The sequence below is a fragment of the Anolis sagrei genome, chromosome 1 (assembly GCF_037176765.1).
Source record: "Anolis sagrei isolate rAnoSag1 chromosome 1, rAnoSag1.mat, whole genome shotgun sequence".
NCBI lineage: Eukaryota > Metazoa > Chordata > Lepidosauria > Squamata > Dactyloidae > Anolis > Anolis sagrei.
This window is the reverse complement of record NC_090021.1, coordinates 174,885,127-175,029,305: the sequence shown is the minus strand read 5'-3', so window position 1 is coordinate 175,029,305 and position 144,179 is coordinate 174,885,127. Positions and strand designations below refer to the sequence as shown.

The following is a 144,179-nucleotide window of genomic DNA, read 5'->3' as shown; positions in this document are numbered from 1 at the left end:
CAATTAAGCAAAATAAACAGCAAATGACATACATCAAGACACTATTAAAACTGGTTCGGCCGGCGCAAAGGGGTACAGGGTTAAAAGTGCTGATATGGCAGGAGGAACGTAGGATTAAAGTGTGATGTGCAGCAACATTTGTTGTACTAAGGTGCTTCCAGGACTTGGGATGGGGATTCCTAGTTTGGGAAGGCACAACGGAACAGCCAAGTTTTTAAATTCCTTTTGAAAACGGCTAGAGTGGGGGCCTGTCTGAGATCTTTTGGGAGGGCGTTCCAAAGTTCTCACAAGCAGAACCGCATTTCCGACAGGCTTCTCTCTCCAGGGGTTTATCTCTGCCAGGATCCCAGCTCCCAGCTGAGAATGTCCTCTGTTATTGATTAAAAGCTTTCTTTTAAAAAATCTGATCATGATGGGTCTTTTAATTTTCCACTGCCATCAACACCTGAGCTCTCCACAGTCATCAGAGCGTATTTGAAAGAACCTTGGCTGCAAATCAAATAGACCTGCTCTTTAGCTGACAGCTTGATTACTCTGCAAATTATGCTGTTAATCTATAAGACAGCCTGATGTGACAAGCGATGTTGTTCGGCTGCTCCTCCAAAACGAAAGGAGTCGAATTATCTTTGGGAGTTGTGATTCGCTGGCACTGTCTTTGATTTGCTGTTTATATTAGGCCTATGTTTATATTAGGTACTGGTTCTGCTGGCAGTTGGCCGTGGACTGGAACTATCAAGAGAAATGCCCTTGCTGTGTATCCTTGGAACAGTCCTGACATAAACTGATTTAATTAATGTGGGATATTCGTTGGTACGACCAAATTATACAGGAGTGGAAAAGAGGAAGCATTGTATTTGACAGATCTTTCATAATACTTGATGTGATCAAATGAAGATCTGGTAATTTGTAAGGTCACACAAAGGCAGATGCACTTCGTTGTTGTTATTGAGTGCCTTCAAGCTGTCCCCAACATATGGTGACCCTATCATGGGGTTTCCTGGGGAGCCTGGGACTCAGCCAAGGCCACCCAGTGGGTTTCCATGACCAAGCTGGCTGCAGAATCCGGGCTAGATTTTAGCTTTTTAATGATTGCAGACATCTGTTATAGAGGATCAAGAAAAGAATGATCAAATACCACTATACACCCACTCTATCTACAGACCCACCAAGAAAATTCAACAGATGCTACATTCAGCAAAGGACAAGAGGGATCCTTTCACTTCTGCAGGAGTCTACTGTATACCATGCAGCTGTGGACAAGTCTACATAGGGAGGACCAAACACAGCATTGCCCAAACACGAATCAAGGAATATGAAAGGCACTGCAGACTACTTCAACCAGAGAAGTCAGCCATAGCAGAGCACTCCACGGTGCTGAACAACTATAGACCAATCTCCAACCTCCCGTTTCTGGGCAAGGTGCTGGAGTGGGTGGTCACCTCCCAGCTCCAGGGTTTTCTAGATGACATCAATTACCTGGACCAGTCACAGTCTGGTTTCAGACCTGGCCACAGCACCGAGATGGCTTTGGTCGCCTTGGTGGATGACCTCCGTAGAAAGCTGGACAGGGGGAGTGTGGCCCTGTTGGTCCTCTTGGACATCTCAGCGGCTTTCGATACCATCGATCAAGGTATCCTTCTGGGACGACTCTCTGGGATGGGTCTCGGGGGCACAGTTTTGTCCTGGCTCCGGTCCTTCCTGGAGGGCCGATCCCAGATGGTGAAGCTAGGGGATGCCTGTAGGGGATCCCTGCTCGGACCCCTGACCTTTGACCTGTGGGGTCCCGCAAGGATCTATTTTATCTCCCATGCTTTTAAACAACTACATGAAACCACTGGGAGAGGTCATCCGGAGTTTTGGAGTTAGGTGCCATCTCTACGCAGATGACACACATCTCTACAACTCCTTTCCACCTAATTCCAAGCAAGCCCCTCGAGTGCTGGACGAGTGCCTGGCCACTGTGGCTGTCTGGATGAGGAGGAACAAGCTGAAGATTAATCCTGACAAGACAGAGGTCCTCCTGGTCGATCAAAAACTGGATCGGGGCATAGGGTGGCAACCTGTGCTGGACGGGGTTACACTCCTCCTGAAGCCACAGGTCCGCAATTTGGGAGTCCTCTTGGATTCATCACTTACGCTTGAGGCTCAGGCATCGGCGGTGTCCGGAAGGGCTTTTGCACAACTGAGACTCGTGCGCCAACTGCGACCTTACCTCGTAAAGGCTGATCTGGCCGGGGTGGTCCATGCCTTAGTCACCTCTAGATTGGACTACTGTAATGCGCTCTACGTGGGGCTGCCCTTGAAAACGGCTCAGAAATTTCAGCTAGTCCAGCGGGTGGCAGCCAGGATGTTAACTGGTGCTCCTTACAGAGAGAGGTCAACTCTCCTGTTCAAGGAGCTCCATTGGCTGCCCTTCATTTTCCGGGCCCAATTCAAGGTGCAGGTGCTCACCTACAAAGCCCTAAACGGTTTGGGACCTGCCTACCTCGTGACCGCATCTTCGTTTATGAACCCGCACGCTCCCTTCGATCATCTGGAGAGGCCCTGCTCACGATCCCACCTGTGTTGCAGGCGCGTTTGGTGGGGACAAAGGACAGGGCCTTCTCTGTGGTGGCCCCCTGACTCTGGAACTCTCTTCCCAGGGACATCAGACAAGCTCCAACATTGGCAGTCTTCAGGAAGAGCCTGAAGACCTGGCTGTTCCAGTGTGGCTTTCCAGAATAGGAAACTCCCGGCATCAAGTCCCAAATGCACTTTGTTAGAGATTCAGGATTATCTGCACATTGCACCTACCTCCAAATACCTCTACATATTACCTGTCAAGTTCAGCACTTTTAAATTTTGTCTATTACATTTGGCCCGGCCTTTGGTTTTAAATTGCGTCATGGTGTCATCGTTTTACTGTTTTATTGTTTGCTTGAGGTTTATTATTTGCTTATGAGTTTTATTTTATTTTTTATTGTAAGCCGCATTGAGTCCTTCGGGAGATTTTGCGGGGTATAAATAAAGTTAATAATATTAATAATGAACCTACCTGGACACAGCATATTATTTGAGAACACAAAAGTGCTGGACCACTCCAACAACCACCATGTCAGACTACACAGAGAAGCCACTGAAATCCACAAGCATGTGGACAATTTCAACAAAAAGGAGGAAATCATGAAAATGAACAAAATCGTGCTACCAGTATTAAAAAACTCTAAAATTACAACAGCAAAACAACAGAGAGGAAACAAACAAGGACATCTAATCACCTCTCAACAAAAGATTGCCCCAGGCACTGCCAGGCCATCAAATGCTAATCAAGGTGGGCAGTTGAAACATTCACACCTAGCTCCAGCAGACAAGAGTCCTTTGTCCCACCCTGGTCATTCCACAGATACATAAACCCTTTTTTCCTAGTCCCAACAGACCTCACAACCTCTGAGGATGCTTGCCATAGATGCAGGCAAAACGTCAGGAGAAATGCCTCTAGAACATGGCCATATAGGCCGAAAAAACCTACAACAACCCAGTGATTCTGGCCATGAAAGCCTTCAACAATACAGTATACACCCATTTTCTATTTCCTTGCAGCTGAATTGATGATGTCTGCTCAGGGACACCAGATTAATGTATACATAGTTCCCACTTTTTATACTGGTGGGAAAGTCAACACCAGCACACAACTAAATGTTTATTCCTGTGTTATATTTTGGACGAACGCTGGGAAATCAGAGCAATGTGTTCCGGTGTTCAGCTACATCTTCAACATGTAATGATTCTTATAAAGGTGACTGGTTAACCTGCTTTTTGTCTTGTGAAAGCTCAGTAAAGGCAGTGCCCAAGCTTAGTACTTGCCAAAGTCAACACCTTTCCCATTTACTGCAGCCAAATGTTGGCAGGATATGAAGGCTGATAAGAGACGGAAGTTTAGAGATTGTGTAACTACAGCCTGATTTTCCTGGTGGTTGTTGTTTGCATAGTCTGCAGCAGGCATTAATAGAACAGTGTGGCGAGAGATGATATTACCATGACCTTTTTTGTATTCAATCGTTAAGAAGCTTGTGGGCTTAAGACCAGAGTTAAGGGTGTCTAATATTAGTTCACATGTTACAGAATCAGGAAATGGGACATTAACACTTACATTCTTTGAGTACTTTAATCCATGCCTTTTGATTTCCGAGAACAGTCGCATTTTAGAGAAACTGGTTTTCCTTCAAGTTCTTCCTTATTGATAGTCATAAAGTAGCAGTTTACTATCTTTGGTTCTATGGGCACATAGACCAATACAGAATCTGGTATAGGTGCAGTATTTCCTGAGGGAGGATGATAATGATGATGATATTATTATTATTATTATTATTATTATTATTATTATTATTATTATCTACTAGCTTGGGGACCCGGGTTTTTTGAGAAAGGAATTGTGTATCAAGATTGGTCTGTATCAGTTATTTATATGGCTTGGAGTGGTCTCAGGAAGAGTTAGTGACGGTACTGCGAGTCCCATCATCTGTGGTCCATCCTCCTCCAAACTGCAGCAGGATGGAGAGTGGGTCATGTGGGCTCTGTGTGCCAAGTTTGGTCTTTAATTGGTCATTGTTGGGGGCCGCAGTGGTCTGTGGGAACTGAAGGGTTTTAAAGTACTACAAATCCCATCATGCATTGTGCGCCCTCCCCCAAACCTCACCAGGATGTAAAAGGGGTCATCGAGGTTATGTGTGCCAAGTTTGGTCTTGTTCAGTCATTTGATGAGGGTCACAGCGGTCTCGGAAAGCGAGTGGAGATACTTCAAGTCGCTTCAAACTACAAGAGAGGAGATTCCATCTGAACATTAGGAAGAACTTCCTGACTGTGAGAGCCGTTCAGCAGTGGAACTCTCTGCCCCGGAGTGTGGTGGAGGCTCCTTCTTTGGAAGCTTTTAAGCAGAGGCTGGATGGCCATCTGTCAGGGGTGATTTGAATGCAACATTCCTGCTTCTTGGCAGGGGGTTGGACTGGATGGCCCATGAGGTCTCTTCCAACTCTTTGATTCTATGATTCTATTATTCTATGATCCTCCAAACCACAGTAGGATGTAGAGTGGGTCATGGGGGCTCGGTGTGCCAAGTTTGGTCTTCATCGGTCTTTGTTGGGGGCCACAGTGGTCCCTGGGAACCAAACTGTTTGAAAGTACTACAAATCCCATAATACGTGGTCTATCTCCCCCAAACTGTACCAGGACGTAAAGGGGTTCATGGGGGTTATGTGTGCCAAGTTTGGTCCAGTTGCGTCACCTGTGTTGGTCACAGTGGTCTGTGAAAGTAGCAGCCAATCAGAAAGCTGCCACATTCACTTCTGTCCTTCCTCCCTTCCTCCCTTCCACCCTCCGCATACATACATACATACATTCACTTTTATTATATACTAGCTGTACCCTGCCATGCATTACTGTGGCCCTTAGATAAGAGAGGAATTCCAGTTGAAGCAATAGACAGAAGGGACAGATGGAAGGGACATTGATTGATGGAACAGAAGGTAGATGGATAGAACATAGATAGGTTGGTAGGTAGTAGGTAGATAGATATACAGACAGACAAAGGGGGTTGGATTGGATGGCCTCTGGGACTCCCTTCCAACTGGTTGACCATCTGTCGGGAAGGCTTTGATGGCGTCTTCCTTTACTGTTAAACAATTTTATATTTTAAATTTGAAATATTAAAATAAAATAATATAATGTAAATAATAATTTTTAAAAGCAAAATATGTAAATGAAATATTTTAGAACTAAAGAATTAAATATTTTCTAATGAAAATATTCAAATATGTTTAAATTAAACACATATTTTAAACTTAAAACATCTAAATGAAGTATTCAAAAGTTAAATATTTTTAAATGAAAATAATTAAATATTTTAAAATTAAATAAGTATTTTATTATTAACATGTTATCAAAAATATTTAGAAAGGGTTATATAAATTTATAGATATATAATTGCCAATTATTACATAGCTGTATGGATTCGTTGGGCCAGTTCAATTTTTTGTAGTTCTTTGAGATAGATTTTTATGTCATATCATTGACTTAAAGCCTATTATAGTTGATATATTTATTATTTTGGATTTATTATTATTATTATTATTATTATTATTATTATTATTATTATTATTATATTTGATCCTATATACTTGGGTTGCTATATTTGTAGAATGAATGGTGTCTTCCTGCCTGGCAGAATGGAGTTGGAATTGGATGACCATCTGTTGGGAGGGCTTGAATGGGGCCTTCCTGCCTGACATGAATAGGATTGGGGTTTTCTGTATGCTGAGCCTGGGTTATCAATGGATCTGCTCTGACCATCTGCAAGCATATTTATTATTCAGTTCTTGTGGGTTTTTTCAGGCTATATGGCCATGTTCTAGAGGCATTTCTCCTGACGTTTCGCCTGCATCTATGGCAAGCATCCTCAGAGGTGAGGTCAGACCTCACCTCTGAGGATGCTTGCCATAGATGCAGGCGAAACGTCAGAAGAAATGCCTCTAGAACATGGCCATATAGCCCGAAAAAACCCACAAGAACGGAGTGATTCCAGCCATGAAAACCTTCGACAATACATATTTATTTATTTATTTATTTCGGGCTTTTATATCCTGTCCTATCTCAACCTCCGCAGAGGGACTCAGGATGGCTAACAAATTGGCACCCCATGGTGCCCACATCAAAAACAGATACACAATTTAACGGCAATATAATAATAACAATATAAAACAGTATAAAACAATATAAAACAGTATAAAAACAACTGCATATAGGGACGACCCTTCTTTTTTGGCTGATTCTTAAGACATGCCTTTCAATATCTAATCCTGTTTCTTACAAAAGGATGCCGTTCACTATCTCCTTTCTTCCCTGAAGAAAATCTCATTTTCTTTTTTGTTCCATGGCTCACTTTATTTGCTTGCCTTTCTTATCATTTTTAAAAACTGATCTTCTTCAAATAAAATCTGGACGGAAGACAGTACAAGATACAACTGCCATTAATGTTGTGTCCTGCCAGGACACTCTGGCATTATTATCATGGTAAGGCTGAATGCAGGGAGAGCGATCGCTGCAGACTGCAACTGGGCATTCTCGCAATGCAGCGTTTTGCTGGAACAAGTGCCAGCTTGACCTAGTTCTTCTTCCAATTATCCCCTTACTCTTGCTTTTGTCTGTCAGAGAGAAGTTATTTTAAAACAAGTTTTAAACAGGTCTTGGAATACATTAGAAGGATCCTTTTATAACATTTAGAATGGAAATGCTTTTAGGTGCTTTTAGAAGTGGCAGAGACACATTCTTTTTTGGAGCACTCATAACAAACCGCACACTTGCATCCATAGATTTATAGATAATTAGCTGTACCCGCCACGTGTTGCGGTGGCCAACCTTCCCTCCCTCTTTCTCTCCTACCTTCCCTCTTTCTTTCCTTTCCTCTTTTTCTTTCCCTATCTCTCTTCTTTCTTCCATCTCTACCTGTTTCTTTCCTCCTTTTCTTTGCTCTTTGGTTACATCCTTCCGTCCCTATCTTTTGTTCCTTCTCTCCTTCCTTCCCTCTCTTTTTCCTTTCACTTTTTTAATTTCCTTCTCTCCTTCCTTGCTTCTCTATCTTTCTTTCTTTCCTTCCCTGCTTCTCTCCTGCCTTCCTCTTTCCCTCCTCCTCTCGTTATTTCTTGACTGTCCCTTCCATTTAATATTGTATTTATATTTTACATAGAAAGAAGGAAAGGAGGAAGGAAGGAAGGAAGGAAGGAGGGACATGAAAGAAGGAAAAGGGAAGGGAGGGAGGGAAAGAAGGGAAGGAAGGAAAAGAAAGAAGGAGGTACAAGGAGGGAGGGAGGAGAAGGAAGGAAGTAGGGAAAGAAAGGAGGGGGTGAAGAAAGGAGGGAGAGAAGGAAATGATGAAAGGGAAAGAAGAAGAAGAGGGAGGGAGGGAGGGAGGGAGGGAGGGAGGAAAAGAAGGAAAGGAAGAAGGAAGGAGGGACAGGAAGGAAGGGAAGGAGGGAAAGAAGTAAAGGAAGGAGAAGGAAAGAAGAAAAGGAAAGAAAGGAAGGAAGGGAAGGGAGGGAGAGAAGGAAGGTCCTTCAAGCACCGTGGACCTTCCTCGCCTCCTCCCCCTCCCCTTCTTCCTTGCTCCGTTGCTGTTGCTGGCACTCATCCGCCCTTTCCTCTTCCAACAGGGAAAGGAGCAGGAGACTTCCTCCACCTCCTCCACTCCACTTGCTTGTGTGTGTGTGTGTGTGTGTGTGGCCGTGCACGTGCACCTGGCTTTAACGGCCGGCTGTTTCCCGCGAGGAGGGGGGACGTGGCCATGGGTCTCTGTAGACATGCAGTTTCTCCTTTGTGGACATACAGTTTAGAAGTCTTTTCTGCTTTTGGTTTTCCTCGTTTCTTTGAGTGGAGAACATGCATTGGGTTGTTAGGTGTCTTGTGTCCAAATTTGGTGTCAATTGCCCCAGTGGTTTCTGAGTTCTGTGAATAGCACAAACTAACATTACATTTTTATTTATATAGAAGAGGAATATAAGCTTAGACATGAGAGTAGTGCGACACTAAGAGCAAATTCAGGCTCTGAATTGTGATAGTCATGTAGCTACAATGAGCAAACCTGTTGCAGAGGAAGGGAGGCTGGAGTGGGCTCAGCATAGCCTAGTGAGGAAGGATCTTGCTCAGTGAACTTACAGAGCGCTGGTAAGGAGCAGAGGAAAAGTAATGGAGAATCATGAAAGAAGGCATGGCACTCTAGTAGGCCACAGTTCACACACATATGGAGCATTCCTATAGTTTGGGGAGGGACAATGTTTCTTCCTTACCCGTCCAAACGTATCTCCCTCTACGTCCCACCTCTGAGTTTAAGAGAGACATTGACAAGCTGGAATGTGTCCAGAGGATCAAGGGTCTGGAGAACAAGCCCTATGAGGAGCAGCTTAAGGAGCTGGGCATGTTTAGCCTGAAGAAGAGAAGGCTGAGAGAAGACATGATAGCCATGTATAAATATGTGAGAGGAAGCCACAGGAAGGAGGGAGCAAGCTTGTTTTCTGCTTCCCTGGAGATTAGGATGCGGAACAATGGCTTCAAACTACAAGAAATGAGATTCCATCTGAACATGAGGAAGAACTTCCTGAGTGTGAGAGCCGTTCAGCAGTGGAACTCTCTGCTCTGGAGTGTGGTGGAGGCTCCTTCTTTGGAAGCTTTTAAACAGAGGCTGGATGGCCATCTGTCAGGGGTGATTTGAATGCAATATTCCTGCTTCTTGGCAGGGGGTTGGACTGGATGGCCCATGAGGTCTCTTCCAACTCTTTGATTCTATGATTCTATGATTCTATCTTCTGGGGAGGCCCTGCTCTCAACCTCGCCTCTTGCCACAAACATACTTGGCGGGGATGAGGGACAGGGCCTTCTTGGTGGTGGCCCCCCACCTGTGGAACTCACTCCCCAGCGAAATTAGGTCAACTACATTCCTCCTTTCCTTCAAGAACAAGTTGAAAACACGATTGTGGGACCAGGCCTTTGGGTGGCAGAGATTTGTTGGGCTCTGCTGCAAGAGGGACCCTGGGGCCTGAGTGTTGCCATCCAGCTTTGCTGCCTGTTCAGCCTTGGGATTACCCACGAGGAGACCCTCATTCCAGCCAGCTGACCCAACATGGAGAGAACATGGCCACTCGCCGCGCTGCTACTTTAATGGCCGTGCCACAAATTGCCCGGCTGCCGTAACACCTGGGGGGGGGGGGTCCATGGCCACGCTGCCCATCATTTGGACATTGGAACACCTGTGCGGGTGCTCTTTTTCGGGGTTCCCCTGCCTCTCCTGTTGCTTCTAACCACTTATTCCATCAGCCCACTTTGGTTGGGATTGAATGTTTACTTTTAAGCTCTTTTTGTATTTATATTTGAATTATTGTATGTTTACTTTTAAGCTTTTTATTGTATTTGTATTTGAATTACTTCTAAGCTTTTTATTGTGTTTATATTCAAATTATTATGTTATGTTTATTATTGTATGTTTGAATGGATATGTTAATTGTTTTAATAGATTTGAGAGGGGGGTGGCACCTTTATATGTGGTACAAGGGAAAAGAAAAAGAAAAAATGGAAATCATTTTACTAGAGCAGCGATTTTAAAAATATGGGAGAGATACAAAAAGAAACTATACAGCAAAACACCACTTTGGATCTCGCCGTTAGAAGCGGGACATAGAAGATGTACGGGATGGAACGATTGGCCAATTTATAAAGACATACTGAAAAAGGAGGAGGGAGAACTAACATTAAAATCACAACAAGAATTAAACGCTATAGATCAGAAAATATCTTGGTTTCAATACTGGCAGATTAAAGAGAAATACAAGACAGATAAAAAATTAGGATTTGCACAAGAAAAAACTTTTGGGATAAAATTATGGAGTCAGAAAATAAATTGATAACAAAGATATATAAAAATTACTAGAATGGAATCAAAGAAAGAAAAGAATTATATGAAAAGATGGAACGAAAATATAGGAAGAAATATTAGAAAAGAAGAATGGGAGGAAATTTGGAAAAGGAGAATAAAGTTTACATATGCATTGGATCTGAAAGAAAATTGGGTGAAAATATCACAAAGATGGTACATGACAACGAAAAAGTTGGGAAAAATCTATAACAACACGAGCACAATTTTTTGGAAATGTAGAGCAAAAGAAGGCTCTTACTACCACATGTGGTGGACATGTGATAGAGCAAAGGGATATTGGAAGAGAATACAAAAAGAGATTCAAAAAATGCTAAAAATACAAATACCCTGGAAACCAGAACTATTTCTATTAGGCATGTATGATATAAAATTAGAAAGAAATACAGATAAATTCTATTTTTGATACTGACAGCTGCAGGAATGTGCTTCGCAAGAAGATGGAAACAAGAAGAAATACCAGAAGAAGACAAATGGCTAACAAAATTTTTAGAAATTAGGAATATGGACAGGCTCACCTTCCTTATGTTAAAGAACAAAGAAACGAGGATAGAAACAGATTGGAAAGAAGTTACTGAATACCTGAGACAAAAGAAGAAAGTGATCCTGATCTGAAATCGAAAACAAAGAATGAAACGCAAATAGCGGAGGAAAAGAAAAGCAAGAGAAAGAAAAGAAGGGAAGATGGAGAACAAGATGGTTATGAAGAAGACCTCTAGAAAATACCAAAGAGTCAAAATTCTCACATTTTTTTTTCTTTCTTTTCCCTTTCTACTTTTACTATTGTTGCAACCCAGAGCAGGAAACTAGACCCTCAGACAACCATCTACCACATTTGACTTCAGGAAAACAATCCTTTTTTATTGATGAAAGATGACTACAAAATAGAGGAAAAATGCAAAGGTAAAAGTCACAGTAAAAATCAGCAACAAGAAATGTCCATAAACATGATCATAAAACCCACAGCAAAACTGCTGAATCCTGGAATCTGTTAGCAATCCACTAGCCGTACTTGGAACAACTGGAAAATCTCCAAGGAACAAGGCCACTTGAATCAGGAGACCTGCAAAAGCTTGCACATGAATCTGGAACGATGCCTGGTCTGAAGCTGCATTCAGGCCAGGCATACTTAAGGCTGAGAAATCTATTGCGAGACACGCCTGAAGTTTTTGTTTGCATTTCTCTCAATCTGGCTGACCTACATAAACTTTGTGCTTCTCCCCGGCTCTGTCAAATCTGCCCCCGCCTATCTTCATTAGGCAGACCAGGTGTCAGATTCTCTGGAGAACTAAGGCTGGGAGGAAAATGGAGTGAAACTTCTCCGCTCGGCTCGGAATGCATGTTCTCATGAGAATTTTGACTTTCACTTTCCAAGGCTGTAGCATTTTCACTACTCAAACCATCATCATCTAAATTGGCCTCAGAATTCACATTGACATCTACATTGGCATCAGGGAATACAATCAGAGAATCAGGTTCAGGTTCAGGTTCAGGTTCACACACAGGCTGAACCCCAACAACTATTTTTATTTATTTCTTTACTAATTCCTTCCTCTTTTTGGTCTCTTTTCTATCTTGATTTTATATAACTTGTATTTTAATGAAAAATTTCAATAAAGACTATTTTTAAAAGAAACACTGTGCTAGATGTTGTGAAGGTAAGTAAAATATATTTTATTTATGAACAGAACTGTTGTTAATGTGCTAGTAAGGCTTACTATAACAATTGTATGGCCTAGCAAGAGACTGAAGAGATTGTTATGATTTTGGTTATGGTAAATATAACCTTCAGTAAATGTCAGTGAGCTAGATTTTATCACTTTTCATTGAGACCTTTGGAAATCTCAATAGAGCAATGACATCTGAAGGGAGGAGATGTGACATTGCTGGGAAAAAAGCACTGAACAGGCCCCAAGCAACATTTGAATTACTGGAGGCAGCCAATCCCAGCAGAAAAAACTCTGTGAAGGAGAAAAGAGCTTCTCTGGGCAAAGGAGAATTTGTAAAAAGAAGGGCGTTGGTTGGGGACAGTGGGGGAAAGACACTTGACAGTGAATTGTGGGAGTCGGAGGAGAGTGACTCTAAATCGAGTTAGGGAAATGGTCTAGCAGTTTGAGTATAGCTGTTGCATATTTGGAGCTAAAACTGAAACCTAATAAAGCAACAACCAATCTGTATGTTATCCAAACAAACTTGGAACTACTTGTTTCTTTGTTCAACCCGACTCTAACTGGCTTCCTTACATCTTCCTTACATAGAGTGTCATGTTTACCATTCATAGAACTCATCTATATAAATAAAAATATAATGTTCGTTTGTGATATTAACAGAACTCAAAAACCACTGGGGGAATTGACACCAAATTTGGACACAACACAGCATTCAGGGCAATCTATGTCCTGCACTCAAAAAAATTCCTCCCAACAAACAATAAGAACAAAAACAATTTAAAAAGAGAATACTGCGCATGTGTTCAAACCCATTCTCTTCCCCCCACCCCCACGGTGCGAGCACAGCCAGCGTGAGAGGCACCAACGGCATGCCCAACCGGCAAACAGGCGAGAAGGTGTCCCGCAGCCATGGCAGAAAAAAAAAGGGTGGCACTGGGTGAGCAAGGCCTGCCTCCAAAGCACCTCCCTCCCGCCACGCCTGCCTCCCAGGATCCTTCCTTCCAGCACCCAGGCAAGAGGTAAAGAAGGGAAGCGGGGGAGAAGAAAGGAGAGAGAGAGAGAGAGGGAGGGAAAAAAAGCAGGAAAGAGAGAAGGAGGGATGGAAGCGAAGAGCAAGGGAAGGAAAGAGGGAGAGAAGGAAGAAAGGAGAGAAAGAAGGAAAAGAAAAGAAAGAGGGAGGGAGGAAAGAGAGAAGGGAAGGAAAAAAAGAAGGAACGAAGGAAAGAGGGAGAGAAGGAAGAAAGGCGGGAGAGAAAGAGGGATGTAAGATTGGCCACAGCACCTTCTAACCCAAGGAGTGACCATCACTCAAAAAATTATGATTTTGTCATTTGGGAGTTGTAGTTGCTGGGATTTATAGTTCACCTACAATCAAAGAGCATTCTGAACTCCACCAACAATTGAATTGAACCAATCCTGGCACACAGGACTCCCATGACAAACAGAAAACACTAGAAGGGTTTGGTGGGAATTGACCTTGAGTTTGGGAGTTGTAGTTCACCTACATCCAGAGAGCACTGTGGACTCAAACAATGATGGATCTGGACCAAACTTGGCACGAATATGGACACAGGTGGAGTTTGGGGGACATTGACATTTGGGAGTTGTAGTTACTGGGATTTATAGTTCACCTACAATCAAAGATCATTCTGAACCCCACCAACGACAGAATTGGGGCAAACTTCCCACACAGAACCCCCATACTGAAGGCCATCCAGTCCAACTCCCTCCACCAGGGCAAGAAAACGTAATCAAAGCCCTCCTGACAAAGAGCCATCCAGCCATAGATTAGATAGATAGATATAATTCACACACAGATATAGTATAGATTTGAAAGGGACCCCACAGGTCAAAGGCCAGGGGTCCGAGCAGGTGTTACCCAGCTTCACCATCTGGGAGCGGCCCTCCAGAAAGGACCGGAGCCACGACAGAGCCGTGCCTCCAAGACCCATCCCGGAGAGCCGTCCCAGGATACCATGGCCGATGGTATCGAAATCCACATTATCTGCTTTGAACTGAATTATATGGCAATGTAGACTCATATAATCCAGTTCAAAGCAGATAATGTGAATTATCTGCTTTGATAATCTGGATTATATGGCAGTTTCGGGGGATGACAGTAAGCAAATGTCAGCAGCACTCTTTAAGAAAGCCCTCAGATAGGGTTCCTCGAAGACAGAGGCAACAGCAATGTCACATGAACACACATTATAGCAGTGTTTCTCAACCTGGGGGTCGGGACCCCTGGAGGGGTCGCGAGGGGGTGTCAGAGGGGTCACCAAAGACCATTAGAAAACACAGTATTTTCTGCTGGTCATGGGGGTTCTGTGTGGGAAGTTTGGTCCAATTCTATCATTGGTGGGGTTCAGAATGCTCTTTGATTGTAGGTGAACTATAAATTTCAGCAACTACAGCTCTCAAATGTCATGGTCTATTTTTCCTAAATTCCACCAGTGTGAACATTTGGGCATATTGAGTATTTGTGCCAGGTTTGGTCCAGAGCTATCATTGTTGAAGTCCATAGTGCTCTCTAGATGTAGGTGAACTATAACTCCAAAACTCAATGTCAATGCTCATCAAACCCTTCCAGTATTTTCTGTTGGTCATGGGAGTTCTGTGTGCCACGTTTGGTTCAATTCCATTGTTGGTGGAGTTAAGAATGCTCTTTGATTGTAGATGAACTATAAGTCCTTGCAACTACAACTCTCAAATGACAAAATCAATCCCCCCCAACCCCACCAGTATTCAAATTTGGGTGTATTGGGTATTTGTCCCAAATTTCATCCAGTGAATGAAAGTACATCCTGCATATCAGATATTTACATTATGATTCATAAGAGTAGTAACATTACAGTTATGAAATAGCAACGAAAATAATTTTATGGTTGGGAGTCACCACAACATGAGGCACTGTATTAAGGGGTCACGGCATTAGGAAGGTTGAGAAACACTGCATTATGACCAAATGATATGGTAGACCCTGTGCGCCAGTTGTAGGAAGTCCCTTAAATTCAGTCTTAAACAATTCCAGTTGGACATACTGGAGAATAGAATAGTTTGGAGAAATGGGTACAGGCTCTGGAAATCTTACGCCAGGCGGGACGGATAGTGCTAGACAAAGTAGTTTTCTGAGTCAGGATGATGCAGTTTCCTAGACTAATTATGGCTGTGTTAAGACAGCCATTCTCCATTAATAGCTTCCTACTCTTACAGCCCCCTTAATTAACCATTTAGCTTTGTAATCAGCTTAAATGACATTTAGGCAGGTACTAGCAGCAGTACAGCTAATTAGCAGAAAGAACAGAGGGAAACATTGGGCCTTTTTAGCTGTTGTTCGAAAGAAAGAAAGCCTACATCTTTTATTGCAAATATATGTGGCTTTTTAGTAAGAACTGGTTTCCACATTTGTACTAAAAAAAATCATAGTCGTTTTTTAGTGGTTCCAAAACAATAAAGACCTTACGTGTCGGCATTAGAGTTGTGCACAGAATTTGTTCCTACCATTTGTACCATTTCTTTCATGTCTTCCATTTCTAAACAACTACCTATGTGTAGAACTGTTAGTTGCATGATTTAAACTGTTGTATCATGCTTAATCCTGCCTTTTTACCCTGCTTATGTATAGTTGGATTGATTGGTTACTTATAGCTGTCAATCAGTATTGTTTGGCTCTACCTCTTCCTGGAGGAGGGGCGTGCTTCCCTTTTCATTTTGCCATCAGAGTTTCTATTGGATGGATGTGAGTAAGAGACTTGGCTCTAAAAGCCCCTGCTTAAATTACCTCTCAGCACCAGTTCTGAGGTTTTTTACCCTTGAGACTTATGCTTCATGTTCAGACCAACCTGAACGATGTTGGAAGTCTCAAGCGCCTTCAAACCGGTTCTTTTGGCACCAAAGGAAGATCCTGAGTCTTCAAACATAGGCCATTTGAAGTGGGGTTGTGGTTTGCTCTGGTATTCACAGCCATTGAGGAAAGAGGAAACAGGAAAAGCTTCTCAGCTACAAACTCCTTGGACTTCAGAGATTGTGAAGTATATTTCCTTTATCCCTGTTGAAACATCAAGCTTATGCCTGAGAAAGATAACTCATTGTGAACAATAAATACCATTTCGAGTTATCTGTTGTGTTTTGGTCTTTGGGAGTTCCAGTTTCCTATAGGAGAGCAAGAAGCAATCCCCTGGGGAAAGATGCCACGTCCATGCCTCTCTCATTAAGAGTTATAGCCCCCAGGCGCAACGGCACAATGTATATACACACACATACAATATATATATATATCTATATCTATATATCTATATCTATATCTATATCTATATCTATACACACACACACACACACACACACACACACACACACTAGTGGTCCCCTGCCACGCGTTGCTGTGGCCCAGTCTGGTGATCTGGAAAATAAAGTAATTAGAAAGTGCTGGTTTCTAATATATGTAATGTCTTTATGCTTGTGAGTAAACAGTATTTATATTTCTTTGACAGTGTTGACATAGAGATTGTCTGGTTTGCCTTCTCTGGAACATGCAACATATAATTGTCCATCTTTAGGAGTCCCTTTCAAATCTATAATACTTTATCTCTGTGTCTGTGAATCATATTTATCTATCTATATCTATGGCTCGATGGCTCTCTGTCAGGAGGGGTGATTACGTTTTCTTGCCCTGGTGAAGGGAGTTGGACTGGATGGCCTTAAGTATTTTCTGTTGGTCATGGGGGTTCTGTGTGGGAAGTTTGCTCCGATTCTGTCGTTCATGGGGTTCATTCAGAATGGTCTTTGATTGTAGGTGAACTATAAATCCCAGTAACTACAACTCTCAAATGTCAAGGTCTATTTCCCCCAAACTCCATCTATGTTCATATTTGGGCATATGGAACATTCGTGCCAAGTTTGGTCCAGATCCATCATTGTTTGAGTCCACAGTGCTCTCTGGATGTAGGTGAACTATAACTCCCAAACTCAAGGTCAATGCCCACCAAACCCTTCTAGTGTTTTCTGCTGGTCATGGGGGTTTTGTGTGGGAAGTTTGCCCCAATTCTGTCATTGGGGGGTTCAGAACACTCTTTGATTGTAGGTGAACTATAACTCCCAGTAACTACAACTCCCAAATGTCAAGGTCTATTTCCCCCAAACTCTTGTGTTCATATTTGGGCATATTTGGGAATATTTGTGCCATGTTTGGTCCAGACCCATCATTGTTTGAGTCCACAGTGCTCTCTGGATGTAGGTGAACTACAACTCCCAAACTCAAGGTCAATACGCACAAAACACTGCTAGTATTTTCTGTTGGTCATGGGAGGCCTGTGTGCCAAGTTTGGTTCAATTCCATCATTGGTGGAGTTCAGAATGTTCTTTGATTGTAGGTGAACTATAAATCCCAGCAACTACAACTCCCAAATGACAAATTCATTATATTTTGAGTGATGGTCACTCCTTATGTAGTGAGACGTTTTGTTGCCAAATTTGGTGTGATTCCGTTCGTTGGTTGTTTTGTTTTTAAGGAATTCATTATGCACAGAGCATTTATATATTTTATATATAAATATATATATAAATGTATACATATATATATATATATGTGTGTGTGTATGTATATATATGTATGTATATATTTATAGCAAATTTATACAAATTACGGCAGATTAATAAATATAGCAGTACAGGCTCAGTGCTCCACAGGAGACAGAAGAGGGAATATATTTGCTCATTGGAGTAGTGCATTAGGTATAATTTTGTCATGCTGAGTCTATTAATCTTCACACTTCTCTTACAAGGTAAGTAGCGTTAACATTTCTTAAAATGCCTTACAGGAAAAAAAATGGTAGCTAGGCATTTCAGTTCTTCCACCTAGGAATGTTCTGTTCAAAACTCGGAGAAAATGGGAAGATCTACAGGAAAGAAATGGAGAGCACAGCCCCCAATGTCGATAGTTTTAAGTCTGAAATTTGGCAAAGGACAGAAGTAGCTTGAAATTGGTTGGTGACCCTGATGTTCCATGAATTGCATGGTGGAAACTTTGGGAAACAAATAGAATTACATTACACCACAAACTTTCTCTTCCAGAGCCAAAAGAGTAGGAGCTCATTGTGAATAGCTAGAAATCTACATATTAAAACCTGTCGGGAAGAAAAACGACCAAGTTCCACTCTCTGGGATTGTTGCCCAGGACACTCTCCAGACACCATAACACTTGTTGCTCTGCGTACGACAGCTTTCTTTTTCTGAGATCGGCAGCTGACACTTGACGTTTGACTTCTGTCCTTAGAATACTTCAGTCCCTGGTTGGACATCCATTTGGATACAAATAGAATTGGCTTCTTGTTTTCAAAGCTGTAAAGAAGGTTATGGTTTCAGCTCTCACAACGGAGCAAGGCAGCTGTTTTGGCTTCATTCAAACCGAGTCATTGCATTGTAAGTGTTTTGTTTTTTTAAAATCCCAGGTCATATTTAGACTTGTCATTCACGCGCACACACTGTCAAGGGCCTATGACAGTTGTCATGTTGATGTCATTACAAAAGGTTGCTAAGTTATCTGTGCAAGCATTACAAAAAAAGAACGTGGTTGTGAAGTACATGAGACTCAAGTTTCCTAGAAGAGTTAAAACTGGAGGCATTATAGAGTTTGTCGAAGGCTTTCATGGCCGGAATCACTGGGTTGTTGTAGGTTTTTTTGGGCTATATGGCCATGTTCTAGAGGCATTTCTCCTGACGTTTCACCTGCATCTATGGAAAGCGTCCTCAGAGGTTGTGAGGTCTGTTGGAACTAGGAAAAAGGGTTTATATATCTGTGGAATGACCAGGGTGGGACAAAGGATTCTTGTCTGCTGGAGCTAGGTGTTAATGTTTCAACTGACCACCTTTTTTTTTTTTTGTCGTGTCAGGAGCGACTTGAGAAATTGCAGGTCGCTTCTGGTGTATGAGAATTGGCCGTTTGCAAGGACGTTGCCCAGGGGATGCCTGGCTGATTTGATGTTTTTATCATCCTTGTGGGAGGCTTCTCTCATGTCCCCGCATGAGGAGCTGGAGCTGACAGAGGGAGCTCATCCGCCTCTCCCCAGATTCGAACCTGCGACCTGTCAGTTTTCAGTCCTGCCGGCACAGGGGTTTAACCCACTGCGCCACAACTGACCACCTTATTTAGTTATCGTGTCAGGCAACCAAATAGTTTTTGACAGAATAAACAAACATACAAAAGACACAGAGTTTGCACGCTTGGTAGTTGATTAAATGTGCTTTGACCAGTATCTGGCCACCTTGATTAGCACCTTGACTGACCACCTTGATTACCATTTGATTGCCTGGCAGTGCCTGGAGCAATCTTTTGTTGAGAGGTGATTAGATGTCCTTGTTTGTTTCGCACAAACACGAATCAAGGAACATGAAAGGCACTGCAGACTACTTCAACCAGAGAAGTCAGCCATAGCAGAGCACCTGATGAACCAGCCTGGACACAACATATTATTTGAGAACACAGAAATGGTGGATCACTCCAACAACCATCATGTCAGACTACACAGAGAAGCCATTGAAATCCACAAGCATGTGGACAATTTCAATAGAAAGGAGGAAACCATGAAAATGAACAAAATCTACCAGTATTAAAAAACTCTAAAATTACAACAGCACAACAACAGAGAGGAAACAAACAAGGACTGCTGCAAAAACAATTGAGAATAGAGAATTGAGAATAGAGAATTGAGATAAGCTTAATTGAGATATTATAGTTAGATAAGCTTAATTGAGCTATAGTTAGATAGATTATAAGAGAGTTATAGAGTATAAAGAAAAATAGATATTGAGCTTTGAGAATTGAGTTTTATAGAGTCTTATAGAGAGAGAGGCTGCATTTCCTTATCTCCAAGGATAATCTGGAGCTTAGATAGATAGGGAAAGATTTGTTCTTTCTAAAGGCAACAGCTCTGGATTAGGGTGAAGGATCCCTGAACCCCTTTGCCACTTGGGGAAAGGCTGACGCAGTAACTGGTGGAGAAGAGAAAGAAGAAATATCTATTTGGTTATCAATTGACTGTTCTGTTTGCAACTTTGAGAAATAAATATCCTTTTTGATGTTCAGAACTTGTAATAGACTCAGTTACTGAGAATCTCAATCTTCTCAAGAAAAGCACCGGCAGTTCACCCAGACATAAGGAACAGCACATCATAGTTTTGTTTTTATAAAAGCGTTTGGGTGTAATGGCACAAAGCTCCTCCTAAAGACTGCCAGAGTTGGGGCATGTCCGATGTCTCTGGGAAGTGAGTTCCAGAGTCGGGGGGCCACCACCGAGAAGGCCCTCTCCCTCGTCTCCACCAATCGCGTCCCCACCAATTATCAAAGCAGATAAACCAAATTATTTGCTTTGAACTGGATTATATGGCAGTGTAGACTCATATAATCCAGTTCAAAGCAAATAATTTGGTTTATCTGCTTTGATAATTGGTGGGGACGCGATTGGTGGAGACGAGGGAGAGGGCCTTCTCGTCTACACTGCCATATGAGTCTACACTGCCATATAATCCAGTTGAAAACTGTAGAAGCGGCCTGAGTTCAGTGTGTTTTGATTCCTTACTTCCAGGTGACAGCTTAACGACAACGTTTAGCTTTGAATGTGTTTTCATGGATTTTAACTCTGATTTTTTAAAATAATATTGATGTTTAATTTTGTTTCAATGTTTGTATATTAGTAGACTGTAAATTGTATTGAAATGCTTTTAATGTAAGCTACTTTGAGTCTCCTGGGGAGAGAAAAAGTTTGGTATAAACAAACGTAAGCATAAACATAATAACATTCTGGTTTCTGATTTTCAGCCTATTTACAGGGAAGTAATGATCTAATTGCAGATTGCTCTCAGTGCCATGCCGGGAGAAAGGTGTCACATCAATGACATGAATGAATGAATATAAATCTCAATCTTTCTCTCCCCCCCCCCCTTTTTTTTTAAGTGGTGACACTCTCCATATTTCCGGGTCTGAAAGAGCAGCTCATATCAAGACCGAGCAAAAAAAAAAGTGTTTTTTTGCTCTATCTTGTCAAATGCGCTTCCAGGGTCCGTCCCTTTGAAGAGCGTTCATCCATGTGAAATTGCTTTTTGCAGATTCCTGAGAGAAGCAGTGTCTCATTACAAATTAATTGAGGTCACGCTTCGGTGTCCATTAACTACTGACAACTTTCAAGTAGTACAGAAGATTAATTCTTGCCGGAAAGGGACACAAGCGATATCAGCTCAAGCCACATTTGTGATACGTGGGAGGCAGGGGGGAAAGGCAGCTCATGGTCATAGCAATTGAATGGCATCCCGATCCATAACTATATTTTTGTGGCAGCTGGTGTCTGCTGGAGTGGAAGGCAGCCGCCACAAAGCCGATGGTGAGATAGCTCTTCCCAGGATTTTATATCGTTTCGAAATCCTTCGTCAGTCAAAATAACTATATAAAGGTATAAATATAGTACATTAGTAATTTCTCTTTGTGAAATGTATGTTCCTGTTAGTATTACCCTTATACATATTAAATTATATTTATTGTAATTACTTTCCATAGCCAGTAGTTGGTTAATCTTATCCTATTTTGAAGTATCCATTGCTCCTAGCAGCTTATTTATTTATCGAGTCATCAGCAACCAGTCAATTATATTACATTTGTAACAGAACAAAGCAAACAAACAGACAAAATACAAAAATACAAAATACAAAATTTGTGAGTTTGGTAGTTGATTAAATGTCCTTTGACCAGTATCTGGCCACTTGGAGTGCTTCTGGTGTTGCTGCAAGAAGGTCCTCCATTGTGCATGTGGCTGGGCTCAGGTTGCATTGCAGCAGGTGGTTAGTGGTTTGCTCTTCTCCACACTCACATGTCGAGGATTCCACTTTGTAGCCCCATTTCTGAAGGTTGGCTCTGCATCTCGTGGTGCCAGAGCTCAGTCTGTTCAGTGCCTTCCAAGTTGCCCAGTCCTCTGTGTGCCCAGGGGGGAGTCTCTCATTTGGTATCAGCCATTGGTTGAGGTTCTGGGTTTGAGCCTGCCACTTCTGGACTCTCGCTTGCTGAGGTGTTACAGCGAGTGTCTCTGTAGATCTTAGAAAACTATTTCTAGATATAAGTCGTTGACATGCTGGCTGATACCCAAACAGAGGATGAGCTGGAGATGTCTCTGCCTTGGTCCTTTCACTATTGGCTGCTACTTCCCGGCAGATGTCAGGTGGTGCAATACTGGCTAAGCAGTGTAATTTCTCCAGTGGTGTAGGGCGCAGACACCCCGTGATAATGCGGCATGTCTCATTAAGAGCCACATCCACTGTTTTAGTGTGGTGAGATGTGTTCCACACGGCATGCATACTCAGCAGCAGAGTAGCACAGTGCAAGGGCAGATGTCTTCACTATATCTGGTTGTGATTCCCAGGTTGTGCCAGTCAGCTTTTGTGTGATATTGTTTCTAGCGCCCACTTTTTGCTTGATGTTCAGGCAGTGCTTCTTGTAGGTAAGAGCACGGTCCAGAGTGACTCCCAGGTATTTGGGTGTGCTGCAATGCTCCAGTGGGATTCCTTCCCAGGTGATCTTCAGAGCTCGGGATGCTTCTCTGTTCTTGAGATGAAAGGCACATGTCTGTGTTTTAGATGGGTTGGGGATCAGCTGGTTTTCCTTGTAATAGGCAGTAAGAGCACCTAGAGCTTCGGAAAGCTTCTGTTCAACCATCCCAAAACTCCCTGCTTGAGCGGTGATGGCACGATCATCAGCATAGATGAAACTCTCTGTCCCTTCGGGCAGTGGCTGGTCATTTGTGTAGATGTTGAACATGGATGGAGCAAGCAGCTGCCTCCTTGCCTTTTAGGGGAATTATATTGATTGATCAATGAAGCAGCTTGCTCTCATCAGGGGTTGGTTAATATTCTACTTTGAAGTAACCTTTGCTTCTATCAGCTGCCTCATTGCCTCCAGGTGAATGATGGCACTTTTCGGGAGATTGTATAAGCTTATAGCAAATTCCGTGTCTTTACACTGAGCAGATGGTATGGTGAGGAAGATAGGAGTCTCCATGTCATTTATTTTTATGGTAGTATTTTTTCCTCTATATACAATAGATATGTGAAGTGAAACTATGGTAATAGTTGTCTTTAGACAATGTTTAGTTAATATTGTCCTACTTTAGAATAGCCATTGCTGCTATCAGCTGCCGCATTCTCTTCAGGCGAATAATGGTCAATTAAGATAGTATGTGTGCCTGTAGTATTTTCAGTAATTCAGTGTGTTGCCTTGCTCTCTTGTCATCCGGCGAGGGTGCGGGGCAGGCGAGGGGGCCTCCGCGCGAGGCCTGGCCTGGCGCAAAGCCTGCCTCGCTCGTCTCGCTCTCTTGCCATCCGGCAAGGATGCGGGGCAGGCGAAGAGGACTCCGCGCAAGGTCTGGCCTGGCACAAAGCCTGCCTCACCATTCGCCATTTCCCCCAAACTCCACTAGTGTTCAAATTTGGGCATATTGGGCATAAACTATAGGGTGGCAACTGTGCTGGATGAGGTTGCACTCCTCCTGAAGTCACAGGTCCGCAGTTTGGGGGTCCTCTTGGATTCTTCACTTACGTTTGAGGCTCAGGTGTCGGTGGTGGCCGGGAGGGCCTTTGCACAATTAAGACTCGTGTGCCAACTGCGACCGTATCTCGGGAAGGCAGATCTGGCCAAAGTGGTCCACACCTTAGTCACCTCTAGACTGGATTACTGTAATGCACTCTACGTGGGGTTGCCCTTGAAAATGGCCCGGAAATTCCAGATTATCCAACAGGCGGCAGCCAGGTTGTTAACTGGGGCTCCTTACAGGGAGCGGTCCACCTTCCTGTTCAAGGAGCTCCACTGGCTGCCATTCATTTACCGAATTTATTATTTATTATTTTTATTTATTTATTTATTTCGAGGTTTTATATACCGACCCTCTCACCTTCAAAGAGGGATTCGGACCGGTTCACAACATGTGTTAACATACAAAAAATATACAATAACAACACAGTGCCACTTCATTACACGGTTAAAATACCCAATTCAAGGTGCAGGTTCTTACCTACAAAGCCCTGAATGGTTTGGGACACGCCTACCTGCGTGACCGCATATCTACATACGAACCCACACAATACCTTCGATCATCCGGAGAGGCCCTGCTCTTGATCCCACCAGCATCGCAGGCATGATTGGTGGGGATGAGAGAGAGGGCCTTTTCAGTGGTGGCCCCTCAACTCTGGGACTCACTCCCTAAAGACATCAGGATAGGCCCCAACTCTGGCAGTCTTCAGGAGGAGCTTGAAGATGTGGCTGTTCCGGTATGCCTTCCCGGAATAATGATCCCCTAGCACTTTGTCCTCCAAAGCACTTTACATTTCTTTAGGTCTGCTCGTATGCCCTTCCACAAACACCAGTATCACCTTTTCGTTCATGTCCCAGCATCACTTCCAATTTTAATTTTACATTTGGCCTTCCCACTATTTTTAATTGTGTGCTGTCTTATTGATAATGTTGTATATTTTATTGTCTATGTTTTTTTTATTTTAATTGCTTGTATTGTTGTTTATTGCTTGTATTGTTGTATTCGGGCTCGGCATCATGTAAGCCGCACCGAGTCCCTTGGGGAGATGGTAGCGGGGTACAAATAAAGTGTTATTATTATTATTATTATTATTATTATTATTATTATTATTATTATTATTGGTGTTTTCCCCCTCTGTTTGAAACCTTAGAAGAGATGGGTGCTAGAGTAGCTCAGACTTGTTCTTGATTATTAAGAAATGTAGTTAGTTCTTTATTATTGAAAATAAACCTTTTGTGATTTTGAAGATGGACCCTGCATCTTTGCCTGCCTAAGCTCTTAATTCTTTGTGTCGCATCACACACCACTTCATGCTCTGCATGCTAATGAGCTGATGCTCAACTTTTGTATCCTGTTTGTTTTTGAATGCTCTGCTATATTTAGGGTAGGTTTTCCTAATACCTATGACTCCCACTCACATATTTATACATGTCCTTCATGTCTCCTCTCTGCCTTCTATTCTGCAGGCTAAACATGCCCAGCTCTTTAAGCTGCTCCTCATAGGGCTTGTTCTCCAGAATGCAATTTTTTCTGCTTCTTGGCAGGGGGTTGGACTGGATGCCCCATGAGGTCTCTTCCAACTCTAGGATTCTATGACTATAAAACCAATAGCCAACCTCTTATTTATGGAGGCTCTTTGTGGCAAAAATGCACACTTTCTTATTGCTGGAAAGTGGAATGCAAACATGAGCATTAGCATGACAGAAAACCAATACAGATCTGATGGATACCTTATTGCTTTCCCCTTTTATTATTCTTGTAATGGCTTGTTAAAACAAATAAAGACAGACATGCAAAAACATGCTCTTAAAAGAGCCCTCCCCACACACGCTGGCACACTGAAACCCTCGCATGAAAGGAATTTTTGCATCTGACTTGCAAATGTTTAAAAGATAAATGCAAATTGCAGATGAAAGAGAGAGGAGGGAGAACAGATGGAAAAGAGCACATTTAATCCTTTTGTCTTCTGATCAGATTCTGAAGGAAATGGCTTGTTCTGAAGCTAGTATTTCAATGAGAAGGCAGCTTTACAACGGCAGCAAAGTTGGTGCTCCAGGATCATAGAATCACACAAAGCCATTGAGCTTAGAATCATAGAATCATAGAATCCTAGAGTTGGAAGAGACCTCATGGGCCATCCAGTCCAACCCCCTGCCAAGAAGCAGGAATATTGCATTCAAATCACCCCTGACAGATGGCCATCCAGCCTCTGTTTAAAAGCTTCCAAAGAAGGAGCCTCCACCACACTCCGGGGCAGAGAGTTCCACTGCTGAACGGCTCTCACAGTCAGGAAGTTCTTCCTCATGTACAGATGATATCTCCTCTCTTGTAGTTTGAAGCCATTGTTCCGCGTCCTAGTCTCCAAGGAAGCAGAAAACAAGCTTGCTCCCTCCTCCCTGTGGCTTCCTCTCACATATTTATACATGGCTATCATATCTCCTCTTCTTCAGGCTAAACATGCCCAGCTCCTTAAGCCGCTCCTCATAGGGCTTGATCTCCATTGTGCTGCTGAACCTTGTATGTCGTGTATAATGTGTTTTAATTGCCTTTTTCGATATTGTTGTGATAACCTTTATTATGTAAACCGCCTTGAGTCGCCATTTCGGCTGAGAAAGGCGGTATAGAAGTAAAGCAAATAAATAAATAAATAAATAAATAAATAAACTGCGGACCTGAAGGTTGGCAGTTCGAATGTGTGAGATGGGGTGAGCTCCCATCTATTAGCTCCATCCCTGCCAACTTAGCAGTTTGAAAACATGCAAATATGAGTAAATAGGCATACTTCAGTGGGAAAAGCAAGAGACGCTCCAAGCAATCTTGCTGGCCACATAACCAGGAGGTTACAACGCAGGCTCCTCGGCTTGAAAATGGAGAGCACCTCCCCCAGAGCCAGACATCAGCACCACCTCCATAAAGCTGGAAATGAAAGGAGAAGCCTCTGCCTTTGTTTCTGTGTCTCATTATATATGATTGTAAAACTATTGACTGTTTGCCTTTGTATGTAAATGTGGTAATCTGCTCTGAAGGGCAGAATATAAAATGTATGTGTGTATAAGGTTCAATTTTAACCATGAGGACTGTATAGATTTCAAACTGTGCAGATGAATATAAGATTGGTAACTCATTGTATGCTAGATATTTCAAAGTTTTTAAAAATATACATAGGATCAAAGAAACTAAAGCATCACACAACCTTTAGAATATCGTATTCCTGGCTTATTTATATTTACAGGCAACTAAATCTAGCTCTTAGGCATAAATGGCTGTTTTCTGGGTCTCTTCCAACTCTAGGATTCTATACTTATTATCTTTTAGTTTTTCCAGTCTATTGATCAGTTTGGTTTATAGTTCCATGTTGTTAGAATCATAGAATAGAATAATAGAATCAAAGAGTTGGAAGAGACCTCATGGGCCATCCAGTCCAACCCCCTGCCAAGAAGCAGGAATATTGCATTCACATCACCTGACAGATGGCCATCCAGCCTCTGTTTAAAAGCTTCCGAAGAAGGAGCCTCCACCACACTCTGGGGCAGAGAGTTCCACTGCTGAACGGCTCTCACAGTAAGGAAGTTCTTCCTCATTTTCAGGTGGAATATCCTTTCTTGTAGTTTGAAGCCATTGTTTTGCATCCTATTCTCCAGGGAAGCAGAAGACAAGCTTGCTCCCTCCTCCCTGTGGCTTCCTCTCACATATGCGTCCACCTGAGGGTGGGTGACCGGGACAGAATAGGGATTCTGTTAGTGTACCGTCCACCTCGCTGCACTACAGTCTCCCTACCTGAGCTAGCGGGGGTGGTCTCGAGCCTGGCGTTGGAGTCTCAACGGCTTCTCATGCTGGGGGACTTCAACATCCATGCCGAGGCGACCCTCACAGGAGCGGCTCAGGACTTCATGTCCGCCATGGCAACCATGGGGCTGTCCCAACGAATAACTGGCCCCACCCACTGTGCTGGACATACATTGGACTTGGTTTTCTGCCAGGGATGGGAGCAGGGGGGCGGTGTGGAGGAGTTGTCCATCTCTCCGTTGCCATGGACCGACCACTTCCTGATCAGATTTAGGCTCACTGCGCCCCCTAACCTCCGCAAAGGTGGAGGACCCATTAAGATGGTCTGCCCCAGGAGGCTTATGGATCCGAATGGATTCCTGACGGCTCTTGGGGATTTTCCCGCCACCTCGGCAGGTGACCATGTCGAGGCCTTGGTCGCTCTCTGGAATGGGGAGATGACCAGGGCAATTGACATGATCGCTCTGGAACGTCCCCTCTCAAGTAACCGAGCTAAACCAGCTCCTTGGTTCACTGAGGAGCTGGCAGCGATGAAGCGAAGGAAGAGGGAACTAGAGAGCGTGTGGCGCTCGGACCCAAGCGAGCCAAATCGAGCACGGTTTGTGTCCTTTTTAAGGGCATATGCCGCGGCAATAAGAGCCGCAAAGAAAACTTTCTTTGCGGCCACTATTGCGTCTGCAAAAAACCGTCCGGCGGAGTTGTTTCGGATTGTCAGAGGTCTTTTGACTCCCGCCACCTCAGGCGGGAGCCCTGACAATTCGGCCACGCGCTGTGAAGCATTTGCTCAGTTCTTTGCAGACAAAGTCGCTTTGATCCGTTCTGGGCTGGACACCATATTAAATGCAGTCTCTGTGGATGTGACACGAGCACCTGCTTGTCCTATTTTGATGGATTCTTTTCAGTTTGTGAAGCCCGAGGATGTGGACAAGATACTTGGAGGAATGAGGCCCACTACGTCCATCCTAGACCCCTGCCCATCCTGGCTTCTGAAGGAGGCCAGAGGGGGATTGGCTGAGTGGGTAACGGTGGTGGTTAATGCCTCCCTTCGGGAAGGCAAGATTCCAGCGAGCCTAAAACAGGCTATTATAAAACCGCTGTTGAAGAAACCATCACTGGACCCCACTAAATTCGACAACTTTCGGCCTGTTTCCAATCTTCCCTTCTTGGGCAAAGTCATGGAAAGCGTGGTGGCCTCACAACTCCAGGTATTCTTGAGAGACACGGATTATCTGGATCCGGCACAGTCTGGTTTCAGACCGGGACATGGTACCGAGACGGTCTTGGTCGCCTTAGTGGATGATCTGCGCCGGGAGCTAGACAGGGGGAGTGTGTCCCTGTTGGTGCTCCTGGACCTCTCAGCGGCCTTCGATACCGTCGACCACGGTATCCTTCTGGAGCGTCTTGCGGAAATGGGTCTTGGGGGCACTGCTTTGCAGTGGCTCCAGTCATTTCTGGAGGGTCGTACTCAGAAGGTGTTATTGGGGGACTCCTGTTCAACTCCACAGCCTTTGACCTGTGGGGTTCCACAGGGCTCTATATTGTCCCCCATGCTGTTTAATATCTACATGAAGCCGCTGGGTGAGATCATCCGGAGTTTCGGGGTGCGGTGTCATCTGTACGCAGATGATGTCCAACTCTGTCACTCCTTTCCACCTGCTACTAAGGAGGCTGTCGAAGTGCCTGGCCGCTGTAATGGTCTGGATGAGGGCGAACAAACTGAAATTAAATCCAGACAAGACAGAGGTACTCCTGGTCAGTCGCAAGGCCGAGCAGGGTATAGGGTTACAGCCTGTGCTGGATGGGGTCGCACTCCCCTTGAAGGCGCAGGTTCGCAGCTTGGGTGTGATCCTGGATTCATCGTTGAGCCTGGACCCCCAGGTTTCAGCGGTGACCAGGGGAGCATTTGCACAGCTTCGGCTTGTGCGCCAGCTGCGCCCGTACCTTGGGAAGTCTGACTTGGCCACGGTGGTACACGCTCTGGTCACATCCTGCCTTGACTACTGCAACGCTCTCTACGTGGGGCTGCCCTTAAAGACGGCCCGGAAGCTTCAGCTAGTCCAGCGCGCGGCAGCCATGTTGTTAACAGGAGCAGGACGCAGGGAGCATACAACGCCCTTGTTGTTCCAGCTCCACTGGCTGCCAATTTGCTACCGGGCCCAATTTAAGGTGCTGGTGTTATCCTACAAAGCCCTAAACGGTTCCGGCCCAAAATACCTTGCGGACCGCATCTCGGCCTATGAGCCCACGAGGACCTTGAGATCATCTGGGGAGGCCCTTCTCTCGATCCCGCCTGCCTCACAGGCACGTCTGGCGGGGACGAGAGAGAGGGCCTTCTCGGTGGTGGCCCCCCGGCTGTGGAACTCCCTCCCTGCTGACATCAGACAGGCGCCCTCCCTCATGGCCTTTCGTAAGGGCCTGAAGACGTGGCTCTTCGAGCAGGCATTCAACTGAGTGCTATGTTACTGGAAATGACAACCGGAATGAATTACGACTACGAGATTGATTATGATTCCACGATATGACGGAGCGGATTATTTTAGTGTAATTTAGATGTTGTGTATTAGTGATGTTAGTTTGCTGTCCTGATTTCTCTGTAAAGTGTCTTTTATGTACTGTACACCGCCACGAGTCGCCCTAGGGCTGAGAGCGGCGGTTAATAAATGCAAGAAATAAATAAATAAATAATAATAATATTTATACATGGCTATCATATCTCCTCTCAGCCTTCTCTTCTTCAGGCTAAACATGCCCAGCTCCTTAAGCCGCTCCTCATAGGGCTTGTTCTCCAGACCCTTGATCATTTTAGTCGCCCTCCTCTGGACACATTCCAGCTTGTCAATATCTCTCTTGAACTGTGGTGCCCAGAATTGGACACAATATTCCAGGTGTGGTCTAACCAAAGCAGAATAGAGGGGTAGCATGACTTCCCTGGACCTAGACAGTAGGCTCCTATTGATGCAGGCCAAAATCCCATTGGCTTTTTTTTGCCGCCGCATCACATTGTTGGCTCATGTTTAACTTGTTGTCCACAAAGACTCCAAGATCTTTTTCACACGTACTGCTCTCGAGCCAGGCATCGTCCCCCATTCTGTATCTTTGCATTTCGTTTTTTCTGCCTTAGTGGAGTATCTTGCATTTGTCACTGTTGAACTTCATGTTGTTAGTTTTGGCCCATTTCTCTAATCTGTCAAGATCGTTTTGAATCCTGCTCCTATCCTCTGGAGTATTGGCTATCCCTCCCAATTTGGAGTCGTCTGCAAACTTGATGATCCTGCCTTCTAACCCTTCATCTAAGTCATGAATAAAGATGTTGAACAGGACCGGGCCCAGGACGGGACCCTGCTTGTGGGACTCCGCTTGTCACTTCTTTCCAGGATGAAGAGGAAGCATTGGGGAGAATCACCCTCTGGGTTCGTCGACTTAACCAATTACAGATCCACCTCACCGTAATTTTGCCTAGCCCACATTGGACTAGTTTCCTTGCCAGAAGGTCATGGGGGACCTTGTCGAAGGCCTTACTGAAATCCAGGTACACTACATCCACGGCATTCCCCGCATCTACCCAGCTTGTAACTCTATCGAAAAAAGAGATCAGATTAGTCTGGCATGACTTGTTTTTGATAAATCCATGTTGACTATTAGCGATGACTGCATTTGTTTCTAAGTGTTTGCAGACCACTTCCTTAACAATCTTTTCCAGAATCTTGCCTGGTATTGACGTGAGGCTGACCGGACGGTAATTGTTTGGGTCATCCTTTTTTTCCCTTCTTGAAGATTGGGACCACATTGTTGTTGTTGTGTGTCTTTAGGTTGTTTCTGTTTCTTGACAAGATTTGTTTGTGGGGGTTGCTTTTGCTTTCCTCTGAAGCAGGGACCCGAATCCAGGTCTCCAGAGTAATAATAATATTATTTCTTTCCCAACTCTCCTCATAGTCCTATACTCAAACCACTACCTCTTTCTAGCTCAGCTACAAAATATATGATGCTTTTGGGGATAAGACATGCATCTCTGTGAAATCTTTTGCAGAACTAATCTGGTCTTACCACTCTGATTATCACTGACAGAAATATATGGCTAAATTAAGATGATGTGGAATGTTGTTGTTGTTAATTCGTTCAGTTGTTTCCGACTCTTCGTAACTTCATGGACCAGTCCACGCCAGAGCTCTCTGTCCGTCGTCACCACCCCCAGCTCCTTCAAGGTCAATCCAGTCACTTCAAGGATACCACCCATCCATCTTGCCCTTGGTCGGCCCTTCTTCCTTTTTCCTTCCTTTTCCCCCAGCATCATTGTCTTCTCTAAGCTTTCCTTCCTTCTCATTATGTGGCCAAAGTACTTCATCTTGGCCTCTACTATTCTTCCCTCCAGGCTTTATTTCTTGAAGTATGGACTGGTTGGATCTTCTCTCTGTCCAAGGCACTCTCAGCACTTTCCTCCAACACCATAGTTCAAAGGCATCTATCTTCCTTCGCTCAGCCTTCCCTATGGTCCAGCTCTCACATCCATAGGTGACTATGGGGAATACCATTGCTTTAACTATGCGGATCTTCGTTGAAGATTAATCCCGACAAGACAGAGGTCCTCCTGGTTGATCGTAAACCAGACCGGGGTATAGAGTGGCATCCTAAGCTGGACGGGGTTACACTCCCTCTGAAGTCACAGGTCCGCAGTTTGGATGTCCTCCTGGATTCTTCACTTACGTTTGAGGCTCAGGCGTCGGTGGTAGCCGGGAGGGCCTTTGCACAACTAAGACTCATGCGCCAACTGCGACCGTACCTTGGGAAGACGGATCTGGCCAAGGTGGCCCACGCCTTAGTCATCTCTAGACTGGATTACTGCAATGCACTCTACATGGGGCTGCCCTTGAGAATGGCTCGGAAATTCCAGATGGTCCAACGCGCGGCAGCCAGGTTGTTAACTGGGGCTCCTTACAGGGAGCGGTCAACCCTCTTGTTCAAGGAGCTCCACTGGTTGCCATTAATTTTCCGGACCCAATTCAAGGTGCAGGTTCTTACTTACAAAGCCCTGAACGGTTTGGGACCTGCCTACCTGTGTGACCGCATCTCTGTATACGAACCCACACAATCTCTTCGATCATCTGGAGAGGCCCTGCTCTCGATCCCATCTGCATCGCAGGTGCGATTGCTGGGGACAAGAGAGAGGGCCTTTTCGGTGGTGGCCCCTCGACTCTGGAATTCAACTCTGGCAGTCTTTAGAAGGAGTTTGAAGACATGGTTGTTCCAGTGTGCCTTCCCAAAATAATGATCCCATAGCACTTTGTCCTCCAAAGCACTTTACATATTAGGTCTGCTTGTATGTTTTGCACAAATGCCACTTTCACCTTTTTGCCTATGTCCTGGCATCATTTCCAATTTTAACTTTACATTTGGCCTTCCCACTGTTTTTAATTGTGTGTTGTCTTATTAATTGTTGCACATTTTATTGTCTATGTTTTTTATTTTAATTGCTTGTATTGTTATTATTATTGCTTGTATTGTTGTATTTGGGCTTGGCCTCATGTAAGCCGCACTGAGTCCCTTGGGGAGATGGTAGCGGGGTACAAATAAAGTGTTATTATTATTATGTCTCTACTCTTCGCTATTTTATCAAGATTGGCCATTGCTCTCCTCCCAAGAAGTAAGTATGTGGAATACGATGGACATTTCTGGCAGAGAAGAGGGAGATAGGCTATGCTTTCTTAAGGCTGATCTTGTATTTGAAAAGGCTGGGTTGTCAGGGACATTGTATAACAAATCTGAAGTACACGAAAAACAAGAGACCTATAATTAATCTTTCACTACCAGTACGAAACTGAATAATGTATTGTATTTAAAGATGCAATGGCACTGTGAAATTTTAAATCATTTTTCTTCACAGGTTCTAACTGAATGATGCTCTGCGTACCTGGGATAACAGCAATTATTTCTGAGTTTGAATATTCTTTGGGAATTTGTTGAAGCGTTCTTTATCAAAGCCACAAATGTATGCTTCTCCTGTTATCCCACAAGGCATGATAATAACAAAATGCTTTTTCAACAGCATACCAAACCCTGAGTGGGAGCTTCAAAAAACATGAAACTTTTGCCTTTGTAAATGAGTCTGTAAACAAAATTAGAATGACTTGGGGGGAAAAGAAAAATCAAAACGGCATTCTCATTTTACAAAGGAAGGAGTTTTTTTTTTTGACAATTTTAAAGATAAATAGGGAGAATTCAATTCAAACAACACATTATAGAAACATTTAAACCAAGATGAAATAATTCCCTAGGTGACTTCTGTAAATGACAGCTGGATTCACTTGTTAAACATGTAAAACAACACATTAATAACATTTAAAAGCATAAATAGGCATGTTTTCATCCGTACTTAAGACTTGAAGTAATCCCCATGATTTTAATGGATCTTCTCCTAACCTCTTCAGTGGATCACAGGAATCCAGCTTTTCAGAAAACTTACTTAATTCGGTATTTTATTTATTGTGTCATCAGCAACCATACCATTGTATTACATTTCTAACAGAACAAAACAAACAAACAGATAAAAAAAAAACCCACAAATTTTGCAAACTTGGTAGTTGACTAAATGTCCTTTGACCAGTATCTGGCCACTTGGAGTGCCTCTGGTGTTGCTGCAAGAAGGTCCTCCATTGTGCATGTGGCAGGGCTCAGGTTGCATTACAGTAGGTGGTCAGTGGTTTGCTCTTCTCCACATTCGCATGTCGTGGATTCCACTGTGTCGCCCCATTTCTTAAGGTTGGCTCTGCATCTTGTGGTGCCAGAGCGCAGTCTGTTCAATGCCTTCCAAGTTGCCCAGTCTTCTGTGTGCCCAGGAGGGAGTCTCTCATCTGGTATCACCCACGGATTGAGGCGCTGGGTTTGAGCCTGCCACTTTTGGACTCTCACTTGCTGAGGTGTTCCAGCGAGTGTCTCTGTAGATCTAAGAAGACTATTTCTTGATTTAAGTCGTTGACGTGCTGGCTGATACCCAAACAAGGGATGAGCTGGAGATGTCACTGCCTTGGTCCTTTCACTATTGGCTGCTACTTCCCGGCGGATGTCAGGTTGTGCAATTTCTCCAGTGGTGTAGGGCGCAGACACCCTGTGATAATGCGGCATGTCTCATTAAGAGCCACATCCACTGTTTTAGCGTGATGGGATGTGTTCCTCACAGGGCATGCGTACTCAGCAGCAGAGTAGCATAGCACAAGGGCAGATGCCTTCACTGTGTCTGGTTGTGATCCCCAGGTTGTGCCAGTCAGCTTTCGTATGATATTGTTTCTAGCGCCCACTTTTTGCTTGATGTTCAGGCAGTGCTTCTTGTAGGTCAGAGCACGGTCCAGGGTAACTCCCAGGTATTTGGGTGTGCTGCAATGCTCCAGTGGGATTCTTACTCAGGTGATGTGTACTAATGTGGGTTCATCATCACCTTGGCTTTATAATATATATATATAATTAAATCATTCGTAGCATTAAAAAGGGAAGTGCAAATTTCTGTACTAAAAGATACATTAGTATTTTAGGAAAACAGAAAGAATAAAACTGCAGTAAACAGAGGAAAATGATATTTGTTTAGAACAATGGTTCCCAACCTGTGGTTTATGGACCACCACTGGTCCACAAGAACAAAAATATGGTCCACAGCCTCACCATAACTACACCGTTGCCTTGAAACCATGTGACAACGACAGCTACTAGTCTTGCGAAACCCTCTCATAGTGCCAAGGCAACAGGGATGTCAGGAGAGGAGAGGCTGGGTACCCATAAAAGATTACTACCACATCAATTCTAGATTATTAAATACTTGCCATCCCCTGCCACGCATTGCTGTGGCCCACATGGGGGTTCAGTGTGGGAGGTTTGGCCCAATTCTATCATTGATGAGGTTCAGAATGCTCTGTGATTGTAGGTGAACTATAAATCCCAGCAGCTACAACTCCCAAATGTCAAGATTCTATTCTCTCCAAACTCCACCAGTGTCCACATTTGGGCATATTGAGTATTCATGCCAAGTATGGTCCAGATCCATCATTGTTTGAGACCACAGTGATCTCTGGATGTAGGTGAACTACAACTCCAAAACCAAAGGACTCTGCCCACCAAACCCTTCCAGTATTTTCTGTTGGGAGAACTGTATACCAACTTTGGTTCAATTGCATCATTGGTGGGGTTCAGAATGCTCTTTGATTGTAGGTGAACTATAAATCCCAGCAACTACAAATCCCAAATGACAAAATCAATTTTTTTGAGTGGAGAACATACATTGGGTTGTTAGGTGCATCGTGTCCAAATTTAGTGCCAATTCATCCAGGGGTTTTTGAGTTCTGTGAATACCACAAACGAACATTACATTTTTATTTATATAGATGGTTTCCTGTGGGTGAGCAGATGGCGACTACTGGATGGCATATGTTCTGTATCAGAAGCTAGATCTGATGTGATCTATCTAATGCAATTTTCTAAATCAGCACCCCAAATAACTAAACTGAATCTAAAGCTGACCAAAAACTGATTCGTAACCACTTTGGTACTAATGTTGGAGAGTGGTCCCTGGTCAAGTGGTCTCTTGTTAAAAAAAGGTTGTGAGAGTGGTCCAGCATTTCTGTGTTCTCAAATAAAATGCTGTGTCCAGGTTGGTTCATCAGGTGCTCTGCTATGGCTGACTTTTCTGGTTGAAGTAGTACTTGCAACATTGTAGTGAAATGCCAGGGCTTTCATCATGAAAAGGTGCCACAATAACAAACGACAAAAGCACTAGATGCATTAAAAATATTTTTTTTCCATGGGGGAGAGGTAAGACAGAAATGTAATGCACACCGTATGTATGAAACTATACAAACATTTATTCACCTTTGCCTTTGGTGGTAATTCGTCATGGTAATCCAAACACGTCATATCTGCTGCATGAATTCTAAATAAAGTTAATATGAGTATGGCTCTCTCTCTGTCACTGTCTCTGTCCAATTACAGTAGCAATACTGGGCCTCCGTTTTGATCAATGTATGTCAGGAAGAATTAGGATAAAATAGTAAGCACACGTTGCGGCATTTGCTTCAAACGCATTCCTGAGGTACATGTGCCCGCCCCCAAATTCCAGAACATGAAATTTGCAGTTTCATATATACATTATTTGATAAAGAAACAAATAGCCAAGTGGCTTTAAAACCACTCTTAATACATGTTACCTTTGCCACAGGAGGTCTGGCTTCCAAGAGCATCACAACAAGATTGCAGTGCGCATTAAATCTGCCTCTAGAGCTCCAGGCTGTTTCCCCACTTATTCCTTAAAACTTCAGGTTTACTCTATGACGTAACAGTCTGTAATGTCAACTCCCACAGAATTGAAACGTTGAAGAGGCATTGTTTAAAAATGACATTCCCTTTCTTTGCACTTGCATTTAAAAGTGTGTGGGTTTTTTTTTTAAACAAAAGCAATACACCACTTGGAAGTAGGTTACAGAAACAGCCTTTGTTTCAGTAAGTGCTTTGCACAATCAATGCAAACTAAAAACATTGTAGGCAAAAAGATGAACAAAAAGCAGAGGTTTTAAATTAAATAGAAGGAACTTCAATACGTAGGTATAACTGGCTTTATGCAATTTCCTTTGCTCAGTGCACGGCATATTCTTACTTCAGTTTGGGAAAAGGCAAACGTTTCAGTGCCTTAGTTCTCAAACAAAACACACTTTTATTGCCAATTTTAAGTGTTCCGGGAAACATACTGCTCGTTTTTTACCACTCATTAATTATTTTTTTAAAAAAAACATGTGTAAATAATCTTCATAGTGATTTGTTTTTTTAAGTCTCAAGCATATCTCAACTCTGGATATACAGTACAATTTCAGAAAATAAAATATCGTTAGCAGTTAAGGAAACATTTTTTTTTTCAACCAAGATACACATTTTTTTGCTGGATTGACGGTGAACTCTCCATTTCACATGGATGATTATGAAGCTTGTTTATCTTCTTCAGAACAACATGGACACAGGACGAGTACATTCCAGGGTGTTTTTGTTTGTTGCGTCTCAAGTCAACGCTGCATATACAATCCGTAGCTCTTGTCATCCAGCTCCCTTCATCATCTCGCGTAACGCTTAATGTAATCGTCAACTTTAGTTCGGAAGTCTTCCTACACAAGGGAGGAGAGACAAAAAGACTGTATTACACTGCCAGAGGTACTGATGCATGTTGGATTTTCATAAGAAGAAAGTTACTTTTGTGGCTGGATTTAGAGTGGAAACAACAACAACAAATATATATCCCGCCACCATCTCCTAGAAGGGACTTTGGGTTGCTCACAAAAGCACACACAAAATACACAACTAAGTAAGCATATAAAACGATGATGTATATTGTCGAAGGCTTTCATGGCCGGAATCACTGGGTTGTTGTAGGTTTTTTCGGGCTATATGGCCATGTTCTAGAGGCATTTCTCCTGATGTTTTGCCTGCATCTATGGCAAGCATCCTCAGAGGTAGTGAGGTCTGTTGGAACTAGGAAAAAGCATCTATATATCTGTGGAATGACCAGGGTGGGACAAAGGACTTTTGTCTGCTGGAGCTAGGTGTGAATGTTTCAACTGACCACCTTGATTAGCATTTCATGGCCTGGCAGTGCCTGGAGCAATCTTTTGTTGAGAGGTGATTAGATGTCCTTGTTTGTTTCCTTTCATCAGAAGGCCAAGCAGCTCATGGTAGCTCATGCCTCCCACATAAACTTTTAACTTGACATCCCTCAGTAGAATTTAGGTCTGAAACCCTCAGAATGTACTGCCAACTAACTCAAAATCAACCTGTAATTATGTACAGACTGTTTTTATTTATTTATATGGTACATGACAACCATTCCCTGTTGAAGGCAACAGGAACATTGCCACTATCCTGTTACTTACCTTGTCCCGTAAATGATGTTCTGCAGCTTCAATATTCAAAGGATCATCAAAATTCAGGAGATCCTACAAAGAAACAAGGCTTAAAAGAAAGGCAGGCTGTGATTATCAAGCCTGTGAACAATGATAGCAGGATGGGACATAGCAACCAAGATCCAAAGAACAAGGCCACCAGTTCCGTAAGCCTCCCTTCTTTCCTTCTGAACAACAGTTGCTTCTGAAACTGAAGTAGTAGAAGCTGTTTACACAATGACTTGGCAAACCACTAATGAAGGAAAAGTGAGAAATCTACACCCCTGGATAGCCTTGAGTATTTATGAGAATCTCATTAATTGCAATGATCGTTTTAATGTCCAATGCCAAATTCAATCAAAGCATAAATCTAAACTTTAAACCTATTTAATTATTCTAAATAGATGCCACTATTTGGATTTTTTTTTTCAAATTTAGGAAAGACTGAGGACTGGAAGGGGAAGGGAACAAGCCCAAAGTATAATCATGGTTTAACAACAGTGAGCTGATACCTCTGATCTGGTCCAAGACTGAATTTTGGAAACATACAGTAGACTCTCAGAAGCAGTAACTGGATAGAGTTTGTTTTGATTTTGTTTAGAATACTTTAAGCCTGCCCAGAAGATGTCCCCCTTATTTACTCATCTTTGAAGAACTTTTTTTCTGATTCCGTTCTGTTTTAACAGAAATTTCCCATGGAGTTTATTGGGATATGTGTGCGTGCATAAGCTGTTATCTGAGAAACATGTCCAAACTAATTTTGCCATATTCTGGATACTGGCTAATGACCAGGCTTTTTTTCACTCTGCCACACATGCAAAAAACAGTATATAGCCATAAATCTAATATCTTCACCAAAGAAAACAACTGGCTATAGTTATTTGTGATAAAAATGAAACATATATATCAGGAAGTGAGGGGTTTTTTTGCAGGTTGCTTCTGGTGTGAGAGAATTGGCCGTCTGCAAGGACATTGCCCAGGGGACGCCCGGATGATGTGATGTTTTATCATCCTTGTGGGAGGCTTCTCTCATGTCCCCATATAAGAAGCTGGAGCTGATAGAGGGAGCTCATCCGCCTCTCCCCAGATTCGAACCTGCGACCTGTCGGTCTTCAGTCCTGCCGGCACAGGGGTTTAACCCACTGCGCCACTGGGGGCTCCACAGGAAGTGAGTTGTACCCAAATCAATGAATCTTACTTAACAGTAGATAGACACAGAAGGTTGTTACGAATCCTATTAAAGTAATAGGATTTGAAATCATTTTAGTAGAACAGGCACTCAATTTTAGGTATACTAACTGAAAACTTTGCCCCATTCACTTGATTACCTCTAGTCAAACTAGGTCCAATAGTTTCAAATACATCACTCTAACTACAAACTGCTATTTATTTTCACAAAGAGTATATTAAAACAGCTAGAAAGTTGATATGTTCATGTGTTTATGAAATCATTCCAGAGAAAAGGGGAAAGGAATAATTGCTATGGAAACAAGAGATCATCTGGTAAATGTTTGAATTAATTTCTCAGAAATATTTTTTGTGGTTGACACTAAAATGACCTAAAACCACACTGTTATATTTCGATTGCCACAATTAACTCCAGATTTAGTGGTTGGAGTTTGGATGAAGATGCAAAATTCAAATCCTTGCTCAACCAGGAAAAGCCAATGGGCAAAGTCTTAGCCCCAGAGGAAGGAAATGACAGGGGAAAGACAGGATAAAAAATAAAACAAACAAACAAACAAACATGAAGATCCAGTGATGATCATCACAAGTCAGAGTTGACCTGAAGGCACACATAAAGAGTTTTAAAAAAATTTTTCTTAAATTATATCCCTAGAAATAAATAGCTTTGCAGATATTGCACTAAAATCCCAGCAACTTTAGTCAGCATAGCCAATGGAGAACAATGCTAGAAATTCTAATACAATGCTATTTGGAAAGCCATACAATTCCGGATATAAAATCTAGAAAGTGGTAATAGTTTCTGAAAAAAAAAATATCTACCTCTCTAATAGATTTAAAAGCTCAGAATTACACATAAACAAATCACTGACTTTTCAAAATGATAGACAGCCAGCAGATATGTTACCTGAACTTTCAATAGTTAAAACCTTCTGCCCCCTCAAGTGTTGTTTTGCCCTGGAAAGTAATATTTCTAAACACTCCCCTGTAAAAACATGGTGAGACCTGATGACAGGACTCACATTTGATACCTAAGCCCCTGCACAAATACAGTTATTATTGAATACATCAGCCTGAAGATCATGTTGAATTGTACAAATCTCTGTAGCTTGTCAAGCATGACGGCTTTCAAAGTTCAAAATGACTTTTCCAAATGTTTACTGGAGAATGTGCTGGAAGAGGAAGAAAGGGCAGTGAAATATGGTGTACTGTTATTAGATGTCTCAAATTCTGGAAAGATGCCATCAGCATGGCCTTCAAAACATTTCAGCAAATCATTTGGGAAGACAGGACGTCAAAGACTACCTGCACTGAAATGGTCATTCTCTATGCTGAGCCGGCCATGTTGTCCGAATGTCCAATTTCTGTCTCCAAAAGCTGTTATTTTTCAACTCACAAACAAAAAATGGAATGCCGGTGACAGCAAAAAAGATTTAAAGATGGGCTTGAAGCTAACCTTGAAAAAAAGTGGTATAAACACAGAGAACTGGGAAGCCCTAGCTCTCAAGCATCCTAATTGGAAGTTGGTGCAATGGTGCTATGGGTTTTGAAGATACATGAATAGAGGGCAAAAGGGAGAAACGTGCCAAGAGGAAGGCAAATCCTTGTTGCAAGCGACTTCCTTCCATCCAGAAATCTTATGTCCTCAGTGTGAAAGACCATGTGAATCCAGAACAGGTTTTCACAGTCACGGAGATCCACCGCCAAGATTTTACCTCTGCAAGACAATCATACTTGGCCATGATGATGATGATAATAAAACTTGAATAATAAAACTTTATTTATATACCGCTCCATCTCCCCGAGGGGACTCAAGAGCGGTTCCCAGGTAACATCACAAAACATACAAAGTAAAAAACAACATAACCATAAGATTAACAAAACAAAATACAAACATAAAAAATTGTCGCCATAACACACATATTAAAAGAATCCTGCCTGTTCAAGGCAATTTAAAAATTTAAAAAGGCTGATGATGATGAGATGGATTGTTATCTAATGTAGGAACTTAAAAGGATGGCGGCAATAGTAGAGGGGAAAATAACTAGAGAAGAGCTATGAACAGGAACAAATTTCAGTATGATTACAGTAGTCTGGATGATTGTTGATAATGGCTCTATAGTAACTAGAGGGCAAGAAGAAAAGATTTGGCAGATGTCAAGGAAGAAAGACTCAAAATGTGCAAAATAACAGCATTTCTTACGCTGACAAGCATGTGCATCTCCCTTCAACTGCGGTACCCAGAATTGGACACAGTATTCTAGAAGTGGTCTGACCAAGGTAGAATAGAGGGGTATAGCATGAACTTTCCTGGATCTAAATACTAGACTGCTATTGATCCAGGCCAAAACCCCATTAGCTTTTCTTGCTGCCACATCACATTGATGGCTCATGTTTAACTTGTTGTCCACAAGGGCTCCAAGATCTTTTTCACATGTACTGCTCTCGAGCCATGCGTCTCCCATTCTGTATTTTTGCATTTCATTTTTAATGCCTAAGTGGAGGATCTTGCATTTGTCTCAATTGAACTTCATTTTGTTAGTTTTGGCTTATCTCTCTAATCTGTCAAGATCATTTTGAATTCTGCTCCTGTCTTCTGGAGTATTGGCTATCCCTCCCAACTTGGTGTCATCTGCAAACTTGATGATCATGCCTTCTAGCCCTTCATCTAAGTCATTAATAAAGATGTTGAACAGGACTGGGCCCAGGACGAACCCTGTGGCGCTCCGCTCATCACTTCTTTCCAGGATGAAGAGGAATCACCCTCTGGGTTTGTCCGCTTAACCAATTACAGATCCACCTCACTGTAGTTTGGCCTAGCCCACATTTGAATAATTTGGTTGCCAGAAGGTCATGGGGGACCTTGTCGAAGGCCTTACTGAAATCTAGGTACAATACATCCACGGCATTTCCTGCATCTACCCAGCTTGTAACTCTATCGAAAAAAGCATTGACTTGACTTGTTTTTGATAAATCCGTGTTGACTATTAGCAATGACCACATTTCTTAATTATCTTTTCCAGATCTGTTTGGGGGCTTTGTTTCCTAATTGCCTTTGTTACATTTAATAAAGTAGTATATGCCCAGCAATAGATAACTAACATTTGACCCCACAGTATGTTTGTTTATTTCTTAAAAACAGACTTCCTTAAAACAATGGAAAAATTAGATAATATAGAAAGAGCAATTTTAAGGGGCAAAAGTCAGATGACACAATGTTGTCCTAGACCCCTTTTACACTGCCATATAAAATCCAGATTATCTTCTTTGAATTGGATTATATGGCAGTGTAGACTCGTATAATCCAGTTCAAAGCAGATAATCTAGATTATCGGATTTCATAATCTGGATTAATGGGTAGTGTAGAAGGGGCCTTAGCTGCCTGCTGGAAATTGAAAAGGGATGGAGCCAGTTTGCCTTCCCTCAGGAGGGAGTTCTACATATGGGATGCAGCCCTTTTGTGTGTACCAATCTAGCTTTGTATTCCACATACATGTACATACAACTGAATACTTTCAGATGAAGTGAGAGAAGATGGAAGATAAGCAGAAACCTGGAGGGGAGTGAAGCAACTGAGAAGGAAAAAGGATGGGTGGCAGATGAATCTTCGGTAATAATTTGCAAAGGACTTTATAAATGACTAGATTTAAACATTGTAAATCATGGGATATCTTAACTACAAAAGAAATAAGAATATGTGAGACATCTTTTATTTTATTTTTTTGACAAGCTGCAAAGGAGAGAAGAAAAGTGTTCTGACATTAGGCTTTATAACTACAATCCAGGGAAAGCTTCAAATTGGATTTTTTAAAAAGCATGACTGCAGTTCTATGCTTTCATCTGCAATGCCTTATGCAGTCTTTCAGAACCTTCTTTTGAAACACTGTGGAGCTTAGAAAGCAGTTTTGCATTACTACCCAGAAAATGCAATCTGGGAAGCGGGGGGGGGGGGGGGGGGGGAGCATTTTCTCCATATAAGCTCTTACTTTGCACATATAATAGCACTCAGGATTGCAGTCAATACTGAGTTTCCCATTTTTCACTGGATGCTTCTTATATAATGTTAAGGAGAAAAATAGTAAGATTTTTAGCTTCCTTCATTTCCAGAGGAATGGAAGAAATATTTGGAGCAAGGACCTCCATCTCACTACCCCAACTAAAATGATCCAGCCCTCTATAAGGATAGCATCAAGAAAGAGGCTGAGATGGATGGTGAAGTTATATTCACAGTTGGGAATCTCATCTGTATCTTTATTGCAAACTCTCCCTCAAAACCCTTAGACAAAGAGGACATCATCAACACATCTCCAATGGGATTTTTCTTCTCTTAGTACAGTTCTAAGAATAAACTTCCTGCTAGAACAAGTAAATCAGCCTTGATTAATGGTTCGCAATCAAAGCTTCCATCTGTAAGCCTCTAATCAAGCACAATTCAGGTTTTTTTGGAAACAAGATTCATGGTTGTCAGTACTGTACTCTCATTTTTGATGGGAAGAAAATTCTAGGTATGAGGAAAGGATATAAAAGAAATATAAAGAGCACATGTTTGTGAGTGGAAATTATTATTATTTTATTATTTTTATTTATATTCCACTTTCTCAAAGCCCCCTTTTCTCTTTACAAAAGAGACTCAAATCACCCTCTAATCCCAACTTAAAAAAACAAACTTCTGGTACTTTTAAGGATACTTCAGGGACTGCCAAAATAGGGCTTTGGGAACAGTAAGTGACCCATGGGCTACAATTTCCCCCATCTCTGTCCTAAGGGCTACAACAATTACTATCATCTTGGACCCTAGAAAGATACACTTCCATGAATTACAGATCACTTCATGAGATGCCTCAGTTATCATTTATGTTCAATTTTTGAAAAAACTAGTACAAACATCTATTTTGATTTTGCTGCAACAATACACTACGTTCCTGGAAGCTGACCAGTTTACTTTGCAAGTTTACTCAAACAATCAAGAGGTTAATCAAAGAAAGTCATCAATTTAAATCACTGTTACTTACAGTAAATAAAGAGTTTAATCCCCAAACAACATCCTAAAAAAAGAAAAATAAACATATTCAGCCAAAGAAGTCAAAACTCTTAAACTTCTACATGCATCTTATACTTTTAACCAAGGTTGTGAATTACAATGAGAAACACTTAATACATCTTGTATTTTATACAAAGGCAGTGTTCATGCGTGTTTGTGCATGCTAGGCAAAGAAGTGAAATAAGTAAACACATGCTTAATTTCCAATTAATTTAAAATAGCTTATGTGTTTGAACTTATGAACCATCTCGGAGATTAAGATAGTCTGGGGAGGCCCTGCTCTGGGAAGGCCCTGCCCCCTCGCAGGCGCAACTGGTGGGGGCGAGAGACAGGGCCTTCTCGGTGGTGGCCCCTTGGCTGCGGAATTCCCTCCCCAGCGAAATTATATCAGCCCCCTAGCTCCTGTTAAATTCTGGTTGTGGGATCAAGCATTTGCACAAAGATACCCAGTGCAACAACAATTTCTCAGTGCAATAATGAACAATGACAATTGGAATGGTTCCTGGAATATGCTTTTGGACTGTGTGATTTTAAGTAATTATTTTAAGTGATATGTTTTAATTATGTGATTTTAAAGTTTATTTTGTTTTATTTTTCTATGTATTCAAGGCATCAAATTGTGCCTCTGCTGTGAGTCGTCTTCAGGGTGAGAAGGGCAGGATATAAATATAGTAAATAAATAAATAAATAAATAGGAGAACAGATAAATGTCTTTCATTTCCATGCATACTTCCTTGCTGTTCCATCAACTGAATGATAGTATTCAATAATATATCTTACCACACTATTTTCAACAGATTTATCAAAACTACACTGAAACCAATTGAAATGACCATAAACTGGCCTATCTGCTGACATGACTTTACTTCTCTGACTAGTAGCAGGTTGCATATAGAGAAATACGGGTCAAAGCCACGACATGGGTGGAACACTTACTGTAGATGCTCTAAGTCTGAACTATTTCCTATTGATGCTTGATTTCCTATTGATATTTCCTATTTCCTATTGATATTGATGTTTTGAAAGAAAATTATTCTAGTTAACCAAGCACGCATTCCCCATATGTAGTTAAGTCACGAAACTAAGCAGGTATTGACTGGATCTGACTCTAAATGAGAAACCACTGGAAGCACATTGTAAACACGAAATATGCATTAAGGTTAGTATCAAATTCATTCATTCTACCAATAAATTCTCCCCATTATGCCTCTCCTGTACTTTCAGAATCTTATGTATGTGCTTTAGAAGAAGAAGAAGTAGAAGTAGTAGAAAAAGAAGAACTTTATTTTTCTACCCCGCCTCCATCTCCCCAAGGGGACTCGGGGCGGCTTACATGGGGCCAAGCAATTAAAAGCAAAACAACAGCAAGTTACAAATTAAAAAGACACAAAACAGCATAACAGTAATAAAGAAGCATCAAGCAACAGCAACCCAAATTTTGGAGGGGGGAAGGAGGCCAACATACAAAATGATCAAAAAGTTAAGTAGTTCAATAAGGTGGATAGGAATATAACTGGCACAGGAGATATGGTGGAAACAGCAATTTGACAGAAACAGGATCATCTCAGTTTAACATACATATATAAATAATGATGTAATATAGGAATTCAGGTTAAATAGTGAAAACAGATCACAGTTCAAGTCTACTTAAACAATAGTAAAGTCCATTCTCACACACCGTGGGCTCCATGTTTTAAGGACTTTAATATACCATACATATTATTTCTTCTTCTCCCAAACACTGAAAAAAGCCAATAAGAGATCCAAGAGGTCTCTATGTTCAGAAGGCATAACCTAATCCAGCTCATGGATCATTTCTACAAAGAACCAGGCAGCAAAATGAAACAATATAATTCACCAATGATTATTTTACCAGTTATTTTCGTATTTGAAGTTATTACTCCCTCTTTATAAAATGTCAGGCACCCACTGAAAAATCTATCTATCTATCTATCTATCTATCTATCTATCTATCTATGGCCAAAAATTGGTTTGGATAAAAAAAATCAATTTTAACTGATCAACACTATATCAACACTATATCAACACTGATCAACACTATATCAACACTATACAAAGATCAAGATAGGAAACCAAGATTTGAGGCTACCTTTAAGGTTCTAGTTGGAGCCCAGCCAGTCCCATCAATCGAATGTTCTCTCAACAGGCTGAAAGTGAAATGTACACACATGTTAAACACTATTGGAATTAAGAAATGCATTAGATGAAGAAACCAAGCCTCCTCCTAACCAGTGATCCCAGATATATCTTCACTAGTAACTGAACGGGAATGAAAGAGAAAGAGAGGAAGAGAGAAATAATGTATACTTGTTCATTAGAGGTGTGCAAAATGGCAGAAATGTTTTGAATTTCATTTTTAAATTCGGATAGTCCTTGTTTCATTTTGGAAATATTTTGAAAATTTAGGAGGAGAGGGGGTTATTTTTGAATCTGAATTTCTGAAGTTTTGCTTTGTTTCGTTACTGTTTTGTTCTATTGGCGGCAATGGGGGAACTTTAGAGGCTTGGTTTTCTGTCATTTTTACGGCTATCAGGATGAAACTTAGGAAACTTGTAGGACACATTTACAACTGTAAGCCTCCCAGGTTTCAGAATGTTTTGCTCATCCATTGATTTTTAGGAATTTAAAAAAGTTGTTACAAATAACATTTTTTGAAAAAGCTTTAGGAAGGATGCCCTTTAATTTCTGGACAATGAGACAACATATGCAGGGTATCATTCTTCTCTAGCATTTCACTGTAAACATAACCAAAGGAAAGTGAGCCATGCAATTAATATATTACCTTAAACAGATTTCCCCTGTCTCAGTGATGTTTGGATGCCAAATTCTAGTCAAACATTTCGCTTTTGGAGGCTGTCAGAAAGAAAAAAAAATCAGAGATGATAATGCTCCTCTAAAATATCAAAGAGCAAATATCAGGCATGGTTTCTGCTATTTCCGCTCCCCCTTGGGTTCAATTTTCATCCCTAGACTCTGCCATTTTACCCACAGGACCAAACCTGCTCTTTCTAATCTTTATCACACTCTATTTTATTCCAGTGAACCAAAACCTATTCAGGTTGACGATCAATAGCACTACTAATAAAGCACAGTTTCCAGGCATGGCTTATAATTCACAGAAGAGCATGGGAAAGACATCCAAAGATACTGAAAAATTGCTCACTGCTCAGTGCAGTACTGGGTGCATTATTCTTTTTCAGAGGTACTTTATCAGTGAATAGAGTTGCTTCTCTTTTTTCGTACATGATCTTTGAATACGAGATGAAGAAAATCTAATTCAAGTGAAAGGTGGTGGAGAAAAAGAGCCACCAGTGAAATTTTGAAAAACTGCCATTTTCCGTTTTCCGCAAGCACAAACACACCGTTGAGAAAAGAGTACATCAACTCACGGAAAGAGGCAGTGTGTTCCTATGTGTATTATGTACCAGGAAAATAAAATCTCTCATATTATGGTCTGTTCCACAAGCCATTTACCCCAATAGGAACCTGGCCTCAGTGGGAAGGGGTGTGGAAAAGGCCCATTTCTGTTCTGTAGAGAGAAAAAATCTATTTCTGAAAACCAGCAGGAAACTTGAAACGAACTCTTATCAAGGACAGCCAATAAAAGGTAGATGCATGGCTGAACTGCTCTTCTGACAACAAGATGATTTTCATAGGAGTTGTTTTAAAATAAAATAAACAAAAATATTTACTTTAGAGTGATCAACTACATTGCCCATTTTCTTTATAGTGCAATATAAAGAAAGGTCTACAGTGGTCGCCAAACCAAGGCCCGTAGGCTGGTCATTTACCTGGACCTTGTCCTAAACTTTAGAGTTATGGTAACCCTAAGAATAAAACACACAATAAGGCACACAATAACAACAATCCTAATTAACTTGCCTAACTCATTCAAATACTGGTCAATTTACATTGGTAAAATGAATATGAAAAGGAAAGACTGAATGTAATATGGGTCAATATGGACAGATGTATATTACAAAAAAATCGTTATGTTTTGGCAAAACATCCAAATACAATAGTTTCGCTTATCCAACCTTTGCTCATCCAATGTTATGTATTATCCAATGCAATCTGCCTCAAGCCTTGATCCACAGCTGTTTCAATACACTGCAATGTTTTGGTGCTAAATTTGTAAATACGCTAATTACTACATAACGTTACTGTGTATTGAACTGTTTTTTTCTATTTGTTGTAAAATATGATGTTTTGGTACTTAATTTGTAAAATCATAATGTAATTTGACGTTTCCCTTAATCCCTCCTTATTATCCAACATTTTTGCTTATCCAATGTTCTGCCGATCCATTTATGTTGGATAAGCGAGACTCTACTGTGGAATTAAAACTTGGATATCATTATGGATTCCTTATCAGGGTTTTTAAAATTTAATGGACTAATCCCAGAATTAATGTGGTAACTCTTAACTCAGGGTTGGGAGACCCTCTGAAATAATGGTGGTGAAGGGAATATGGGAGAGGGCTTGCTGAAAAACTCTTCCTTCAATGGAAGCTCCTTTGTATCTCAGTTCTTTCTATACAGCGTAATTATTGGAATTTTAAGATATACACTGATCTCAGTTTAATGTAAAAACCCACACAAAATATGGAGAGTTGATTAGCATCTGCAACCTACTCTTCACAAACAGATTTTTCCTCTCGAAAATACCCTGCTTAAAGAGAGATTGATTGCTCCGCAGGTTTTCATAACAAAACGATTGAATACTAATTCAGTTTTTACCTTTTGTTAAATTCTGCTTTACTTTTAAATTTGTTTACTTTGGCAACTTTCCCTATAGATGTGGGTGTAAACTGACAGAAATCATAAAAGCACCTCCCACATACTGTATATTATTATAACAACTAGCTTTTTATTCCCGAACAGTGGAAAGCATTATTTTTAACATTATCAAAACACAAGGCGTATTTTAATTTTCTTTTCCTCTGCATATACTCTTCACTCCTGAATTGCTTTTGATCTCTCACATCAGCATAACTGGTAAACATTAGGGACCAATTCTGGAAGTTCGACATCCAAAACTACCATTTTATTCCTGAAGATCTGCAACTGTAGGAGCAACTGGGTCTTAGATTTTGTAACTCAGGCCTCACGCATTTCAGCTTGCATTCAAGAGCTGCATACTAGGAAAGCGCTTTCTGGTGGGAATTCACTGAACACTGATATGGGTTCAAAGACTACAGTTGCCCATGTGAAAAAGCTAGCACACAATATCCAGTGTTGACTTTCTGGCAAAACAGTGGAAACAGAAAAGCTCAATCTACCCACATCACTAGAACTGTTGAACTCCACCAAAACTAGCTCTAGATGGTTGTGAAACCCTCCAGATAATGGCATGCAGAATTCCAGCCATCTCTTGACCCCTCTAACATATTTATTACTGAGATATCTGATGTTTTCAGAGAACAGTCCAAGAAATGTGGAATGGGGCATTCTGAGCACAGAAATCATGACATTAGAACACCCAGGAGAAGCAATAACTGTTCTGTCTACACTGCCAAAGCCACTTCTACTGTTTCAGACATCCAACCAATTTGTTGCTACTTTATGATGCAGGAAGTACAAGAATCACATAGAGGTGGGATGGGGTGGCAGCAATCTTTCACTCTCAGTTTGTACCTGAACTTATCAACACATCAGGAAGTTGAGGAGCTTCAGAACAAGTGGCTGTTTAGTAGTGAAGGCCCTAAAATTAGTCTTAACACTTCAAGGAACCAGACACAGGATTTCAGACCAGATATAGAGCCTGCAAATGGAGAGTCATTGTCCAGACCAGGGGTTTGTGAACAGTGACTTAAGATCCACTTATACGTGCTGACCCCCAGACTTCCCACACCCCTAGCACTCTGAACCTTTCCCAAAATCTGTGTTCCCCCAGTTTATTTCCAGTACTGTGGGAAAGCCCTCTCTGATGCAAAATGGTTGTGTTGATTGGTTGTTTAGAGACGTGGGGGAGGGGGGTATAGAGATAAGAGGAGCGAGAATTCTCCTCAACAGAGCAGGTGCAGCTTTTTAAGGTACCCAGACTACTGGAAGTTGTCCATCCTACAGTGTTTCAGGCACTGTTGGACTACAGTTAGAATTAGTCCTGGAAGTATAAGCTACGGTGAGGAATATTAAGGGATGCAATTCACCAGCATCTATTGCCTAAGAACCAAAGAAAAATATAAGTGACACTCTCCCCTTCAATCAAAAGATGGTTATACTGCACTGAGAGGGGAAGTGAGAGGCACATTTCCAAACTACTTGCAATTATGTCCTGGGAGATACACCATACGTGATTAGAGTTACAACTTTGCTTTATGCTTCATGCAGAAGAAAGAGGCATGCTTTCATAGGTTTTTCTGTTGGCTTAGACCAGGGGTCCTCAAACTAAGGCCCGAGGGCCAGATACAGCCCTCCAAGGTCATTTACCCGGCCCTCACTCAGGGTCAACCTAAGTCTGAAATGACTTGAAAGCATACAACAACAACAACAATCCTATCTCATCAGCCAAAGGCAGGCCCACACTTCCCACTGAAATACTAGTAAGTTTATATTTGTTAAATTTGTTCTTCATTTTAATTATTGTATTATTTTAATGTGTTTTTGCATGTAAATAAGATATGTGCAGTGTGCATAGGAATTCATTCATTCTTTTTTCAAATTATAATCCGGCCCTCCAAGAGTTTGAGATACTGTGACCTGGCCCTCTGTTTAAAACGTTTGAGGACCCCTGGCTTAGACAGATACATCAACTTCTTCTGTAAGACAATTGAGAGGCCCATGTTCCAAAGTCAGGAGTGCAACTCATAACTTAGTTGATGTTCATTTATTGTGACATAGCTTTAACTTAAAATTTAATCTCTGAAAAATACTAAAAGGTATTCTGTAACTGCCATTGTACTGAAATCAGGTAATTTTGCTTTTCTGAAATCAAGACCCATTAAACCTTTTCAAGTTATATCATATTTTCAGCTTAATATGGTATCACTGTAAACACACATATTTATAGCCTTCACTATCATATGATGACTAATGCCTGTACTTCTGTTCTGTTGCCTGCAAACAACCACTATCCAAAACAGTATTTTTTTCTTTGCTAAGATGGGAACCATTTGGATTTTTATTTTCTAACTCCTTCTAAACTGTTGTCCATATACTCCAAATCCGAGAGGGGACACAAGATGGGCACAGTGACCAATATAATGTGCAATTCTGCAGTTGCACGTTACACCTGACAAAATCAATACAATGAAATGAACAGATGACAGGTTTATTTAAGGAGGAGAACTTGGAGTTCTCTCAGTGCAGACCTGAAAGAGATTCACAATACAGTGTAAAACATGATACAAATAAAACTATTTTTAAAAGTCATCATATCAAAAATAATAATGGATTCAACACTTTTAAAGCACTCAAAACATAACAGTTGTAAAAAAGAACATCAGCCCAATGAGCTGAATCTGATAGTGGTGTGTGCAACTTCATACTTCCAAGAAGTAGTAGTCTTATGAAGAAACCTATCGGCAAGAAACTGCACTTCTGATGAGATGGATTTTTACCTGCACACAATTAACCTTTGGTAAATACACATATTCTTTTCAGATAATCTTCCCAGCAATACATTTGTATGGACTGGCAAACTATTAGCTTACAGCAACTTAGGAACAGAAGGATGAAATTTTCCAAAACCCAGTCTGAAAAACTGCTTCTCTCTGAAATGGGTAATCACTTTGCACAGTTGTTAGATGCTCCTTTGTGTGACGCGGAAACAGAATTAAGAAAATTGCCTTAATCTGCAAGTACTTCTTGCAGGCAACAGGATTCAATGTTCCTTAGTGTAGAACATGAATTATACAGTATATCCTCAGAGACTAGAGTCAGAATATCAATTGATGATGGCTGCTTCCAGCCCAGCTTTTATCATGAAATCGGTTTGCCTCATTCACAGTATTTCCAGGTATCAACAGCTACTTTTTCATACTTTCCCATCATTTTAATGGTTTCATTTCCACAGATGAAATTAAAAATATAGGGAGGAATGGAGGATGCCATTGCTACGGAAGATCATCTGTTCATCAGCACAACAAGTATAATTGATATAGTGCAATATAGCAATCTTTCAAACTGATATTGTACTATGTTAATAATATATTGTATGTATATATATCTTGTAAGCCGCTCTGAGTCCCCTTCGGGGTGAGAAGGGCGGCATATAAATGTTGTAAATAAATAAATACATAAATACATAAAAGCACCTACTGAATTGGGTGCACTTGCTTGTAGGACACACTCTTAAGGGACATGCCTCATTTTATTTACGTATTTAATGTATATGCTGCTTTTCTACCAAAGCACAAGGTGCAACAGGTAAAGATATTGGAATTTTTAAAGAATTTCTACATGAATCATAGGATACAAGCAGCTGTCAGCAAGAGAAACATGGCCACCAAAGAACCCTAATCACACTTGATAGTTTCTTTTTAGTCCTAATGAAGTTGAATCCTTTTGCTAGTCAGTAACTGATAACCACTTGGATGAGAATATTTAGTTCTAACTGGTCTGAATAGAACCGAGATGGACAACAACAACAACAACAACAGAAAGGGTGGGGAGTGCATCACTTAAATCTATCTACTCCTACATACATACCATCTTTCTCAGACTAAATAAATACTAGAAGGACAGAAGCATAGAGATAGGTTAATTTATCTGTTCAGTTTAACGCTTCAGATGTCAGTCAATTGTCTCAAGAAGCAATTGTAATTTTTACTGCCTTAATAGTACCTTGATATCTCATACTCCCTTTTAAAATGGTTTAACAGACATTCCTTAGCCCGTTTCTTCTAGATTAGATAAATTTTCTCCACACATGGCAGACAACAAAAATTAGACTATGTATGCAATGAAATTATCAGACAGCAGCTAATGACCTTAACCTGGTCAAAGTAGGTACGGATGAAATAGAAGGCAGAAGATAATGAAGATGTATCAATCTGAAAAGAAAATTCAGACACTTTACTTTGTGTAAACAGAAACCCAGCGATGGAAATCCCATTGTTGACACAATTCATGCTTCTTAGAACATGCCACCTGCAAATTACTTTTGCACCAGAGAGAACTCAATCATTGTTTTGTAACGCTGTATTAAAATATATTGTTTGAACAAGAAAAAAAGAATCCTCCTGGTCCCTGTGTATGAAATTTTAAATAGAAAAAGTATCTTAAAAGGAAATACTCTCCTGTTAGTCTCTTTTATTGTATTTGCTGCAGTTTTGATTCATTATGGCTAATGAATCAAAACTGCTAATTTCAAAAATTAGAAAAAAACTATATAAGTATACTAAATCAACCACAGTGCCAAAATACAATCTGAAGAACATTCCCGTAAAATTTAAAAACCAGGTAAAGAACAGATTGTGCTACTGTGCCTAATTGACAGGGAACCGTAAGAAATCTGGACTGAAATCAGAAAAATTGTCAAGATGAATGCATACACACACACACACACACATATATACACACATACATACATACATACAGCAACTAAAAGTAGGAAAGTAAGAATGTCTCATTAGAGGATTGATGATAATGTTATTCACATAGTTAAGGTTAGATGAGAAATAAAGTTGAAAAAAATGGCCAATAACCTGAGTGCAACTGTTCATTGATTTGTATGCAGGGACAAAGAGAACTGTTATAACAATGAAACAGACAGGTGACAGTCATTCAAGGAGGAACATGTTGTCAAGGAGTTTTAGAAAGGGAAGTGGAAGATGCTGTCAAAGCACTTGACAAAAGCATTTCCCAAGGAACAGATGGCATATTTGATAGAATCTACTCAAATTCTATCAAAAAGCCGCCAATAAATAGGAAAAAATCCAAAATGATATTGCTTCAATTTAAGATATGTGGTATCCATTTCAATCCTCAAGAAAGGGGACATAGGGATTATAGAGACCATTGAACTAATGTATTACCCCTCCCATACAATAAGGCAGTACTCAAAAATTTTTTATCACAGAGTAAGGAAGGCCAGATGTATAAGCTGGGTGCATAAAAGCAAGAGGCACTAGTGAACATACTGCAAACATATCGTGGATAATACAACACATCAAAGAATTTCAGAAGATAATTATTCTGCTTTATAGAATATAGCAAGGTGTTTGATTGTGTTTATCATGAGAAATTATGGTTTTACTGTTATTTAATTAAAGTTGATTATAGTATAGAGATGCTAAATTACTGGCAGCCAGCTTCTCCAACAGGATCACAGGAATTGTATGCAGCTCTTCTCTTACCCTTCGTTTCAAACCTTCTTGCTTTGCTGGAAAGAGTACCCCTGGTATGAAATCAGCCAGGAGACCTAACAGTTATTTTACAACAGGACTTCCCCTAACCTTGGAAAATAAATGATCCAGGGGCAGAGGGGATCCTGCCTTTAAAAATCCGAAAGTGTCCATTTAGGCATGTACCTCCTTTCAAAATAACCCCGCCCCAGAAATAGCCATTCCTATGCTTGGGCCACTTAGTATTCTTGATAAAATCATGAGCTAAGCATATGCAATGAACTATTTTGAAATGAGGCTGCATTTGAAACCCACTTATCTGAGAAAAGATTCTACTGGACTATATGGAGATTGGATAAAAGTAGGTATGTATAGGACTGCATTTGAGGACTGGCTTGTATGAAGACAAAAATAACAATATTTTTAGCTTTAGCTAACCTGAAGAGCTACAGCACTGATGCAAAAAAGTGAACTTGAAGGCCTGCGCAGAACACTTACAAGAATTATCAGTATTGGTACCATTATTATTCTTTTAATTTTTTCTTTTTTCTCTCTGTTTGGAATTTTGTATCTGCCAGTTTTTCAGGAGAGTCCAAGAGCAAAGGCTATTGTAATTATGATATGAGCTGAGAGGTGATCAGCTAAATGCTGATTTAATATATTTTGCATCTGAAAACATATTCAGTTATTATTTTATATCCTTTGGGCTATAAAATAAAAAATGAAAAAGTGCAATATATTAAAAACAGAGCTTACCTGACCCCCTCTGGCCAGCAAGGGTCCATGACAGTTATGGTGCCACAGTATAGTATATGGCAGGGCCGCTTATCAGAATGGGAGCTGTCAGGTTGGAAGGGGGGGATGAATGCCCTAAGGATCAGGAAGAAAAGTAAAGTCTCTTCATCCGCAATAAATGTTCCCTTTGCTATCTGATGAAGGAGGGAGCTGACAGATACCAAATACAGTAATCAACACTGTATTTATTTTATTAATCTAATTCTTTTCCTTTCAGCCCAAATTTGAAATCAGAGTATAACCTTGTGAGACTGAGCAAGCTACAATAAACAATGTTTAGCTGATTATACTCCAATCAAAATGAGGGAATTACAACATATCACACCACAGGTTTTTAACTGAAATGGTACAATGTACTATCAAAGGCTCTCACGGCCAGAATCACTGGGGTGTGTGGTATGTGGTTTCCTGAAGATGCCAGCCACAGATGCAGGTGAAATGTTAGGAGAAAATGATACTCTAACACAGCCATACAGCACAGAAACCATACAACACTCCACTGAAATGGTACAATTTTAAGCACAGATGAGGTTTTTAATCAGAAAGATATTTTAGAGCAAGGTTTCTGTGCTAGGACTCAAATTTTCAGGAACAAAAATAAGCATCAGTCATCTCAAATGGGTTTTTTCAAGATGTTTCCAGAGATCTGCATCTCATCCCTCTTCCTACCCATTTTCCTCTCTCGGTCTGCTGTCCTTCCAACAACACCGGCCAGATTTAAACCCCCTTCCAGCCCACCAGTTTCAATTTCTTGTTCTTCCAACAGTGCCAGACAGAGGATAACCCACTGATCTCAATGTGCTGTTCTTCCAAAGAATCAGATAGATTGTAAACTCTTCATTGTAGCCAAGATTAAGAGAAGGTGAATTGGGAAGAAGCCAAAGGAGTGTTAAAGGGGAGTTAAATATTGAAAGATGGGTGTTAACATATTCTCATGCAAGAGAAAACAAAATCACAATATCTAAAGCTATTCCTGAACAACGTGAGCCATTTTAACAGAGCTTGGAAATAAAGAGTTACAAGTAACACAGTAACCTGTAACTAATGACTTTTTGGCATAAAGGGAATGAGTGAAATCACATTTCGAAAACAGCATAATAGATAGAAATGCTGCCAGACATATTGATATAACAATGTTTCTTGTCATTTTGAAGGTCATGGTCATACTATATCTTTATAGGAACCAAGCCGTAATACACGTGACACAATATTTCACTATAAAACATAGAAATGAGTAACGGCGACATCTGCCGCTTTGCTACTCCGCTGCTGAATACAAATGCCCAGTATGGAATGCATTACACTATGTTAAAACAGTTGATGTGGCTCTTAATGAGACATGCCACATTATCACAGGATGCCTACGCCCCACACCACTGGAGAAATTATACTGTTTAGCAGGTATTACACCACCTGACATCAGTTGGGAAGTAGCAGCCAGCAATGAAAGGACCAAGGCATTGAAATCTCCGGACAATCCTCTGTTTGGATATCAGCCAACATGCCAATGTCTTATATCAAGAAACAGCTTCCTAAGACCTACAGAGATACTCGCGGAAAAACCACAGTAAGTGAGAGTCCAAAAGTGGCAGGCTTAAACTCGGAACCTCAATCTATGGCTGACACCGGATGAGAAACTCCCCCCTGGGCACACAGAAGACTGGGTGACTTGGAAGACGTTGAGCAGACTGTGCTCTGGCACCACAAGATGCAGAGCCAGCATTAAGAAAAGTGGAATCCACGGCATGCGAGTGCGAAGAAGAGCAAACCATGGACCACTTACTACAATGCGGTCTGATCCCTGCCACACGCACAATGGAGGACCTTCTTACAGCGACACCAGAGGCACTCCAAGTGGTCAAAGGAAATTTAGTCTAATGCCAAGTTTTTAACTTTGTGGTTTTTTATACATTATAACTGTATTCTCAATTCACTTCTGATACAATAAATAAATGAATAAAATGGTGATAGTTTCCCTCTCAAGCACTAATGAGTAAAAGGAATAAATTACTTAAAACAAGTAATTTCCCAAAGGTTATTTTGAAGCTACAAGTCTGCAAAAATGTTATGGTAAAGCAGTTCGAAGATACCAACACATTTGTCTGACTTTCCCAATTCTGATTCCCAAACTAATTATAATATCGTGAAATAAAACAACAGATGGTGTAATAACCTGAATTGAAGATTTCACCTTCAACATTCATAGTGTCTCAGTGCAATAATATTGAGATGAACAGCCCTCTAATGAACATAATGAAATTCTAAATCAATCCAGAATTCTCTTTTCTCTCCTTTCTCATTATTTCTTTTTTATCTTCTGGGATCTTTGCATTACATGTTTAAAATGATTAAGTACATGAATGAACACTTCATTTCAAACTAGATACACATGCTTTTGGTTGCCACTTGACAATAAATCCAGAAGTGAAAAGCTAAACTTTATTTACAACTTTTCCTTTACTTTCTTTTTTTTAAAGAAAAAGGCTCAAGTGATTTATTGTTATGCAAATATGTCTACATATTTCCAAACAGGAACACTTGCTATCCAACCTGAACAACGCAACTTGAGACACTATTAGCAACATCCACCTTTTACCCATAAGAAGACATAAGAAGATATGAATAGTATAAACAGTTTTCACTCTCACATTATCTCCAGTCATTCAAAATAGCATGACTTTCAGCACTAGCATTACTCCAAAGAGAAGGCTTAAATCTAATAATTAGTCCCCAGCAAAGCAAACCTGCTAAATCAATGAAATTTGTCTAAACATTCTGTTGGTTCAGTGGATCTGTTCTAGATAGGGCTACATATCAATTTTAAAATATTCACAAAAAGATTTTGAACATATACTATGGCTATGTAGTTTGTATTATTTATTAGCCATTCTTCATTTTCTGCACATAAATTATTCAGAAATAGTTCAACATCCAGCTCAGGCTCGTAGCCAGGATTTTGTTTCGGGGGGAGCTGAGTTTGATTTGGGGGGTATCGTTACCCCAATACCCCCATGCATATGGGATATATTGAGCATGGTGATCAGATCATGATATGAATAAACATAACAGTTTAAATAATGTACCAGTAAGGCCTTCTCGCGGACCACCATGAGAATTTCGGGGGGGGGGGGGCAGCTACATGCCTGACCCAGCTGAAAACCTTTCAAAGGCAAGCCCCTCCAAAAAACCTTCTGAGTAGTAAGCAATTTTAATTACTTACCACCATATTATAGGCATCTGGAACCTCAATTTCAAACTGAAATGTTCCATTTTGATAATAACCTTCATCTGCAAAAAATAAAGAAAGTGCTAAAATGCAACAAACATCCAAGAGATCATGTTATTATTTTCTTCTGAAAATTAAGTGTGGCCATGTGCTCTTGGAATACTGGAATTAACAATCACAAGTTGTTTACGAGAAAAGCCTCTGTGGAACAGGTTCCTGGGGAGCTCTTGCATTCAGGTTCTCCTTGTTGGAGAACCAAAGGAAACAAACTACTGCATTGCAGATAAGGGATCCGAGAAGTGATGCAGGCAAATTTCAGTTACTGTTCTAGAATCATGAGGAAAACGCACAACTTGTTTGTTCTGCCTGAAAAAAAAAATCAAGACTGAAAAAAACACCAAAGCTGAAAGCAGAGCTTTCCAAACTGTGTGTCATGACTCACTAGTGTGGGGGTCCCCAAACTAAGGCCTTCAAGATCATGTACTGGGTCTCTGCCCAACACTTTAGGCTTAGGATCACTTTAAGTATGAAATGACTTGAAGGCATGCAACAACGATCCCCACATGTCCAATTAAACATGTTTTTCCCTGAACTACAGAAGTCTCTCAAAAAATATGAACAAATTCCTGTGCACATTACACATATCTTATTAGATATGCATAGTGTGCACAGGAATTCGTTCATATTTTTTGAGAGACTTCTGAGTCTCTTTTTTTCAGTCTAGTGAAGGAGACTCCACTAGACACTCAGGCAGTCTATATGTTACTAGAGTTCAATGAGGCCCCTAAAGTGCATCTAATCCAACCCCTTCAGCTAAGCAGGAATGTACTATCAATGCACCCCTGGATGGCTATCCAGCCTCCATTTTAAAACCTTCAGAGATGTCTAATCACTATAGAAGTGGAATGCTGCTGTTGCTCATGTGTAGGTACTGTTATAACCTTGACCATTTCTTGACTGAGTTGCAGTAATTACCACTAAGTTTCTAATTAAGCAAAGAGTATCAGTTGACAATGATGTTTGTGATGAACCACATGGAGCAGCTGCGGATGAAACACCATAAGAATAAGATATAGTACATAAGAAGTGTAAACAAAAAAAATCCAAACTTTGTTTATACAGTAAAAGCCATACAAAACTGACACTTACACACACACATAACATTACACACAGTCACACACATATAATATGGTTTGTTTAACTTCTGGTTTGCTAGCAAAACTACATTACCATTTAGTGAAAAGATGCATGTCTAAAAAGCGTGTCACTAAGGTGAAAGATTTGGAAAGCTCTGGCCTAAAGAATCTTGTTTTCTAGTGCACCTAAATTTCATCAGCACTTCCGAGCTCCAGCACTGCCATCTAGTGCCTTCATTTATATAACTACAAGAAAGGAGATTCCATCTGAACATGAGGAAGAACTTCCTGACTCTGAGAGCCGTTCAGCAGTGGAACTCTCTGCCCTGGAGTGTGGTGGAGGCTTTTAAACAGAGGCTGGATGGCCATCTGTCAGGGGTGATTTGAATGCAATATTCCTGCTTCTTGGCAGGGGGTTGGACTGGATGGCTCATGAGGTCTCTTCCAACTCTATGATTCTATAACAGGAATTCAAAACCTAACTAATAAAAATTATTTTGGGCTAAATGCAATTAATAATTCTAATTAAAGCAGTTCTAACTATTGCAACATTTAGATTTCTCTCCAAATTAACTTGAAAGCTTTCATCAAAAAACTGTGCAACTTTTTAAAAGCCACATAGAATCAAATGTGTACAAAGTAGACTTCAGTTCCAAGATGCATCAAGGATAGGAAAATCCACACCTGCTCAATTGCCATTATATACAACAGGGTAGTGAAATGGCATGTCTCATAAAACGGCAAAATCAGGATTTTTTGGAATATTTTCAAGCTGCAGATGCTACTGAGATCTTATCTTTAGGTTGCACCATACTCTCTTAGTGCTTAATACTTTTGTGATGTATGACCCACATATGGCTACTGTATATATCCATACTGCATTTCATATTTCAATGTTTAATACATTTGCTATCTATTTCTGTACTTGTATTGCACCATACAGTAATAATATATTAGCTATTACATAATTTAATGCTCATGTATGTAATATGGATCATGGGTTATGTTTGAAGCTGCTTTGTAAAAAAATTACTGCTTGGTAGAAGGCTGGTATGACCAAATATCATTAATTAGGAATACAAACCTATCTCGTCTAGGCTGGACTTTGAGACTTGTTATGGGAGCAAAGTAATTCATGGGAAAGCGAAGAGAGTGGGAACTGACTACCTGGTCAAAGAAGGAAGATTACAAAAAGAACATCTAACCTATACTTCATTTTGACTAATGGGGAAATAGTGTACAAAATTGTTAAATTATGTTATCTATAAAAATACGATGCTCGCAATGCATGGCAGTTCTGACAAGAACAGGGACAAAGTAGCTTTCCTCTATTTTCTTAAACCAACCTTTATTACTTCAACAGGCATTCATTTCCTAAGCTGAAAGAATCTGTATATGACAGATGATTCTGTGGATTTGGAAGGTTGATTGTAACTATTAGTAACGGTCATTAAAGATGCATTTTGATATGCAGACTAGAATTTTTTTAAAAACTTTGATAACATTAAGTATCTTGTTGTTGCTGTGTGCCTTCAAGTACACTTTTCCACAATTCTTTATTAAACTTTTATATATCTTGTTTATGAAAGATTGTAAATATTTATATTACCATCTTATTTATCTCTTATTTATAATATTATCTTCTCCAAACCTTTTTGTATTTATTATTTATTTTACTTAAAAGCAAAAGGTTTCAAATTAAATATACCTTGTTTTCTTATTTATTTTGGATCCTGATATGTCCAGCTCCTTTTTTAGGTTACATAGCATTCACCTACTGATAATTCAATTGTATTTCTGTTCTGACAAGAATTCTGTTTAGGTTTGAGAAAAAAATGCCAAAAACAAAATTAAGTGTACAAGCAGGGTTTGCATGTATATATATGAATACCATGTCTGTTTGGATGTCTTAATGGTAATGTTATACTTTAAAAATAAAAATATTACCTGGGTTTACAGTTAGGAGAAAGTAATGGAGCTTATTTGGGTCGGGAAATTTCAGTTCACATGTACCTGAAAATAATAAAATACAATAAATTAATTGACAAATGTCATGTTTCTGAGTAGAGACACAGAGAAAAAAAAAGGAATCATATATAAGGATAGAAACAGGGGAACTCTCATCTCATAAGTTATATGAAAGTAATGTATTGCTCAACTTCAGAAAATTGTAATGCTTCCCCAATTGTGGGCTTCTTTCAGAAATTAATGAAAATATTATTGTACACACCGTTCCTTTAGCTGGGGGGGGGGGGCATCTTCCCAAAGAAAAAGGTTTAATATTTTGTATGAGGGAGGGTGATATTGTCATTTGTGTATTATTAAAAGCTCCTCCACTTTCATTTTTGCCAAACAAATATATACGTAAATTACGGATAAATGCAAAAACCAATTGCTCCATTTGTTGATTTTTTACTTCAATCTCACATAAAGCTTCCTAACATACATGAGTGTTCTATTACCAAAATATTTGTCTACTTTGTAATTTTATCATATTTGGGGTTTACATTTCTTAGAGTGGTTGTCCATTTCAAAGGCAAGGATTAAAATTACAATGATGACATAAGAAAGCAATATATACCTAATACCAGTACAAACACATAGAAGAGAAAGAAACATATGATAGAATTCACAATTTAAAAAGCAGTGGTAAAAAACGGACAATACTCTTTATCTGATACTTAAATGACATCAATTCAACCCTTAGATCAGGGGTCCTCAAACTAAGGCCCGGGGGCCAGATACGGCCCTCCAAGGTCATTTACCCGGCCCTCACTCAGGGTCAACTTAAGTCTGAAGTGAGATGAAAGCACACAACAGCAACAATCCTATCTCATCAGCCAAAAGCAGGCCCACACTTCCTATTGAAATACTAATAAGTTTACATTTGTTAAAATTGTTCTTTATTTTAATTATTTTACTGTTTTTAAGTGGTTTTTTAACTACAAGTAAGATATGTGCAGTGTGCATAGGAATTCATTCATTTTTTTTTCAAATTATAATCCGGCTCTCCAACAGTTTGAGGGACTGTGACCTGGCCCTCTGTTTAAAAAGTTTGAGGACCCCTGCCTTAGATAAAACAGTCTGAAATTAAGCCACAACAAAAAAGAATCTAGATCACTGCCAGCTTCATTTTTTAAAATACCATGGAGCAAGACACTCACAAATGTGCCTGGACAAACTTAAGAACCAGGTAGAGGATATCCAAATGGAAGAAGACAGTTATTATCGTATATGATTGCATGTTCTTTATTACTTTAAATATTAGCAGAACTCTGTTTGGAAGTCATGCTATAAGAATGGTGGAATGTGATCTATCCATCTTGTCTCATTTCACAACTTTGGCACACTACTCTGTACTAGTTATAGTTTCCAAACTATAGTCTTTAAATAAATCCCAAAATAGGGTACATCTACACTGCAGAATCAATGCAGTTTGAAAACACTTTAACCTCCATGGCTTCATGCTATGGAATCATGGGATTTGCAGTCTGGGGAGGCATCAGCACTAAAGATAACTCCCATGAAGACTAAAGACAACTCCCATGACTTCTTCGCATTAATCATGGCAGTTGAAGTTGTGTCAAACTGTATCAGTTCTGCAATGCATTGACTTTGGATACAGAAAATTCAAGAAATTAAACAAATCCTGGGTGCATGCATCATTTCCCCCCAAAATTAGAGCATGATCCATTCAATGTCAAGCATTTGGTTTCAATGGAACAAATCTAAGCTCCATTTACACTTCTACCCTTAATATTAAAGTTGTGACTTAATATATTTGTATGTCAAACTGCATACAAAAAAGGAAACAAATGAAAAATGTAAGATATGGACAAAGCATGATAATGAATGCATAATTTAAAATAAATCTGTTGTTGGAACGTGAAGAAAAATATGCACTACTTCCTTCATACCACACACAGTACACTTTGTATACTGGAGATATCTAACTGGCATCTTCTCTTAGAAGCAGTTAATTTTACAAGAAATGGCTTAGATTCCAACTCACTTTATACTATATATCTTAAGTCTGCATGTGATATATACAGGGTGAGACAGCATAACTTCCTTTTTTCAAAACTTAATAAAACCCATTTTATGAATCAGATTTTTTTTTATAATATAGGCGCATACCTAAAGTTTTGTTTTACGTAGCTTTGAAGATCAAATTAGGTAGGTGATGTCCCCCATTCTCCATACTGAGTAAACCGATTTCTGACGTTTGTCATGAGTCTTGCCAGCATAGCAGGCGTTATGTTGGCAATTTATTCCTGGATGTTGGTCTTCAAATCTTGTAGGGTCCTTGGATGGTTCACAGAAACACGGGATTTCAAAAAACCCCATAGAAAAAAATCACAAAGGGCCAAATCTGGAGAGCAGGCCAGCCACTCCAAATCCATTCGAAAAGTAGGCCTCAACAGCAAAAGCACGCTCCTCACTGTTCCAACGCATGATGGCGATTGAAGTGTGTCAGGACAAAACTTTATACTCCCGCCTCTCAAACAAGACCACTAGTGCTCCGCTACGTCTTCAACCTACTGAATGGCGCGCATTTTTAAAAAAGGAAGTTATGCTGACTCACCCTGTATATCTTAAGTCTGCATGTGATACAAACACAGGGAAAATGTCCTACTACTCCTCAGGAATCATGTTGAATTTAATACTTACAAGGTAAATTTGCTTCAAGTTCTGCAACTTCTGTTAAATGAAGGAAAATACTGTCAGTAACAATTTTATTTGTATACCACATTTTCTTAAATAACACTTGAATTATTTTAGATCTAATTTGGTATAATTATAATGTAGATACCCATAGCAAAACCAAGAATACCACATACTGCCTCTCAACATATAAAAAACCCTGAAAACAATTTGCACAAATACTAAATAACAATCCATAGAACCTTTACACAAAGATAATGTATGTTCAGTATCGGATGGTTCTCCCTTTAAAACCCCCAATTCACCTTAGCAACCTGCTCTGCTGGGCTGGGATAGCCTCTGGAGCAGGAGGCTATCCCAGATGCCTAGAAGGGGAGGAAACAAAGTCCTGATGCCCACACCTTGAGGCCAAAACTGGATTTTGCACTAAGCAAACAAAACAGCAACAGTCACACATGATATCAGTACATAACTGCTAGATCGGAGACTGTGACGAGGTCTGAACTTGGCAAACCAAGATTGTAATTTTATTATAAATGATAACCCAAAGCCAAGATTTATATGTGCACATCTACAAAATGTTCCCACTTGTATTTTCCATCTTGTTAACACTTGTGAAAATTTCCGGCCTGTACAGAAAATAACCTATTACAGAAATGGCAGTGATAACTCTAACAATGTAAAGGTATCAGAGCAAAGCTAACACAGACTTTGCCATCTGATCCCTGATCAGATGTGCACTTGGAATGAACCAGACGCAGGGCCTTCTCTATTTCTGCCCCTGCCTTATGGAATTCCTTGCCTCCCTATTTGAGAGCCATGCGTGACTTAGGGCATTTTATCCTAGCACTTAAGACCTGGCTCTTTACTAGAGCATTTGACCCATGTTAATTTTAATATTTGTATGTATGTGTTTTATCCTGTATAATTTCTGCAATGTAAATCGCCTGGAGCGTCTCGGATGGAGGGCAATTAATAAGTAATTAAAGATGATGATGATGATGAAAGATGTGTGTACCTTCAGAATTTAAAAAGTCACATCAAGTCACACCATAGGTCCATCTAATCCAGTACTGCCAACACTGACTGGCAGAAGTTCCTCCTGGCCCTGGAGTTTTTTGGGCGGTGAGGATGAAAACTTTGGATTTTGCAATATTTTATTTTAGAATAAGGAATAAAATGTGTAAAACAAGATATCTTTATATTTACTAACCCAAAAGGATTTCTAAAACTATTTTTATGTCAGGCAAGGAACCCAATCTGATAAATATGGTACCTGAAATCTTTGTTTCCTTTTCTCACTTCTCCTTGTAGGGATGAATACTGTGATATTTGTCTGCTTCCTTTCTGTTCAAAACCTATGCCTCCTTTCAACTTACTCAGTTCCAAGAAAGAAAACTACTACCAGCTCCAACCTAGCTGAACCTATCCAAGCTGACCTTTTCACAAGGCAATTTCAGTGCACTCTGTACTCTCTCTTTCTAATTCTGTCCTCATTCTCTCCTCTCAAAGTTGTGTTTTTCTTTTTTCCTTGTTCTTCTCTCACCAACCACCAGACACTTTTTGTTAAACCTCTGCACCCTTCTCCAGTGCTGCACAGACATGAAACACTCGGTTAGGCTCAGGGTCAGCAATGAAGCGACACTTCCCCACAATGCAGAGACGAAGGCAAATGAAGAGTGCATAAAATCAGGGAATTTTCACTCCAGTCAAAATTTGATTCCTGCAATATGAGGAGATCTGTCCTTGCTGCTGCTTCTCATAAGTGTTGTGTCCTTGCAGCAATGAGGACAGCAAATAACTATGCAGGCAGGCAGAGCAGCTTGTAAGATCCAGTCAATTTAATTTTCAGCAGAAAGAATTTATGATAAGTTAAATGAACAGATAATAATTTTGAGACCTGCACATAGTTTTGCTTTCTCCATAAATCCTATTAACTTTAGAATGCACGAACATTTTAGGAACATATCTATTGTTTTATAGCAGAACTTTCATCAGAATGCGAAGTCTGGAGCTCAAAACATCAGACATTTCTGGAAGTATACCCTACCCTGTCCCATAAGCCTTCGATCTTGAACTCAAGAGAGAAGCTGCATGAATACGTTTATAATCAAGGCATTCAAATGGACAGACAGGCTATTAACAGCTCCAAATTCTCAACATGGTTCAAGTTGTACAAATCTGACCATGAAAGTGCCGTGTACCTAACCAACCTTACATTCCCTAAACTCAGACAAGCTTTTACAGCCCTACAATTCCAAAGTATGCCCTCAGCAGTGTTGGAAAGTAGATACTCAAGCACTCCTTTGGCTTGTCAGTTATGTGTTTGCGGGACCCCTTAAATTGAGGATCTGTCTCACTACTTGTTCAGCTGCTCCCTATACTCTGTACCAAGAAATAAATTCTTAGGGCCTATTCTTTGGTACCTACAATCGAACATGGTTGCAGAAAATATCTTCTACCTATTATCTGATTCCAACTCCGAAATCACTTATAAGGCTTCTCTCTTTACCCAGGCAGCAAATAAAATCAGGGCAACACTGACTGCGGACATCACAGTAGACTGTGCCGGGGATGCTTTTATCTAGCCTGAGTGGGGTTAATTACCCCTAAGCGGTTCTTACTTAAGTTTTTAACATGACTGATCTTTTATACTCGCTTCTTACTTGTGAATGTGCAGCTCCTAGCTCATGTCACACTTGCGTTGCTGCACTTCACAATGTAACATTATGGGGGCTCCAACATCAACAATTTTACAAGACATTGTTTTGAAGTGAATTGCAGCCAAAACAATCTTCTATCAGCATTTCAATACTTATTCTGCATACACTCTAGAGCAGGCATAGGCAAACTTTGGCCCTCCAGGTGTTTTGGACTTCAACTCCCACAATTCCTAACAGCCTTAGGCCCTTTAGTTTTTCCCCTCAGCCACTTAAGCTGAAAAAAACAGTGAAAAATTATCTACCACTATTATAAAGCTCAATGTAATTCACAGCTGGGGCAGTGATTTTAACGTACTTAGTTTTTGAAGAGAGAAATCAATTGTATTTCCCACAGAACATTTTTGGATGAAGCTATTTTAATTCACACCTAACAATGCGTCCTATTTTCTTGGGAATTTCTACTTCTACAGGGTGGCCACTGAAAGTCTTAAGGAGTTGAAAAAGCTGTAGCTTTTTCATTTTTATTTCATTTTTCATTTTTGTAGGTTATGGAGCAATCCTTGGAGATTAAAACAGCTCATATGATGTCCAGCAATGACTAAAACCCATTGTAGATTATTAGAGCATTCCTTGGAGATAAAAATGGCTACATATATTCTTGAGAAATGGTTAAAACTCATTGAATTTTTTCTATTCTCCAGTTAAAGATAATTTATTCTAACGCAGATAAAATAACGGCAACATTTTAATGTCAGAGCATCTCCTAGTGATGATTCAGAACCTAATCTCCTGATTTGAAAGAACTGGATCTTCCAGGAAGAGGTCCTAAACGCATGATGCATACTGATGCAACGCTGAAAGCTGTACGGCAGAATGTCCTTGAAAATCCACCTTCCTCTACCTGTCATTGCTCTGCTCAACTAGGCATTGCTAGAATATCACTTCGGAAGATTCTGAAACTGGATTTAAAAATGTTTCCTTACAAGATCCAAATGCTCCAATCTTTATTACCCAGGCATACTCAGTATTGCCTGCAGTATGCAATTCGATTTCAGCAGCTAGCCAGAGATAACGAATTTCTTAATTAAACTCAACAATCCATTAGGATAATTAAGGGACATCATATGAAGCCATTTTAATATCCAAAGGATGGTCTAAACCAGGGGTCCTCAAACCTTTTAAACAGAGGGCCAGGTCACAGTCCCTCAAACTGTTGGGAGGGCAGGATTATAATTTTAAAAAAATGTGAATGAATTCCTATGCACACTGCACATATCTTATTTGTAGTGCAAAAAAACACTACAATAATTGAAATGAAGAACATTTTTAACAAATATAAACTTATTAGTATTTCAATGGGTAGTGTGGGCCTGCTTTTGGCTGATCAGATAGGGTTGTTGTTGTTGTGTGCTTTAAGACTTAGGTTGACCCTGAACGAGGGCCGGATAAATGACCTTGGAGGGCCGTATCCGGCCCCCGGGCCTTAGTTTGAGGACCCCTGGTCTAAACCTACAAAAAACAAAAGAAACAAAAAAATTGGAAATAAAAAATCTACGACTTTTTCAAACTCCATTTTTTCAGTTTTTATGTGCACCTTTAATCTATCAACATCATGCCTGTTCAAAAACAATCTACAGAAATATACAGTACAGTAAAAGGATGGTGTGCATCTAAATAGCCACTGTACATAACTTAAGTAATTAAAGTTATTAAAGATGAGAACATGTTGTATGTTGTGCTTGCACTGTCGGTTTTTGATAAGACCAACTGGCTAATCAATAAAATTGTTCGTTCCTTCTAACATGAACAAGATTAAAGTTGGGTCTGAAGGACCAAATTAAATGTAGATGCATAGAGGCTAACCTTCAAGATTTGGGATGTAATCTGAGAGCTGACTGCATTGAAAACAGAGAAGTATTTTTGAGAAAACATGCACAGAATTCCTTTGCAGAAGTGTGTTTACAAATGTATACAGTAGTCACGGTTGTGCCTTGGCTTACAACTGCTATGCTTATCAGTTCATATGTGAATTTGTAGAAATGTTAAATTTCCAAAGTTTTCATTGCCTCAGAGCTATATGCTTATGACCACAGCATTTGGCAGATAATGCGACTATCTTTATATATGACATGGTATTACCTTTGACAAGCAATTTATCTCTAACAGACACTCTTCGGGTAGAATCAGAGGTGGGGTTGGATGTACGCGGGCCCTTGACACCATCATCCCGTTTTAGTTTGCTTGCCAATGTAAGCATTACTGCTATCTTCAATCTAAAATAGAAATAAATAAAACAAGACATTTTATGACTTTAAACTATATTTTATTTCAAAATGTAAGGTCTAATTAAATGAAAACATTTATTTCACATGCTCATTTTCTTACATATCATGCATAGTGATAGGTTCAAAACTTGGGGATTATAACTTTTCACAAACCAGTGTTGTGAAAATCAGAAGCTGCAATCAGACCAATGATCTTTATAACTAAGTGCTATCTACTTTGACTAGCAGCATCTCTTGAAGGTCTCACACAAGGATTTTCTTCCCAGTCTCAACCTGGGTCTTTGCTAGAAATAAAATTTGAATTCTTCTGTACCCTGAGCCTATATACTATATGGATTCTTTTCATAGTCAGTCTTAATCATGTTAATCCCTACCTTCTGGTGAAAAGAAGAATGAATAAAGACTTGGCAAGTAAGGGGTTCTCAACATATATTTCAACACCCATGTACCATGTTTACACAGATTAGTCAACAGCAGACTATTTCACCAGAGGCCTATAAAGTGCACACAATCGAAAATCTGCAGAGAAAGAATTTGTGAAGCTGGTACCTCAGATAAGACTACCAGATTCTTGCTTCTTTTAGAACCTTTGTTTCAATACAGAAAGCATTCTTTCACAATGTGCCCTGCCTCTGGAACCCAATCAAAGAATTGTGGTTTGCTCCTCTGCACCATCCAGAGGACAATAGCTTTATAAACAAGCACCTTGGTATCCCTACGGATGTCCCTGTCCTCAAACACTCTCTGCTTCATTCGGAAAAATGCTGCACTCGCAGAGCTTAGGTAGGTAAGTCTTGCATAAATAGACAAACATGTTTAACCTTTTAGAGAAGGCCTGTACAAACTGAGGCCCCTTCCACACACCTGTATAAAATCAACATTGAACTGGATTACATGGCAGTGTGGACTTAGATAACTCAGTTCAAAGCAGATATTGTGGATTATCTTCCTGGATATTCTGGGTTATGTGGCTGTGTGGAAGGGCCTTGAGATGCTCCAGGTGTTTTGGACCTCCGCTCCCAGAAGCTCTAGCCAGCTTGTCCAATAGTCAGGAATTCTAGGAACTGAAATCCCAGGCCACTGATTGTGCAGGCCTGGTCTGGAGATTACTTTTCTTCCAAAATACATCTTTCACCAGCTTCCACCTTTCTCATGATTTCCACTTTGGTGGCCTAATTTAGAGACTTATGTTTGTTTCTGCCAATGAGACAGGCTAAACTATTTCCCTGTTTTGCTGCTTACATATGTTCAGTGAGAGGTTCTAAAGTTAACAGTGGTTTACCCTGACTGTTGCAGGGAAGCGTTGCAACAGTAGGATTTACATTGTTTATTGCAGATTATGCTGCTGCAGCTGCCATAAAAAATATTGTTTCTGTAGCTGCTAAAAAGGATGAGGGACAAAAGACAGAGAGGGGTAGGACTTTGGGGAGGTTGGGTGGAATTGGAGGGTATTGGTTTCAAAGCTATTTTAGTGTATTTATTGTATTTTAGTTTTACCATATTGTTACTATTTAATTGTTTTTAAATAGTAACAGTATGGTAAAACTAAAATAAAAATATATTGCACTTTTAAAACTTGTCTAGTGTGGATTGTTAGCCGCCTTGAGTCCCCAAGGGGGAGAAAAATGGGGTATAAATAAAGATAATAATAATAATAATAAGGTCAAGTATAAAATAAGGTTTTATGAAAGGGAGCTTCCCTACCTTGATATTCTGCGTTATATGCCTATGTGGAAGGGCCCTCAGTTAATTGGGTTCACATCCCAATATATTCCAGTTCAAAGCAAATAACATGGGATTTTATTCAGCTATGTGGAAGGGAAATAGTTCTTCTAGGATAATGGTTCCCAACCTTCCTACTGCTGTGACCCCTTAATACAGTTCCTCTACTTGTGGTTACCTCCAACCATAAAATTATTTTCGTTGCTACTTCTGTAATTTTGCTACTGTTATGAATTATAAAGTAAATATCTGATATGTAGGATGAATTTTCATTCACTAGACCAAATTTGGAACAAATACCTGATATGTCCAAATTTGAATACTGGTGGGGTTGGGGGATTGATTTTGTCATTTGGCAGTTCTAGTTCACCTATAATCAAAGAGCAATCTGAACTCCACCAATGACAGATTGGGCCAAACTTCCCACACAGAACCCCCATGCCTTGAAGGGACTCGCTGGCACAAGCCTCCCTTCAGTCTTGCAGTTCTCCCTCACCTGCACATGCGCACCATGCTGCCATGTGCCAAGCATGCCAGCTCTCCCCTCCCCACTTGGAGTCTCAGAAACAGCCCTCCCCTTTGCTGATAGCCCAACCAATCACAGGGGAGGACGATTTTTGGTGGAGGACTTGCAAGCTGTTTCCAAAAAGGAAGAGACCGATAGGTGGAGAGATCTTCAGCCTTTCCTGTCAAAGGAGTTATTAAGACCATCAGAAATAAATATTTTCAGAAATAAATATTTTCTAATGGTCTTTGGTGACCCCTCTGAAACCCTCTTACGACCCCCCCCCCCAGGGATCCAAACCCCCAGACTGAGAAACATTGGTCTAGGACCGTGATGGTGAACCTATGACACGCGTGTCACCACTGACACACATGGCTATTTTTGATGACACACGGCCACATGCAGTCGCATACAGAGAAGTACACCTTATAAGAGCCAATCTAATTCCATCCTTAAATTTGTAAAAGGCTCTACAAATTTAACATTTGTATGTTTGAGCATTGTTCACGCCATAACTCAGCATGGAATATACATTTTTCTTATTTAAACTATAAATATTGCAAAATTACGTTTATTTTTTCTCGAAGTTGACACCCCACCCAAGTTATGCTCAGGTTTTCGGCAAATTTGACACACCAAGCTCAAAAGGTTGCCCATCACTGTTCTAGGAGGTTTTTGGATCAGAAGTCTACAACTCCTAATGAGTTTTGTCATTTGAATAAGCCAAGAGGTACCCTCCTTTGATATAATTTTAAAAAAGAAATAAAGAAAAAATATAGAACACTACTTGGGAGAGAAATATTGACTGTTACAAAAATGTATAAATGTGAGTACTCATACCTGATTGAAACGTATTTATAAGAAAATGGCATCTGCTCCTGCAAATGTATCACAGTATTCCTAAACGTAGCTGCCTGAGGAAGACTAAAAATGTTGAAACCAGTTGTGTGCTCTACAGACTTCAGTTCAACGGACTGACTTCACAAGCAGCAAATTTATATTTAAATTGTTTACTTGTTCTGATGTATGGAGCATCAACATTATACTTGCAAATTTGTACTTGTTTACCCAATATAAGTTTATATCTCGTACCCGTTTATTGATTGCTAGCCACGTGTTGCTGTGACCAACCTTCCCTCCATCTTTCTCCTTCCCTTCTTCTTTCTTCCTTCTCTGTTTCTTTCCTCGCTTCCTTTGCTCTTTGGTTCCATCCTTCCTTGTCTCTTTCCTTCCTTCCCTCCCTCTTTCATTCCTTCTTTCCTTTCTTCCTTCTCTTTCCTTCCTTCTCTCACTTTTTTATTTCCTCTCTCCTTCCTTCTTTCTCTACCTTTCTTTCCTTCTCTACTTCTTTATGTGGTTTTGCACATGCGTTGTAACGTATTTTTTGGATTTTATAGTCTTTTCTGCTGTGTTTTTCAATATTTTTATGAGTGGTGGTCACTCGTTGGCCTGATAGGTGTGTTGTGTCCAAATTAGGTGTCAATCCATCCAGTGGTTTTTGAGTTCTGTTAATCCCACAAATGAACATTACATTTTTATTTATATAGATTGGCCTATACATACGGTTGTATTTGTGGGCATAGATTACTTTGGTGGACCCCTCTGAAACCTTCTTACGACCCCCCTAGGGGTCCAAACCCCCAGGTTGAGAAACACTGTTCAAGGAAGTTTTTGGATATAGGATTGAAAACAAAATGAAGTTCAACAGGGACAAATGCAAGATACTCCACTTAGGCAGAAAAAACGAAATGCAAAGATACAGAATGGGGGACGCCTGGCTTGAGAGCAGAAAAGATCTTGGAGTCCTCATGGACAACAAGTTAAACATGAGCCAACAATGTGATGTGGCGGCAAAAAAAGCCAATGGGATTTTGGCCTACATCAATAGGAGCATAGTGTCTAGATCTAGGGAAGTAATGCTACCCCTCTATTCTGCTTTGGTTAGACCACACCTGGAATATTGTGTCCAATTCTGGGCACCACAATTCAAGAGAGATATTGACAAGCTGGAATGTGTCCAGAGGAGGGCGACTAAAATTGATCAAGGGTCGGGAGAACAAGTCCTATGGGGAGCGGCTTGGGGAGCTGGGCATATTTAGCCTGTAGAAGAGAAGGCTGAGAGGAGATATGATAGCCATGTATAAATATGTGAGAGGAAGCCACAGGGAGGAGGGAGCAAGCTTGTTTTCTGCTTCCTTGGAGACTAGGACGCAGAACAATGGCTTCAAACTACAAGAGAGGAGATTCCATCTGAACATGAGGAAGAACTTCCTGACTGTGAGAGCCGTTCAGCAGTGGAACTCTCTGCCCCGGAGTGTGGTGGAGGCTCCTTCTTTGGAAGCTTTTAAACAGAGGCTGGATGGCCATCTGTCAGGGGTGATTTGAATGCAATATTCCTGCTTCTTGGCAGGGGGTTGGACTGGATGGCCCATGAGGTCTCTTCCAACTCTTTGATTCTATGATTCTAAGTATATATATGCCTGCAACTAGAGTGGCTCTATACTTTTTGGAAGTTTTCTCTATCCGCAAATATATTTCCATCTGTGTGTATGCTTTCAAATCACCGGTATATATACTCGCTGCTTCCCTAACCTTACAAAATAGTAGTTTTAACTAGTTCTAGGTTTTACTACTCTGATATTCAGTTTTAAGCAATACCACATTATATGACAGGGGAATACTTGATTTCTGTGTGTACACAACTCCTAATGAATTTTGTCAATTGAACAAGCCAAAGAGGCCTGATATTTACTTTTTGTCTGCTCTAACAGGCACAGTTTTGGTAGTCTGATATTTGCCATGGCGTTCAATTTTACCTAGTAGTTGTATGCCTAATTTTGGACAAAGCTTCAACTGTATATACTCCTGGTTCTGCTCTTACTGCAGCGGCTGGGGTCCTTTTGTCCACTCCAAGAAAAATTCTCAATCATAATAATATACTTCCAATCTGTTTCGTCACGTTTTGAAATATTGTCCTTTCACCATTGGTTGTGGCAGCAGCTGCATAGGCCTTCTTCATAAAAGCAGTGCGTGTGTGTGTTTGCGCGGGTCAGAGCCCCCTTCATAGAATAGAATCATAGAATCAAAGAGTTGGAAGAGACCTCCTGGGCCATCCAGTCCAACCCCCTGCCAAGAAGCAGGAATATTGCATTCAAATCACCCCTGACAGATGGCCATCCAGCCTCTGTTTAAAAGCTTCCAAAGAAGGAGCCTTCAGCGCCACTAGAAGCTGCCAATGAGCCCTGGAGTAACCTCTGCTCTGGTTCCATGGGGAGGGAAAGGGAGAAGAGTCTGCTCAATGGGTCGAAGAAGGGCAGGGGCCTTCTTCCCCTCCACAGCACTTCTAGGCAGGCTCCTTGCTCTGAGGGGACGTCCACACCCCGCGGGCGGGGGGGGGGGGAGGAGCCTCACCTGGCGCGAGGGAGGGAGGGAGGGAAGAGCAGGGCTCGCTTAACGGTGCCCCCCATTCTTCCTCAGCGGGCGCGAGCTCTACGGAGCGCCGCACGGGACAATTCCCATCCCTCCTTCTAGTCTCACCTGGCGACGCCGTCAAGTCGCGGGCCGCACAGCAGAAACCGCGGCCAGAACCATCCCCGGCGGGCGCCAGCTTCCTCCCCTTCTCCACCAGAAGCCCCTCCCTCTCCCAACCGGAAGTAGAAAGGGAGGGGAGGGACTATCGGACAAACAAACATGCACTTCTCGACGAGGAGGCGATCTTTGTGACACTCTCGCGAGGAGGAGGGGGCAGGCGGGTTGAGGGAGGATTGTGCGCGTGCGCAGTGGTCTAAAGCGCGCCCAGGGAGAGGAAGGGCAACGTTTGGGCGGAAGTGAAGTTGAGCCGCAGGGAGGGAGGAGAATAAGAGGAATGAATCGAGTGTCTTTTTGGGCTCTTCCACACAACTATCTAACCCAGAATATCAAGACAGAATAACCCACAATATCTACTTTGAACTAGATTACCTGAGGGCCCTTCCACACAGCCATCTCACCCAGAATATCAAGGCAGAATAACTCACAATATCTACTTTGAACTGGGTATCTGAGTCCACACTGACTCCAAAATGTATTTTAGTTCTAAACAGATAATGTGGGTTGTTGTAGGTTTTTTCGGGCTATGTGGCCATGGTCTAGTGGCACTCTCTCCTGACGTTTCGCCTGCATCTATGGCAAGCATCCTCAGAGGTAGTGAGGTCTATGTATTGTCGAAGGCGCTGAACAGACTGTGCTCTGGCACCACGAGATGCAGAGCCAATCTTAAGAAATGGGGCTACAGGGTGGAATCCTCGGCATGCAAGTGCGGAGAAGAACAAACCACTGACCACCTGCTGCAATGCACCCTGAGCCCCGCCACATGCACAATGGAGGACCTTCTTGCGGCAACACCAGAGGCACTCCAAGTGGCAAGATACTGGTCAAAGGACATTTAACCAACTACCAAATTTGCAAAATCTGTGTGTTTTTTTTTCTTTTTAATCCGTGTGTTTGTTTTGCTCTGTTAGAATTGTAATATAATGGTATGGTTGCTGATGACACGATAAATAAATTGTCAAAGGCTTTCATGGCTGGAATCACTAGGTTCTTGTGGGTTTTTTCGGGCTATAGGGCCATGTTCTAGAGGCATTTTTCCTGACGTTTCGCCTGCATCTATGGCAAGCATCCTCAGAGGTAGTGAGGTCTGTTGGAATTAGGACAATGGGTTTATATATCTGTGGAATGACTGGGGTGGGGCAAAGAGCTCTTCTCTGCTGGAGCTGGGTGGGAATGTTTCAACTGACCACCTTCATTAGCATTTGAAGGCCTGGCTGAGCCTGGGGGAATGTTTTGTTCAGAGGTGTTAAGATGTGCCTGGTTGCTTCCTCTCTTGTTTTGTTATTGTAATTTTAACGTTTTTTAATACTGGTAGCCAGATTTTGTTCATTTTCATGGTCTCCTCCTTTCTGTTGAAATTGTCCACATGCTTGTGGATTTCAATGGCTTCTCTGTGTAGTCTGACATGGTGGTTGTTGGTGTGCTCCATCATTTCTGTGTTCTCAAATAATATGCTGTGTCCAGGCTGGTTCATCAGGTGCTCTGATATGGCTGACTTCTCTGGTTGAAGTAGTCTGAAGTGCCTTTCATGTTCCTTGATGCGTGACCCTCAAGAAAAGCTGGAATGTTAAATTGCCTTTGTGTCTGTCTATATATAAATAATTGTTCAAGCTGGGTTTAGAAAAGGCAGAGGAACGAGAGACCAGATTGCCAATATCCGCTGGATAATGGAGAAAGGCAGGGAGTTTCAGAAAAACATCTACTTCTGCTTCATTGACTATTCTAAAGCCTTTGACTGTGTGGATCATAATAAACTGTGGCAAGTTCTTAGTGGGATGGGCATCCCAAGCCACCTTGTCTCTCTCCTGAGGAATCTGTACAAGGACCAAGTCGCAACAGTCAGAACTGACCACGGAACAACAGACTGGTTCAAGATTGGGAAAGGCGTACGGCAAGGCTGCATCCTCTCACCCAACCTCTTTAACTTGTATGCAGAACACATCATGCGATGTGCGGGGCTGGATGAATGCAAAGCTGGGGTGAAAATTGCTGGAAGAAACATTAACAACCTCAGATATGCAGATGACACCACTCTGATGGCCGAAAGCGAGGAGGAGCTGAGGAGCCTTCTAATCAAGGTGAAAGAAGAAAGCGCAAAAGCCGGGTTGCAGCTAAACGTCAAAAAAACCAAGATTATGGCAACAAGAATGATTGACAACTGGAAAATAGAGGGAGAAACCGTGGAGGCCGTGACAGACTTTGTATTTCTAGGTGCAAAGATTACTGCAGAGGCAGACTGTAGCCAAGAAATCAGAAGACGCTTACTTCTTGGGAGGAGAGCAATGTCCAATCTCGATAAAATAGTGAAGAGTAGAGACATCAGACTGGCAACAAAGATCCGCCTAGTCAAAGCCATGGTATTCCCTGTAGTAACCTACGGATGTGAGAGCTGGACCTTAGGGAAGGCTGAGCGAAGGAAGATCGATGCTTTTGAGCTGTGGTGCTGGAGGAAAGTTCTGAGAGTGCCTTGGACTGCGAGAAGATCCAACCAGTCCATCCTCCAGGAAATAAAGCCCGACTGCTCACTGGAGGGAAAGATACTAGAGACAAAGTTGAAGTACTTTGGCCACATCATGAGGAGACAGGAAAGCCTAGAGAAGACAATTATGCTGGGGAAAGTGGAAGGCAAAAGGAAGAGGGGCCGACCAAGGGCAAGATGGATGGATGGCATCCTTGAAGTGACCGGACTGACCTTGAGGGAGCTGGGGGTGGTAACGGCCGACAGGGAGCTCTGGCGTGGGCTGGTCCATGAGGTCACGAAGAGTCGGAGACGACTGAACGAATAAACAACAACATATATAAATAATATATGTGGTGTGTCTATGACATTGAATGTTTGCCATGTACATTGTAATATGTAGATTGTAATCTGCCCTGAGGGTAGAATATAAATACTGCAAATAAATAAATAAACCACTGAGGACAAGTCTACATAAGGACTACCAAATGCAGCACCTAAACACGAATCAAAGAACATGAAAGGTACTGCAAATTAATTCAACCAGAGAAGTCAATTATAGCAGAGCACTTGAACCAACCTGGACATAACATATTATTTGAGAACACAGGAATGCTGGAGCACTCTAACAACCAATGTGTCAGACTACACAGAGAAGCCATTGAAATCCAGAAGCATGTGGACAATTTCAACAGAAAGGAGAAAAGCATGAAAATGAACAAAATCTGGTTACCAGCGTTAAAAACACCAGAATTAAGACAGTAAATAAAGAACACTACTCAGAAACAGAGGACTTCCAGACAAACAATCAAGTGCCACTTAATATCTTCCAAACAAAGGATGCCTCCAGGCGACCTCTATGCAAGTAGCCTCGCTGATTGACTTTGCAGCTACAAGGCTACTCAATCCGTATCAAGCTGGCTAACTGCAACATTTACACTTGCTTCAAACAGATAAGGATTCTTTCTCCTCCCCGGACATTCCACAGATACACAGATACACTCCACTTGCATAATTTGCAACAGACCTCTGAACAAACCTCTGAGGATGCCTGCCACAGATGCAGGCGAAATGTCAGGACAGAATGCTACTGGAACGTCCAGAAAAACTCACAGCAACCCAGTAAAACAATACAATAATAAAAATAAATAAAATAATTTAAATAATTAAAAAGAACAATTTTAACAAAGATACTTATTAGTATTTCAGTGGGAAGTGTGGGCCTGCTTTTGGCTCTTGATATAGGGTTGTTGTTGTTGTTGTGTACTTTCAAGTCATTTCAGACTTAGGTTGACCCTGAGCGAGGGCCGGGTAAATGACCTTGGAGCGCCATATCCAGCCCGCGGGCCTTAGTTTGAGGACCCCTGGTCTAGGACTATATGATGTATCGACAAATAAGGCGTGCAGATCTGAGTAGGGTGGCCTTTTGGAGCTGACAGGTGCTGATTTTGTCAGTGCCGATTGTGTTTAAGTGCAGGCCAAGGTCTTTAGGCACAGATTACCACTGGGATCACCTTGACTGGCATGTGCCAGAGTCTTTGCATCTCAATCTTTAAATCCTTGTATTGTGGATTATTATTATTATTATTGTAAAGAAAATTATTTTTATTGATCACTCAATTAGCCTTTTCAAAATACACAATATTAACACTATGTACAGTATACATCAAGTCCGACTATAAATATATTATTGATTGTGTCATTTTATTATTCTAAATCCATGCATTTATTCATTTGATTATTGTCCTTATGTATCATGAAATATACATTCCAATTCCAGAGGTTAGCCAGAAGAGATAAGGAACTATTTTTAAATAAGCAATGCATGGAATTGGAAGAAGACAACAGAATAGGAAGGACAAGAGACCTCTTCCAGAAAATTAGAAACATTGGAGGTAAATTTCAGGCAAAAATTGGTATGATAAGAAACAAAGATGGCAGGGACCTAAGCTGAAGAGATCAAGAGAAGGTGGCGAGACTATACAGAAGATCTGTATATGAAGGATAATAATTTCGAGGATAGTTTTGACGGTGTGGTGAATGAATTAGAACCAGACATCCTGAGGAGTGAGGATGAATGGGCCTTAAGAAGCATTGCTAACAACAAGGCAGCAGGAGACGACGGGATCCCAGCTGTTTAAAACTGTTTAAAATCTTAAAAGATGATGCTGTCAAGGTGATGCATGCCATATGCCAGCAAATATGGAAAACACAAGAATGGCCACCAGACTGGAAAAAATCAATTTATATCCCCATACCAAAAAAGGGAAATGCAAAAGACTGCTCAAACTTCCATACAGTGGCCCTTATTTCTCATGCCAGCAAGGTAATGCTCAAGATCCTGCAAGGAAGACTCCAGCAATACATGGAGCAAGAGTTGCCAGATGTACAAGCTGGGTTTAGAAAAGGCAGAGGAACGAGAGACCAGATTGCCAATATCCGCTGGATAATGGAGAAAGGCAGGGAGTTTCAGAAAAACATCTACTTCTGCTTCATTGACTATTCTAAAGGCTTTGACTGTGTGGATTATAATAAATTGTGGCAAGTTCTTGGTGGGATGGGCATACCAAGCCACCTTGTCTCTCTCCTGAGGAATCTGTACAAGGACCAAGTAGCAACAGTCAGAACTGACCACGGAACAACAGACTGGTTCAAGATTGGGAAAGGCATACGGCAAGGCTGCATACTCTCACCCAACCTTTTTAACGTGTATGCAGAACACATCATGCGATGTGCGGGGCTTGATGAATGCAAATCTGGGGTGAAAATTGCTGGAAGAAACATTAACAACCTCAGATATGCAGATGACACCACTCTGATGGCCGAAAGCGAGGAGGAGCCTTCTAATCAAGGTGAAAGAAGAAAGTGCAAAAGCTGGGTTGCAGCTAAACATCAAAAAAACCAAGATTATGGCAACAAGAATGATTGACAACTGGAAAATAGAGGGAGAAAACAAGGAGGCCATGACAGACTTTGTATTTCTAGGTGCAAAGATTACTGCAGACGCAGACTGTGGCCAGGAAATCAGAAGACGCTTACTTCTTGGGAGGAGAGCAATGACCAATCTCGATAAAATAGTAAAGAGTAGAGACATCACACTGGCAACAAAGATCCGCCTAGTCAAAGCCATGGTATTCCCTGTAGTAACCTACGGATGTGAGAGCTGGACCTTAGGGAAGGCTGAGCGAAGGAAGATAGATGCTTTTGAACTGTGGTGTTGGAGGAAAGTTCTGAGAGTGCCTTGGACTGTGAGAAGATCCAACCAGTCCATCCTCCAGGAAATAAAGCCTGACTGCTCATTGGAGGGAAGGATACTAGAGACAAAGCTGAGGTACTTTGGCCACATCATGTTGTTGTTCATTCGTTCAGTCATCTCCGACTCTTCGTGACCTCATGGACCAGTCCACGCCAGAGCTCCCTGTCGGCCGTCACCACCCCCAGGTCCTTCAAGGTCAGTCCAGTCACTTCAAGAATGCCATCCATCCATCTTGCCCTTGGTCGGCCACATCATGAGGAGACAGCAAAGCCTAGAGAAGACAATGATGCTGGGGAAAGTGGAAGGTAAAAGGAAGAGGGGCCGACCAAGGGCAAGATGGATGGTTGGCTTCCTTGAAGTGACTGGACTGACCTTGAAGGAGCTGGGGGTGGTGACGGCCTGACAGGGAGCTGTGACGTGGGCTGGTCCATGAGGTCACGAAGAGTTGGAGACGACTGAACAAATGAACAACAACAACATCATGAAATAATTGCATGTGTGGTATATAGTTATTTATTTTAATACATTTACAATAAATAATGTTTATGTACAATTAATCAATCCGTCCTCTTAGGAGCCAGGCCTGACGCCTCTCCCCAAATGCCTAGTAGCAGGATGATGACGTCACCACCAGAGCATCATCCTCCTGCTTTGGACTCAGGGGCGCCCTCCTGGTGTGACGACAACCTTTGAATGGTTCCCAGTCTCAGCGTGCCGTGCCGTCCTTTTCCAGTAGGTAGCGCACGAGAGCTGTTCTAGACACTCCGCTGCGGGGATGGGGATCCGCTGCGCATGCGTCAAGCGGGCTCCTGGCACACCGCGGCGTGGGAAGAGAAGGGAGCTGGATGCTAGGATGCGGGGCGGAGGGTCCTCCTGGTAGGCTCCCCTCTGCCCCTTCCTTCCTTCCTGCTTCGATGGGGCTCAGTGATTGGCTGGGCGCCTGGTGCTGCGCGTGCGGATGCTGCCGGCGCGAGAGGGCGGCCGCGCTCCCGGAGAAGGAGCCCTTGGTCAGGTGAGCCCACTCTGCCAGGCACAGTCCAAGCACTCCCGACAGATGGCCACCCGGTTTCAAAGCCTCCAAAGAAGGATCCTTCACCAGACTCCTAAGCAGAGAGTTCCACTGCTCTTACAGTCAGGACATTTTCCCTAATATTCAGGTGGAATCTCCTTCCCTGTCTTTGCAGCCCTGATGGTGGTGGGCCTAAAAAACCTTTAAAAACCCCCATTGGCTGCCTCCTATTGTGTTTGATTGATGTGTAATATATTTGATTCCCGTACCATATATTGTGCCTGATTGCTGTCTGTATGTCAAGGTGAGATCCCAGTATTGACAACCTCTCCAACTGGGATCCCATCTGAACATGAGGAAGAACTTCCTGACTGTGAGAGCCGTTCAGCAGTGGAACTCTCTGCCCCGGAGTGTGGTGGAGGCTCCTTCTTTGGAAGCTTTGAAACAGAGGCTGGATGGCCATCTGTCAGGGGTGCTTTGAATGCAATATTCCTGCTTCTTAGCAGGGGGTTCGACTGGATGGCCCATGAGGTCTCTTCCAACTCTTTGATTCTGTGATTCTATGATCCAATTGCCAAACTGTCTTTATTTTCTTTCTGGGGAGAATCAACACTTTAGTCCAGGGGTCCTCAATCTAAGTCCCGGGGGCCAGATACGGCCCTCCAAGGTCATTGGCCCGGCCTTCACTCAGGGTCAACCTAAGTCTGAAACGACTTGAAACGTCAGGAGAGAATGCCTCTAGACCATGGCCATACAGCCCGAAAAAACCTACAACAAACCAACAACAACCCTATCTCAAAAGCAGGTCCACACTTCCCATTGAAATACTAATAAGTTTATATTTGTTCAAATTGTCCTTTATTTTAATTATTGTATTGTTAGTGTTTCTTGCACTACAAATAAGATATGTGCAGTATGCATAAGAATTTATTCATATTTTTTTTCAAATTATAATCCAGCCCTCCCAACAGCTCAAGGAACTGTGACCTGGCCCTCTGTTTAAAAAGTTTGAGGACCCCTGCTTTAGTCCTTTGCTTAGCCAAATGCATCATAAAAGCCAGAGATCTCTATAGTCACAGAATGGAGTCCCTTGTCATGATATTGAACTTACCTAGGTTCTCCGACTGATCCTTTTACTCTTGTCACTCTTCGCCCCCCGCTTTCATTTTGTAATGTCATCCCATTTTTACTAAACGTATTTTTTCACCAAGTTTTGTCATTTTTATTTTTAACTATTAAAGGAGTTTTAGGATAGTGGCTCATGTCTATTTGTCTATTTGTCTATTTGTCTGTGTGTTCTTTGTTTTTGTCTTTTATTGTTGACTAGCCATCCCCTGCCATTTGTTGCTGTGGCCCAGTCTGTATATGTGTTTTGTGTGTGTATATAATTATGTATATGTTTGTGTGTATATTTTATATAATTACTTTGGTCACATCATGAGACAGCAAAGTTTAGAGAAGACAATTATGCTGGGGAAAGTGGAAGGCAAAAGGAAGAGGGGCCGACCAAGGGCAAGATGGATGGATGGCATCCTTGAAGTGACTGGACTCACCTTGAAGGAGCTGGGGGTGGTGACGGCCGACAGGGAGCTCTGGTGTGGGCTGGTCCATGAGGTCCCGAAGAGTCGGAGACGACTGAACGAATGAACAACAACAACAACACGCACACACACACACACACACATATATATTATAATAATTACATTATAATACATACACAAAACCATATATATAACAAAAAACAAAAATTACATTATAACACATGCACAAAACCATATATATAGTTTTTTGGCTTTTAAAGCCCCTTCTGCTGTGTTTTCCAGTGTTTTTCTGAGTGATGGTCACTTGTTGGCCTGATAGGTGTCTTGTGTCCAAATTTGGTGTCAATTCGTCCAGTGTTTTTTGAGTTATGTTAATCCCACAAATGAACATTACATTTTTATTTATATAGATACTAGCTGTCCCCTGCCACACGTTGCTGTGGCCCAGTCTTGTGATCTGGAAAATAAGTAATGGTTTCTAATTGATGTAATTTCTTTCTGTTTGTGGGTAAACAGTATTTCTTGTTGTTTCTTTGTCAGTGTTGATGTGGAGATTGTTTGGTTTGCCTACTCTGGATCATGCAGCGTATCATTGTCCTTCTTTAGGGGTCCCTTTCAAATCTACAATATTATATCTCTCTCTGTGTGAATCATATCTATCTATCTATATCTATGGCTGGATGGCTCTTCGTCAGGAAGGTTTTGATTACATTTTCTTGCCCTGCAGAAGGGAGTTGGACTGAATGGCCTTAAGTATGGGGGTTCTGTGTGGGAAGTTTGCCCCAATTCTGTCATTGGTGGGGTTCAGAATGCTCGTTGATTTTAGGTGAACTATAAATCCCAGCAACTGCAATTCCCAAATGTGAATTCTATTTCCCCCAAATTCCACCAGTGTTCACATTTGGGCATATTGAGTATCCATGCCAAGTTTGGTTCAGATCCATCATTGTTTCAGTCCAATGTGCTCTTCCAGACTCAAGGTCAATGCCCACCAAACCCTTCTAGTGTTTTCTGTTGCTCATGGGAGTCCTGTGTGTCACCTTTGGTTCAATTCCATCATTGGTGGAGTACTCCCAAATGGCAAAATCAATTCTTTTTGAGTGAAGGACATACATTGGGTTCTTAGGTGTCTTGTGTCCTAATTTGGTGTCAATTCGTCCAGTGGTTTTTGCATTCTGTTAATCCCACAAACGAACATTACATTTTTATTTATATAGATATGGTCAGTGACTATCTATCTACTATTCCCCTCATTCCATGTTTCAGGATTTTTGATAGTGACAGGCTTCCTCCAGTGATCTGGGGAAATGGATGTCCTTAAAGGACCCAAAGGAGCTGTCCAGGGATGACTCTTGGCTTCTGCCCTTAAACCTGCTGATTACTGATGGAAATTGGTCTGCCCTTCCACATTCATCCTGCTTCAGTGCGAGGATTCGCAATCATAAAGGGACCCCAAGAGCCATCCCATTCAAGCCCTTTCTCCACAACCCGTTTCGACAGATGGACGTTCTTCCTAATATTTAGGTGGATTTTCTAATGTTTTCCTGGAACCAGGCAGGGGAGTTCGTCTCTCTTTCTACTCTCATTACTGGCAGTGGCAGCTGGGAAAACCTGTAGCATGATGTTGTTGTTGTTCATTCGTTGAGTCGTTTCTGACTCTTCGTGATCTCATGGACCAGCCCACGCCAGAGCTCCCTGTCGGCCATCAGCACCCCCAGCTCCTTCAAGGTCAATCCAGTCTCGTCAAGGATGCCATCCACCCATCTTGCCCTTGGTTGGCCCCTCTTCCTTTTTCTTTCCTTTTTCCCCAGCATAATTGTCTTCTCTAAGCTTTCCTTTCTTCTCATGATGTGGTCAATGTACTTCATCTTGGCCTCTACTATCCTTCCCTCCAGTGAGCAGTCGGACTTTATTTCCTGAAGTATGGACTGGTTGGATCTTCTCACAGTAAAAGGCACTCTCAGAACTTGATGTCAAGCATGATGTCTAGGGAATATTTTCCAAACCTATCCATAGAACCTTTCCCTCTCCCACAAATATATATACTCTGGTCAGAAGCTTGTAAGAATCTGTCCAATGACCGATCCCTCGACAACATTGTTATATACTGCTAATTGCTTTATATGTCAATAGAGGCATATATTGGGCAGTTTGATATGTGCTTTTTAACTATCTCTGTTTATATATGCAGAAGTATTGTTGATTTTCTTTATTTGTTTTTGTAATTTTTTAAAATTGGGAAAAATATATATCTCTAATCAGAAATGTTTGTGACCAAAAGTGTTCGGGATTCCAGACTCTTCCCCTCCCCATTTTGGAATACTTCTGTTATATATTGTCGAAGGCTTTCATGGCCGGAATCACTGGGTTGTTGCAGTATTTTTTCGGGCTATATGGCTATGTTCTAGAGACATTCTCTCCTGACGTTTCGCCTGCATCTATGGCAAGCATCCTCAGAGGTTGTGAGGACCTCACTATAGAATCAGAGAATCAGAGAATCAAAGAGTTGGAAGAGACCTCATGGGCCAACCAATCCAACCCCCTGCCAAGAAGCAGGAATATTGCATTTAAATCACCCCTGACAGATGGCCATCCAGCCTCTGTTTAAAAGCTTCCAAAGAAGGAGCCTCCACCACACTCCGGGGCAGAGAGTTCCTCTGCTGAACGGCTCTCACAGTCGGGAAGTTCTTCCTCATGTTCAGATGGAATCCCCTCTCTTGTAGTTTGAAGCCATTATCCTAGTCTCCAGGGAAGCAGAAAACAAGCTTGCTCCCTCCTCCCCGTGGCTTCCTCTCACATATTTATACATGGCTATCAGGTCTCCTCTCAGCTCACAGCACCACAGAGGTACCACAGTGCTACAAAGCAGGGCCACTGAGTACACACACAGAAGAATGCTTTTATGTCCTCTTTTCTGTCCTCTTCTAGAATGCTTCTAGAACATTGCCATATAGCCCGAAAAAACCTACAATAACCCAGTACTTCTATTCTCTCCATAGGTGGCTCTGAGACTCCTTCTACACTGCCATATAGTCCAGATTATCAAAGTAGATAATCCACAATATCTGCTTTGAACTGGATTATATGAGTTTACGCTGCCATATAATCCAGTTCAAAGCAGATAATCTGGATTTTATATAGTAGTGTAGAAGGGGCCTGAGAGCAGAGCCTGGGAAAGTGTATTTTGGAGGGGAGAGTCCTTCCTTGTTTGGATGCCTTCTGCCCTTGAGAAGCTAACCTTCCTAAGCACTGATTCATGGGGATAGGATCTCTGAATATGGAGGCTCCACTTAGCTAGGTTATATTGCGGGGAAGACTTACTCAGCCCTCTCTTTGAATGTTTCCAGCATTCAAGGTCTCTGAAAGGTGATAGTGTGAAGAAACATACTGTGGGGAGAACCTTTCTGGTTCCGGCAGGGAAATCACCGTCAGTGGTTTACATGCAGCAAAATTATGTTCTGTTTCTTTATGATAGAGGATTTCACTGGGCAATTGAAATCAGATTATTCAGAAAGGATGGAAAAGCATTCTTCTGTATGTGTACTCAGCGGCCCTGCTTTGTAACTCTGTGGTGCTATAAACAGCATGTGGTTGTTACAGAGATTTTCCCCCCAAACATATGTTTCATCTCATCAAGTCTTGTCTGTTGCTTGGAGGCCCTCAAAATGAAGTCACTCTTAGTCGAGTTGTTGCATCTTGTCCTGAAAAATTTGAATTAATTTAAATTTAAATTTATGTCATTCCTGAACAATGTGTTGTAAAGAGTCTTGGAAAATGGGAGAGGTTGTAAACCTTATGTTTACAGCTTCCTGACAGCACCAGACAGTCTCCAGGTTGTAGGCCACATGCGGAGGCTGCTTGAGTTGGGCAGCATGGATCCTCATCTGCAGGATTTCACTATTCAACTCTCGTTGTGTGAATGTCTGATGTAAATGTCAACACTGACATGTTGAAAATGCCACAGGCTGTGTAATGAATTGGTGCATGCCTACGTAGAAAGGGTTGCCCTATTCAATATACCTCTGTGCCAGGCATGGGCAAACTTTCAAACTTGGGGGCTGCATGGTGGGCCGAAGCGGGTTGGGTGGGCCAGGAGGCTTAATATTCTCTCTTGATCCCTGATTTCAGTAAGCCTTGCATTTGAGTTGGTGTGCCTGGGATTGTTGTTTGTCTGGGATTTTTGAGTAGGTGGCTTCACATTGTAACAACAATGACAAAATGAATAAAAGGTTTTTATCTATTATTTAATACATTTCAGACATTGTGGCTACTGGCAAGATACACAATTACAACCCCTTTCTATCTCAGTGGTCAGTAAATCAATATCATTTCTTTAAAAAAATATACAATGTTGGACTTCCTCTAATGGGTAATTCAGAGGAAATGAGAGAGAGAGATCATCTCTTTTCTACCGCAAACCTCCACTAAATCAGATCTGGTGGCCTGGAACACATTCTGAGAGTTGTCGTCTGGAAACCACAAGTGGTGCAAGAGGACCCTCAGGAAGTTCTGTTGTTCCACATTGCCCACTTCAGCACCACATTGGATTTAGGACAGGTGTGCACATATCCAATGTGTCTTTGAGACAGATATTTAGGTTCATTTTGTATATCATACCCTACCAAGGATTGAACTTACTGTACTTCAGAATGTGTTGGGGCTTTTTTGTAGACCTGGGGTTTTTGGCTTCATGAATCCAATCCAGCTTGAAGGGATGGTTTGATAGTCATATCAATGCTTTGACTTGTATTGTCGAAGGCTTTCATGGCCAGAATCACTGGGTTGTTGTAGGTTTTTTCGGGCTATATGGCCATGTTCTAGAGGCATTCTCTCCTGACGTTTGTCCCACCCTGGTCATTCCACAGATATATACACTCTTTTTCCTCGTTCCAACAGATCTCACTACCTCTGAGGATGCTTGCCATAGATGCAGGCGAAACGTTAGGGGAGAATGTCTCTAGAACATGGCCATATAGCCCGAAAAAACCTACAACAATCCAGTGCTTTGACTGTTTGGATGTCATGCCAACTCATTGCTGGATTACATTAAATGTAGTTTGACTTAATATTTAAATTGAGTGTGTCATTGCAATGCTCCCCAAGGACTTCAGTGATGACGCGTTGAAGGATGCTTACTCTTCACAAAATATTTCGTTGAAATAATGATGTAGTATTTATTGTGATGTAATGTACAGTTGGCTCTTTATATCCATGGATTGTGCATCTTGTGTCTTGGGGTCACCATGAGTCTGAAATGACTTGAAAGCACATGGCAACAATATTGTATACCTGCCTTTCTTTACACAAAGCAAAAGAAACAATGCAAGGTATCGCATTGTTTTGACTTTTTGGCCCCCCATCCAGTTCTTGACCAGCCCCAGGCTTACTTAGGTTAGCCTTACTCTGAGACTCTTAACTGATGTGTTCGGCTTTCAATCAGAAGGACCTCCCTTTCTACAGCATTGCTGTTTGTTTGTGGCATATGCAGCAGCTACGGTCCATCCACATTGTGTGGCTATCAACAGTCTTTGTGTCTGAAAGGACACTGCTTGTTGCAGACAACAATCTTCTTGGTTGACCTGCTTTTGATTGCTTTTGATTGCTCTTTACCTGTGACCAGGCATGTAGCCGGGGGGGGGGGGGGCTTGGGGGGCTTCAGCCCCCCCCGAAATTCTGATGGTGGTTCGCGAAAAGGCCTTACTGGTGCATTATTTAAACTGTTATGTTTATTCATATCATGATCTGATCACCATAATCAATATATCCCATATGCATGGGGGTATTGGGGTAATAATACAAAAGGTTTGCTAGGCTAGACCCTCTTTCACTCAGACTCAGCCCCCCCCCCCGAAACTCAGCCCCCCCCCAAAACTCCCCCGAAATTTTTTTAGCCCCCCCCCCCCCCGAAACGAAATCCTGGCTACGGGCCTGCCTGTGACCAACAAAACGGACCTGGCACTGGTGATTTTTTTTCCTGCTTTGTGTTCAGTGTTGAATTCTTAGTGTCCTCCACAGGTATTAACAGTACATCCTGATACGCCATACCCCCCAGTCTAGAGTTCATTCTTGTCATCCCGTTATTTATTTCTAGTGTGAGCATCTAGCTTCTTTCCATCCAGAGCTCTGCTGTTCTCAAACAATAGACCTCAAAGGCCAAGCCAGTTGAATAAATCCGTCTTAGTGTGTGGATTAAACCCATTTTGTTAAGATCCATCTCTTAATTCAGCATGTGTCGTATATCTGCCTGCACAGTCTCATGTTTAACAGCATCATTACACATACATTACAGATTAATCTTTATGCTCTGCTATTTTATTTTATTTTTACTTTTGGAAAACAGACTTCATTGTTGTTTTGGGATTGTGATTGATCAGTATTATTAAATTCTGTGTCACAAAGGATGATACATTGTTGTTGTCGGAACCCAGATGCCTTAAAGAGCATATTCAAAACAATTGTTTCTTAAAGCAAAGTAAACAGGACTCAGAAACACTTGCTTCAGTGCCTCTGGTCAAAACTCAAAGTTTGTAGCAATTTCCAGCTTAAAAAACGAACTCAGAAAATGAACCGGATTAAACTGGCAAAATATCCGGATTAAACAAGACGCAAAATGCACCAAAATCATACAGTTCAAAGAAAACAAGCAAACAAAGAGCCGTGAAGAGAAGCCGTCATCCAGGTGCAGTCCAAAGTTGAAGGAATCCCAGTTGAAAGTTCTAAAGTCCAGAAGGCAAAGTCAGAAACAGTCTGAAGTCAAGGAGAGGGGAAATCTGCACTTACAAGAATCCAAGCTGGTCAGTACACAAAGCAAACAGCAACCTGCAGATCCAGGACCCAAGGCCAACAGGAAAGCAGCAGCGACAAAACCCAAGGCACGAAACCAACACTTCACCTGCTGCAAAGTTCTATCATTCCAGTGCCTTCATTTATCTTACAGCTCATCATCCGATGATGAGCTGCCCTCCACCCCGTCCTCATCACTATCAGATGGCTTAGCTTCTACAGCTGAATGCCAATGCCCATCCCTCCAACTTTTCCACCTCTTGTCAAGACTTAGGTCTCCCCACGATTCCACAGTATCAGCAGATTGCCAATCCCCGCCACCAGAAAACCCCGCAAAAGTGTCACTGGAAGTTGGTTGAGTACATACATTCTGAACCTCCTGTACCTTGGTCCAATCCAGTGGTTCCTCTTCATCCCCATCACTCCCAGACCCATCATTCCCAGAAAAATCCATGAAATCCTCTTCCTCTGTGGGAGCAGTAAGTATGTCCCGGATCTTCTTTATCTGACGCTCCTCGTCTGACTCCTGCTCTCGAGTAATCCTCTTAGTGCCTCTATTGCCATCTGAATCTCCTTCCTCCTCCTCACTCATTTCACTCTTGGAGAAACCTTCAAAGGATTCTTCATCAGTGGGTGACATAAGAATCTCCCGAATTCTCTTCCTTTGCTGCTCCTCATCTAACACCTGGGTGCCCCGTTTGCCTCCTCTACCACTCCTACTACCAGTTGCAGCATTGCCAACAGACTCTACTACAACAGTTGTTGGATGCTTAAAATCTTCTGAATTTCCTCCATGTGTAAGAAAAGCATGCAAACAAGCTGAGATGGTCAAATGTATGGTGTGAAATAAAGTTTATGTATGTATGATTGGTATACATGGTAAAATGTGTTTGTTTTCTAAAAGTAAATTACAAGCAGTTTCTGAGTTACAAACATCCGACTTACAAACAACTCATAGTTAAGACTGCGACAACAAGAAGTGAGAGAAATTGGAAGAGTTATCCTGGGGAAAAGGTGTTTCCACCTAAGCTTTCCAAAACAAGTCAATAGATTGAGAGAGAGAGAGAGAGGGAGAGAGAGAGAGATTAATATTAGGATTGCCAAGGAATTACAAAAAGTTACTTACTTGCTTAGGCAATCCCTCATTGTCCGAGTATGATGGCCTTTGAAGTATAGTGTCTTGGCGGTGGGTCTGTAGGTGACTGTAGAGCTCTACTCTTGAACCACATGTTCTTCCACAGTGAGGACGGAAGTGGAAGGTGATCCCGGTCAGAGTTGGCTTGATGCACCTTCTTGGCACGTTTCTCCCTTTTACCCTTTTACCCTCCAGTCATGTCTCTTTGAATTTCATAGCACTTCTGGTCACAGCAGGCCTCCAGTTAGAGCACTCAATGGCCAGGGCTCCCCAGTTCCCAGTGTTTATGCCACAGTTTTCAAGGTTAGGTTTAAGCCTGTCTTTAAATCTCTTTTCCTGTTCACCAACATTTCATTTTTCGTTCTTGAGTTGGGAGTAGAGTAACTGCTTTGGGAGACAGTGTTAGGGCATTTGGACAATGTGGCCAGTACAGGAGTTGATGGCATAGGAGCATTGCTTCAATGCTGGTGGTCTTTGCTTCTTCCAGCATGCTGACATATGCCCCCCTATCTTCCCAAGAGATTTGCAGGATTTTTCAGAGGCAATGCTAATGGAATTGTTCCAGGAGTTGAATGTGATGTCTGTAGACAGTCCATGTTTAAAAGAAGAGGCTGTTAGGGACACTTGGCTAAAGGAAAATAAAGACACTTCATGTGAGAAAAAAAATCTAGTTGGAGTTACACTTAAAAAAATACACTTGTTCTGACTTACATACAAATTCAACTTAAGAACAAACCTGCAGAACCTATCTTGTTTGTAACTTGGGGATTGTCTGTAGTAAGTTTTGAAAACTATGATAAATATGATCTTCTTCTTGAATTGACCCATAATAATAATGAAGTAATAGTTTTAGGTAACAATTGATAACTCTCAAAAGAATCAGAAAGATCCAACAGCATCTGATGACCTCTCTTGATCTGCTCTACCAAACATATTTCTACCTATTATTTGCAAAAAAAAAACCCAAAACAAACAAACCACGATTGAGGGTAAATTTCTCTGACTGTAGGGGATAGTTTGTAGCTGTGGGGCATTCTACTCCAGTTTCGTATAGTGGTTTGTGTGTTAAGCTAAGACTTTGGAGAACTGAGTTCAAAATCCCGCTCATCTATAGGAACCCAGTGGGTGAGCTTGGGCAAGTCACATTGTCTCGGTGTCAGAGGAAGGAGGTGGCAAACCCCTTCTGAACAAATCTTGTCAAGAAAAGTCCTCAGTAGGGTGACTGTCAGTTGGAAATGACTTGGAGGCCCACAACAAAAAACTTCTACTCATTGATACTGTAGCAAAGAGAAAGAGGCCAACATGACCTCGGGAAGGCGGATCTGGCCAAGGTGGTCCACGCCTTAGTCACCTCTAGACTGGATTACTGCAATGCACTCTACGTGGGGCTGCCCTTGAAAACGGCCTGGAAATTTCAGATGATCCAACAGGTGGCAGCCAGGTTGTTAACTGGGGCTCCTTACAGGGAGCGGTTATCCCTGCTGTTCAAGGAGCTCCACTGGCTGCCATTCATCTACCGGACCCAATTCAAGGTGCAGGTTCTTACCTACAAAGCCCTGAACGGTTTGGGACCCGCCTACCTGTGTGACCGCATCTCTGTATACAAACCCACACGATCCCTTCGATCATCCGGAGAGGCCCTGCTCTCGATCCCACCAGTTTCGCAGGCGCGATTGGTGGGGACGAGAGAGAGGGCCTTTTCGGTGGTGGCCCCTCAACTCTGAAACTCACTCCCTAAAGACATCAGATAGGCCCCAACTCTGGCAGTCTTCGGGAGGAGCTTGAAGACGTGGCTGTTCCAGTGTGCCTTCCCGAAATAATGTTCCCATAGCACTTTGTCCTCCAAAGCACTTTATGTTCCTTAGGTCTGCTCGTATGCCCTTCCACAAACACCAGTATCACCTTTTCATCCATGTCCCAGCATTATTTCCAATTTTAACTCTACATTTGGCCTTCCCACTGTTTTTAATTGTGTGTTGTCTTACTGATAATGTTGTATATCTTATTGTTTATGTTTTTTAAATTGCTTGTATTGTTGTTATTATTGCTTGCATTGTTGTGTTTGGGCTCGGCCTCATGTAAGCCGCACCGAGTCCCTTGGGGAGATGGTAGTGGGGTATAAATAAAGTGTTATTATTATTATTATTATTATGACTGGTTTCTATTCCATGTATTTTAATTAATGCTGCAATATTTAGTAAATGGTGGAAGAAAACAAGTGGTTAGTTTTCAAAGTTTCTCTAGGTTATCACATTGAGCAATTTCCCCCTCTTAGGACACTCCAACCTCTTTTTAAGCATGCAGACGCACTGAGCTCATCATATGAGTTAAACTACTTTTGTCTGTCATGCATAATAGCTCTCCTTGGGTGAAAAGAGGCAGAAGTGTCCTGAAAGGAGGGAACTCTGAACATGGGCCAACAATTGTATTCGAAGCTCCTACCTCTTATCGCACTTTACTCTCGTGGTTATACCTGAAAAACAGGTGGGATGGGAACTATCAAAGCTTCTTGTTCTGTTTCATTGCTCAACCATCAGCAGTGTCTTATATCATATGTGGTTTGGGACAGAATAATTTTATCCCATGGAAATAAATAGTTTTAACCCGAAGCACAGTCTCTTGTAGCCTATGGGATTTGGGGCAGAACAGTTTTGTCACATGTCACTTTGGACAAGGCAAGGAGTCTCTTGGTTTTCAGATATTGTTGTTTCTCTTGGTTTTAAAAAAAAAAGTAATACTGACCTTGTGAGGAATGTATTGCCAGCTCTTAGGTTTCCACGTGTGAGTGTGATGGGGAGGCAGAACTCGTCATGGGACTGCTGATGATATAAGAAGGGCGGTTTTCTATGCTAAAAAGACAGTCACCCATGCTTTCCCATTTTATTGTGGTGAGGTTGTTAAAAGTCTCTCAAGGTTGTCAAGTAGATTGGCATTAACCATGTGGCATTTTAAAGATCTGATCTTGTTACTCAGTAATGGCTTTACACGTGAAATCCTGTAGAGGAGCATATAAATGGCTCCTAGAGGTATAAAAGGTGGTGATTTTAAAATTAAACTAAGTATATTGTCGAAGGCTTTCATAGCCGGAATCACTGGGTGGTTGTAGGTTTTTTCGGGCTGTATGGCCATGGTATAGAGGCATTCTCTCCTGACGTTTCGCCTGCATCTATGGCAAGCATCCTCAGAGGTAGTGAGGTCTGTTGGAACTAGGAAAAAGGGTTTATAGATCTGTGGAATGACCAGGGTGAGACAAAGGACTTTTGTCTGCTGGAGCTAGGTGTGAATGTTTCAACTGACCACCTTGATTAGCAGAGCACCTGATGAACCAACCTGGAAACAGCATTTTATTTGAGAACACAGAAGTGCTGGACCACTCTCACAGCCACCATGTCAGTCTACACAGAGAAGCCATTGAAATACACAAGCATGTGGACAATTTCAACAGAAAGGAGGAAACCATGAAAACTAACAAAATCTGACTACAAGTATTAAAAAACTCTAAAATTGCAACAGCACAACAACAGAGAGGAAGCAGGCAGAGACATCTAATTACCTCTCAACAAAAGTTTGCTCCAGGCACAGTCAGCCCATTGTATGCTAATCAAGGTGGTCAGTTGAAACATTCACACCTAGCTCCAGCAGACAAGAGTCCTTTGTCTCACCCTGGTCATTCCACAGATATATAAACCCTTTTTCCTAGTTCCAACAGACCTCACTACCTCTGAGGATGCTTGCCATAGATGCAGGTGAAATGTCAGGAGAGAATGCCTTTAGACTAGTGTTTCTCAACCTGGGGGTCGGGACCCCTAGGGGGGTCGCAAGGGGGTGTCAGAGGGGTCGCCAAAGACCATCAGAAAACAGTATTTTCTATTAGTCATGGGAGTCTTGTGTGAGAAGTTTGGCCCAATTCTGTCATTGGTGGGGTTCAGAATGTGCTTTGATTGTAGGTGAACTATAAATCCCAACAACTACAACTGCCAAATGTCAATGTCTATTTTCCTCAAATTCTACCAGTGTTCACATTTGGGCATATTGAATATTCATGCCAAGTTAGGTCCCGATCCATCATTGTTTGAGTCCACAGTGTTCTCTGGATGTAAGTGAACTACAACTCCAAAACTCAAGGTCACTGCCCACCAAATCCTTACAGTATTTTTTGATGGTCATGGGAGTTCTGTGTGCCAAGTTTGGCTCAATTCCATCATTGGTGGAGTTGAGAATGCTCTTTGATTGTAGGTGAACTATAAATCCCAACAACTACAACTCCCAAATGTCAAGATCTATATTCCCCAAACTCCACCAGTGTTCACATTTGGGCATATTGAATATTCATGCCAAGTTAGGTCCAGATCCATCAGTGTTTGAGTCCGCAGTGCTCTCTGGATGTAAGTGAACTACAACTCCAAAACTCAAGGTCACAGACACCAAATCTTTCCAATATTTTCTGTTGGACATGGGAGTTCTGCGTGCCAAGTTTGGTTCAGTTCCATCATTGGCAGAGTTCAGAATGCTCTTTGATTGTAGGTTAACTATAAATCCTAACAACTACAAATCCCAAATGACAAAATCAACCCCTCCAACCCCGCCAGTAGTCAAATTTGGGCGTATTGGGTATATGTGCCAAGTTTAGTCCAGTGAATGAGAATACATCCTGCATCTCAGATGTTTACATTACAATTCATAATAATAGCAAAATTGCAGTTATGAAGTAGCAACGAAAATAATTGGATGGTTGGAGGTCACCACAACATGGGGAACTGTAATAAGGGGTCATGGCATTAGGAAGGTTGAGAAACACTGCTCTAGACCATAGCCATACAGCCCGAAAAAACCTAAACTAAGTATCTTTAAAAGTATGATGAAAACCAATGGTTGCTTTAAAAATATATATATAAGCAATTAATAGTTAATATATTTTTTCAAGTAATCACCTTGATCACAACTGTTTGATTTTTTAAAAAAACCTCTGCAAATTATATTAGCTTTGGTCCGTGCTCCCAGTAGTTTTCATTCTGGAAACATTTTTCTTGCAGGAAAGGAAAACAAATGCAGCCTACTGTCATTGGAATCCCCCCCTTTAAATCATGGCTTCATATACATGCAAATGCATGCAGATTTAATTAATAAAAGAAACCATAGAAGCTCATGATTAAAACTGAGTAATTAATCATGATCTCAGTCTTTAGGAGACAGTTCTAAGAACTTGGGAGAGGGTAACAGTAGCTCAGCAGTTCATTCATCCTTGGAATAAAAAAATAGGCAGGTTATGGTTTCCACTCACGGCTCCTTAAATGAGGACTGGTGAGATGGGATTAGTGTAATTGACTTTTTAAAAACATGAACTAACAAATAGTCATCACTAATTGAAGCGGCTCATTAAAGAAGACCTACGTCATGACCTCAATCCTGTTACATTCCGGTGTTTCACAATCTTGGGCAGTGCCACCTAAATGAATTGTTCAGTATTTAATCAAAGTCCTGAAAGTGGCATGTGCTAATTCAAACTCATTATGTCTCAAGACATTGCTGAGATCTTACTTTGTTGTTTGATAGTCTCAAAGTGGTTACAAATAGAACCTGTTCAGGCGCTTAAGTGCAACTCAGTTTTTAAAATGTAAGTGAACAAAACATACATTTTGACGAAAGGTCAAAGGGTTAAATAACTTACATTTTTCTACAGATTTCTACAAGGGTGTGGAAAGTATAACCTTGGCTGGGCTAGGCCTATTTTTAAAAAAGAGTATGTTTAGAATGTTTCCAAATGTCACCCAGATACTTACTTACTTAGGTGATCCCTCGTTGTCCGGGTAGGATGGTCCTCCAGGTTCAGTGTGCAGTGTGCGGTGGGTCCGTAGGTGACAGTGGAGCCCTATTCTTGATCTGCATCTTCTCCCACAGTGAGGGCATTGGTTTCCAGGTGGAAGGTGATCTTGGTCAGGGTTGGCTTGACACGCATTTCTCTTGGCACGTTTCTCTCTATTGCCTTCCATTCGTACCTCTTCAAATTCTACAGCACTGCTGGTCATAGCTGACCTCCAGCTGGAGCGCTCAAGGATCAGGGCTTCCCAGTTCTCAGTGTCTATGCCAGAGTTTTAAAGGTTGGCTTTGAGCCCATCTTTAAATCTCTTTTCCTGCCCACCAACCTTCCGTTTTCCATTCTTGAGTTCGGAGTAGAGCAACTGCTTTGGAAGATGGTGGTCGGGCATCCAGACAATGTGGCAGGTCCAGTGAAGTATCATAGTGATGAAGATGGAGAATAAAGTTGGGGCAATAACGCATCCCTGTTTGACACCTGATTCCACCTTAAATGCGTCACTTTATTTATTTATTTATTTATTTATTTATTATTTAGAGCTTTTATAACCCGGTCTTCTCGAGCTTCAAAGAGGGACTCAGGCTGGCTAACAGCAGAAAATTCAACACAAATATAGTAAACATAATAACATCATAATACAGTAATACAAAATACATTAAAATACAGATCATACAATATCATAGAATTACAAAAGCCAGATCATCAGAATAAAATCACAAAATCATCACCATCTGCCAGTGTGGTCAGCCGTTTTTGACTCGATTATCATTCTGCAAATGCTATATTCCAAAGCCAGGTTTTTACCAGCTTTCTGAAAGTCAGGAGGGAAGAGGCAGACATAATCTCCAACGGGAGAGAGTTCCAGAGCCATATAGCCCGAAAAAACCTACAACAACCCAATAATCATCATCATCATCATCATCTTCATCTTTATTTATACCCTGCCACCATCTCCCCAATGGGGTCTCGGAGCGGCTTACATGAGGCCAAGCCCTGACAGCAAATTACGATAAAATAAAACCGAAAACGCAAACAATAAACAACAACATAATTACATAAAACATGTGAAAACATAGTAATATAGAATTACAATAGGCACAATCACAATGACAATGGGCTGGCTACATGTAATGGTTAAAAGAGAGACTGATTAAAACTGATTAAAACTCAGGCGAGATAAAGGTAAAGGTTTTCCCCTGACATTACATCCAGTCGTGTCCGACTCTGGGTGTGGTGCTCATCTCATTTTTTAACCCGAAGAGCTGGCGTTGTCCATAGACACCTCCAAGATCATATGGCCGGGATGACTGCATGGAGCGCTGTTACCTTCCCGCCGTTACCTTCCCGGAACCTATTGATCTACTCACATTTGCATGTTTTCGAACTGCTAGGTTGGCAGTAGTTGGGGCTAACAGAGGAAGCTCATGCTGCTTCCCGCATTCGAAGGTGCAACCTTTTGGCCAACAAGCTCAACAGCTCAGCGGTTTAACCCACTGCGCCACCGGGGACTCCCACTCTTTGTATTAGAGCAGCTCTAATATGGATGAAACTCTTAGACTCCTTGAATTGCCTCGTTCTCTGAAGCTTCATACTGGGTTTCCTTTGACTTGTTCATTCATGCTTCATGTTGTTCTGGAAAGATCACTAGCTCCTTGCCAAAAATGAGTTGTTGCATGTTAGCCCAGTCTCTCCAGTTGTCTTAACTTGCTGCATCAGTTTATAAGGAATTCGGGTTTGGTTTATACAAATCCTAAATGTTTCATGGGTGGGTTAAATATCTCCCTCAGTATAGAATAGATATACCAAACTTTGTACGCCTGTTTCAATACATACATTTAAACGTAATTTTGTAATTTGCTCCCTTAGCTGATAAATAGTAAAACTTTTGGATCATGACAAAGAAATAAATCTTTTGTATGAGTATAAAAGGAAAACTTTGAAATTCCAATTCTTTGAGACGGGCAGTTTATGTATTTATTTACAACATTTCTACCCTGCTCTTCTCAACTCCCGGAGGGGGGGGGGGGGGACTCAGAGCGGCTTACACTGGCAACAATTCGATGCCACAACAAATATGACAAGTATAACAGCAATATAAACAATAAATAAAAAAAAATTGATTAAAACAATTAAAACATTATTATCATAATCATATAGCCATTTCCATCATTATCACAATCATGTAGTCCAGTTTGACATCCAATGTGCTGTCATGCCTGCTGGCCAAATTTAATTTCTTCCTAAGGAAAGGAGGGATGGAGCCGACCTGATCTCACTGGGGAGCGAATTCCACAGGCAGGGGGGTCACCACTGAGAAGGCCCTGTCTCTCGTCCCTACCAGACGCGTTTGTGAAGCTGATGGGACCTAGAGCAGGGCCTCCCTGGACGATCTTAAGCTACGAGGTGGAACGTAGAGGGAGATACGTTTGGACAAGTAAGCTGAGCTGGAGCTGTATAGGGTTTTATAGGCCAAGTTTAGACTTCAATTATAAGTTTTGTTCTCATCTTCACATTGCAGAATCCCAAATCATTTTGGTCTCTTTATTCATAATTTCAGATAAGCGGGAGCTAAATGCAGATCATGGATATCAGGAATTAAAGTAAATCAGGTCTTTGGCTGTTTTTTTTCCCCTTTTCTGAAAGGAATATCTGTTCATAGGCAGATAAATATGCAGAGACATTTGACCTGCTACTATATTTCCTTTCTCAGGTCTAATTCTTTGCATCCAACTAAGTCAGGCAATGAGTGCTGGGACTGGAATTTGTACTGAAATTTGAAGCACTGAAGGAGAAAACAGTGGAGATATGGGGCCAGTGCATTCCTTGTGGGCTACAATCTGAATTCGAAGGGAGATGTTGAAGATCTTGAAACCTACCCACATAGGTTCAGAATTTTGGATATTTCCTTAAAGTTCAGATTAAATCCCAAGGCAGGTTTATAGTCCCACCAACCAAGGAACAGCCAGACACCTCCATTAGAGAATATTGATCTGTTCCTTCTCTTATATCATTTTTGATAATAGCAGGGAAGGTGCCATTTGTTTGCCTGATGGCTCAAACAATTTGCTTGGATTTGATGGTTCAGATTAGTGGGCTTTACGCTTGGGTAGATCAGATATTAGCTAACGCTTTGAAATGTATAGTTTCCTCTTATAAACTGGGATTCTGTGGCCAGTTCATGCTTTGCGAGACTTTCACTGCTGACTGTGAAAGCAGGCAAGCTTTCTTTCTCAACTAAACATTTTCCCTTGGTGTAAAGTGGACTCTTAAAAACAAAAGTAATGCTCTCAATTCATATGATTTTTCATGTTATTACTTATTAGTACAGGCAGTCCCCGAATAACAAACAAGCAACTTACAAACAACTCATAGTTAAGAATGAGTGTGAGACAACAGGAAGTGAGAGAAATCTACTCCTAGGAAGGGAAATTCACTCTGGAAAGAGTTATCAAGGGGAAAAAATGTCTCAGATGAAGCTTTCTCACTAATTCTTGTTTCCACAACAAGACAATATGTTCAAAATCCAATACTCACAGGGATAGAAAGTGAGATGAAATCTTCTGAACAGGGACAACAGGCAGCAAAACATCCACTACCTGAGTGTTATCCCTTTCTGATGCTATCCAAAGCTCGTGTGTGTGTGTGTATTTATTTATTTATTTTCTAAATTTATATCCTGCCCTTCTCACCCTGAAGGGGACTTAGGACGACTCACAGCAGAGGCACAATTCGGTGCCTTGAATATATATAAAAATAAACAACATAAACTTTAAAATCACATAATTAAAACATATCATTTAAAATAATTACTTAAAATCACACAGTCCAAAAGCATATTCCTGGAGCCTTTCCAATTGTCATTGTTCATTATTGCACTGTGAAATTGTTGTTGCACTGGGAATCATATGCAAACACTTGGCACCACAACCTGGATTTATTTTTTTCCTGAAGGTCAGGAAGTGTGTGTGTGTATTCGGCTGGAGCTACTTAAAAAATGTACCTGTTTTGACTTACAAACAGAACATATTTTGTATTGTCGAAGGCTTTCATGGCCGGAATCACTGAGTTGTTGTAGGTTTTTTCAGGCTATATGGCCATGTTCTAGAGGCATTCTCTCCTGACGTTTTGCCTGCATCTATGGCAAGCATCCTCACTACCTCTGAGGATGCTTGCCATAAATGCAGGCGAAATGTCAGGAGAGAATGCCTCTAGAAGTAGCCATATAGCACGAAAAAACCTACAACAACCCAGAACATATGTTGTTCATAACTTGAGGATTGCTTGTAATACATTTGCAACTTCTTTCTCTTTATTGCACTGCAGTAATAACAACCCGTATGCTTCGTTTGGAGCAACCCAGGCGTGGGATGAAGATAAAAACTTGTGGAGCGCCCCTCATGATGTCTCCCACACCGAAGCCGATGATGACCGGGTCCTGTACAACCTCATTGTGGTTAGAGACAGATTGGACAAAGATTCTGAGGTAAGGTCTGTAGGCACAATGCCTACTAAACCAGAGCTTTGGGACTCCTACAAGTCCTCGGCAACAGGGGATTATAATACAAAAAAGTAACTTGTTTATGATTGAGCATAAATAAATAGAACAATAATTGCTGCTGATTGATATGATGCAATACAATTACCTCTCTGTATCCATGAATTCTACATTGACAGATTCAACCAGCCATGGCTTGAAGACATTAAAAGCAAAACGAAAAGCAAACCTTTATTTTGCCAGTTTATATAAAAGATGCCATTTTACTATTCCAGTGTATATAATAAGACTTGAGCATCCACAGATTTTGGTATATGGGGTACAGGGTTGATCCTGCAATCAACCCCAGCAGATATTGAAAGCCCATTGTATTGCTAGTTACTTCTGTTACTTTCTCCAAAAGAGTGGATTTGTGTTGGTGATGTGATGTATTTCTAACTTGTTGTCTGCAGTTGAAAAGGCAAAAAGCCATATGGGTTTCCTTAGACTCCAAAGTATGAGTGCTACTAAAGAAAGGGTTTGAATTTCAGACAACGGAATTTGGTCAATGTCATTCTTTCTGATATAGCTCCATTCAGCTGCCTAAGGAAAACATGATCTTGCTACCTTAAGTGATTCTGCTTTAGACACACCAAATAATACGATGGTGGTATGGTCAAATACTTGCTCTGAAATTTTGGAAGTTGAGGTTGCAACCAGATGCCAGATAACTATTTGATCTAGCTAACTCTATCTGATAAATTTTTGCAAAGAGTATTCTTCATCTACACCAAATAGTAGGGTTGGCCAAGTGCCTAGCATGAGAAAGGGGAAGGATGGAAATAGGTGAGGTGCAATAAGGTGGTCCAGAAGTAAAAACAGGTAGGCCAAAGTGGGTGCTTGACAAGTGGCTTCCCCAAGCTGCAGAGACCTTTCTCAGGAGAAGAGTGCACTGGAGATTTTCATTGTCCTTGAAATATCTATTTCGTCTTTTGCTATGTCAAAATGCCCATCTCCTTCTTAGCTATTCTTTTCATAAATTGCAGAAATGGGATTTTTAGGAGGAGAAAGGTGGAGAATAGCCAGGACAACTTATTCCTGCGGTTGCCATTGTCTCCCTCATTCCCATTAAATGTTGAGGTATCATTCTCTTGAAGCTATATGGAGTGGAGGCAATGTTTTCCAATCTTGGGTTGTTGTAGGTTTTTTTGGGCTATATGGCCATATTCTAGAAGCATTCTCTCCTGAAGTTTCGCCTGCATCTATGGCAAGCATCCTCAGAGGTTGTGAGGTTAAAACCTCTGAGGATGCTTGCCATAGATGCAGGCGAAACTTCAGGAGAGAATGCTTCTAGAACATGGCCATATAGCCCAAAAAACCTGCAACAACCCAGTGATTCCAGCCATGAAACCCTTCGACAATACATTTTCCAATCTTCTTCTCCGGAGAGAGATGAAATGGGGCTATTGGCTGTTGGCTCAGTGAGCCTCCTACCTTATATTCTGGCATATAAGACTACTTTTTAACCCAAGAAAATCTTCTCAAAGGTCAGGGGTTGTTTTATACGTGGGAGTCATCTTATACGTGGGAGTAGCCTTATGCATGGGAGTCGTCTTATATGCAGGAGTCGTATTATATGCTGGGAGTTGTCTTATAGAGCGGGTGCTGAAACTTCCAATCCGGATTGGAGAATCTGTGGTTGCTGCATATTGTAGGAGGAGCTCAAAAATGGCAGTGGCCGCGTCCCTGCCGTATGTAGCGACTGTATGAAAGCACTCTGTGCAAGTACGGTAGAAAAAAATCCATTCATCAGGATTCTTGGACTTAATACGGTCCCGATGGTGAGGTGAAGGGGCGCCTCACCGGGAAGGTGTATGTGAAGGGCGGAGCAAGCTGCAGGCGTCCGGGGCACCCGGGGTATGGAAAAAAGAAATAGAGTGGCTGTGGGCCCAGAAAAACACACCTCTTTTACCTGTCTGGCCTGCCCTTGTATCCTCCTCCTCTGCCTCTCAGATCTCGCTCCTGAAGACTTCAGTGAAGCGGTGCAGGTGCGCATGTGCGAGATCTAAGAGGCAGAGGAGGAGGTACAGTAATAGGAAAATGACCATATTGAAATCAAATCTGATGCTTTTAAAATTTTTATTTGGTGTGTGTTGGAAGAGGGGTAGTATATCCCAAACTCTATATTTTAACTGGAAAAGTTGGGGGTCGTCTTATACGCCCAATCATTTTATATGCTGGAATATACGGGTAGTTATTGCCACAATTATAGAAAATGCAGCAGGAAAAAAGGTGAGTTGTAGGTATTCCAAGAACCCTCTAATTAAGTTAAGTTAAGTTTCTTTTTTTGCTAACATGCAAATAAAGCATAAACGCAGAAAAAGAGCATGCTGTCTTATCAGGGAGCATATATCTAAAGTCCTATCTACACTGACATGTAGTCCTGTTTGAACTGCATTATAATGGTCAGTGCAGACTCATATAATGCAGATTGAACTGCATTGAACTGGATTATGTGAGTCTACACTACCATATGGAGCCCCCGGTGGCGCAGTGGGTTAAAGCACTGAGCTGCTGAACTTGTTGATCGAAAGGTCGCAGGTTCGATTCCAGGGAGCGGCGTGAGCTTCCGTTGTCAGCCCTAGCTTCTGCCAACCTAACAGTTTGAAAACATGCAAATGTGAGTAGATCAATAGGTACCGCTCCGGCGGGAAGTTAACAGTGCTCCATGCAGTCATGCCGGCCACATGACCTTGGAGGTGTCTACGGACAACACTGGCTCCTCAGCTTAGAAATGGAGATGAGCACCACACCCCAGAGTCAGACATGACTGGACTTAATGTCAGGGGGACTACCTTTACCCTTTTTACACTACCATATATCCAGTTCAATGCAGTTCAATCAACATTTTGACACTGGATTATATGGCAGTGTAGATGGGGACTAACTCAAGAGCATTTTCTCCTCTCAGAACTGCAGATTTGCTGTTTGTCTCTCTTCAATTTAGGCTGAAGGATAAAGATTTATTTAAGATCAACCAAGTAGTGTCTTGAAGACTGAAAACAGGATTTGAACCAAAGGGTTCTGCTTCCGAACGTCACTATATATTTTGTGACAGAAGCAACGTGCCAAGCAAAATCTTCACAGCAGCATTTGGATTAGTGATATCTGAATCTAGGGCAATAGTCTTTTTGTCTTCTGTTTTCTGATAGGATGACAGAATACGGAAGCTTGTTTTGGCAGTTTCATATACATTTAATATTAAACCTCATTTTAATCAGGGTATTAACATACGTTGATAGCTAATTTTCTGTGAACTAAAAACTGAATTATGCCTGTTAAACCCTCTTGTCAAAAGAAGGATAAGTTGATATCAGTAGAGTCCTGATTTGCAGTCAGGGGTTTTTTCCCCTCTTTAATGTTGGAGGGCAGATTTTATTTATGATGTGTAGAGCCTTTCTATTTTCCAATGTTCAGTTCCACAAATTGCACCATTCTATTAATGCCAGTAATAAACATTCAAACTGTCAGATTGCATAGATATGGATTTTATAATGGATTGAATCTGGTACTACAAATAATCCCAAAAGCGAAATAACATGAGGGATTTCTAGATATTTGTGAATATTTTTGACAACCTGTGAATTTGTGAGTCTTATTTTTGTTTGGGCCCAGGTGGTGCAGAAAGGGTGCCCCAAACCTATCATTAGAAGGAGGGATACGGGACATAGCAAGGGAGAAAAATATGGTTTAACAGCTCTTCATAATGGTATTTTGCATATGAAAAGTTTGAGGAGTGACATTCATTTTCTGTATTAAATAAACGCAGAAGAAAATGAGAGCAGACCTTCTCTCTTTCTGCTCTTTATCACAGTCAGGCCTGACAGTGGACCACCCATTCTGCAGTGTCCCTTTGCACACAATGTACAATGATATGTTGTATTGCTTCTTATTTCACATGCATTTTATTGCCAGGCAATAATCACAAAGTATTTGAGGTATTTGAATAAAACAGTTATAAACAGTTCCCATTCATGTGTGGACCTATACACCACATATCATTATTTTTGTCTTCTCATAAATGTTCTTTCTGATATTGCAGGCTAAACATCTTGAACAATTGGTGTCAGCCTACTTGGATATATGGAATCAGAACAATCATGTATGGAAAGAGGAATAGATGTATAGTGATGCCTTGACTTAAGAGTTTAATTCGTTCCATGACCGAGCTCTTAACTCAAAACACACTGATCTCAAAGTGAATTTCCCATTGAAATGCAATTAATTTTTTTCGTCCCCCCTAAAAAAAACCCAATTGTGTTTTATGTGTTTTTAAGGAAATGTACTTTATAAGTAACAAATAATGTATACATGCAATTTACATGGAACAATAAAAAGGATCAACTTTAAAATGGTAGAAGCACAAAGTAGTGGCAAAGAAGCACAAAGTGAAGAAGCAGAAGCATAGAATCATAGAGTTGGAAGAGGCGTCATAGGCCATCCTCGTAGGCCAATCATAGAGTTGGAAGAGACCTCGTGGGCCATCCAGTCTAACCAAGAAGCAGGAAATTGCATCATTTTCTTCATAATGTATTCATTCTTGCCTCCTTCCCTCCCTCTCTTTCTCTCTCTCTCTCTTCATGGAGCCAAACATACCAGGAATAAAAACCACACAAAATCCACTAACCTAAAGTTCCTCAAAGTGGACAAGAGGAAAGCAGACAGCAATCTCCCAAAAGCACGAGGCACAGAGGCTGCTTCTTTGAAGCTCTAAAGCCCTGTACTCTGGCACTAGCACTCCTCTGGCACTAGCTCTTAATGCAAACACTGCTCTTATGTCAAAGCAAAACCCTGGCCAAGCAACATCTCTTAACTCAAAATGCTCTTAAGTTGAGATGCTCTCAAGCAGTGGGCCTACAATTCCCAGAAACCCTAGCCAGTTTACCAGCTCTTAGGATTTCTGGATTTCTGGGAGTTGAAGGCCAAAACATCTGGGAACCCACAGATTGAGAATCACTGAAGTAGAGGTTCCATTGTATTACTTTAAGTTGGAAATAACAATTTCCTTTTCAGGACTCAATTACATGACTTAAAAAGAACGTTAAAAGAGCAGCATCAAATCAACATACTTTTCTTATAGGCTTTGTATCTCTCATGGTGCTGGCTAATAATAATAATAATAATAATAATAATAATAATAGGATTGAAAAATCGAACTGCAAAGACTCTGGCACAAGCCAGTCAAGGTGGTCCCAGTGGTGATGCACACACTGGGTGCAGTGCCTAAAGACCTTGCCCTGCACTTCACTTCACTTCACTTCACTTTATTTCTTAATTAGTCGCTCTTCACCAAGGTGCTCCGAGCGACTTACAATCTAAAATAGCATTTACACAATATAAAAACATTCAACGGTGACTATTTGGCAAATTAAATCTGATTACTTAAATGCAGAACCAAACAGCCAAGTCTTGAGTGCCTTTACAAAAGGTTGCAACTCCGACATTGCTCTAATGTATGGAGGCAATGAGTTCCACAGAATTGGAGCATAGGTCGAAAAAGCTCTACGCCTTGTAGCTTCCAGGTGTACCTCCCTAGGGCCCGGTATGTAGAGGAGATTTTCCTGGGTGGATTGAGGTGACCACTGATGGAGAAAAGGAATGAGGCGGTCCCTAAGATATAAAGGTCCTTGGCCACTTAAACACAAGGGTAAAATCACCTTGTTTAAGACACCAAAGAACACACCAGCAGTAGTATTTATGATTTATTAAAATAAAGGATAAAAAGTTCAAAAGCCAAAAGTATATTTCAAAAGATCAATCCAATGTAACATAGGCAAACAAGATCCATGAAGACACAGGCAAGGCAAAGTCCCATGAGAACATGACAAAGTCCTGAAACACGAACATGAAAGCTGCAAGATAAATCCAAAGTCTCTTGGTTGAAGCGGGAAGTTGCTCTGACACTGAGGCATAATCAAACAGCCTGTTTAATACGCTTTGGACAACATGAAGGCGTTTCTATGGCCCCGATTCTCCCTCTCTCACCTGCTAGTGATCCTGACACTCCTTCGAACCCTAAATTCCAACCGATCAGCTCGATCTAAGCCTCCGGCTTCATCAAGGTCAATTTCATCGTTAGTGCTTTTTCCCTCATTATAAGGTTGAGAACTATCTGGCTGAGAACCGTCCCCCCTTCATGAAACAGCCTGGCTCTCAGTAGTTTCACTTTCCCCAGCATCATCCCTTGCTGTGGGAAACAACTGAACTAATGCCCTCTGTTGCTGGTCTTCTTTGCTTAACACAGGGACATCATAACAGAAGATCTCCGAAGCTCTAGGTGCTCTTACTGCCTATTACAGGGAAAACCAGCTGATCCCTAACCCATCTAAAACACAGACATGTGCCTTTCACCTTAAGAACAGACACGCATCCCGAGGATCACCTAAGAATCACCTGGGAAGGAATCCCACTGGAGCATTGCAGCACACCCAAATACCTGGGAGTCACTCTGGACCGTGCTCTGACCTACAAGAAGCACTGCCTGAACATCAAGCAAAAAGTGGGCGCTAGAAACAATATCATACGAAAGCTGACTGGCACAACCTGGGGTTCACAACCAGACACAGTGAAGACATCTGCCCTTGCGCTATGCTACTCTGCTGCTGAGTATGCATGCCCAGTGTGGAACACATCTCACCACGCTAAAACAGTGGATGTGGCTCTTAATGAGACATGCCGCATTATCTGCACCCTACACCACTGGAGAAATTACACTGTCTAGCCGGTATCGCACCACCTGACATCCGCCGGGAAGTAGCAGCCAATAGTGAAAGGTCCAAGGCAGAGACATCTCCAGCCCATCCCTTGTTTGGGTATCAGCCAGCATGTCAATGACTTAAATCTAGAAATAGTTTTCTAAGATCTACAGAGACACTCGCTGGAACACCCCAGCAAGCGAGAGTCCAAAAGTGGCAGGCTCAAACCCAGAACCTCAACCAATGTCTGATACCAAATGAGAGACTCTCCCCTGGGCACACAGAAGACTGGGCGACTTGGAAGGCGCTGAACAGATTGCGCTCTGGCCCCATGAGATGCAGAGCCAACCTTAAGAAATGGGGCTGCAAAGTGGAATCCACGACATGCGAGTGTGGAGAAGAGCAAACCACTGACCACCTGCTGCAATGCAACCTGAGCCCTGCTAAATGCACAATGGAGGACCTTCTTGCGGCAACACCAGAGGCACTCCAAATGGCCAGCTACTGGTCAAAGGACATTTAATCAATTACCAAGCTTGCAAATTCTGTGTTTTGTCTGTCTGTTTGTTTTGTTTTGTTAAAAATGTAATACAAATGTCTGGTTGCTCCTGACACGATAAATAAATAAATCATAACTTTGCATCTGACTGTGAATCTGATACCCATCATCCCCATCAAAATCATTGACACTATCACTCTGAGATTCCAGCTGAGTCACAACAATTACCATCTGCCAGCTGCAAAAGGCCACCTTACTGGGATCTGCACCACGCATTATTCGCCGATACATCACACAGCCCGAGACATTTGGGAAGTGTCCGACGTGTGATCCACTACAACAACCAGCAGAGTGTCTGCTGTGGAATCATCTTGTTGTGTTTCAAATAACAACAACAACAACTTTATTTTTATACCCTGCCTCCATCTCCCTGAAGGGACTCGGGCCGGCTTACAAAGAGACAAGCCCAGAGAGCACAGAGTTAAAATGTAATGCAATAAAATAAAAACCAAACCAAATAAAAACATACCATAATAAAACATAACATCATGAAAACAGTACCATGGGAGCAATAAAAGTGCTGAGTTCAGAGGGCTCAGAGTTTGTGCAAACTGTCCATTATGACCTACACTAATTGTGGCAGAGTATGCTCTATCCAATTTTGTGTAATATTATGCTTTAGTTCAATCAATTTGCTATGCATCAGTACATAGACATTTCAGTTTATTCCACAAAGAGTGACAAAGTGGAACTTAGAGTAGTTGTCCTAAAACAACAAAGTCATCATCAAGTTGTTTACAAAAGGGCTCCTGCATAGAAGCTCCAAAACCTCTTTTCCTGTTCCAGAAATGGTTCCTTAATCCCTCTTGTCCCATATTATACTGTCAAAGTTGCCAGATAAATCCTTCTTCATGGTGCATGAGTAAGGCTAAGATATTCCCAGATTAGTGAATGATCTGGGAAAGTAAAAGTCCTAGAGAGCAGCGAGAGAGAGGATTGTTAGGGCTGCTCCAAGGAGGGTGAAAGAAGAGACAGGCCAAGCAAACACAGACTTGATCTGGCTTTCCCATTGGACACAAATCAAAACCGCTTTCCCAGTTGCCCCCTTAAGAGAACTCAGACCTCTGTGAATAGCAAAGTCTTTAATTAGGAACAATAATGGCATGTGACTGGACATAATCCTCTTACTGCTGCTGTTACATTCCTGTTCTCCAAAAGTATTAAGGTAGCTGCTGGCTTTTCAGCCTCCGTCTTAGACTGCTTCTCTGTGGGCGGGTTTGAAATGTTAGAAAGCACATTAAAGCTACCTGTTAAGGCTAGTAAAAGTTGGCTTCCTTACTGCCAATTCTGTAGCACAACTGAATCTGGAAACTGTTGAATTACTGTAGTGATTGCTGCTATTCATTGCCATCAAGTTGATTTCATAGAATCATAGAATTGTAGAGTTGGAAGAGACCTCATGGGCCATCCAGTCCAACTCCCTGCCAGGAAGCAGAAATATTGCATTCAAAGCACCCTTGACAGATGGCCATCCAGCCCCTGTTTAAAAGCTTCCAAAGAAGGAGCCTCCACCACACTCCAGGGCAGAGAGTTCCACTGCTGAATGGCTCTCACGGTCAGGAAGTTCTTCCTCTTGTTCAGATGGAATCTCCTTTCTTATAGTTTGAAACCATTGTTCCTTGTCCTAATCCCCAGGGAAGCAGAAAACAAGCTTGCTCCCTCCTCCCTGTGACTTCCTCTCACATATTTATACATGGCTATCATATTTCCTCTCAGCCTTCTCTTCTTCAGGCTAAGCCGCTCCTCATAGGGATTGTTCTCCAGACCCTTGATCATTTTAGTGGCTCTCCTCTGGACACATTCCAGCTTGCCAATATCTCTCTTGAATTGTGGTGCCCAGAATTTGACACAATATTCCAGGTGTGGTCTAACCAAAGTGGAATAGAGGGGTGGCATGACTTCCCTAGATCTTGACACTATGCTCCTATTGATGCAGGCCAAAATCCCATTGGCTTTTTTTGCCGCCATATCACATTGTTGGCTCATGTTTAACTTGTTGTCCACGAGGACTCCAAGATCTTTTTCACACGTACTGCTCTCGAGCCAGGCATTGTCCCCTGTGAAGGCTCGGCCTGTTTATTTCCCAGTTGGACTGTTCCATTTTGCCAAGTTTAGGGGAGAAGCTTAGGTTCCCCCTAGAGTCCGAGCTCAGTTGGTGCAGCCCATTCTGGTGCAGCCAGAATGGGCTGGTGATAGAACTTATGGCATTCCTTTTGGACATAGTTTATAGATAGTTGCCAGAAAGTGTCTGGTCTGGCCTAGCAATTTGAACAGGCCATCCTTATCACATATTTGCCAAAGTTTATAGATTATAGATAGATAGTTCATATACATATAATAGTTAACAGTTATATTTGCCTTAGAGTTTATAGTATTTGTAATAAAGAATAGTTATATTTGCCATAGTTTATAGATTATAGAATAAGCCATAGAATAGCTATACTTACCTCATAGATTAGAATATATTTACCTCATACATGCCCCAGAGTTTATAGTTTGTTACCTCAGAGTTTATATTTCACTGTTCTAACTCTATCAAATTTGTTACCTCAGATTTACACCTCTGTATACCTTGTTTTATTTCACCTTGTTTATTTAGTAAACAATTGTTGAATTTAGTCTTGTCTCTAGTGTTTTATTTTGAGGTAGTAAAGTAATTTAGGGCATACCGATGGTCACTGGGAAAATAGCCAGATACATTTAGTTTTCTCTTAATCTTCCTGGTGTGCCATCATATCCCCCATTCTGTATCTTTGCATTTCGTTTTTCCTGCCAAAGTGGAATATCTTGCATTTGTCCCTGTTGAACTTCATTTTGTTAGTTTTGGCCCATCTCTCTAACCTGTCAAGATCGTTTTGAATCCTGCTCCTGTCCTCTGGAGTATTGGCTATCCCTCCCAATTTGGTGTCGTCTGCAAATTTTATGATCATGCCTTTTAGCCCTTCATCTAAGTCATTAATAAAGATGTTGAACAGGACCGGGCCCAGGACAGAGCCCTGCTTGTGGCACTCCGCTCATCACTTCTTTCCAGGATGAAGAGGAAGCATTGGGGAGAATCACCCTCTGGGTTCGTCCATTTAACCAATTACAGATCCACCTCACCGTTGTTTTGCCTAGCCCACATTGGACTAGTTTCCTTGCCAGAAGGTCATGGGGGACCTTGTCGAAGGCCTTACTGAAATCCAGGTACGCTACATCCACGGCATTCCCCGCATCTACCCAGCTTGTAACTCTATCGAAAAAAGACTAAAACAGAATATAATAATCAGTGTCAGGAAACAGACCAAAACAGTAAACAAGGTGGTACAAGGGAACTGTTTTAAAAGATCCAAGAAAAGAAAGAGCAAATCAAACTAAGAGTGAAAATTATATATGACCAACAAGGAAGCACTGTATGTCAAGGGGGAGGGAGGATAAAAGGATAATGCATGAAATAAATTGACGAGTTATATAAAAGTGATTAAAGGATGACACATTCATTCGGTGCTTAATCTGGGACAATGGCTACTGCAATAACTGAAGGGGCATTGCATTACTCTCCCATCAAAGCATAGTTATGTTCAACATTTTTACAACAAAAACTTTTACCATGTGTGTAATGAGAAATGTCAGCTGGGTTCAGAAAAAGAAGAAACACCCGGGAAATCACGTTTCAATTTTACACTGGATCATTTCAGAAGAAAATTGGCCTGCATTTTATAAACTATTGCCAAGACTGTGATTGTGAAGGCAATGAACTATGAACTGCTCTAAAAGAAATGGGTGTGCCACAATATTAGATTGTCCTGACGCATGACCTAATCAGGACAAGAGACCTCTGTAAGTGCAGAATATGGAAACGCAGAATGGTTTCCAACTGGCAAGGGGGTCAGGCAAGGCTGCATTTTATCACTCTGCTTAATTTATATGCAGGACATATCACAAAGACAGCTGTTTTAGACTTTGATAAGGAAGGCATGAAATTTTGAGAAAGGGGCACCAGCAATTTGAAATACACAAATGATTTGGAATGAGGAAAGTCAAGAGAGTAAGTGCAAATTCAAGGTGGTAGTTAAGCATTAAAAAACCAAAAATAATGACCACAGAAGATTTATACAAATTTTATGTGGATGATGAAGACATCTAAATAGTCAAATGTTTTCTCAGTCATAAATCCAAACGACTGTATTGGTGTATGGTGCTAAGCTGTATTGGTGTATGGTGTATGGTGCTAAGCTGTTTCCCCTGTAATAACCTTAGGAAAGGATGGAGCTCTTAGACAATACAGATAAAGAATAGTGGGGTGCCATCATTTCTTTGCAGTTTAGCCGTATAAAGTTAGATCTGGAGATGAATTAGAATAAGTAAAGTTGTCTTAATTGTATGAGGGACTTTTAAAAATCTATGATGTGACTATTCTCTCCCGACAGGATGCTGTGCAATTTTCTGGCAGTTGCTTGACCAAGGTCAAATGCCAAAGGAAATGGAGTTTAGAACAGAATCTGGAGTTCGAGGCCTCTTCTTTGGTTCTTTGGGGTTTCTTTTGATACCAAGTTGGAAGCACTCCATATGGCCTCTGCCATTTCCCTTATCTCTATTAACCTCCAAAATGCTCTTTCACACAAACACAATAAGCTTCCCATGTTCTTTCCTCTGAAGGAAGCTGACCCGGAAACCTCACTTCTTCTGATCTAGCAAAATTCACTGGAATAACTGTCAGCATCTCTTCAACTGGAATTTCTCTGATTCTTTATTTTCTTCCTAGAATTAGAGTTCAAACTCTGAATGTGATGGCATATGAGTGGGTATTTCTTAGTAGCAAGCAAATTACTTCATAGTTCTTCTCTATCATCTACATGTATATGCAGATAGTAATGGTGAATTTGTTTTTGAGATATATTTGTAAGATGATGATGATTGGGTTGTTGTAGGTTTTTTCGGGCTATATGGCCATGGTCAAGTGGCATTCTCCCCTGGCGTTTCGCCTGCATCTATGGCAAGCATCCTCAGAGGTAGGATCTCTGAGGATGCTTGCCATAGATGCAGGCGAAACGTCAGGAGAGAATGCCTCTAGACCAGGGGTTCTCAAACTTCTTAAACAGAGGGCCAGGTCACAGTCCCCCAAACTGTTGGAGGGCCGGATTATAATTTGAAAAAAACAATGAATTTATTTCTTTATTTCTTTATTGTATTTGTATACCACCTTTCTCAGCCTGTAGGCGACTCAAGCCAGTTAACAGGATAAAATTCAATGCTTACAATATCATAAGTACAATTAAAAAGATAACATATAATAAAAATTAAACATATCAATAAAATATAAATTCATAGTGTCGCCTTGTTAAAAACGTTGTCCGATCTCATTGTCGTCGTTCCATTTTCCTATGTCAGTTACTCTGCATTTGGAAACGCTTGTTCAAAAAGCCACGTTTTGACTTTTTTTCCGGAATGTTAAAACGGAGATGGCCGATCTAATATCTGTAGGGAGGGCGTTCCACAGTCGAGGGGCCACCGCTGAGAAGGCTCTGTTTCTCATCTCCGCCAAACGTACTAGTGACGAAGGCGGTAACGAGAGCAGGGCCTCCCCAGATGATCTTAAGGTCCTAGATGGCTCATAAGGGGAGATGCGTTCAGACATGTAAGTTGAATTCCTATGCACACTGCACCTATCTTATTTGTAGTGCAAAAAACCCCTTAAAAACAATACAATAATTAAAATAAAGAACAATTTTAACAAATATAAACTTATTAGTATTTCAGTGGGAAGTGTTGGCCTGCTTTTGGCTGATGATAGGATTGTTGTTGCTGTTGTTGTTGTGTTTTCAAGTTTTTTCAGACTTAGGTTGACCCTGAGTGAGGGCCGGGTAAATGACCTTGGAGGGCCGTATTCGGCCCCCGGGCTGTAGTTTGACGACCCCTGCTCTAGACCATGGCCATATAGCCCGAAAATACCTACAACAACCCAGTGATTCCAGCCATGAAAGCCTTCGACAATACAATGATGATGATTATTATTAACTTTATTTATACCCCATCTCTCTCAAGGTGGCTAACAATCCCACACTTAGAAGCAATGCATGTTTAAAAGGAGAAACCAAATTTAAATCCAAATAATGTTGCATTGATAAGACAGTCAACACCAGTCTTTCTAGAAACATATATGGTGTGCAGTGCCTTGTGAGCCAGCATGGTTTGGACTAGGACTTGGGAAAAGAGGTTTTGGATCTTTTCTCCCCTATGGAAACCCCTCAGGCAGGGTCTACATTGCCCTATAATCTAGCTTCATAGGAAGGCAGTGGCAAACCTTGGAAAAAATCTCACCAAGAAAACCCTAAACTTACAAAATAGTAGTTTTAACTAGTTCTAGGTTTTACTATTGTGATATTCAGTTCTAAGCAATACCACATGATATGACAGGGGAATACTTGATTTCTGTGTGTAGAGAATGGTTTTGCGGTATTAGATGCTGTGGATACTTGCTTGCAGTCTGGCATGGCATGGCTCAGTCGCAAGTTAGTGCTTAAGAGTCTGTAGATGATGGATTGGCTCCCGAGGGAGGTTAAGTCAGGTCACACCACCGTTCTCATAGAAGCTACTTAGCATTTGGCAATATTTGACACAGCACAATAAATAATTATACAGCCGTCAAGTGACATCTTGTTTATATTTGCTTAACTTTTGTTTCACAGTTTAAAAAATATTTGTCACCTTCATAGTATATTGAGTTGAGTATATTGTGTACATCAAGTGTTAACAAATATTGAAAGCACAATGTAAATTGTAAGGTGCATGTATTGGACAGAGATGTCATTCCTTAGCTGTGCTTTAGCTCTTGATGCCTTTCTCTTTTGATTTCATTTCTCTTTCTTGCACCTGTTTGCCTTTCCCCTAAAATCCAGACTTAACATCTTAACATCTTCCCTCTACTCTCCCTCTCTCTGTTCTATCTCTCTCATCCCGATGCTCTTGCTCATCTCCGGCTCAACTCTTGCCAGCACTCATATTTTCCTACTTCTCCTGCCTTTTGCTTTCTCTGTTTTTGACTTCTCCTTTCCTCCCTCTACTTCTACACACATTTCTTCAGTCTTCTTCTTCCTTTGTTAGTTCCTATACCACTTTCATCTCCATTCTCCTTTTTTTTCTCCTTTTTCTTCATCTCGCTGCTTTACCTTCCTTATATGTTGAGATTAATTTCACAGTTCAGCAGCAGACCAGTTGCACAACTCCAGCGCTTTCCAGTAGCTTCTTCCTGCACAGTATTTTCAGTCAACTGCTCCCACAAACTGCAGTCACTCTGGAACTCTTTTACAGACACTTGAGCACATGCCCAGCCATTGTCAGTTTTACTATTGTTTCCCCCTCCAATCTAGATGACACTACAAACTTACCACAGCACACGGTTATATCATCATCATCATCATCATCATCAATCATCTTTAATTACTTATTAATCGCCCTCCATCCGAGATGCTCCAGGCGATTTACATTGCAGAAATTATACAGGATAAAACACATACATACAAATATTAAAATTAACATGGGTCAAATGCTCTAGTAAAAAGCCAGGTCTTAATTGGTAGGATAAAATGCCCTAAGTCATGCATGGCTCTCAAATAGGGAGGCAAGGAATTCCATAAGGCAGGGGCAGAAATAGAGAAGGCCCTGCGTCTGGTGCTTGTCTTAGCAGACAGGTTCCTTTAATAAATTACACAGAGCCTTCGACGAACAGCATCACAGCACAAGGAGAGAGTATACACTCTACATGACTTCCTTATATACAATTCTATACAACTACACATAGCAATCCCTGATTGGCTCCCAACTCATCGACTTAACTCAAACCCAGGATTGCATCATTCACAATAATTTGGACCAGGCCAGAACACATTCCCCAAATGATTCCCTATATACAGTTAATGCATGACTCAGCATTTCCAATAGAAGCCTATTAGCAGTACATGACTCAGCTATATTACATTACAATACATTGTAAAACCTAACACCCCTCCTCATGCACTGACTTTTATTTCTCTTCTACATACACATCTCCTAGCTACACCTAGGCTCCTTCTATACTGCTGTATAATCCAGATTTACAAAGCAGATAATCCATATTATCTGCTTTGAACTGGATTATATGATTCTACACTGCCATACAATCTGGTTCAAAGCAGATCATCTGGATTTTATATGGTTGCTGTTTATTTAATGCTTAGACCCTAGGTTTTTCACATATAGTACAGAGTGAGTCAGCATAACTTCCTTTTGAAAAATGTGCACCATTCAGTCGGCTGAAGACATAGCGGAGCACTAGTGGTCTCGTTCGAGAGGCGGAAGTATAAAGTTTTGTCCTGACACAGTTCAGTCACCATCATGCCTTGGAACAGTGAGGAGCGTGTTTTTGTTGTTGAGGCCCACTTTTCAAGCGGATTTGGAGTGGCCGGCCCGCTCTCCAGATTTGGCCCCTTGTGATTTTTTTCTATGGGTTTTTTTTGAAATCTCATGTTTCTGTGAACCGTCCAAGGACCCTACAAGATTTGAAGACCAACATCCAGGAAGAAATTGCCAACATAACGCCTGCTATGCTGGCAAGAGTCATGACAAACGTCAGAAATCGGTTTACTCAGTGAATGGAGAATGGGGGACATCACCTACTTAATTTGATCTTCAAAATTAAGTAAAACAAAACTTTAGGTATGCGCCTACATTACAAAAAATAATAAAAAATATGATTCATACAATGGGTTTTATTAAGTTTTGAAAAAAGAAAGTTATGCTGCCTCACCCTGTACAAACAAATAAATACATAAAAACAGATTATTAAATACAATATGAATTACACCATTAAATACTATTTAAACCATTAACATGCTATATAAATCAATGGTGAGATACACCCTTAAAATACTATTAAATACTGTATGAACTAGCTCTTGCATAGTTAAAAACCAAGTGAAATTCAGTATTATTAAAACTTAAGCAAGAAACACTTTGAATATAAGCAACCACATCATGATTAGGTAAAAGCATCCCTAGGGTAGATTTCTCTCCATTCTTGTCTCATTCCTGTTCTTAACTATGAATCGTATGTTTGTAACTCGGGAACTGCCTGTACTGTATTGATTTAAAATATTTTGAATGACACGTTTTTGCATCATTGCACTTGTGCGAGTAAATCACTTGTCTGTTCCAAAATAGCCCCAGCCTACTTTCTTTTATTCTATAAATTGAAATTCATTCCAAGTGCCCAAACGTCTTTCTTCATTTAAACAAGAAAATATCTTTCAAGCCAAGGCTGATCCAAGGCTGGTGGATGTTTGGACCACAACATTTCTTGAGCTACAGGTTTCTTTAGCCCTCACCATCAGCACATAGAAGATGGCTTTGAAAGGCAACAGATCACAGGAGCTGTCTTCATAGACCTGTCAGCGGCTTATGATACTGTGAACCACCGCCTCTTCCTGAGAAAAATGAATAATATCACAAAGGACTACCACCTCATCCGCCTCATAGGAAACCTGCTACAAAACAGGAGCTTTTTTGTTGAGTTCCAGGGCCAGAGAAGCAGATGGCGGAAACAGAAGAACGGCCTGCCTCAGGGGAGTGTGCTTGCTCCATCCATGTTCAACATCTACACAAATGACCAGCCACTGCCAGAAGGGACAGAGAGTTTCATCTATGCTGATGATTGTGCCATTACTGCTCAAGCAGGGAGCTTTGAGATGGTTGAACAGAAGCTCTCCGAAGCTCTAGGTGCTCTTACTGCCTATTACAGGGAAAACCAACTGATCCCTAATCCATCTAAAAGACAGACATGTGCCTTTCACCTTAAGAACAGACAAGCATCCCGAGCTCTGAGGATTACCTGGGAAGGAATCCCACTGGAGCATTGCAGCACACCCAAATACCTGGGAGTCACTCTGGACCGTGCTCTGACCTACAAGAAGCACTGCCTGAACATCAAGCAAAAAGTGGGCGCTAGAAACAACATCATACAAAAGCTGACTGGCACAATCTGGGGATCACAACCAGACACAGTGAAGACATCTGCCCTTGTGCTATGCTACTCCCAACCTTAAGAAATGGGGCTATTGAGTGGAATCCTCAACATGCGAGTGTGGAGAAGAGCAAACCACTGACCACCTGCTGCAATGCAACCTGAGCCCTGCCACTTGCACAATGGAGGACCTTCTTGCAGCAATACCAGAGGCACTCCAAGTGGCCAGATACTGGTCAAAGGACATTTAATCAACTACCAAACTCACAAATTTTGTATTTTGTCTGTTTGTTTGCTTTGTTCTGTTAGAAATGTAATATAATTGACTGGTTGCCCTGACACGACAAATAAATAAATAAATAACCAACAGAGCCAATGGTGATGGATGATGGAAGGCACAGTACAACAACATTCAGGGGATCTTATGTGCCCAATTCTGGATTTAAAAAAAGGACGTAGAAGGAACTACTGTAGACTGTACGTTCAACTTTTAATAAAAACTCATTTTGGTACTAAAATTGGAGACAAGTATACATACCAGTTGCAGCCTAGAGAAGTCATTTCGCTTGTGGCCTATGGAAAAAAAAAAAAACAGAACAGGAGTCTCATTATTGCAGGCACTGTATTGATGCAGGAAGTGAATCTCATAGGAGAGCACAACATTTGTTCTGTGGAATAATGAAGCTGTTCAGATAGAATACAAGTCTGGCAACACTAAAGAAACAAACCTTCTAATGAGAGACGAAGCAATGCTTCGAGAATGCTTATACTAGATCTCTGGCACAATTAATCTTTTTTGAAATTTGGCTTATGTTTCACAAAAAGCCCTCTCCTTGATTGCACCCAATTGAGATTTATCCTGCTCAAGTTCTACAAATTTTGCAGGGTACGTATTAGAGGAATTCCAGACTTGGTGTTGAAATAGACTGCCATTTTTTTGTTGAACACATCATATTATGTATCAAGTTGGAAGGAAGGGCTTCATTTGTAATCTCTTCCAGCTCCTGATTTTTTTGAGCGAGAAATAATGACAGGTGTCCTGGTTCATGAAGAAAAGAACACAAATCCACAGTTGGGTGCTGTCTTCATTACGAATAACAAAGATGCCACAGCAGTCTACTACTAATTTTGAGTTCTTCAGAAATCTTCATGAAACTAGTGTTAAAAGAAAGCGATGAGAGAGGAAACAAAATTTGAAAAAAAAATGTGTTCCTGGTTTGAAAGTGTTATTTCCTGTTTAATTATGCGATATTTACTTTAAAAGTGGTTATATTCAAGAAACTTGATTTTTTTTTTGCTGGCACAAACTATGTTAAATGGGTTGAGACTCTATCAGATATTCATTGAAAAACTAGAGCAAAATGTGCTGCAGGTTGTTGTTGTTTATTTATTCAGTCGCTTCTGACTTTTCAGAAACTCATGGACCAGCCCATGCCAGAACTCCCTGTCGGCCGTCACCACCCCCAGCTCCTTCAAGGTCAAGCCAGTCACTTCATCCATCCATCTTGCACTTGGTCGGCCCCTCTACTTTTTTCCTTCCATTTTCCCCAGCATCATTGTCTTCTCTAAACTTTCCTGTCTTCTCATGATGTGGCCAAAGTACTTCATCTTGGCCTCTACTATCCTTCCCTCCAATGAGCAGTCCGGCTTTATTCCCTGAAGTATGGTCTGGTTGGATCTTCTCGCAGTCCAGGATGTGCTGCAGGATGTCCTGCATCATGTCCTACCAAAACAATTTTTTCCATGTCTTTATAATAGAACCAATTAGGAAACGACATTTATATTGATGGGGAGATATTGGAAAAATAGATATTTATTTATACATAAATTGTATGTACTTTACAAGCACTGAAATGTATAGAAAAATCAGGTTCTCTCTCTATAGTAGAAAGAATGCTGCAGGAGATCTGTGTCCAAGGCACGGGCAGAAGAGGGAACATTCCAGGAAGGGGGGAGATAAGCCCGTCCTACTAGCAACAGATATAAGTAAAAAGTAAGGAGCCAATCCCCCTCCCTCATGAGAAGTAAAAGTAGGCCCCTTGATTGATGAATGTAAGCTGTATGCTGCTCTTTAGAGGAAAATACAGAGGCATGCCTTTTGTATGTTGGAAGATAGAATTTGATATTCCTATGATGTTAAAGTGACGCAGAGAATGATGTCAATGTATGTAGAAGCATGTTTCTTTATTTGCCTGCATTTGAAGTGTATAAAAAGGCTGTCAATGCCATCATTGGGCGCTCTGGTGCTTTTGGACACAGCTCCACTCCCGAGTCCCAGCTGGAAATAAATCAGTGCTTTTTCAGACCTCAGGAACTCTCTTTGTCTCTTTTCCACAAACCTTCTCCCTGCCATTTCAATATCCCAGGAACAAAAATTGTTAGGACCAATAATGGTTTCAGTTTCAAAATGGAGACATGCTGGCTATATTAAATTTTTGTAGGAATTTTAAGGAATTTTAAGTATGTGAGTATGTCTGTTTGTACTATGGGATACAGAAGTTAAGTCAACCACCCACATTTTCTGATATTAAGGGCATAGGCTTCCTGTGAAAGTGGAAAAAAACTCAACATTTTTATGCTGGATCTACTCTGCCATATAATCCAGTTTCTGAATCCAGATTATCTGCTTTGAACTTGATTATATGAGTCAACATTGCCATATAATCCAGTTCAAAGCAGATAGTCTGGATTCAGAAACTGGTTTATAGTGTGGATGAGGTCTGAGACAACAACACTGTTGAAATCTGGCAAAAAGATAGCTGTAGAGTTGTCCTAGAGGGCATAGAGCTTCCTAGAGAAAACGTACAAATCAAATCTACAAAGAATCACATTCGCAAACGAAAACCAGACATGTGGAAAACCAGCTGTATCATTATAAGACCCAGAAGCAATTACTAATTTCTGCTTTATTAGGGGCACATGTTCAGCTGCAATACTTACCATATTTACTCAATTCTAATGCTCACCTTTTTTTTGTAAAGACCTAAAAACGTGGATGTTCCACTGCGCTTTTGATTAAATAGTTCCCCAGATAATTTTGGCTTTCCGGCTATAGATCTAGCTCTTGCACTTTACTACTGTTCCATGCCCATAGTTATAGTGTTCTATTGCATATTGCCTTTCTACTCCTAATTTGTCATCTAGCTTCTGTACTTTATCCATCAGCCCTGTCACTGCAACTGATTTGCACAAACCTGCCTGCCCAAGCTCAGTAATTGTTTACTATGCCAGGTGATTGGTTGTTTGTTCAGTGGTTGTTTTCTACTGTTTTATGATGTTGTTTTACAAATTTTAGTGTGTTATATTTTAACAATGTTGATCGGGCTTGTCCCCATGTGATTCACCCTGTGTCCTTTTGAAGATATGGTGGCTGGATACAAAAATAAAGTTGTTATTGTTATTATTATTATTATTATTGACTAAATTACCTTCCCAAAAATAGGGTGTGCATTAGATTTGCATAATATGTTAAATACTTTTTGGGTTTCAGGGTTTTGAAAATTGAGGTGCTTATTAGACTCAGTGGTGCATTAGACATAAGTAAATATGGTATATTTCTGAGTCAGTCCACAAAAGAGGGCAGAGATGTGTAACTGTATTTACAACGACAAGGCTGGAGATTAATTTTGGAAAGAAATGTGGAAGATTATTATAACATGTGACCACTGCAGCTAGAATAATATATGCAACAAAATGGAAGAGAGTAACATTACCGACCAAAGCGGACTGGCTGTTAAAACCGAATAATTTAGCTGAAATGGACAAAGTGTTTGCTTTGATAGAGAGAAATCACTAGTAACATATTTTAAAAGACTGGGAATCCCTTAGTCAACTCTTTTGCAGAGAAAAGACAGTAATGTGATAGTTGCTGATTTTGATCATTATGTTTTGTTTAGTAGAGGCGAATGAATAATCTTTTGAATCAAACACTTTATTATTCATTTATTTTACTTGTCTTTAAATTTATTTGTTTTACTACTTGTACAAGATTAATTTGATTTTTTGTACATTTTCAACCCACTAATTGTATAGCTTTTAAAGTGTGGGTCACTTTAAACCTCAATTTTAAGAAAAAAGTGGAATAATAATAAAATAATAATAACAACAATAAAGATTATAATGATGTCTTAGTTGAAGAAGTAAGCTTTTATATATTATGATTTATAACTGTCATAAAGAAAGCCTGAAATGGCAATTGTTCTTCTTTTTGTTTTTGGCTGCATTTATTTTTATTTTTCTATTTTCTTTTTTTTAATGTATACTTATATATTAGGCTTGATTGATCAAGAAAAAAAAATGGTTCTAAACTCGTTTCTAAACTCGTTTTGGGCCATACAACCCAAAAATTTTACAATTCCCCATTATTGCTGAAAAGAACTTGCTAAAAATTGTCAGTGGCATGCAGCAATTTTACCAGATTTCCATCTCTTCATCTTCTTCTAACCAGGGATTTTTTAAAATGTGGGGCACATGTTTTATTCCCTATTTAATTATTAATTGATATATTGTTCTCCCCATATGGAACCCAAGGCATCTCACAATACAAAGAGCAAAATGCAGTTAACACAATTAAAAATACAGAAGTTAAAACTTTCAAAATAATCAGATTAAAAACATCCATTTAATTTTGCTTTTTAACGTTAAAATAGTAAAAGAAAATATTTTAAAGATACAGCACATTCCATTTTTTTCTCCAATGACCAGATTACATCCAAAAACCTGAGTAAACAAAAAGGGCCTTTGCCTGCTATGAAAGGAGAGGTGAGAAGGGACCAAACTAGCCTCTCATGTGGATGGAAGAGCTGACAGCAAAGCCAATTAACACATGCTGTGCAATAAGAACCCATGATTGTAGTTCAACCTACTACTGAGAGACTGGAAGTTCGTAATGCCCTATATAAGTCAGCGGTACTCCTCTAATCTTGCTTCTCTCTTTGCCTTGACCCAAACAGCTTCTTTGCGTTCAGGGGCAGAGTGTCCTTGGATGTGGAATTGTTCTTCACTGGTTTCTGAATACTGCCATTTCTTTTTTAAAAAAATTATTAAGAATTTCCACATACAATTAAAAAGCATATAAAAGAAAATAGAACCATAAAGGTACTGTTCCATTATCTAGGCGGAGGCCACAAGGGGGTGCTAGAGAGAGAAGGATAGTCCATTTTATGGGGGTGTGGATTGAAGGAGCAAAACCATTCCCCCCTATTTTCCTGTTACTCCCCCCACCCATGTCCCCCCGTGGAAACAGCACTCAATTATGAAATGGGAAGTGGGGAGGGTGAATAACCTGCAAAAATGGGAGAAATTGTTTTCCTCGTTCAACTCCCCCCTCCCCCATAAAATGGATTATCCTTCCCTCTCTAGCGCCTCCTTTTGGCCTCCACTCAGATAATAATAATACCAAAATAAAAATAAATGCAGCCAAAAACAAAAAGAAGAAAACATTTCCATGACTTCAGGCTTTCTTTATGATAGTTATATGTCATAATATACATATCTTATTTCTCCAATGAAGACATCATTATCATTAAAATATTTTATTAAAAATACCCAAATACAATTAAAAAGCATATATAATAGGCTTGGTTGATCTGGTTTGGAAGCTTCTAAAATCGGAATGAATTCATATTAAAATGAGTTTTGAAACAATTTCGAGCCATGATGGAATAGTGTGAGGAGTAATTACGAATTGAAACAATTTACCCATTTTTCGTAATTATTTTCGGATGTCTGGTGCAAACTTTAAAATCTCGCCATTTCCCTGGCCTCCCTGGCGACAAGTGGCGATGCGGAAGGGCGAGGTGGGTGTGGCTATGCCCAGCTCTTCCTGAAGGCCACACCCCCAGTGACCGTCAAGAAGAGCTGGGTGTAGCCATGCCCACCTCATTCCCCTGCCATCCATCGTCGTTCGCAGTCACCCAGGGAAGGGAAACTGCAAAATTTTAAAAGTAATCTCACAGTTTCCCTTCCCTGGGCACCTACGAAGGGCGATGGATGGCAGGGGAATGAGGTGGCCGTGGCTACTCCCAGCTCTTCTTGACGGCCACTGGGGGAAACCGCATCACCGCTTGTCGCCAAGGAGGCCAAGGAAACTGCGAGATTTTAAAGTAACAGTTTACTTTCCATTAACGAAATAAATGAAGCTATTCAGATTTTTGCTATATCCAATCTTTTTTTCAAGAAAATTTGAGATATAATTTTGAAATCGAAACGCCAGTTTTGCCTGCATCTGTGGCAGGCATCCTCAGAGGTAGTGAGGATGCTACCAGGTTCTATAGGCTACATTTCAGGGAAAGGAACTGGCAAACCCACCTCTGAGAGGGTTGTTCTAGGTTTTTCAGGCTATATGGACATGTTCTAGAACAGGGGTCCTCATACTTTTTAAACAGAGGGCCAGGTCACAGTCCCTCAAACTGTTGGAGGGCCGGATTATAATTTGAAAAAAGCATGAATGAATTCCTATGCACACTGCACAAATCTTATTTGTAGTGCAAAAAACACTTTAAAAACAATACAATAACTAAAATGAAGAACAATTTTAACACATATAAACTTATTAGTATTTCAATGGGAAGTGTGGGCCTGCTTTTGGCTGATGAAAAACATTGTTGTTGTTGTTGTGTGCTTTCAAGTCGTTTCAGACTTAGGTTGTCCCTGAGTGAGGGCCGGGTAAATGACCTTGGAGGGCTGTATCCGGCCCTCGAGCCTTAGTTTGAGGACCCCTGTTCTAGAAGCATTATCTCCTGATGTTTCGCCTGCATGGCAAGCATCCTCAGAGGTTGTGTGGTCAGACCTCAAATGCACAACATGCAGGTGAAACATCAGGAGAGAATGCTTCTAGAACATGGCCATACAGCCCAAAAAACTTACAACCCAGTGATTCCGGCCATGAAAGACTTCAACAATACATTGTACTGGGGAACTCAGAAGCAGCTTCTGAGCCCAAACTTTCCCTACTTCTGGTTTATATGATCTGCATATTTATCACTGGACCAATGTGGTTATGAATGAGTATCACATGATGAAGCTGGTGCATTTTGTCCTTTTGTATTCTGAGTAATTTGTGGCAAAGGTTCAGTTTCTATGTCTGAGATGTGTCCAGTTATATAGTTCTCGTTGAGGAGAGAATTCAGCAGTTACTCTGAAGAGCTTTCAGGTTTTTAGAGCTAATCCTTTTGTTAAGCTGTAGGATTTTATAATGCTTTTGGCACTACTCTAAAAACTAGAGTTCATTTTGCAAGTCACCAATTTCAGAATTGAGGCTTAATCTCATTGTCAGAGGTGGTAAAAATCAAAGGGACAAACCTATTAGTATTAATTATCACAGAATTCTGTTGGGATTTGCTGAGGTTAGGGGTACAGGACTGCTACACAAGTAAAACACACACACACGTACAACTTTTTTTTACTGGAGAATACACTATTTTTCAAAATTGCATAACTGTATTGCACTAGAGGGCCTAGAAATTCTTAGAAAGGCCAGATTAATCAAATTCATAAATAATAAATCCACAAAAATAAAATCTACACATGTGGATGACCAGTTGTTCACTAAAATCAGTGGGTCAAAAAGCAACAAAATGAGTTTTGTGGGGTGTATGTTTGGTATTTTGGGGAGAATTTGTGTAGCACTGATTAGCAAATTGCCTTACTAAGTTTTCCAACTCATTTGCAAGGATTAGTAGCTGTTCTAATATAATTATAATTATAATTACTAGCTGTTCCAATGTAATATTGAAGAAAGTTTTTCTAGATCACTGATGCTGGATTGGTGCAATTTCTCAAAGGGATGTACCTCGTATACTCATTGATAAGAAATTTTAGTAAATAAATCAGCCAAAAAACTGGGTCGATTCCTTAGCTCCTATCCAAAAAAGAAACCATCTCTTTCTATAGAGTGGTGGAAGAAAATTATACTCTATTTGGGGAGAATTTGTGTAGCACTGATTAGCAAATTGCCTTACTAAGTTTTCCAACTCATTTGCAAGGATACAATTCTTCCATGGAGATTAGGACAAGGAACAAAGGCTTCAAACTACAAGAAAAGAGATTCCATCTGAACATGAGGAAGAACTTCCTGACTATGAGAGCCGTTCAGCAGTGGAACTCTCTGCCCCGGACTGTGGTGGAGGGCCCTTCTTTGGAGTTTTTAAACAGAAGCTGGATGGCGATCTGTCAGGGGTGATTTGAATGCTTCTTGGCAGGGGGTTGGACTGGATGGCCCATGAGGTCTCTTCCAACTCTTTGATTCTATGATTCTATATTATATCTTAAGAATATAAAAGAAGCACTGGTCCCTCTGTTCTTTCTATTATGTTGTTGCTTCTGGCATTTTTGAATTCTTGGGTAGGGAAATGTTGGCGGTGTCTAGGGACCTCATCAGATGGCCTTCGGGTTCTGTTTCCATGCACAAAGGAAATGGAGCCCCCCTGAGTCCATCACATGATGTAAGTGTACTCCCGATAGAGCTCTGTGGTGCTTAGTTTCCTAAGTGTATGTAAACTGAGCCTGAAAACCATCTTCAGGAGTTGGATTTTACCTGACTCCAAGCAGCAGAATGCGGAAAAAGCAAGGGAAAGATGGGGAAAGGCTGGGATGGAACTGGGAGTTAGGGATTCCTCATCTTTGGAAGAGGAAGGGGAGCAGGGAAGTGCTCAGGAATTGGAGGCAGAAGAAGAATCAGACAATGAGGTTTTGAAAGTGTCCACATTTCTAGAGAGACGAAAAGAGAGTGAGCACAGACGGCATTTTAGAATAGCTGCTAAAAATGCTGAGCTAATTGGGAGACGCCCTAGTACCTCCTGCGTGGGGAATTCAGGGCTATAAATCAGTAGCAGGAGCAGTCAGCTTTCACTGCTAACAACAACCCTGATACTGATGTTTTCACTCCAGTGGAATCTGCTTGGTGTCTGCTGCTAAAGACTTAGTTCATTGCCCGTTGTCAGATGGAAGGCTGCTGTTTCTTTTTGGGATTTTGTAAAGAGACTTTAATTTGTGTCTGGATTAAGACTTTCTTGCTTTCTTTTGCACTTTTCAATTGTATTTGCTTATCTTTCGTGTCTGCTGAAGTAAAGCATTTTTCTTTCACTTTCAACTTTGTATTAAGGCTGTTTTTGAAAGGCAACTCAGGACACGGGGTAAGACATTTACATACACTTTTCCCTGCCCATTTAATGAGGTCCTTAATGTGGCTGGCCTCCTGAGGGAGGATTGGTGCTTCCTCCCTCTCTGTGGAACAGCTTCTGACTTATCCACAGGTTGTATCAAAATTCACGATTTTGGTCCTTAAAGCTGTCCTCAAGGTATACGTGAGGTTGACGTATACATGAGTATGTTTAAGCATATACAGCAACATAGATGCAGGAAGGAGGTTAGTGATTTCTGTTAGTAGTGATTGAATAGGAAACTCTCAGAGAATGCTGTACAGTCTGCCTGGAATCTTTGATGACAAATGCAATAAACTCCATATGAAATAACTTTTATGGTGCAATTTCAGGGTGTGTCAGCTATGTGTTACGTGATGTATGGTCGGATGAAGACAGATGATAACAAACCAATATTTGTCTTCATTTATTTCTGTTATAAACAAATATTTTTAGGTGTTTTAGGACTATAGATAGATCCAAATAAAAACTGTTATCATGGTCGCATCCTCGCTAACATATCCTCTTTGACAGGGAGAATCCTTCATAATCCACGGTCTTTCCATTTTTCAGCTGCGTTCAAAATGTATTAGTTTCTTTCTCCTGCTTCCCTCTTTTGTCCTCAGTTTATTTAATTTGCAGCAAACCAGTCTCCACGTTTGTAGATTTCTAGACAGACCACTTCTCTAGCCATTTGTAGGTCCTTCTGTGGGATTTATAGGCCCGGGACTGTGGCTCAGCTGTCTGAGTGTCAGCTGCATTAAGCACTTCTGACCAAAAGGTCATGAGTTCGAAGCCAGCCCGGGTCGGAGTGAGCTTCCGACCAATTGTGTAACTTGTTGTCGACCTTTGCAACCCGAAAGACAGTTGCATCTGTCAAGTAGGAAAATTAGGTACCACCTATGTGTGGGGAGGCTAATTTAACTAATTTACGAGGCCATAAAAAAGACTCCGGCAAAGCACTCCAGCAAAAGCATGTGTGGAATGCGGAAGTACTTCATCAGTGTCGCAGATGGACGATGAAAGTGACAGCTCCCCTGGCGGCCAGAAAAGTCAAATAGCCTCTGACTGTCTGTCTATATGTGTTGTGCGTTTTTGGCATTGAATGTTTGCCATATATGTGTATATTGCACAAGGATTGTGGTGCAGCTGGCTGAGTGTCAGCTGCATTAAGATCACTCTGACCAAAAAGTCATGAGTTCGAAGCCAGCCCAGGTTGGAGTGGGTTTCCAACCAATTGTGTAGCCTGTTGTCAACCTTTGCAACCCGAAAGACAGTTGCATTTGTCAAGTAGGAAAATTAGGTACCACTTTAAAGTGTGGGGAGGCTAAATTAACTAATTTATGAGGCCATAAAAAAAGACTCCAGCAAGCACTCCAGCAAAACATGCGGGGAATGCAGAAGTACTTCATCAGTGTCGCAGATGGACGATGAAAGCGACAGCTCCCCTGGCAGCCAGAAAAAGTTAAATAGCCTCTGTCTATGTCTGTATATGTTGTATGTCAAAATTGGCATTTTGTTTTACCATTGGGGAATGTGTGTCCTGCACCCCTAATCCCAGCAAATGTGGAGGACTGACTATAGTTTGCATTTGGATAACTCAGCAACAAAATGGGCAGAAGCTTGCCCTTCCAAATAGATTAAAATTAAAACAAACTGCCACAAAGTAGTTGGTGTAATGAAAGTGCAGACATTTGTAAGATTCCTTGACAATTGGAGTTAAACTTTGTTGTGTGCAGCGCAGAGACATAGTTCTCTTTTCTTTCACAAATAGACTACTTTTAAGTTCTTCTTTGTTCTGCTGAGTTGCAGCACTTAATCCAAAATAGGACCATTCAGCTAAAAAAAGATAACCTTTGAGGAAGTGAAACGAATTCTACCCAAATGGTATATGACACGAGACTATCATGCTTTTTTCTTTGTTTTGCAACTGACTGGTTGGATGTGTCTTTGTATGACGTCCAAAGCCTCTCGTGTTGGCAATGGTCAAAACAAGTACAATGCAGGCTTAACAACTTCCCCATGATGTCCCCCTGGAAATCATTGCCTATGAAGAAGGCAGTGAGCTTTGAAAATCAGTATAAATCTAATAAAAGTATCATCAATGTGGATTTCGGATTTTGTTTAATTGTCAGCATGGGTGCATCTGAATGAATACATTTTGATACTACTTTAAATAGCATGGCTTAATGCTATGGAATTCTGGGATTTTTAGTTGGGTGAGGCAGAGAAGGCTAAAGGACAACTCTCATGATTCCATAGTATTGAACTATAGCAGTTAAAAGTAATGTCAAACTGCATTACCCATTTTTGATCCTATAAATCAGTTCCTTTTTACATGATTCAGATCCTGTCTGATTTTGGAAGCTAAGCTGGGTCAGCTCTAGTTAAAGTTGGATGGGAGACTACCAATGAATGTCAAGTGGCATAGCCTACACCCACCGCCTAGCCATGACTGGGGTTAGGGGGATTAAATGGGTGTCCTCCTTCCTCCAGAATCGGGGACAGCGTGTGGTGAGGGGAGCGATGGTTTCCGAGAGACCTCCACTAGCTCCGCAGGGAGCTATTCTCTCTCCTCTATTATTTAACATCTACATGCGACCGCTTGCCCGACTGGTGCGGAGCTTTGGGCTTGAGTACCACCAGTACGCTGATGACACTCAGCTCATTCTGAGGATGGAGGGCTGGCCGGACTCTGTACCCGAACATTTCCATCAGTGCCTTGAGGACGTTACTGGATGGTGGCATGCCAGCAGGTTGAGGGTGAATCCAGCGAAGACGAAGATCCTTTGGCTGGGCTGTCCGGGTGGGAGGGAGATCCAGCTGCCTACCCTGGATGGCAAGACACTACGTTCGTCACCTTCTGTAAAGAGTCTTGGTGTCTTATTGGACCCTCTGCTCACAATGGAGGCCCAGGTCTCTGCTGTGAGCAGATCTGCGTTTTTCCATCTACGTCAGGCTAGGCGACTGGCTCCCTTCCTATCTAGGAACGACCTGGCTAGGGTGATCCAGGCGACGGTCATCTCGAGGCTTGACTACTGTAACGCCCTCTACATTGGCCTTCCTTTGTCAATGATCTGGAAACTGAAGCTGGTGCAAAATGAGGCGGCTCATCTTCTCGCTGGGGTGCCGGCGAGATGTTATATCACCCCAATTCTACAACAGCTGCACTGGCTACCGATTGAGTATTGGATCACTTTCAAGGTGCTGGTATTAACCTTTAAGGCCTTATATGGTCTGGGGCCCGCGTACCTGAGGGCCCGCTTATCCCCCTACCAACCCCAGAGATTACTTCGGTCCGAAGACCAAAATTTGCTTGAAGTCCCCAACATCCGGACTTATCATCTGTCCTCTACAAGCAGAAGGCCTTCTCAATCGTGGCCCCTTATTTATGGAATGCCTTGCGAGTTGAAACCCGATCTTTCTGAGACCTACTTGCTTTTCGGAAAGCCTGTAAAACCTTTCTCTTCCGACAAGTTTTTGAGGGGTGAATAACTCGGGACTATGTCTGTTCTTGTATTTATTGTATTTTAAAGTTAATTGTATTGTTTTAATCTACTGCTGTAAACCGCTCCGAGCCAAATTGGGAGTAGCGGTATACAAGTCAAATAAATAAATAAATAAAAATGGGGCGACTGGCAAAACCAACAAGCATGTGGACAATTTAAACAGAAAGGAAGAAACCATGAAAATGAACAAAATTTGGCTACCAATATTAAAAAAACTCTAAAATTATAACAGTAAATAAAAAACAACACTCAAACACAGGGGAACTCCAGACAAGAAACTATCAGGGGCAGCTAATTATCTCTTAATAAAGGATTCCCCCAGACAGTAACAAGCCACACCAAAAAACTGTCAGGCCATCAAATGCTAATCAAGGTGGCCAATAGAAATATTCACACTTGCCTCCAACAGACAAGAGTTCTTTCTCCCACCCAGGACTTTCTACAGATATATAAACCCAATTTTCCTAGTTTCCAACAGACCTCACAACCTCTGAAGATGCCTGCCATAAATTCAGGCAAAACGTCAGGAGAGAATGCTTCTGGAACATGGCCATATAGCCTGAAAAACTTAGAACAACCCAAGTCAGTATTCCTTACAAAGAAAACTGCATAACATTAATGCGGATGCCATAAAACAATCGGTGACTTTGAAGGCACATACATCTGACAAAAGTAACAGGTAGTATTTTACATGACAATAGGTTTACAAGTTTAATTTTGCCCTCTAGTGGTAAAATTACAGGAATGCATGCAAAATGTAATTCAAAGGGTTTTATTACTAGTGTGTGAGATTGCTTGTTTGTTTATACAAAGATCTGATTTCTCTGCCAGGTCAGTAGAGTGCTACTGCACATATTGCTTACCTAAGATATAAATTTAGTTCCTATTCTATCATACATCTTTTTCTTCAGTTTCCTGCACCTCATCTTGAACCTAAAATTCAAGATGAGGTGCTGTTGGCATGAAAAATGGGTTGAGGGTGCTAACAAAAGGTTTTTCAGAAAACTTTCTCTTGAGCCTCCCTTTTTGAGTGTAAGACTTTTTCCAAGTGACGTCATGCACCAGCAAGGAGAACCCAAGCTAATTTAGAGCAAAGTCACTTCTGAGCTTTCATTGAGATAATAGAGCGGGCTGTACTGGGCCAATTGCAACAATTTTTGGATGACACAGCCAGCCTGGATCCTTTCCAGTCATGTTTCCGCCCTAGCCATGGGACGGAGACAGTCCTGGTTGCCATTACAGGTGAACTTCGTCGCCAGTCTGATAGCGGCGGATCAGCGCTACTGGTACTTCTTGACCTTACCGCAGCGTTCGACACAGTTGACTACAATCTAATGATTCACCGTCTTGCCATGTCCGGAGTTCGCAGTCAGGCCCTCAATTGGTTCGACTCATTTCTCCGAAACCGGAGCCAATGCGTGGAGTATATGGGTCAAGTCTCTGAAAGATCACCCCTCCTATGTGGGGTACCCCAAGGTGCAATTCTCTCCCCTCTTCTCTTCAACATCTATGTTAGACCCTTTGCTAGTTTGGCTCGGAGTTTCGGCCTAGACTGCTATCAATATGCGGACGACACCCAACTTCTTCTGTGCTTGGAGCCTGGAGCAACGTCAATACCAGACAATTTCACCTTATGTCTGGAGGCACTGTCGAATTGGCTATGTGTTAGTAGACTGAAGGTGAACCCAGCGAAGACTGAGATTCTCTGGCATAGACGCTCGATTGGTCTGACCCATTTGCTACCCACCTTGGAGGTGGTGCTGCCCTATCTCCTTCGCCTACCGTTAAGAGCTTGGGTGTTGTTTTGGTTTCGCAGCTGACAGTGGAAGCTCGGGTCGCTGCTGCCAGCAAACAGGCCTTTTTCCATCTACGACTAGCGAGGCAATTGGCACCCTACCTATCTGATGAGGCTCTGGCAACAATCATCCATGTCACGGTCACATCTAGCCTGGACTATTGCAACGCCCTGTATGTTGGCCTTCCGATGTCTATGACCCCAAAGCTTCGTATTATTCAGAATGCGGCAGCCAGGTTACTCACAAGAACACCCATGAAATGCCATATAACACCAGTGCTGCAACATTTACATTGGCTTCCAACTGATTACTGTGGTCTATATAAGAAGCTAGTTCTGACCTTTAAAATTATTTACGGCCAGGGTCCATCGTACCTTAGGGACCGTCTCTCATTCTCCCATCATCGGAGGTCACAACGACCATCCCAACGTGACTTACTTTATATACCGGGCCCTAGAGAAGTGCACTTGGAAAGGACCAGACGCAGAGCTTTTTCTATTTCTGCCCCTGCCTTATTGAATTCCTTGCCGCCCTATATGAGAGCCATGCGTGAGTTAGGGCCTTTTACTCTAGCACTTAAGACCTGGCTTTTTACTAGAGCTTTTGATCTATGTTAATTTTATCAATATCTGTATGTATGTATTTTTATCCTTTACAATTTAGCTTGTAAATCGCCTAGAGCATCTTGGATGGAGGGCGATTAATAAGTAATTAAATGATGATGATGATGATTGAGAAACATTTAGATAACAAAGGAACCCAAATGGATGAGGTTTTTTTTTTTTTTTTTTTTTTTTTGGAGAATTAAGGACAAGAAAAGAAATATTGATGGCAATCTGTTTCTTTCATTCCAGGAATGGCAAAAACTGAACTATGACATCTACACTCTAAGACAACTGCGAAGGGAAGTAAGAAACAAGTGGAAACGAATTTTGGAAGCCTTGGGTAAGTCTGTTTTCAGGTTACAGGGATGCATTTTTAAAAGAGAGTGAGAGAGAAAGATAGAGAGAGAGAACAGACACACAGAAAGAGACAGTATGATGTAGTAGATTTGAGTATTGGGCAACTTCTCTGTAGACCAGGGTTTAAATCCCTGCTTAGCCATAGAAACCTACTGGGCAACTTTGGGCAAATTTCAGTTTCACAGCCGCAGAGGAAGGCAAAGGCAACTCCCTTCTAAACAAATCTTGCCAAGAAAACTCTATGATAAGTTCACTTTACAGTTGTCATAAACCAGTAACGTTTTGAAGACACATAACAACAACATCTATATAAATAAAAATGTAATATTCGTTTGTGGCATTAACATAACTCAGAAACCACTGGATGAATTGACACCAAATTTGGGCACAATACACCTATCAGGCCAACAAGTGACCATCACTCATAAAACACTGAAAAACATAGTGGGAAGGGACTTTAAAAGGCCAAAAAAGTAAAATGATGCTATAGCGCATGCGCTAAAATGAATCTTGAAATGTTTTAGTTTTGTTCTCATTAGAGTATTAGTAAAAGTTGAAAAATAGTTGGGGTTTTTTTGGGGGGGGGGGTAAAATTGAATTCAGGAGTTACGGTGTTTTGTGCTTTTTATCATTAGTGTGTAATAACTAATAAGTTTATCAAATAATCGTGATTTTTTAATGTAAAATTGAAATCACAATAAAATTCATTCTTGTAAAGACACATTACATTTACCAGGAAATAGTTTTTGAGGTTTCAAGGTTTTGAACATTAGTGTGAACATTAGAGTCGATCACGCAATAAATTTGTATAAAGGCAGGTATTGCTCCCAGCTGTTTTGTGTTCTCCATATTACTTCATGTTTTGTCCCATTGCTTTATATCAAGAGCCCTGATGTGTTTCTTTGAGTTCTGGTTTTGAGCTACCTTTACTCCTTTGTCAGGACTATGTGCCACACCTGATCTCCAAAAGTATGGAAATGGAGCATTTGCTAAAATGAGACTTGCAATCCTCCTGTTTTAGGTTTCCAGAAGGAGGCAGATACGCTGTTGTCTGTGACCAAACGCAGCATTGTTAGTGACTCTCATAATATGAGCAAAGCCCGTGAAATCCTCTTGAAGCTGTCGGAGGAGACAACTATTTTCCCAACCAGCTGGGAGCTTTCCGAGAGATACCTTTTTGTGGTGGTAAGTCTCTGCCTCCCTCCTTTCTCTATTTGCTTTCATTTTTAAAGACCCCCAGACATAACTGCTAAAATTAATTAAGTGTTACAGGAACAAAAATATACACAAACTAGGAAAGACACCTATCAATAGCCCTGTCATTGTTTAGTTCCCTTCAGTATGATAAGTTTTTCCTAAACTCTGATTCTCCAAGTATTTTGGACTTCAGCACCCGGAGTCCCTGAGGCTTCTTTGGAGATGAAGTTCAAAACTAGATTTTGGGAATCAATAAATTATATTGATACATTAAATTAGAAATGGGTTACTTAAGTCACATTTAGTAAGACTTGAATTGGCCTCTAATAGTCCCTGCCTAACTGCATTTTTTTAAATTACCATCTGGCAGATGGTATAGGGTGACAAAGACAAGGACAAACAGACTGACAGATACCTTTTATTGTAGAGCTGTAACTATATTCCTGCTTCTTGGCAGGGGGTTGGACTGGATGGCGCATGAGGTCTCTTCCAACTCTATGATTCTATATTGAACTCAATGATTTTGCATTGATGTGCCATTGGGGACTGTGTGGTGCTGGTTGGAGTGTGGAGGAACATGTGTGTTGTTTTTGTGATGTGTGCTGGGGAAAGCATTCAGTTTCTTTGTACAATTTACAATGATAATAAAGCTATTCTATTCCATTCTATTTTATTCTATACAGTTGTAGAGTTAGAAGAGAACCTCAGGGTCATCCAGTCAAACCAATTCTGCCATGCAGAAACACATTATCAAAGCACTCCTGATTGATGGCCAGCCAGCCTCTGCTTAAAATCCTTCAGAGAAGGAGACTCCACCACACCCTGAGGCAGCATATCGCATTGTCAAACGACTCTACTATTAGGCAGTTCTTCATAAAATTTAGATGGAATTGCTTTTTTGTAGTCCTACCAGGGTTGTTTGCCATAAACAGAAACAATGGATTTGTGTGCCATATGCAACAGTAGATATTCCATCCTCACACGCTCCTTTTGTTATGGAACTGTAGAATTTATTTATTTATTTACGACATTTATATGCCGCTCATCTCACCCCGAAGGGGATTCAGAGCGGCTTAAAAGATACATATACACACACAATATATTATATTATTCGCATAGTACAATATCAGTATTATATATTACTATATTGTACTATACCATTATATTGTAATATTATTAGTAATATTACATGTAATATAAAATATATAATTGTAATATTGTATTATAAGTAGTATTATATTGTATTACATTATAGTATTATAAATATTATATGTATATACTATATATTATATTATTTTATATTATATTACTAGTAAAGCACAGGGGACAAGATGGACCTGCCTTCTGCCCCCCTCTCTCTTCACTCTGGACCAGAGCAGCAGTTGGTGCCGGCGGGGAGGGGGAGGGGCTCCCAACTGATGACATAGGCAGGAGACAAGATGGAACTGTCCTTCATATTGAACAAACACAAGCAGTGAGTGGTCCCTTTCAACTCTAGGATTCTGTGAAACCTGAGAAGAACTTCCCATGGCACTTCTTTGTGTTATCTACATCTACATGAAACCGCTGGGAGAGGTCATCCAGAGTTTTGGAGTTGGGTGCCATCTCTATGCAGATGACACACAACTCTACTACTCCTTTCCACCTAATTCCAAGGAAGCCCCTCGGGTGTTAGATGAGTGCCTGACCACTGTGACCTTCTGGATGAGGACAAACAAACTGAGGATCAATCCGGACAAGATAGAGGTCCTCCTGGTCAATTGTAGGTCAGATCAAAGTATAGAGGGTTACACTCCCCCTGAAGTCACAGGTCCGCAGTTTGGGTGTCCTCTTGGACTCATCACTTAGGCTTGAAGCTCAGGCATCGGCAGTGGCCGGGAGGGCTTTTGCACAATTGAGACTCGTGCTCCAACTGCAACCGTACCTCGTGAAGGCGGATCTGGCCAGGGTGGTCCATCCCTTGGTCACCTCCAAATTGGACAACTGTAATGCGCTCTATGTGGGGCTGCCCTTGAAAACAGCCTGGAAATTCCAACTGGTCCAACGGGCAGCAGCCAGGTTGTTAACTGGTGCTTCTTACAGGGAGAGGTCAACCCTCCTGTTTAAGGAGCTCCATTGGCTGCCGTTCATTTTCCGGTCCCAATTCAAGATGCAGGTGCCTACCTACAAAGCCCTAAACAGTTTGGGACCCACCTACCTTGCTATTGTTTTAATATTTATTGCTTGTTTTATGAGTTTATTTATTGTTGTATTTGTTATGCTGTTGTTTTATTGATGTGTTGGGCCTCGGCCTCTTGTAAGCCGCACCGAGTCCTTCGGGAGATGTTAGCGGGGTATAAATAAAGGATTATTATTACTACTACTACTACTACTACTACTACTACAATATTGTTTCTTCTGCAGGACCGTCTCATTGCCCTTGATGCTGCTGATGAGTTCTTCCGCATTGCCAGCGTAACCTATCCAAAGAGACTTCACACGGCAAAAGATGAAGACCAATTGAAAACAGACCAGTGCAATTCCTCCCTGTCGTAACACTGCATCCCTTGTGCTGGAAGTGGCTGTTGTTTTTTTGGAGGGCTAAGCCAGAGCGGTGGGACTTCTCCCTTCAAAGAAGCACAGCAGGCCATCAGGGCAAAGTATCCACTGCCTGGCAAGTGGCATGATGCCACAGAGACTTGTGGTCTGTGATAAAGACATTCAGACACCTTCGTAAGCATCGGTGCTAGTCTAGATGTTGGTGGTAGGCTTCTTGCTACTGCAAAGATACAAAGAGTGTTCTGGTGGTGGTAGAAGAAACCTCCCACACAAAGTCTTGATTCTTGTGTATGAAATGGTCTTCACTTCACCGACTGAGTACAATGATTTGTGTTCCCTATAAGCAGCAATTCCGTCCTTCCACTGTCAGTGTTCTTGTTTAAGCGAAATCCTAATAGAGGATGAAAGCTGCCATTTTGTCAAGTCCTCCTTGCCTCTGAGTACATTTTGTATTGTGCCAGCAAAACCTATCTATGCCCACCTATTCAATGAGACATTAATTGTCTGGCAGCTGTGGGTGACTTGTATCCCTGTGACAAGACCAATGGCATTGACAGTGGAAATGAGTTTCCGGTAGCAGAAGTGTCTCCATGTGTCTTTTTAGTAAGCGACGAATCAAATCCTGTGCTTTCCAGGCATTTATTTTTGCCTCAGAATATTTTTAAACCAACTACTGTTACATCTGCTTCAGCTTCGCCTGCCTAGTACGGGTCCATCTTTACACTGTGAGTGATTTATGTGTAATTAAGTCACACACCACATTTGCAGGTTTCACTTTTGTGAATTTGATTATTCATGGATTTGATTAATACGAGATGTGTTCTGGCCCAAAATGATTAGTGAAAATAGTAAACAATTGGTAGCTTTTTGTATAGTTGTACTATGTTGCCATCATGAAATACAAAGGGTATTTTTTAAGTAAGGTCCGTTTTGTTGTAGACACTAGTAGTTCGCGCGCATACCGCAACGAGCGCGTGCGTCATGTACCGGCATGCCTCAGGAACAACTGTGCTCAGTTTCCGCTCTGTAGCTAACCTGTACGGTTCTGTTCTGTGCTTTAAAAATGTTTAAGACTATCAACTCACCCTCCGCATGTGAGGTTCGCTCAGTGATACGGTTTTTGTCAGCAGTGAACCTGCCTGCTGCAGAAATACATCAACAGATTTGTGAAGTGTACGGTGATACTGTTATGAGTGAAAGTAAAGTGTGTAAGTGGGTACGACAATTCAAAGATGGCCGTGACAACATCCATGATGACGACGACGTGAAAACAGCAGTGAACTCTTGGTTATCGGAGGAGGCGGCAAGTTTTTATGAAGAGGGTATTTTAAAATTGGTTCAGAGGTATGATAAGTGTTTGAACAAACTTGGCAACTATGTCGAAAAATAGAGTGAAGTATGTACTTTCTGAAAATAAATTTACTTTTTTGAAATAAACTTTCGTTGTGTACTTATGTTCCAACGGACCTTACTTAAAAAATACCCCTCGTATATTACTTCGAAATAGGGCCCATCATATTGAAACACACTATATATTCTCTCTAGGAATTTTGTAAGTCCTTTGGTGCAACTCTACGTCGAATTCCACCTAACGTTGAACATAGAGTTGCATGAAGGACCTAGCAATTTCTACACTAAGTAAAAAAAAAAAGATTTTTATCTGTGGTCTTTCCATATTTGCACTCTACCCTAGCAAATGTAGAGGGGCAACTGTATTTCTTTTAAGATATTGTGCTGGAAAAGCAAATCTGAGCATTCCTTGATGGGGAATTTCTTGTTTGTAAATTGACAGCTGATTCCAGGGGCTTCCTGTGCTCCGTTTGCTATTTTGGTTCCAAGCTGAACTTGGGCATTCCAGCTTCTCCTTGCCGTTTGCTGAGGCTGAGCATTCAGTAACCGAGAGGCACAAAATCGTTCTATTTTTAAACCCTCTTTAATGTTTGTACAAATGTGTATTTACTTTATGGAAATCTGTGCTATGTTTCAAAAGTGAATGATAGCAAAATATATATTTGCTAGGTTCTTGTGGGTTTTTTCGGGCTATAGAGCCATGTTCTAGAGGCATTTCTCCTGACGTTTCGCCTGCATCTATGGCAAGCATCCTCAGAGGTAGAGGTCTGTTGGAATTGGGACAAGGAGTTTATATATATCTGTGGAATAGCTGGGGTGGGGCAAGGAGCTCTTCCCTGCTGCAGTTAGGCGTGAATGTTCAGCTGATCACCTTCATTAGCATTTGAAGGCCTGCCTGCGCCTGGGAAAATCCATAAGGACTCCACCCCACTCAGACCCATCGTGAGTGCCATTGGATCCCCCACATACGACCTAGCAAAATTTCTTGCTGCACAGTTACAAAGCCATATTGGGCTCACTACACACTACATCAAGGACTCAGCCCACTTCATAGAAAAAAATCAGCAATCTCAAGCTAAGTACAAACGACAAACTGATCAGCTTCGATGTGGTATCTCTATTTACCATGGTCCTGGTAGCAGACACCATGGCACTCATCAACCAGAGGTTCCCAGAAGACATCACGGCTCTGTTTCACCATTGCCTCACCACCAGTTACTTTCAGTGGGACAATGAATTCTACGAACAGAAAGATGGAGTAGCTATGGGGAGCCCTCTCAGCCCAGTCATAGCTAACTTCTACATGGAACACTTTGAAGAACAAGCGCTGGAGACAGCAACCAAAAAGCCCACGACATGGTTCAGATATGTGGATGACATCTTCACCATTTGGAGCCATGGAGAAGAAGAACTCAACAGGTTCCTGGACCATCTTAACAGCATCCACCCAAACATCCAGTTCACCATGGAAAAAGAAAATGAAGGAAGACTGCCTTTTCTAGATGTCCTAGTCATCCGCAAACCAGATCAACAATTGGGTCACACCGTTTACAGAAAACCCACACACACAGATAGATATCTACATAAAAACTCCAACCATCACCCAAGTCAAAAAAGAAGCACCATCAAAGCCTTGGCAGACCGTGCAAAAAGAATCTGCGAACCCCACCTCCTCCAAGATGAACTGAACCACCTCAACTGGGCTCTCCAGGCCAATGGATACTCCACCTCAGACATCAGAAGAGCTGCAAGACCAAGAACAAGCCACGAGAGTAAAGAGAAGATCCACCCAGAGGAAAAGTGTTCCTGCCATACATCAAGGGAACCACTGACCACATAGGGAAGCTGATGAGGAAACACAACATACAAACAATCTACAAACCCACCAAGAAAATCCAACAAATGCTACGTTCAGCAAAGGACAAGAGGGATCCTCTCACCTCTGCAGGAGTCTACCGGATACCATGCAGCTGTGGACAAGTCTACATAGGGACCACCAAACACAGCATTGCCCAAACACGAATCAAGGAACATGAAAGGCACTGCAGACTACTTCAACCAGAGAAGTCAGCCATAGCAGAGCACCTGATGAACCAGCCTGGACACAGCATATTATTTGAGAACACAGAAATGCTGGACCACACCAACAACCACCATGTCAGACTACACAGAGAAGCCATTGAGATCCACAAGCATGTGGACAATTTCAACAGAAAGGAAGAGACCATGAAAATGAACAAAATCTGGCTACCAGTATTAAAAAACTCTAAAATTATAACAGCTAAACAACAGAGAGGAAAAAACCAGGCACAGATTAACACCTCCCAGCAACAGATTTTCCTAGGCGCAGGCAGGCCTTCAAATGCTAATGAAGGTGATCAGCTGAACATTCACGCCTAACTGCAGCAGGGAAGAGCTCCTTGCCCCACCCCAGCTATTCCACAGATATATATAAACTCCTTGTCCCAATTCCAACAGACCTCTACCTCTGAGGATGCTTGCCATAGATGCAGGCGAAACGTCAGGAGAAATGCCTCTAGAACATGGCTCTATAGCCCGAAAAAACCCACAAGAACCTAGTGATTCCAGCCATGAAAGCCTTCGACAATATATATTTGCTGTTTTTAGATTCGGAAACAAGCATTCATTTTAAACTACAGATGTGGTGAAGGCTCACAACTTTGGAAAATAAAAAAGCTGTTGGACTCTCCAGATGGCATTCAGTTTTGTGGATACAACCCAGCAAACCAAACAGCAAGATACATTTTAAGTGTTTAGACCAGGATTGGAAATCATGCATTGTTGATGGATTCCTAGGCCCAGCAACCACAGGCAGTGTAGGAATGATGGGAGCTGCAATTCAGCAACTTCTGAAGAGTCACATGATCCTTGGCTCTGGTTTATACCAATTATGTTCATGTAACTGTTGCAGTCTGAGTGTTGTCAGGTTTCCTATAAAAATGTATCCATTACTTATATACATTGGTATAATTAATTTAATAAATAAATAAAGAAATCTGACTACTCTTTCATTTTTTTACAGTGTAAGCACTTATATAAATAAAAGTGTAATGTTTGTTTGTGATACCATCAGAACTCAAAAACCACTGGGGGAATTGACACCAAATTTGGACACAAGACACCTAACAACCCAATGTATGTCCTCCACTCAAAAAAATTGATTTTGTCATTTGGGAATTGTCGTTGCTGGGATTTATAGTTTACCTACAATCAAAGAGCATTCTGAACTCCACCAATGATGGAATTGGGCCAAACTTAGCACACAGGGCTACCATGACCAACAGAAAAAACTGGAAGGGCTTGGTGGACATTGACCTTGAGTTTGGGAATTGTAGTTCACCCACATCCAGAGAGCACTGTGGACTCAAACAATGATGGATCTGGACCAAACTTGGCACAAATATTCCATATGCCCAAATATGAACACAGATGGAGTTTAAGGGAAATAGATCTTGACATTTGGGAGTTGTAGTTGCTGGGATTTATAGTTCACCTACAATCAAAGAGCATCCTGAATTCCACCAATGATGGAATTGAACCAAACATGGCATACAGGACTTCCATGACCAACAGAAAAAAACTGGAAGGTCTTGGTGGACATTGACCTTGAGTTTGGGAATTGTAGTTCACCCACATCCAGAGAGCACTGTGGACTCAAACAATGATGGATCTGGACCAAACTTGGCACGAATATTCCATATGCCTAAATATGAACACAGATGGAGTTTGGAGGAAATAGACCTTGACATTTGGGAGTTGTAGCTGGGCTTTATAGTTCACCTACAATCAAAGAGTATTTTGAAACCCACAAACGACAGAAATGGGGCAAACTTCCCACACAGAACCCCTATGACCAACAAAATATACTTAAGGCCATCCAGTCCAACTCCCTTTACCAGGGCAAGAAAATGTAATCAGAGCCCTCCTGACAAAAAGCCACCCAGTCATAAATATAGATAGATAAATATGATTCTCTCACACACACACGGATATAGTATCACAGATTTGAAAGAGACCCTTAAAGAAGGACTATGATAAGTTGCATATTCCAGAGTAGGCAAACCAGACACTCTCCACATCAACACTGACAAAGAAACAACAAGAAATACTGTTTACTCACAAGCATAAAGGAATTACATATATTAGAAACCAACGCTTTCTCGTTATTTTATTTTCCAGATCGCCAGACTGGGCCACAGCAACGCGTGGCAGGGGACAGCTAGTAGAATCATAAAATCATAGAGACCTCATAGGCCATCCAGTCCAACCCCCTGTCAAGAAGCAGGAAAATCTAAATCTAAAGAAATGGAGTAAAATTTTTGAGGGAGGCAGTGAATGACTGGTAAAGGCACTCTGCAGACAGTGCTGGACTTACTATTCAGATATGGAATAATTTCTGTTTTCATAGAATCAGAGT

The 144,179-nt window shown here is 41.3% G+C and overlaps 2 protein-coding genes across 3 annotated transcripts; one reads left to right on the top strand and one right to left on the bottom strand.

The window, feature by feature from the left end:
• Positions 1–36,290: 36,290 nt before the first annotated feature.
• On the bottom strand, positions 36,291–75,575 carry UBE2F (ubiquitin conjugating enzyme E2 F (putative)). 2 transcript variants are annotated; one of them, XM_060781470.2, is made up of 10 exons: positions 75,438–75,575; positions 69,528–69,661; positions 64,732–64,761; positions 62,008–62,073; positions 58,919–58,986; positions 47,398–47,468; positions 46,705–46,762; positions 44,566–44,598; positions 38,360–38,438; positions 36,291–37,597 (listed from the first exon to the last, which is right to left on the bottom strand). In XM_060781470.2, the coding sequence occupies exons 2-9, from the start codon at positions 69,643–69,645 to the stop codon at positions 38,406–38,408; spliced, it is 477 nt and encodes a 158-aa protein (XP_060637453.2). In that variant the 5' UTR covers positions 69,646–69,661; positions 75,438–75,575; the 3' UTR covers positions 36,291–37,597; positions 38,360–38,405. The 2 variants fall into 2 exon arrangements, with proteins under 2 accessions (XP_060637453.2, XP_060637444.2); XM_060781461.2 differs by having other exon boundaries at positions 38,360–38,422; positions 75,438–75,571.
• Positions 75,576–81,983: 6,408 nt separating this feature from the next.
• MREG (melanoregulin) lies at positions 81,984–139,828 on the top strand. The gene is made up of 5 exons (XM_060781447.2): positions 81,984–82,214; positions 101,809–101,968; positions 134,549–134,639; positions 135,678–135,841; positions 138,257–139,828. Exons 1-5 carry the CDS (start codon positions 82,048–82,050, stop codon positions 138,386–138,388), a joined length of 714 nt encoding a protein of 237 aa, XP_060637430.2. The 5' UTR covers positions 81,984–82,047; the 3' UTR covers positions 138,389–139,828.
• The last annotated feature ends 4,351 nt before the right edge of the window (positions 139,829–144,179 follow it).

Excerpts from the sequence above, each read along its gene's own strand:
- UBE2F (XM_060781461.2), bottom strand. The coding sequence starts at position 69,645 with ATGCTTACATTGGCAAGCAAACTAAAACGGGATGATGGTGTCAAGGGC. Across the intron at positions 64,762-69,527 it reads AGATAAATTGCTTGTCAAAG|AAGTTGCAGAACTTGAAGCA; the intron begins GTAATACCATGT and ends TTCATTTAACAG. Across the intron at positions 62,074-64,731 it reads ACTTGAAGCAAATTTACCTT|GTACATGTGAACTGAAATTT; the intron begins GTAAGTATTAAA and ends TATTATTTTCAG.
- MREG (XM_060781447.2), top strand. The coding sequence starts at position 82,048 with ATGCTAGGATGCGGGGCGGAGGGTCCTCCTGGTAGGCTCCCCTCTGCC. Across the intron at positions 82,215-101,808 it reads GAGAAGGAGCCCTTGGTCAG|TAATAACAACCCGTATGCTT; the intron begins GTGAGCCCACTC and ends ATTGCACTGCAG. Across the intron at positions 135,842-138,256 it reads AGAGATACCTTTTTGTGGTG|GACCGTCTCATTGCCCTTGA; the intron begins GTAAGTCTCTGC and ends TTTCTTCTGCAG.